The sequence below is a fragment of the Bombus huntii genome, unplaced genomic scaffold (assembly GCF_024542735.1).
Source record: "Bombus huntii isolate Logan2020A unplaced genomic scaffold, iyBomHunt1.1 ctg00000052.1, whole genome shotgun sequence".
In the NCBI taxonomy this organism is placed as follows: Eukaryota; Metazoa; Arthropoda; class Insecta; order Hymenoptera; family Apidae; genus Bombus; species Bombus huntii.
The window spans coordinates 1517839-1641673 of NW_026099316.1; the positions used below are offsets into that span (position 1 = coordinate 1517839).

Consider the following 123835-nt stretch of genomic DNA (forward strand, 5'->3'; position numbering starts at 1 on the left):
GGAAAGGCCACACCAGCAAAAACTGTTTTAAAAATAACAAAAGAAGCAACAGTAGAGACAACCAGGAACCTAGAAACCAAAATCGGGATCACAGCGGAATTGGTCTATTAGGAAGTACCTCAGCGATACAAACGGCAAACCCTGATGTTTGGATAATCGACTCAGGAGCTACGGATCACATGACAGGACGACGGGAATGGTTCAGCGTTTTCGAAGAATTCGATAACACGGTGAAGATAGAGATCGGCGATGGTACGTTCATGGATGCGTGCGGCAAAGGAAAAATCAGAGTAGAGACTTTTGTGGACGGCAAATGGGTAATATGTACAATGAACGATGTTCTAAACGTACCAGGTATGAAAAGAAATCTGTTTTCGATTAGATCTGTCGCAAGAAGGGGCATAGATTTTTGTATTTCAAAGGAAGGGACCATTTGCATATTTTTACAAAATCAGAAAATAATAGCAAGAGGTTCTGTTATCGGAAATTTGTATAAAGTAGATATGCGAGTTATCATACCGTCAGTTTGTAATTTTAGCAATAGAGCGGAGTCAAACGCGGACACATTGCAGTTATGGCACGAACGGCTATGTCATCAGAACATCAGACATGTTAAAGAATTCTTAAAGAATTCAAATATGAAAGTTGTAGAGGATAATAACTTTTTCTGTGAAGGTTGCGCGTACGGGAAACAGCATAGATCGAGTTTTCACGAGAAAATCAAGCGGGCGACTAAACCTCGCGAAATTATTTATACGGATGTATGTGGACCTATGGAAGTCGAGTCATTAGGCAAGAAACTGTATTTTCTGACATTTAAAGACGATTTTTCAAAATTCACAAAGATTTACTTCTTCCGACGTAAGTCAGAAGTAACTGAAAAACTAAAAACCTTTTGCCTAGAAGTTGAAAATCAATTTAAGGATAAAATTAAAGAAATTCATAGTGATGGAGGGAAAGAATTCCAAAATAAAGAAGTCAAGGAATTTCTAAGAAGTCAGGGAATTAGGCACACGATTAACGTCCCATACACGCCTGAACAGAATGGTGTCGCAGAAAGGGAAAATAGAACAATAGTAGAGGCAGGTCGGTCGATGCTATATTCGAAACCAAATCTACCGCTGTTCTTATGGACCGAAGCCATGAACACAGCAGTACATGTCATAAATAAGACGGGGCCGACAAGACAAGATAAGAAAACACCATATGAACTGTGGTACGGGAAACCGCCGAATTTAGAAAAGTTTAGGGTTTTCGGTACTGAGTGCTTTGCTCACATACCTGCGGAGAAAGGGACAAAACGTGACAAAAAGGCTAACAAGGGATATTTGGTAGGCTATTTAGATGACGGACGAGGGTATCGAGTGTACGTGCCAACAGTAAAAAATGTAATATTAAGCCGTGACGTAATATTTAAGCCTGAACTAGAAAATGCGAAATTCGTAAAATTAAGTTTACCGAAAATTGTCGAGCGCGAAGATGTGAGTGCGCAGAGCGATAGAGCATGTACGTATGAAAGTGCAGAGAGTGAACATGAAAAACAACCTCATGGAACTAGCGACAATGTGAGACAATTGAGAGATAGAGATAAGATCAAACGAACCGATTTTTATGGTAACCCAGTAACGTACGTAGCGGAAAAATTACCGGTGGATTTTAACGAAGCGATGAGATCCGAAAAGAAAGAGTTATGGGAAACAGCTATGAATGATGAAATGAAATCGCACCATGAAAATAAGACGTGGATACTTGTAGAAAAACCTAAAGATCAGAAGGTACTTAGCAATAGGTGGGTTTTAACGATAAAGCTAAATCCGGACAACTCGGAACGATACAAAGCGCGACTTGTAATAAAAGGGTGTTCACAGAAAGAAGGCATAGATTATAAGGAAACATATAGTCCCGTTGCTCGGTTTGACACAATTAGATTAATGCTTAGTATTGCAGCCAAAAATAATTTACACCTCGGACAGTTCGACATTAAAACCGCATTCTTATATGGAAGTCTGGAAGAAGATATTCATATGAAACAACCTAAAGGTTATGATGATGGTACAAATCGGGTTTGTAAATTGCTAAAAAGCCTATATGGCTTAAAGCAGTCTCCAAGATGTTGGACGGAACGTTTCACAAAATTTATCTCGAACTTAAAATTTTATCAGAGTAACGCAGATCCTTGTTTTTATATTTATACAGAAGACGACAAATTAATGTCGATGACCATATACGTAGACGATGGAGTGGTAGCAGCTTCAGACGAATCTTTAATTGATAAATTCTTCGATGATTTAAATAAAGAATTCAAAATTACGAGTTCGAAAGAAGTAAAGAGTTTTCTTGGACTTGAAATTAATAGATTAGAAGATGGTTCAATATTCATTCATCAGAGTAGGTATATCGAAAACATATTGCAAAAATTTAATATGAATGAGGCAAACAGTGTTTCTACACCTATCGAGACTAATTGGAACGAAAGTAACATAGGCGATAATGATTGTAACGCACCATACAGAGAAGCCGTAGGGAACTTAATGTTTTTACAAACCGTAAGTAGGCCAGATATTAGTTTTGCAATAAATATAGCGGCGAGACACTTAGAGAATCCAAACCAGTATCAATGGAAATTAGTCAAACGAATTTTGCGCTACATAAAAGGGACCGCAGACATGGGACTCTTATATACAAAAGCAGGCAGTCTCGAAACCTTTAGCGACGCTGACTATGCAGGCGACAAAGAAACAAGAAAGTCGACATCAGGCGTTGTATGTAAGTATGCGAATGCGGCCATCACATGGCAATGTAAGCGACAACAATGTATAGCTCTATCTACGACCGAAGCTGAATATGTCAGTGCAGCCTCAGGAGCGAAAGAAATTATGTGGTTAAAGAAAATATTTCTTGAATGTAAATTAGAGATCCTTAAGTGTATGCTATGTGTAGACAATACCAGTGCCGTGAAATTAATTAAGAATCCAGAATTCCATCAAAGAAGTAAGCATATTGACGTAAGATATCATTTCTTGCGAGATTTATACAATAGAGGCGAAATTGATATAACGTATGTAACAAGCGAAGAGCAATTGGCAGATATATGTACAAAGGCGTTGCCAAAACCGAGATTTGAATATTTAAGGAAAAAGTTAGGTTTCAAAAGTAAAAAAGATATTAATAGGTAATTGCTTGTAAACATGTAGAGTTTTTAGGGAGGGTGTCGAAGTGATTATTACTTCTCAAAAAAAAAGAGGAAAAACTCTACATGATCTGTTTAGTCTTCTAGTTTTTTTTTGTGTAATAAATTAATTTGTATGGAAAAGAGAAAGGCGGCTGGCAAATGTACTTGAGAAGGCATTGACAAATTAATTTTCAGATATTTACGACAAGAGTTAGAAAATATTAAGAGATAATTTGTAAATTTGAGATAATTGTTTGTAGGGATGTAGAGTTTTAGGGAGGGTGTTGAAGTGGTTACCACTTCTAAGAAAACTCTACATCTGGTCTTTTTTAGTTTTCTCAAGCACTGAAGCCATCGACAGCGCGTAGACAAAAGACTGCGACGAAGTCAGGCCATAATCAGTAGACAGGCGACGTTGGCTTCGGGGTTTTTAAGTTATTAGGTAACACAGCTAGCGTGCGGATCTGGACCAGCTCAAATTGTATTTTTACTTATTACACTTCTATTTAAATATATTTTCTACCTTACAATTTATCCACGTGTTTTCTCTGTTTACACACCGAATAACCTCAACATTTCAGTACTAGCATCGCCTGTAGGTGATCGTCTTCTCTTTTTAACAATTTACAGCTACTGAGAAATAATCTCTATGTAATTACTGATTTTTACTATACCATATCTTGTATTTATGATAATTAAACGTACTATGCGTTTATTATAATTTATGAAAAGTAGTTCTTACCTTAATTTATCTGTGCCTCTGAGCACAAAAGCATGGATTTTACGTTTAAGCGGCTCACAAACAGAATTCAAAGATCATCTAATAAAATTAGAAAATACAACTTTCTACTTAATCAAATTCTAACACGAAGGGAAATATTTGAATCTTAGTATATCATGTAAGATTGATACTTATTGCATTTATTTAAATTTATTTAATTAATAACATTCTATAGTTGTCTTAAATTAATATAAGTGCAAAGTTAAAAACATTCAATGCTTATTGGTAAATTGAACTTTATATTTCAGTGGAATAACTTTTCTCCCCCTATTAAAATTATTAATTATTAGTATTTTTTATGAGCATAGCTAACATAAACTGTTTGCAGAAATAAAAAATAAGAAGCGATTCAAGTAATTTGTTAAAAGAGTGTCTGTCGTTAAAACTATCAAACGAAGCAACAAAAGTAAAGAGAAAGGACTTAGAACTGGATGCTATTGCTTAACCTTGCTGCGATCTTCAGGTTTTTGTCCTTACTCCTTTTTTTTTTCAACTTTACTGACTTTAACTTGCTTTGAAAGTATCTAACAACATTGTTACGCATATGCTTGTTTGCGTTCTCTTAGCATTATACCTTTGACAAAAGACTATCGAAATATTTACATATAAAGTCTTTGGTTCTTTTTTATCCAGTAATGTTAAGACACAAGTTAACGATGGAAATCAATCATAGAAGGGAAATATTTCGAAACCTTGACTGACAGCAAAGTCGAATAGAAAGATAAATAAATATAAAATTACGCTATGACAGCTTTGTTCTTGTTCGAAATTATAATAATTAGGCAATAAGGTTTCTGAAACATGCTGGGCATATCGGCAGTGGATGCTTATGGTCTACATTCCAAAATTTAGGGACGCGTTGATACAAAATTATATTACACGATGTATACACTAGATGTTACATATGTAAATAAAAGAGAAAATAACAGTTGGAAAAAGTTTGTTTGCAAACGACACTATCGTCATATATGTACAATTTGTTCTAAATAAATAACTTTAATAGAATGTACCGGATATTTGGACTAACAGACGCCAACGATACAATTACGATTATTCTGTATTTTCGACTTCTTTTTCGCGTAGAATCACCCCCTTCCGCTTGTACCACCAAGTTACCAACCACCCTGTATATACTGTACAAAAGATGTACAGCGTGGAGGATGCCATAATGTGGTAGTAACAATCTTTCGTGGGTGAAAAGATTTCAAAGATTTTAAGGTCGTCTGCATTTTTGCTAATTATTTGCCCTACTTTTTTTTATGTCTAATATATCAGAGCGTGTTGGGACGATTTCAACGACACCTAATACAAGGTAGTTCGAGGGTAAATAAAAATGTAGGCAACAAATTTTACGTCGTAATAAGTGTCCGAAGTAGAAGAAATAGGTTTCTGTTTATATCGATGGAACGTTGGAATCGGCAGGTCGCCGAAGTCCGTATATTTTTATCACCTTGGGTTACTTGTAGCGCGTGTTGGCAAGAGACATAGTAAAAACTGTAAATAACGATCGACATTGCTAAAACATTTTACTATGAAAGTGGAATTTTCATTTACTGAGCAAGTATGTAGATATGCTGCATGTGTATGAAAAGACTCAGCAGAATCTAGTAACGTCACAAGCACTGTATGCTGAACCCTATCCAGATTGCGCCCACCCTTCATGCTGTATGTGTCATATGTAAAAAATTAAGAAACACTGAATGCTTAAATACACGAAATCCTAGACGTCATTTAGAAAATTAGGACAAAAATGAGAAAGAAAATTATTTTGTAAAGTGTACATTGTAATGCGTACGAATGATAAGTTTTCCTCCATTTGATCTTATTTAAATTTTAATAATCATTCTTCTCTTCCGCCAAAATGATCATGTTCCAAGTTGTTTGAAATACTGAAAATGTCACATTAAAATAATCGACTAATTATTTAGATAACAGGTGCAATTTGTGATACTTTGAATGCTGGTACGTAACTTTTTTGGAATATGTTAAAAAGAATCTTTTCTTTCTACATGCAATATAATATACATTTCTGCAATTATAGAATCTAAAAGCAGCTGCGACTTCTCGCGATTTGCTTAGTTTTATAGACCGAAAGTCATAAAGACGCTCGCTTTGAAACCTGACGCTTTTTCTCATTAAAATTATGTAATGACCCAGTTATTGACCTTTATGTCCCAATTCATGCAAAATACATCGTGTCATAAGTAGATCCTATTTTTGAGAAACAATTTTGTTTCGACCAGGTATCAGCTTTCCGTTTTTAGATTACTATATTATTATCCTTGCACTATTATCCTAACGTTTAAAATGAAACGTAAACCACGATAAATTTCTTTTACGTCAATACTGTTTCGCCGGGAGGAACAAAAATTGTGAGAATTTTCGTAGGTCGTTTTATGACACGCACGTTCAAAGACAAGATGTTAACTTTCAAGCCACGATCTTGCCATTCAGAATGATTTCTTTCAACAATCGAATAGTTATCTGCAATATCATTTTGAGATATTCAAAGTTAGTTAGAATTTCTTTTCGTTTATAGAATCGCGATATTTATGAGTATGCTATAAAACCGATGCTACACAAACTTCATTTTTAATATAGAATAAAATGACACCGAAAAGAACGATTATTTTATTTCCATTAAAAGCGGACAATGCTTTAAAAAAGCGATATTGGACGCTCTTTTTCCACATATCGGGTTTCCCCATTACATTATAATGTTACAGCAATGAAAGTAATTACGTACGGTTACTCTAATTAATATTCCGTCACGCCTTAAAACAGAATAACTTTTTTAAAATTACGGTAACGACATAGTTTCACTGTCGATATAACTATTATGTACTTGAACTGGGGTGATCGCTCAAGTAACTGGCGTTTCCCCGAGCTGTCTCCACCCATTCTCGTCTGGTTAGTTTGTGTTCTAGCCCGTTACGTCCTTCCCTTTCATCGGCCAAAAAAAGAACTACTACTACTACTACTACTACTACTACTACAAATACTAAAAGCGAGCATAGTGACAAAGTAGTAACAAGTATGACTTCCCATGCCCTGGATGATCCAGAGGATGAGGAGTCATTGATAGTTGTCCTCTTCTATGGCAGTTTGCCGGGTCTCTTCGGCTCATAGCCTCTTCTTCCTTCGGGCGCAATGCCCGCTGAAACTTACATCTAAGCTCGAGACTTTCTAAATAGCAAACCAAAAAATAAAGTACAAAGGTGAAATAAAAAGATAAATCGCGGAAGCTGATCCAAGTACTCATGGATGAACAACGATCATATAGCGATCGCTGTCTGTTCGCACGTGCATGCTCGAGCAATATTAACGTTCGTTTCGAAAACCACTCGCGATCACGATCGCGAAATTCGAAAAAATCGACGGGCAAAGGCAGAGACGATGACATGTTTCATTCGCGCTAGTTTTACCGACGATTATTCGAACGAAATTCTCTGAAATAGATTGGTCACCCGAAAACGCGTCTACCCGACCACAGGTCCACCTCCACTGATTAAACTTGAAAATCCTGATCTGAGAAGATGATTAGTTTGTGTAATTTTTATTTAACGGACTAACGCTCTTTCATTTTGTATTTTACTACTTCGATTCTGATTAACTCTACTTTATTAATTTAATAGTAACTAAGTAACACTGCTGTATTAATTTAATAAACCAGAACGAAATTTTAATATTGCAAAGAAGGTAGCGAAAAAGACTGAGACTCGATCAAATGGAATAACTGACTCTAAATATATTACTAAGAAAGAAATAATCTCAGATAATCTCTTTATCAAAGCACATAATCGAAAATGCAGAAGCAGTGTTCAAAATTATTGCTTTGATTAACTGATATTTTAAATTCTAGGAGAAGTGAAATAAACGAACGCGACTTATTCCCTTAACCTACGATTTATGTTTGAGAATGCCCGTAATATTTACGTTTGGTCCGATCATCGTACTACGGGCTATGCCCGTAATATTTACGTTTGGTTCGATCATCGTACTACGGGCTATGCCCGTAGTTGTAGGTTAAGGGGTTAATATTGTCACGATTAATTCATTGCTAAAGATCAAGTATACTCGTGTAGATATTTGCCATTTGCAAATATTCATACGGAATATTAACATGCATATTTATAAATAACGCGAATATATTCTCAAGTGTATATGTTTAACTTAATTATTAAAAAACTAATTATTATCATCGCGCTGTGCAAGAAGACCTATCCTAAACTAATAAATTTGAAAAAAAGAGCGTTACTACTCACGGGTATAAAAGATACCCGCGTTCACTATGCTCGCAAAGAATTCTACGTAATACAACCAGTCACCCGTGCCGATTCGGGTCTTTTATCCTACGGCATAATTGAGTGACCAGAAGAACAGAAATGCATGCGACTCACCGTTCGAAGCAGACAAACAGAGAACGTTACCGTGGATGCTGTGCTATCCCAGCGAATTTCATCCGGGAGACTAACATCAGACAGGAACCGTCGAAAGGCTAATAGTAGAAATGCAAACTGCGAAAAATCTGTTACGAAACAAAACAGGATGAGTGATCGCTGACTATTTGAAAAGTTGGAGATAATGAAAAATGAAGGTTTATTAACTTTAGTAACTTTAGCAATAATAAAGATTGAAATTCTAATAAAATTTGATAAGTATAAAAACTGAGACACTAATATGAATGTGTAAAATCTAAAATAATCTGTAGTATGTTAGTCATTTGTTTTATAATTCGGTATTAAGACTTTAACTCTTATTTTATTTTAACGAAAAAATAACCTCAGAAAATGCTATCCTCCTAAATTTTCAGTCAAATTTCTTCATTGATAGTGATCAAAGAAAAATATACAGAATAGACATAACTGAAAGTAAGTATGTAAAAATACTTACATACTTGGCTTTTGTGCCACTGTTAGAACACTCCTGAAGAAGATGACGAAGTTGAAGTAGTGATATGTCTATAACAAAACATAAGATATTAAAATCGGTAACACATAATAACAAACGTGAAACTTTAGCAACAATAAAGACTAAACTCTAATAAATATGTAAATTGGAACTCTAATATAAAAGTTTGAGAACAACATATTCAGTGATTTTTGATGCGTATCAGCCAGTTTTATTGTACTTTAATGTTAAGATTTTAAGACTTTATTTCAATTAAAGAGGGCATTTACAGTTTTCTAAATTATCAATCATTTTTATTGTATAATAAATTTATTGTATAAAGGAACAAACTGAAATACAATATGTAAAACTACTTACATTCTTGAGCTCCTGCAGAAGCTTTGTCCTCTTGAGAGATGCACTGACTCTAATACCGAAAAAGAATATTCAAAAGAATATGAAATAGGATCACATTACCGTGAGCGTTAAAATTATAATCGGCGAACAAGAACTCTAACGTCGCGTACAAAATTATGTGATAAAATTTTATTATTTTCGCGTGTGATTATTTAATTGGATTAAATTATTAGAGTAATAAAAGACCGACGCCGCCAATACGTTACAATATGTTGCAAACCTGACGCAACACGATCCATGTTATCGGTACGAAATAAGACGACTAAATGACTCCTTGTACGTCAGTTTCGCCGAGTAACTTACAAAGTGTGATGGAGGGGGAAAGAGGGGGGGGAGCATGAGCCGATGGCACAAGCAGCTTCGCAGTTAACGATCTAGACAAAGAAATGTATACATCAACAAAAACATTCCTATTCTACGAAGCACTTTCTTTCGAATTACGCAGCAGGAATCTTTCGAATTGCGCAGCACAATTCTTTCTCTACGTCGATATTTACAAATATCGTACAATAATTCGTAGCCCTACTGGCAACATCACAGACACATTTGTCTAACTTATTACTTTAGTTACCTTACTTTATAATCTTAATTTCGTTAAACAAAGCAAGATTGAAGCAACAGCATGAAGAAAGTGAAAAATTACTTAAAATTACTGTTTCGCAATGACCCAGTATGCAGATGAAGTCTTAAGCGCCTTTTGAGTGCGTATTCGCTTTTAATACTAATATAAAAATAATAAAAGAGAAACGATATTTATTTTTAAGTCCAAAATGTAGTAAGAGAATAATTTTTTCACGGTTGAAAGTTTGAAGTCCATTGATATTTTCTCTATATCATTTTTATTATCACGACGTAGTACCTGAAGTTTTGACCGATCTAATGATTTTTATTCTTAGAAATATCCTGAATGAACGGGGAATTAAGAAATGTGTAATGAAGGATATAAATAATGGAAATTAATTATGGTGGAGGAATCAACGAAGAAAAGTTATTTTGCTAATTATTATACGAATGAATATTCAAAATGTCGCTCAACGACTACTAAACTATTTAATTAACACTAACCTCACCACCCCTAGTCAAATGACTGGTTTAAATATCTAATTTAAAATTGTACATTTATCGTTTTATCTTTTGTTCATTTAGCTTTACGTGAATTTTTATATTCTCCGATTAATTGATTTCTCAACTTTTAAAACCAGTTATTTGACCGGGCCTGGTGAGATTAGTGTCAAAAGCCAGCCTGAAATTTTCTTTAATTTCTGATCTTCGGTTGATTTTCAGTATTTTGCCTTCACTTTTCACCAAAAATTAGATGTGACAAACGAAATGCAATGTAAGACCTGCTAACGTTTAGGTCATGTTGCTTCTAATTGCAACGGACTGTCGCAGCGTTAAATTCAAAGATGAATTACGATCCAGATGCAAGTATTTATCCAGATTTCTGTATCGAAGAAAGTAAGGATAACACAAATCAACCTTGTTGCGTTTCGTGTAAAAATTCTGATCATCCTGTTCATATCAAGATTACTCTCAACGCTTATTGTTAGTGCTAAAAAAGCGATGACAAAAGAGAATTTGGAATATTAACGAAGAGCGAAACAAATAAACAACAACAAGTAACAAGAAACAAGTAACTCAAAAATTACTTGCAGTAAAATTCCATCGAATAGTAAACTAGATAATTGTCCTAACCTCTGTATTCCCTTATTTCATCGCGATATATCTGATGGCTAAATATGAAAAGAGATTCCGCGAGTCGAAACGCGCCATAACTGACGCGACGATATTAGCGTATATAGCGATATTAGCGGTAGCGTTCGACTTTGCTGTCGTATTTCACCTTGTCATTATGAACAAACAGCACACTGAGGAACGTGTAATGAAAGATATTCACGCGTTGCGGGAAATGCATAAGCGATAATGAGCTTTGTAGAAATAATCAATTAATTAATATTCACTAAATACTAACACGCACGTGCACTTTCTGGGAACGCTTCACTATCCGCCGTAGATATTGCAGGTTCGGGCGGCCATGCGAGCAAGATTCGTTTCTTTAATTATAGCGGAGTTATTATAACACTCGCGATGACGTTATTTTGTGAAGCGGTAATACGCGTAATAAATTTACTATTAAGACGCGCACGTGTGTAGAACTGACACCATTTACGTGATGGGTAACGTTAGGACGCATGCGCTAGCGGGTCGCGACGAACATATGTGGTGGTTCGCCTCGTCGATGCGGCATCGTTTAAGAGTATGTACGGTCGGCTCGGTGTAAGTTCCTATTATGAAGGAATAAAGTCGGGTCGACATGATCTCCAGGGCTGAGCTGAAAGGGTTCATACAAGCCTTGGCGGGTGCAGCGCAGATGTTAAATGTTTCAGTCAAAAAATTTCAGTTGGATAAAGATAAGGATGAGGGGATTAGGGAGATAGGAAATTTGATTAAAGGCATCCTGTCTTCCTTGGAACAATGTGGAGAGCAGAAGGCTAGAAGGAGAAAGAGAAGAAGAGAGCCTATTGAGATAGAAAGAAGGGTAGAGAGGACAGAAAGAATGAAAGAAGCGATGATGACTAAAGGCGGATAGCCTAAAAGGAAAGTGGTATCGCCGGCTGAAACAATGAGAGTAGTGGAACTTAAGAGGCCCCGAAGAGGAGAGGCCACATACGCCGAGGCGTGTGGGAGGAAAATCAGGAAGGTAAGGAGTGAACAGGATTATAGTGAGGATTTTGAAGGTTGGATGAGGATAGAAAGAAGGAAAAGGGAGAGGAGGGCTCCCTTAGATCAAGCTATCCCTATGGTGCGTCCGGGTAACAACCGGCAGGTTGTTATCGAAGAGAGAGGCGTACCAAGGAATAGGAGATGGAAGGAAGCCATTCTAGATAAAGTTGAAGAAGGCTGTGAATGGCTTCAAGTTTATAGGAAAATAATGGCAGCTAGGAGCACCTTGGAAGGACCTATGGGGGTGCGTAAAACGAGAGCCGGCCATATATTCATTGAATTCGACAGGTCGGTGGCGGTGAACGAGGTGGCGGTCAAGTTAAGAGCCGCTCTGAGTGACAATACGGAGGTGGCTGCTCTCGCCAACAGAGCAACCTTACAGACCGGGAATATCGATCCCTTTACCAGCAAGGAGAAGGTCGACGCTTCCGATTACGCCATAGGAGCGGTACTTCAACAGCGCGTCAACGATACTTGGCAGCCCCTAGGTTTCATGACGAAATCGCTATCCCCCGCGCAACGAAAGTAGAACGCATACGATCGAGAATTACTCGCGATGTACACCGCGGTGAAACGATTCAGGCACGCTGTCGAAGGGAGAGATTTCGCGATTTATACTGATCACAAACCCCTACGCGTACGTATACGCGTATATAAACGTATACGCGTTTGATCAAAATCCCGACAAGTGTTCGCCGAGACAGTTTGGACACTTAGACTACGTAGGACAATTTACGACCGATATCCGACACATTAAAGGGGTAGACAATAACGTAGCCGATACTCTACCACGAATAGAAGCGATCGGGAAATCCGTCCATCATCAAACGTTAGCCGCAGCGCAAGAAGACGATACCGAGCTACGCGAAATCACTGAGTCCGGCTCTAGCGCGCTGCAATTGACAAAAATACGATTTCCCGATCAGGATGTCGGAATTTATTGCGATCTCACGAACGAAACCTCGCGACCGTACGTACCGGAACCGTTAAGTCGCGCCGTATTTCAGTCGTTACATAGACTTTCCCATCCGGGAATACGCGCTACGCAAAAATTGGTGACAACACGTTTCGTCTGGCCGTCCATTAATAAAGATTGTCGAACTTGGACGCGACAGTGTATACCATGTCAACGTTGCAAAGTCACCAGGCACGTATCATAGCATGTCGGAACGTTCAAAACGTTAGAAGGCCGGTTCCAACACATACACTAGACATTATCGTCATGCCATATTCACAAGGTTATCGATATTGTCCAAAGTGTATCGATCGTTTCTCGCGTTGGCCCGAAGCCACTCCCATCGTCGATATGGAAGCGCCAACCGTTGCTTCGGCTCTCCTTTCCACTTGGATAGCTCGGATGGTAGAGCGCCTACACAGACAATTGAAAGCGGCGATAAAGTGTCTCGACACGAGCAACTGGATCGACATTTTACCCATTATATTATTAAGCATTCGAACCGCGATAAAAGAGGACTTAAACACAACGGCAGCCGAAATGATTTACGGCACCGGCATACGATTGCCGGCGAAATTTTTCATAGCAACCGAGCAGCAGGCCAACTCGGAGTACGCGAACCGGCTTAAAGAAGGGATGGGGAAGGTCAGGCCGCATCCGGTCACGCATCATGGCGAAAAGAAAATTTTCGTTTTCTTAGAATTAGAAACCGTATGTTTTCTTATGTCATGACGCGATAGGGGGCCCTTTCCAGCCGCCGTATGACGGAACGTTTGAAGTCATAAAAAGAGGCGAAAAAATTACACCGCCGAAATTAATAATCGCGACGTAACGGTTTCCACAGACCGTCTAAAACCGGCGTTTGTAGTATAAGGAAAAATCGCCGTATCTCTTGACATACTAATTCCGGTAGATCAGGCGAACGCGAACGACGAAAACAGCGCAAGCAGCGATCGAATCGCGGAAGAAAACTCCAGGAATAGGTATGTTGCGCGGTCCGGACGTAGGGTCCGCTTTACCGATCAGTTCCCGGCAGGTTTCGGTTAGACGTCGTAAATTGTCGGATCGAGTGTATCGATAATTAAAAAAAAGAAGAAAATAACGATGACAAATAGAAACTCTGTAAATATTTCAAAAGTTTAACTTAATAAAAACGTTATCACTGGTAGGGGGTGATGTAGCGGCACATGAGTCAGAACACAATTTAAATGATGTTGTTGTTTTGCCTCGGAGTATCAAGACCGTTAGGTTCCAAGTAATGTAAGAACAAATAATATCCGGGCAAAACAATGTCGCCGCTTCGTGCAACCGTCAAACGTAGAAGAATTCGATTTTCCGGTTCTCTCCCGATCAGCATAAATAAACGGACGCAACCGAAAAGAATTTAATTATCTAGAGTTATCAACCAGTTATCTATCGAATATTTATTAGCGATCTTACTTTGCGACTTATACACTGTACGGGCGTCTTAGCGATTATGGTTTGCATACATATTTATTCAATTATTTTAAATATATTCGACAATTTCAACAACGAGCAATCTCGTCTAATACATTTCACGATCAAACATTGTCTACAAAAGTCATCTACAACAATATTTCTGAAGTGCGATCGACAATACACATAAAAGAAATGCCAAAAGCAAGAAGGAATCGTAGAGGTAGAGGCTATACCAGCAGGAAACGTGCAAAACGTTGACTAAACGTTTCCCGAAATTAGAAGAGAAGAAGAAAAAATTAGAAAAAATTAGGAATACCTTAAAATTAGGAAACCACAGAACAAACAGAAATTAGTTTTATCCATCGAACTCACCTATACCCGAACGCGATCTAGGGCTGCATTGCCAATAGTTTAGGAAAGCGATAATTATTCTCGTTTTATAAACTACATAGAGAGTTAAGACCAGAATTTTGATAATAAATATATAAGTAAATAAAATCGAATAAATTACCAGTTACGAGACATTGAAATTATTTATTTATTCCTAGAAAACTTTAATCCTTCCCGCGCAAGTACTCTCCTACCCACAGCAGCTAAGCTGAAACGTGGAGTTTATTTACCAGTCGTATTAATACAATAGTTAATGCTACTCCTACAGTCATATCAACGAATTAGAATATCAAGAATATGACAGTTTGAAAATTAAAAATAGCGTTGCACTTTAGAAAGGCGCGACAAGTTTTCAATCTATTCCATTCAGTCGTTAGCCTTGGTTCGAAAATAACGAACGAGAGTCGAACTAATTGAAATAGTTTAACGACTATTTCTTGTGGCAGCAACTACAGTTTTGATTCAAGCGTCAATTTGAGGAAGCTAGGGCCCGAAATCGAGAATAATAAGTAACGGTTACGAATACCGAAGATCAAAACCGGATCGTAACAGTAAATAATGATTAGGAAAGATAACGAATAAATGGAACTTGTTAATAATAATAATAATAACAAGAATAAGTTTCCTTAAATATCATAAAATGCATTTACCTTAAATTTCTGGCAACGAAAATTCTTGAATTTGATACAAAATGATAGCCAATAAAATGAATGAAACAAAAGCTTTGAAAAACAACTAATATTAACAGGAATGGGAATAAGGGAAGGATTGCATATACAAGGATGCGTAAGAGTGCACTTAGAAAAATCAAAATAATTGAAAATATAATTAGAACGCGGGAAGAAGATATCGCCCGAAAATTGTATATTATTTATGTAGTATCGGGAAGAAGGGCCCAAGAAACGTCGAGCTAACTACAGACAATGTCGCGAGAGCCGAGGCGCTGTCGGCTCCATCGATGCATTACCGGGTCCTTCAGGTAAATAGGTAAATAGTCGAAAGGACCTACGTGACCCTGGCTACGAGCGTCTGTAGAACACGTGTGCGGTGGGCCCAGCAATAGACAATAGAATGCGGCAACGGGCAGAGCGTTAGTCGAAAAGCAGCGTGCGAGTCGAAAAGCAGCGTGCGAGTCGAAAAGCAGCGTGCGAGTCGAAAAGCAGCGTGCGAGTCGAAAAGCAGAGGTTGCGAGTGGCGTTGCCGAGAGAGTGTGGATTGCGCTGTTTTCTGTGCGTTTGGCGTGAATAGTTCAGGTTGAACAACAATCGTCTTTTTCTGTCTGATTAACATCTCTATTGTCCACTCTTTGTAAACACATTATATCACGATATTACATTTATTTAGTAAAAATTTTATTTATTTCTATTACATATGTCTATGGAAGATTCAGAGGCCAATTAGCGTAAATCCTACTTTCTCTGAAAAGGACTTACGTAGCTCCAAAAATAATTTATTCTTAAAAATTTTAATTAATAAATCAATTAACTCGCTACTTTCATGCATATATAGTAGATTACGGTATTAACCACGAAATTACTAAGCACAATTATTCCGAGCATAAGCACAAACAATGAGAATCATTTCGAAGTCGTGACAAGTCTAAGCATTATCGTTTGTTATGTAAAAAATAATTGCACACTGCTTAACTGAATTAAGCAAAAAAAGATGAAAATACACGTATTTCCAGGAAATTGCCCTTTTTCTGCTAGTGAATTCCAATATTTATCTAATGAGCAAAATTTATTCGATTGCGATAATGGCGAACGAGACGAAAATTTAAAAAAGAAAACTGTCACAAGAAAACTCTGCTGGATGATTTTCCACTTTATAAGATTAACGGTTCATCGATCAATGTTTTCCAAAACTCATTGTACAGGAGTACTTTTATGTTTTTTCTTTGTTATAATCATTTTTAAACTTCATGATTCATGGCATACTTAAACTTTGGAGTTGAAAGCTATATTTTACAAAAGGATTAAATAGAGAATTACTTCCTTTACAGATTTACAAAAAATTTTGTACGATGATCCGGACTATGCCAATATTTCCGTTTGGCACTGTATTAACATAAGCGAACAGCCTAACTTCCAGTCGGCTTGACAAAAATCGAACGACTAGCGCAAACAACTAGCGATCGCTTATTTTTCATAGCTCGGAATATAGTTATGGACATTAAGACGAAATTGTTACCGGAGAAAATACAAAAGTTATGTAGTTCAATACGACAAGATTTCTACAGGTTTTCTACATGTTATGTATATAGAAACGAAAAATGTAATAAAAATGAAAAGCCACCTAAAATAAGAAGGTTAAATATATTTGTGTTCACTTACCTTTATATGAAGAATAGTTTCCTGTCCGGTTACTGCATTACCCTATCTATTATTGAACAAATTTTTAGGTTACAATTATTTACACAAAGCTACTACGCGTGCGAATGTCTTTTTATTTTATAAACCTTTATGTATAAAAACTCTATCCACGTTAAATCAATCTCTTTTTATAGAAACTTAATATAGAAAGTTAATTTTCTAGATAGAAAAATTAAAACTTTCGGTAAATTCATGTACAACGCGCACTCTACTGCGTACCGGATACGAATGACGAGTGAACGTTATCGAATTCTACGGCGACCGCTTAGATAGTGACGAGGACGGATTAATATTGCTCAGTAATTGGTTAAGCTTTGAGCCTATGGGCGATATCTGTACGCGATTACTGCGCAAGGACCATTTCATGACATGCTCCACCTCTCCCCCTCCTTCGCCCGCCGCTCACTCAGCCCCACAAGAAGTAAAAATAGGCCACCGATCTGTCCTGTTTTGCGACCAAATTTTCAGGACGGAAAAAGAAAGAAAAGACAATATCGTGTAAAAGTACGGTTTTTAAACGGCTTAAATTAAATTACAAACTGTAATGTTAAAAATGTAAACCCAACACAAAATATGGTATGGCTACGTCGTACCGTCGCGTAACGGCACTTTTACCAGAACCACTTTCAAACAGTTCTGCCCGAGCAGCCGAGCTAAACGGGCGTGTGCAACAGTGCTCCGGAGAAAGTGCGGCAAGTGGGGAAGAGAAAACTACGAACGGCTACGCCTATAGCCAAACGGCGGAAACCCGTGTCCTATATCAAGAAGCCTTAAAATAGCAGCCTGGAACTCTAACGGCCTACAACAAAGGGCCCTAGAAACTAAAACATTCCTGTCCAGCAGTAACACCGATATACTACTCGTCTCAGAAACACACCTCACAATAAAAAGCTACATAAAAATACCGCACTACACCATATACGACACCAAGCATCCCTCAGGGAAAGTACACGGAGGGACGGCAGTAGTAATAAAAAACGACATTAAACATCACCTACACAGCAAGGTCAGTAAGGAACATATACAAGCAACCACCGTTACCGTACAGACTAACAGCAACCAACTGCAGTTGTCAGCAGTATACGTACCGCCGCGACACAAAATCATAACGCAAATGTGGGAAGACTACTTCCGACACTTAGGTGACAAGTATATTGCAGCGGGAGACTATAACTCAAAGCACACGCTATGGGGATCAAGAATCACCACACCTCGAGGCAGAACCCTGGAAAAATACATCAGAAATAATAACCTCAATATATTATCCACAGGAAGACCGACATACTGGCCGACAGACCTGAGCAAAATACCTGACCTGCTAGACTTTGCAGTTACAAAGGGACTAAACGCAAATAAACTAAGCATAGCATCCAGCCTCGAGCTTAGCTCCGAACATACGCCCATAATAATTTCATACAGAAACAAACCAATACTTTACAGCAGCACAGAGAAGCTATGCAATAAAACCACCAAATGGCAAATATTCAAAGAAATAATAGAGAGCAAAATCAGCTGCAACATCCCACTGAAAACACCTGAACACATCGATCAAGCAGTAACAACACTCACAGAAACTATCCAAGAAGCAGCAAGGGCAACCACTATACCTGAAACAACCAACAGACAAACAAAAACAGTTCCACTAGACATCCTCGAAAAAATTAGAGAAAAAAGAAAAGCGAAAGCAAAATGGCAAAAACACAGAACAAAAGAAAACAAAAAACACCTAAACAAACTCACAAAATAAATAAAGAACAAAATAAAAGAGCACAACAACAACGAGTTCACAAAGTTCATCGAGTCACTATCTGCTCACGAAAACAACAATTACTCCCTATGGAAAGTCACCAAAAAATAAAGAAGACAACAAAAATGGTACCAACAATCAGAAGAGCAGACAACACATGGGCAAGAAGCAACGAAGAGCAAGCTGAAGAATTTTCCAACCACCTAGGCAACACATTCACCCCACACAACATCAACAATAGCAACCACAATAATCATACGGACGCGGATGCGCTAACTACTAGTACACCAACTGACAATCACCATACCCAAAGCAACAGCACAAGAAATCAGAAACATAATCGAGAAAACAAAAAACAATAAAGCACCAGGAATCGACCTAATTAACGGCAAAATCTTGAAAAACCTTCCGCCAAAAGCGATAAGACAAACCACAATAATAGTAAACGCAATACTAAGAATACAATACTTTCCAAAAGCTTGGAAACTGGCAAAAATCATAATGATACCCAAACCAGGCAAGGACCCACACGAAACCATGTCCTACAGACCAATCTCACTACTTCCGGTGTTCTCTAAGATAGTAGAGAAAATAATCTACGACCGGATAAAACCAATAATAGAGAAGAACCATCTAATACCGGATCACCAATTCGGATTCAGAAACAAACACTCCATAATAAAACAAACGCAAAGACTCGTCAATGAAATCCTACAGGCGCTGGAAACAAAACAATACTGCACGGCACTCTTTATGGACATCGAAAAAGCATTCGATAAAATAAACCACACTAGCCTACTACAATCAATCAGGAAACAGTTCTCGGGGCAGATATATCAACTAATCAAATCATACCTAAGCAGCAGAAGCTTCATAGTAAAAATCAAAAAGACACACTCGGAAGCTAAAGAAATCAAGGCAGGAGTTCCGCAAGGAAGCGTCCTAGGACCAATTTTATATACATTATACACGGCCAACATACCAACAACTAACAATAGCAAAATACTGACATTCGCGGATGACACAGCTGTACTAGTCAGGCACACTAACCCTGCAACAGCAGTTACATTACTACAAGAACACATCACAAAAATAGAAAAGTGGCTTCAAGCGAAACAAATCAAAGCAAACCCCGATAAATGCAAACATATTACATTCACACTGCGAAAACAGAAACCACCAAACATTGAACTAAACGGCACACACAGAATACAAACAAGGCAAGTCAAATACCTAGGACTCCACTTACATACACGACTCACATGGAAACAGCATATTACAGCAACAATAGACAAAATACAGATGGCAAGGAGACAAATGTACTGGCTAACAAGTCGAAAATCCAAACTAAGCATAGAAAACAAACTAAAAATATATAAAATGGTCATAAAACCAATCTGGACGTACGGAATAACACTATGGGGAACAGCAGCAATGAGCCATATAATCAAAATAGAGGCATCGCAATCTAAAATACTCAGAACAATAGTAAACGCGCCATGGTACGTTAGAAACGAGGACATTCGGAAAGACCTGGGAATATCAACGGTCAAGGAGGAGATCAACAAAAGTGCAAGAAGGTACGGAGAAAGAATAGCAACGCACCTAAACCGGCTGGCAGCGGAAACGGTCGACACATCAAGCATAAAAAGAAGATTAAAAAGGAAACACCCAACCGATCTCGCAGAGGACATAACCCAACAAACACGATGGTAGTACCCCGCTGGGGGTAGCCACCCACATGTTATATTAGTATACAGCTACAACATTTTACCAAATGTCCTACTGGACAAATTGTAAAATCCAAATAAATAAATAAAAAAGAAACTTCCAAATAGAAATTCGTTGTTTATTGTGAATACACATATGTAATTTATATTTTTCTTAGGCAATAAACATTATATATATGTAAATTCTATAGAATTTAGAATATCAACCGACGGTTTGACTTTCACTGTGTTTACTGGGAGTCGGTCGAACGATATGAATAGAGGAGGACGGGGACTTGGGATAGAAAATAAAACAGGACTTGGAGAAGCGAAGATTGAACAAAGAAAAAAGCAAGTTAAGAGCCAGAAGGAGAAAGAGAAGACTTAGACAATCGATTGTTGAGTTTTCACAAATCGATCGCCTGATTTCCGAAAATATTACAACATTCCATATATATGTCGGAGATGAAAGAACACCGGAGCCTTTGGAATTTTGGATAATCCCGCAACATTGTAACCTAGAGTCTACTATAGCTGTAATTGAACAATTGTAGTTATTCAATCCGATTGTAATTGTTCGAGAGTTGTGATAATGAGCTTGGGCTCGAGGCGACAGTCAGTCGCCGAACGTAGCCGCGGTCACGGGATGAACGCTTTGTCTAACAAAGGCATGGAATAATTCTGTAGCTCTCCTTAAAAAGGAAATAGTTGTAACACTCGTCAGTAAACATTCCAACGGTCTCTGTCCCGTAGCTCGCCACACGCAGACCCTATTCTTCGAGTAAGATGATTGCCAGATGTCGATGCGTCTCCGCAGTACATGTTCAGCTAGCTCGAGGGCCCGTTATAAATCTTAAGATTTAATCAACTAAAGTCCTTCAAACAGGCAAACAGTCTTTGTCCCAACTACGGGAAAATAGGGGAGACCTATTTTTCAACGAGCGGCGTCTCCCACTAGCAACTTTCCCTCGAGGATGGCTAACATATTTTTCTAACCACCGATATGGAGATTGACCAATTAGCAGCAACGCCAATTTCCCTTACTTTCTGAACGAAGGCTTTTCTCGACGAATCCGATGATCTCGTGTCCTTAGACACACCCCATTATAGTTTTCCTCTGTGGCATCATCGGGACGGGAAGGTCATTCCCGTTCGCGATCTCATCGATGAAAAAGAGTAACCCCTTACGACCGGTGAATATTACGCGTCCGACATAGATTTTGTGAGTACGTTCATCTATCATCCCGTCGACCGCGGATTCGTTATTGAACCTAGGATGATTGTCATTAGTTTCTCGAGTATCTAATTACCACGGTTACTTGTCCGGTTCTATGATAATTGTATTTGCACTAGCCAATGTCTTCTCTATTGCATAATGACGACGTGTAATCCAAACGAAGATTCGTTTCACGCCCCTAACCCTAATTGTAATGTAAACCCGACATATATATATGTCGGAGATGAAACGAAAACCAGAGCCTTCCCTTTGCAATTTTGGGAAAATCTTCTAATGCTTTAGCCTAGATTTTATCATAGCTGTAATTAAGCAATTGTTGTCATTTGTAATTGTTCGATATTTGTGATAGCGAAAGTGGGTTCGAGGTAACAACTGGTCGCCGAACGTAGCCACGGTCACGGGATAAACGTTTTGCCTGACGAAGGTGTGGATCGGTTGTATTGTTCTCCCTAGAAATCACATAGAATTGTACTTTAAAGATGTCGATATAATGGGACACACGTATTAGGAATCAATCTCCAAACAGAAACTGCCTAGTAACGGCGTTTGGATCTTTCTCGATGTTTCGAAAGAGTATACAACAAACTTTTGACAGAAATTGCCTAGCAACAACGATTGGAACCTTCTCGATGTCTCCAGCGAGCATATAACAAACAAATGCATTCGTATAGCGAAAAAGATTTTCATCAGATATACATTCGTGTGATCGCCTTGGAAAGTGATACATCGAGCAATTTACCGAGTGTCTCAGCAATCGTATTTTTGTGTTTAAAAATTATTCTACGCATAGAAAAGAGTTGTCCCGTTGACCGTGGATTCGTTTGAACCCAGGAACATTGTTAATAGTGTTAATTAAATTCATTATTCGTAAAACCTATAAATTGTTAATCTCAATATTCGTTAAATTTATTATTAGTAAAACATATTATTCGTTACTCTTATTATTCGTTAAACTTATTATTCTTTAATCTAATCGTTAGTTAAACTTATCGTTTGTTAATCTTATCATTCATTAAACTCAATATTCATAATATTTTGTAAAATCTTGTATATTCGCGTAAATATAATCTCTGTTGTGTAAAACGATGACCAATTCAATCGAAGAATCGTTGTTACGCCGGGCGACTCTCTGCCTGGCCCAGGTCACACACCGCGGGTCAGACGGACACCAGATGTCCGCTCTACCGTACGGCGTACCCTCAATAGCCTTAAGCACCCGTCATACACTCGAGTCACTTGCCTGCTAAGGTCCTTCGGACCCAACAAATGTCTTTTCTAAATCAGTTTCCAAAGACTATTGTTTACTACGGCTTGACACGGGAAAGTTAGCTTTTCTCACGTACGATGCTTCCTACCAGCAACTTTCTATCGAGGGCGGTTAAGGCCCTTCCTAGTCCTCCAACCTTCGTTTGTCCAATCCGAGGCAATGTATACTGGCCTCACCTCCTGACCTAAAATGTCATGAACAAATCCGATGATCCCGTGCGCTAGACACACCCATCACTAGCTTTCCTCCGACACAGCATCGTCACTCAACTTCGCTTCTTCTACATCGTTGGAAAAGTCAACTACTAAGTAGTAACGCTAATGCCTATCGGGGCAGTCTAAGCATAACACGAGAGTCGGTCTCGGTATTGTCGAGCATACATTTCCTCTGCTAAATATCTTATAGTGCTACGTCCACTAATACATTAAATCCAATTATAAGAGCCCTGCTCTAACGTACATATCTATCTTATCTTCGTGCGATAAGTGATTATCTCTCTATCTATGCTCATCAGTGTAATCTAAGTGTTGGAAATATATAATTAATTATTCTGTGAATCATAGTGTTATACAAACTCAATCACCCCTATTATCTCAACGGAAATCAGGGGATCGATCAAGTCGTGGTGTCGATTGTTATAATCGTAACGGGAATTTACGACTCCCGTTGACGTCTCTCCTAGCGACTACGTCTCCCCGCGATTGGTCGAACAAACAATCGTTACGCTCCTTAAATTCTAATTTTAACCCGATTAAATTTCGGGTTTACATTAGAATTACAGTTAGGAGCGTGACACGAATCTTCATTTGGATTACACATTGTCGTTATGCAATAGAGAAGACATTGACTGGTGCAAATGTGATTACCATAGAACCGGACATGTAACCGTGGTAATTAGATACTCGAGAGACTAATGACAATGATCCTAGGTTCAATAACGAATCCGCGGACAACGGGACGGTAGTCGTACGCACTCGCAAAAATCTAAGTCGGATTCTGCGTTAATATTCGCTGACCGTAAGGAGTTAATCCTTTTTGTCGATGAGACCGCAAGAGAGAATGACTTCCCGTCCCGGTGATACCCCATAGGAAAACTAAGACGGGGTGTGTCTAAGGACACGAGATCATCGGATTCGTCGGGGACATCCTACGTTCGGAATGTAAGAGAAATTGACATTGCTGCTAATTGGCCAATCTCCATATCGGTAGTTAGAAAAGGATGCTAGCTGCCCTTGAGGGAGGGTTGCTAGTGGGAGACGTCGTTCGTGGAAAAATAGGTCTCTCCTGTCTTCCCGTAACTGGGACAAAGACTGTGTATCTGTTGAAGAATTTTAGGTAACTAGATATTAGTGTTTATGACGGTCCTCGGGCTAGCCGATCACGTACTGTGGAGACGCGTCGACATCTGGTAAACATCCTGCCCGGAGAATAGGATCTGCGTGTGGCAAGCTACGGGACAGAAACCGTTGGAATGTTTACTGCCAAGTGCCGCTACGAATCTTTCTTTTAAGGAGAGCTATAGGATTACTCAATGCCTTTGTTAAATGGAGAGTTCGTCCCGTTGACCGCGGCCACGTTCGCCGACTAATTGTCGAATTGAGCCCAAGCTCATTGTCACAAGACTTAAACAAATACAATTGGTTAGAATGACGGCAAATCGTTTAGTTACAACTGTAGATTTTAATTACAATGTTTCTATGGATTTTCCCGAGGTTTCAGAGGGAAGGCACCGGTGTCATCTTATCTCCGACAAGTATAATTTTATAACGTATTACGTTAGATAGAATAACGTAATAACGTATTACGTTATATAGTATAACGTTATAACGATTTACATTATATAGAGTAACGTTATAACGCATGACGTTCAGCAGAATAACGTTACGACGTATTACGATATATAGAATAACGTAATAACGTATTACGTTATATGGTATAACGTTATAACGTATTACGTTATATGGTATAACGTTATACCGTATTACGTTATATACTGTAACGTTATAACGTATGACGTTACATAGAATAACGTTATAACGTATTACGTTACATGGTATAACGTTATAACGTATTACGTTATATAGTAAAACGTTATACCGTATTACGTTATATAGTGTAACGTTATAACGGATGACGCTACATAGAATAACGTTCTAACGTTTTACATTGTATAGTATAACGTTATAACGTATTACGTAATATACTATAACGTTATATGCTTTAACTTTATGACGTATTACGTTTTATAGTATAAAGTTATAACGTATTACGTTATATAGTAAAACTTTATAACGTATTACGTTTTATAGTATAAAGTTATAACGTATTACGTTATATGGTATAACGTTATACCGTATTACGTTATATAGTGTAACGTTATAACGGATGACGTTACATAGAATAACGTTATAAGGTATTACGTTACATGGTATAACGTTATAACGTATTACGTTATATAGTATAACGTTATAACGTATTACGTTATATGGTATAACGTTATACCGTATTACGTTATATAGTGTAACGTTATAACGGATGACGTTACATAGAATAACGTTATAACGTATTACGTTATATGGTATAACGTTATAACGTATTGCGTTTTATAGTATAACGTTATAACATATTACGTTATATGGTATAACGTTATACCGTATTACGTTATATAGTGTAACGTTATAACGGATGACGTTACATAGAATAACGTTCTAACGTTTTACATTGTATAGTATAACGTTATAACGTATTACGTAATATACTATAACGTTATATGCTTTAACTTTATGACGTATTACGTTTTATAGTATAAAGTTATAACGTATTACGTTATATAGTAAAACTTTATAACGTATTACGTTTTATAGTATAAAGTTATAACGTATTACGTTATATGATATAACGTTATAACGTATTACATTTTATAGAATAACGTTACAACGTATTACGTTAGGTAGTATAACATTATAACGTATTACGTTATGTAGTATAACGTTATATAGTATAACTTAATAACGTATTACATTATATAGTGTAACGTTATAACGTATGGCGTTACATAGTATAACGTTATAACGTATTACGTTATATAGTATAACGTAATAAAGTATTACGTTATATAGTATAACGTTATAACATATTACGTTATATAGTATAACGTCATAACGTATTACGTTAGGTAGTATAACGTTATATTGTATATCGTAATAACGTATTACATTATATAGTGTAACGTTATAACGTATGGCGTTACATAGAATAACGTTATAACGTATTACGTTATATAGCATAACGTTATACCGTATTACGTTATATAGTATAACGTTATAATGTACTACTTTATATAGCATAGTTTTATAACGTATGACGTTACATAGAACAGCGTTATAACGTATTACGTAATATAGTATAACGTTATAACGTATTACGTTATATAGTATAACGTTATAACGTATTACGTTAGGTAGTATATCGTTATAACGTATGACGTTTCATAGAATAACGTTATAACGTATTACATTATATGGCATAACGATATAACGTATTACGTTATATAATATAACTTTATATGGTATAACGTTATAACATATTACGTTTTATAGTGTAAAGTTATAACGTATTACGTTATATAATATAACGTATTAGCGTATTACATTATATAGCGTGACGTTATAACGTATGACGTTACATAGAACAACGTTATAACGAATGACATTACACAGAATAACGTTATAAACTATTACGTTATATGGTATAACGTTATAACGTATTACGTTTCATAGTGTAAAGGTATAACGTATTACATTATATAGTATAACGTTATATGGTATAACGTTATAACATATTACGTTTTATAGTGTAAAGTTGTAACGTATTACGTTATATAGCATAACGTTATACCGTATTACGTTATATAGTGTAACGTTATAATGTACTACTTTATATAGCATAGTTTTATAACGTATGACGTTACATAGAACAGCGTTATAACGTATTACGTAATATAATATAACGTTATAACGTATTACGTTATATAGTATAACGTTATAACGTATTACGTTAGGTAATATATCGTTATAACGTATGACGTTTCATAGAATAACGTTATAACGTATTACATTATATGGCATAACGATATAACGTATTACGTTATATAATATAACTTTATATGGTATAACGTTATAACATATTACGTTTTATAGTGTAAAGTTATAACGCATTACGTTATATAGTTTAACGTTATATCGTATTACGTTATATGGTATAACGTTATAACGTATTACGTTATATAGTTTAACGTTATATGGTATAACGTTATAACGTATTACGTTTTACAGTGTAAAGGTATAACGTATTACGTTATATAATATAACGTTATAACGTATTACGTTATATAGTGTAACGTTATAACGTATTACTTTATATAGAATAACGTTATACCGTATTATATTATATAGTCTAATGTTATAACGTATGACGTTCCACAGAAAAACGGTATGACGTATTACGACATATGGTTTAACGTTATGAAGTATTACGACTTAGAGAATAACGTTCTAACGTATTACGTTATATAGTATAACGTTATACCGTATTACATTATATAGTGTAACGTTAGAACGTATGACGTTCCACAGAATAACGTTTTAACGTATTACGATATATGGTATAACGTTATAACGTATTGCATCTCAAAGAATAACGTTATAACGTATTACATTGTATGGTATAACGTTATAACGTATTACGTTATATGGTATAATGTTCTAACGTATTACATTGTATAGTATAACGTTATAACGTATTACATTAGATAGAATAACGTTATAACGTATGACATTAGATAGTATAACGTTATAACGAATTACGTTAGGTAGTGTAGCATTATAACGTATTACGTTATATAGTATAACGTTATAACGTATTACGTTATATAGTATAAAGTCATTACGTATTAGGTTATATAGTATATCGTAATAACGTATTACATTATATAGTGTAACGTTATAACTTATAACGTTACATAGATAACGTATTACGTTATATAGTATAACGTACTAGCGTATTACATTATATAGCGTGATGTTATAACCTATGACGTTACATAGAATAACGCTATAACGTACTACGTTATATGGCATAACGTTATAACGTATTACGTTATATAGTATAACGTTATATGGTATAACGTTATAACATATTACGTTTTATAGTGTAAAGTTATAACCCATTACGTTATATACTATAACGTTATAACGTATAACGTTATATGGTATAACGTTATAACGTATTGCGTTATATAGTATAATTTTATAACATATTACGTTGTATAGAATAACGTTATAAGATTTTACGTTATATGGTATAACGTTATAACGTATTACGTTACATGCCATAACGTTATAACGTATTGCATTTTACAGAATAACGTTATAACGTATTACATTATATGGTATAACGTTATAACGTATTTCGTTATATGGTATAACGTTATAACGTTATAACATATTACGTTAGGTAGTATAACATTATGACGTATTACGTTATATAGTATAACGTTATAACGAGTTACGATATATAGTGTAACTTCATAACGTATGACGTTATACAGTATAACGTTATATCGTATCACGTTATATAGTGTAACGTTATAACGTATGACGTTACATAGAATAACGTTATAACGTATGACGTTACACAGAATAACGTTATAAAGTATTACGTTATATGGTATAACGTTATAACGTATTACGTTTTAAAGTTTAAAGGTATAACGTATTACATTATATAGTATAACGTTATATGGAATAACGTTATAACATATTACGTTTTATAGTGTAAAGTTGTAACGTATTACGTTATACAGTATAACGTTATACCGTACTACGTTATATAGCATAACGTTATAATGTATTACTTTATATAGTATAACTTTATAACTTATGACGTTACTTAGAATAACGTTATAACGTATTACGTCATATGGTATAACGTTATAACGTATTGTATTTTATAGAATAACGTTATAACGTATTACATTATATGGTATAACGTTATAACGTATTACATTATATGGTATAACGTTATAACTTATTTCGTTATATGGTATAACGTTATAACGTTATAACATATTACGTTAGGTAGTATAACATTATGACGTATTACGTTATATAGTATAACGTTATAACGAGTTACGATATATAGTGTAACTTTATAACGTATGACGTTATACAGTATAACGTTATATCGTATCACGTTATATAGTGTAACGTTATAACGTATGACGTTACATAGAATAACGTTATAACGTATGACGTTACACAGAATAACGTTATAAAGTATTACGTTATATGGTATAACGTTATAACGTATTACGTTTTAAAGTTTAAAGGTATAACGTATTACATTATATAGTATAACGTTATATGGAATAACGTTATAACATATTACGTTTTATAGTGTAAAGTTGTAACGTATTACGTTATACAGTATAACGTTATACCGTACTACGTTATATAGCATAACGTTATAATGTATTACTTTATATAGTATAACTTTATAACTTATGACGTTACTTAGAATAACGTTATAACGTATTACGTCATATGGTATAACGTTATAACGTATTGTATTTTATAGAATAACGTTATAACGTATTACATTATATGGTATAACGTTATAACGTATTACGTTATATAGTATAACGTTATGACGTATTAATTTATATGGTATAACGTTGTAACGTATTGCGTTATATGGTATAACGTTGTAACGTATTACGTCTTATAGAATAACGTTATAACGGTTTAACGTTATATAGTATAACGTTATACCGTATTACATTATATAGTGTAACGTTATATCGTATGACGTTCCACAGAATAACGTTATGACGTATTACGACATATGGTATAACTTTATAACTCATTACGTCTAAGAGAATAACGTTCTAACTTATTACGTTATATGGTATAACGTTCTACCGGATTACATTATATAGTGTAACGTTATAACGTATGACGTTCCACAGAATAACGTTATAACGTATTACGATATATGGTATAACGTTATAACGTATTACGTTATATAGTATAACGTGATAACGTATTCCGTTATATAGTATAACGTTATAACGTGTTACGTTAGGTAGTATAACGTTATAACGTATTACGGTATATAGAATAACGTAATGACGTATTACGTTATATAGTATAACGTTATAACGTATTCCGTTATATAGTATAACGTTATAACGAATTACGTTAGGTAGTGTAGCATTATAACGTATTACGTTATATAGTATAACTTTATAACGTATGACGTTTTATAGTATAAAGTTATAACGTATTACGTTATATAGTATAACGTAATAACGTATTACGTTATATAGCATAACTTTATGACGTATTACGTTAGATAGAATAACGTAATAACGTATTATGTTTTATGGTATGACGTTATAACGTATTACGTTATATGGTATAACGTTATAACGTATTACGTTTTATAGAATAACGTTATAACGTATTACGTTGGGTAGTTTGGACGAAAAACTTACATCCGGCGGAAGCGGTGCCGCACCGGAAACGATCTCTCTCACGCTGCTGAAATCGTAATTTGGCACCATTGGATGCTTCGCAAGACCAACTAAAACTGGAGGGACCAATGGTATATGCGTAATTCTGTATTTTTCTACGGAACTGAGTAACGTTTCTAACTCGAAATTTCCCATTATGTACACAGCTGCACCGCAACTTATTGCCGTATTCATCATTCCGAACGCATAACCGTGAAATAATGGCAAGAAAACTAGTATTCGGTCTCCACGTCGAATATCCATTGATCCTGGGGCACTTCGATTATGAACAAAATGCAATTGAATCGAATATTTATAATTTCAACTAGAATGATAAGAGTTAAGATGCACAACAATAGAGAAAATATTATATAGTTGACTTGAATAAGGAATGGTTTGTTAATCATATAAAACGAATAATATATATTTAAATTTGGCATAAATAAAAAATAAATTTCGAAATATATGTGTGGTCTGAGATCAACCGGATACATTGTGTATATTAATTTAATATATTTACCTTAGAGTTTGGATGAAAAGTAACAAATTTCGATGAGACAACATTACTCTAAGACTATTGAGGGAGGATATGCAGACATCTGGGTGCCATCCTATCCGTGGTGTGTGGCCTGGTCTCTGATGTGAATTGACGTTACACTCCCGAGGGAGCAGGAGGGTGGGGAGTGGAGAGTGGTAGAGGCGAGGAAGAAGAGACGGAAGAACAAAAATCAGAGGAAGACAGCCGTCGCCGTTGGAGGAGAGACAGCGAGGAAAGGGGCGAACGTGGCACCGCCGACGAGGATACGCCAGCAGCAATCCCAGCCCAGGACGACAGGCGCGGCGAAAGCGAGCGCCGCCGCAACAAGCAGAGGACCGTCGCAGGCACCCAAGGCGGTCACGCTCCCTCGCGCACCGCGAACATCCGCGGTGACTCTGACGCTGAACGAGGGAGCATGGATGTCGTACGCCGACGTCCTCGAGGCAGCCGGAGGTCCCGCTCTCGGAGCTCGGCGTGGAGCAGGTGGGGATGAAGAAGGCGATGACGGGCGCCATCATCATCAGATTCCCTGGAGACAGGAACAGGGAAAAGGCGACGCTGCTGGCGACGCTGCTGGCGACGCGTCTGGCCGAGGCGCTAGACGCAACTGCGGTGAGAGTCGCCACGCCTACCTGGATGGCAGAGCTTCGAGATACCGGGATAGACATCTCGGTCAAGAAGGAGGAGCTGCGGAAAGCACTGGCCTCGGCGGCAGGATGCGGCTGCGCGGAGGTTCAGGTCGGCGAGAACGGCGGCAGAGGTGGCCTAGGGTCTGCCTGGATCAAGTGCCCGGTGGCAGGAGCCCGGAAAGTATCCCAGGCAGGGAAAATAGCCCTGGGCTGGTCAACCGCGAGGATTCGAGCCATCCCGAAGCGGCCCCTGCAGTGCTTCAGGTGCTGGAGGTGGGGCACGTACGCGCAACATGCGTGTCCAGCAAGGATCGAGGGCACCTGTGTTACAGGTGCGGCGGAAGCGGACACCGCGCCAGAGGCTGTCCCGCCTCTGCTCCCAAGTGCTCCCTGTGCGAGTCGCTCGGGACGCCCGCCAATCACAGGATGGGCGGTGCGGAATGTCCCCCCCCCCCCCCCCCCCGAAAGTCAAGAGGAGGAGATCAATCCGCGAGCCAGCAGCTGCGGAAAGGACACCAGGGAGAACCGCCAAAGCAGCAGCGGCAGATGGTCGGGAGGAGGCCATAGAGGTGACCGAGTAGTTCAAGCGCCTCCTCCAATGCAATCTCTGTAGGTCGAGAAGGGCGCAAGATCTGCTCTTCCAGACCATACGGGAGTGGAGTAATGGTGGTAGCGGTATACGACTCCCCCAACATCGACCTGGCTGCGTACAGGGACTTCCTGGAACGGGTCGGCGAGTGCGTCGGGAGATGCCTCCCCCGCAAGGTACTCGTCCTCTGGGACTTCAATGCCCACTCGATGCAATGGGGAAATCCCAGGACCAACTCTCGGGGACGGACGCTTACCGATTGGGCAGCGGGTCTCGGGCTCCTGCTGGCAAACAGGGGCTCGGCGAGCACCTGCGTGGCGTGGAGAGGATTGTATTCGCCGTAGAGTTTATACTAGCGGGTAAGAATTGTTATTGAGTATTACTGGATGTGATGTAGCACTCGCATTGCGCGACAACGTGAGATACAAGAAATACGCGATTTTCTTTAATATCGAGACGCGCACGTGGATAGATTTGACGCCATTATTGTAATGGTAGTGGCAGGACGTACGCGTGGTGCCGAACGATGCGCAGGCGAGGTGGTTTGTCGCGTCGATGTGTGGCGTCGCCACCTTACGGGCAGCACACTAGGGTATGTACGGCCGGCTCGACTTAAGTTCCTATTACGAAGAAATAAAGTCGGGTCGACCAGAGTTCTAGTTATATATCGTTTATTTTATTTATTTTATTTATTTCGCCACTCGAGTCAAACTTCCTTGGTGAATAAATAAGAATAAATAAGTATGACGGGTGCTGCGTACGTGGAGGCTTTATTTGAGTTACGCGGCGTCGTGTGGGTTGGGGAATGCAGGTATATGCGTTTCTTATTTATATTATTTATTTACTTTACTCGTTTATTTATTTATTTATTTATTTAACTATTGGTTGATTATTTATGTATTATTTGTTTTGATATTATTTATTTATTTACTTATTTATTATTAATATTTATTATTAGTTATGTTGGTTTATTTATTATTTAGTTATTTAGTTATTATTCATTTATTTATTTATTTAGTTAGCTGGTTGTTTATTTATTTATTACTATATTATCTATTTATACATGCGGTGATCTGCGTATGTATCATCAGGCCTCTTATTGAAGCGCAGGCGTTAGCTTGATATATTTAGTTTATTTTAGCGTTATATAAATTTAGCTTGATAGATTTAGTTTATTGTAGCTGTGTAGAAATTTCTAAGATAATATTTAATTATGAGGATATAACTATGTTTTGCTCTTAGATACTTATTTATTTATTTATTCGTTATATATTTTTTATTTCTATTATACTGGCTTTTTGTTGACGACTTGGCGAGTTCTTTCGGTTATGATTGGATACATTCGAACGGTTTTGGCTAGGAGGTGGAACCCCAGGCACCCCCTTGTACAGTAACAGCGACTGGCGCAAAGGCGAATAGCAAGAGGTTGGCGGTTAGTATTGAAAACCCAAGGATAGTGTCGGACATCAGAATAAGTGACAACGTCACCATATCGGTTGCACCGAAGACTAGGGGAGACGAGGAAGGTGATCCCTTTAAGCCTAGTAGGAAAATTCAGAGGAGTCCCACGATTGGTGGTAGGCCCGATATTGAAGTAGCAGAAGAATCGGTGGTGTACCGAAACTGGATTGAAATTAGCTCAAGACAAGACGGAGGTGATTCTACTTACCGGAAATCGTATCACAAGGTCAAGGACGTCAATATGGGCAAGTACCTGTTGATGACTAAATAGAAGGTTAGGTATCTTGGGGTGCAATAGGACAATAATAGAAAATTCTCATTACATCTAGGAAAGGTGTGTGTCATGGTTGATACCCTAATAGGAGCGATTAGGATGTCGTGTAAAATTAAGGTAAAAATAAGGAACTTGTTAATTTCCGAAAAGGAGATTGTTCTTTTTATTTTTTACTCAATTTATACAATTTTTTCGGTTCGCGATGATACACTTTCGATACTTGGATTAGTTAAGAATTTTTTTATTAGACTGACTGAATGATTTTGAAGGGAGCATTTATATTCTTCCAATCGTTGGAGTGGGAGAAGGTTTTGTTTATACTTAGTGTAAAATTCGGAGAACGGCTGAAGTGATCGAATGCCACTCAGGCGGCTGAGAACGGGTGCTGACCGGACGGTCACACGCGATAAAGCGTTCGGAATTTCGGTTTGTTATATACAGTTGCTCGAATTTCGTCTGTGACATTCCCCCCTTCTTAGATTGAACTTGATCCCTCAAGTTTTCTTCAGAAGACTTTTGTGGAATCGGACTTGACGTGGCTTGAAAATTACAGCTGATTCCTCCTCTTCATCTGAGTGGTATGTGTTGGTTGGAATATAGATGTTGGGTGTTGAGCCCAGGGTGAGTGGTACTGGTGGGGCTGTCGCATTGTGGCTGTTGATTACAGTTTCATTTCGGCAGCAAAATAAATTGATACATTATTTGTTCGGTATACATTTCCTGATGCATTTGAATACCCCTATTTTGTTTAATCCATATATACCTAGTATGCCTAATGCTATGTACCCTAATATCTGGAGCGTGGTTAGTCCCCAATACTGTATATTTTTAATTCTGTGTTCGAAATTAAGAGTTTCTATCTCGTCGCCTATTTTATCGATCGTTGTTTTATAGCCTTGTAAATTATCTATTATTTTCGGTGCTCGCTGGAGTTTATCTAATAGATGAGTGAAACTATCGTTTGTTTTGAGCGCTAGGGTTTTTGTTTTGATTTCGTATATGACTTCGTTTTTTGTTTCGCCTATACGCATGTGTTCGTCTTTGTACAATAAATCGCAAGAAGTGTTAGCTCTTATGATGGAAGGCTTGTCAAGTTTTTGTAAGGTATGTTTCGTTTGGCAAATTGTGTCTATTTCTATCGGATTTGCTGGTATCGCAATGTAACAGTTGCTAGTTTTGAGCGGTATAAAGCTAATGTCTTCAATCTTAAGTACAGTTATTTGACAATGTTCAATGTGTGGTTTGAAATTTATTATTTCGCTGCGACAATCGGTTCTTGAATTTCTGTCATGGATTGGTAGTGTTTGTTTGCATATAGTGGTTCCGGCTCGATTCTTACAAAGTTTGTTGAAATACTCGATATCAGCGTTTATAAATGAAAGACCTGAAGTTAAATACATCTGATGTTCGACTACTGGAGCCAAAAATACTCCATTTCTTTTACTCGGCATAGGATATACTTGTAATATGTTCCATTCTGTGTTAGAGACTAAAGGTACTATGATTTTGAAAAATATTTTGTCATCTATTGTGAAGATTTTAAGATCACCGATGTCGAGTATGAATTGAAAATGTTCGGTTTTGGCAGAAATCGCGGTGTTGTACATCTGGCTACCTATTGCCTTGGCGTAATTTTCTATGAATTCATTGGGGTCAAGTATTTGTGGACTAATTATTCCTTGTTTGCCTAATATCATGACGTTAACTATTTCATCTAATTGGAAGTGTAAAGTTTGCATCGCGGTGCCGACTTTCATGATTATCTTAAGCATAGATCTATCGATATTTGCCTGCTGTTGTAATTTTAATATATCACTATATGATCTCTCTAAGTGGTTTAGGTTTTCTGAGTTTACAATTTTTCTAATAAGTGCTGTTTAATTAGCTATTATGGTCTTGATTTTATTATTATCATCGAATAGTTCGTCCATATTTTTGTTTATGAGCGTAAGATCATCATCGTCGAGAGTCCCGAACAGACTTTTCGATACGGAACCTATGATGTTAAGCAGACCTCGTGTGCTCCGGGTATGTGTTAACGCTTTCAAGTGTTTTGCGAGTTGTTTTAGGTTATTGATGCGATTTTGTAATCCGCCTAACTCTTCGACGTATTGTTTGCTGATTGCACGTGAGTCTATTGTTAATTTATATGATTCTATTGCGCTTATCTGTTCGTATATGTCGCTAGTGTCTAATCCTACTATTACATTGGCAGTGTCGCTGTATAAATATCCTTTTCCTATGTTTTCTACGAATACAGAGTTTCCTTCTAATGGTGTAATATTTATTTGCGCGGATACTATTCCGGCAAAGAGGAGCGTCGACCTGGAAAGTAAGGTTTTAAACGATTACCGTGTATCTTTTTGTCTTGAATCAGATAGTATGGAGTACATACCTTATCAATCGTGTACGGTCCTAACCATTCCACATCAAGTTTATGCCTTTTATGATCGTTATGTATTAAAACGGAGTCTCCTTCTTTGAAAACTGATTGAGGTTTTATAATTTTACGTTTTTGATCGCGCTGATATCGCTGTTTACTTTTGATCAATGTTTCGCGAGCGTGTCGGAGTCTAGAGTCCCATTCCTTTTTGCGGAACGTGACTTCGTCTGCGTATGTGCGTTGGGGATTCTTGGATATTGTGGAGGGAAGATTGGCTTGGTGTCCGAATGTGAGTTCGAATGGCGTGTAACCAGTAGAGTCGTGTATCATTGTGTTATATGCAAGGCATACAAAGTTAAGTTGATCGTCCCATTCTTCATCCGAATTTCGCTGCATCGATTTTAACATGTCTGTTATTACTGCGTGTGTCCGTTCTAACGATCCGTTATTTTGTGGGTGGAAGGATGTCGTTTTGATATGTTTGATTTTGAACGCGTCTTCGTACTGTTGCATTAAACTAGATATAAAATTCTGTCCGCGGTCAGTTAATATCTTTTTTGGAGCGGAAAAGATGTAAATGTAATGATTCAAGAGTGCGTTCCAAATTGTTTCCGTTTGCTGAGTTTTTAGTGGTACGAGTATTAAGTATTTTGTCAATTCGTCATGTATGGATAGAATGTACTGATTGCCTTTTTTCGTCTTTTTCAGTGGGCCTAATAAGTCCATAGCAATTTTATCGTTTGGTTCGAGGGGTGTGTCGGTGATACAAGGTTCTTCGCGCGGTCTGATACGTGTAGTGTTAGATGTTTGGCAGGTGTCGCATGATTCTATATGTTATTGTATGCGTTTCATCAAATCTGGTACTCTGTGCCGTTCACGAATGCGGTCGTATGTCTTTTGTATATCGGGGTGTCCTACTAAATCGTGATTTTCTTTCAATAATTCGTCTATTTCTTCGTCGCTATATGTTTGAATTGGTTCCCATGCAAAATTTAATTCTTTTACAGTGTCGTTCAGGAATAATAAAATTTGTTTGATCGCGTTCTTTTCGGTCTCTGTGAAACTGTCGTCGCCTATACCTATCTTTTCGTTTATATGAATAATTTCGTTTAATTTAGTTAACCATTCGATTCTGTCGTAATTTCCTAGCTCTGTTTTGGATAATTGATAGAAAGATTTACGGTTCGGAGTCATTTTGAGAATTTTGGGTAACGCGTCGGTAGATTTTTCCCAATCGTGATATTTTTTATCGAGTTCTATGTTCAAATTTTCGAGTCGTCTGGTCAGAACATGTATTCTAGATAGTGCGTCGGCTGCAGTATTATCTTTTCCTTTCGTGTATTCTATGTCGTATTCGTATTCTTCTAGTTTTAGTCGCCATCTCGTCAAGCGTGATGAGGGGTCTTTGCAATTCTGTAACCATTTTAGTGCTTGGTGATCGGTTCGGATGAGGAATTTCTGTCCTAACAGATATTGTCGGAGGCGTTTCACGGCCCATACTATTACTAAAAGTTCTTTTTCTGTAGTGGAATAATTTCGTTCCGGTGGGTTTAGAGTTCGCGAGATATAACAACATGTATGTCCGTCCTGTGATAAGATTGCACCTATACCTTCGTTACTGGCGTCAGTCGTTAATGTGAATGGTTTCGCAAAGTCTGGGAATTTTAGTACGGGTGATGAACAGAGTTTGTCTTTTAATGTCTGGAATGCTTCCTGGGTTTTATCTGTCCAATGAAATGATGTCTCCTTTCTTGTAAGTTCGGTCAATGGTTTCGCGATCTTAGAAAAGTTTCTTATGAACTTACGGTAATAACCTGCTAGTCCTAAGAACGATTTGATGTCTGTGGGATTACGTGGCTGTTTGAAATTGCTAACGGCTTCTAATTTTTTGGGATTTGGCTTTACACCTTCGGCGGTTACTATATGTCCAAGATATTCTAATTCTGGTTTGAGAAATTCGCATTTGTCCGGCTGTATTTTGAGTCCGAGTTCGCGTAGGCGTTGCAATACTATCGCGAGGTTGCTATTGTGCTCTTCAATCGACTGTCCGAATATTATAATGTCGTTTAAATATACGAAGCAATGTTTATTTATGAGTCCTCTTAGCGCGGTATCCATCATGCGTTGAAATGTTGCAGGTGTATTCTTTAAACCGAATGGCATCCTATTGTAATGATAGTGTCCTTGTGGTGTGGAGAATGCTGCGTACTTTTTAGAGTCTATGTCCATTGGGATTTGGTGGAATCCGGAGGATAAATCGAGGGCTGAGAAGAATTTTGCGTTGCCTAGTTGGGATAGTATGTCGTCTATGTCAGGTAATGGATATGCGTCCTGGTCAGTTAGTTCGTTTATTTTTCTGAAGTCTATTGCAATTCGCCATTTCTGTTTCCCTGAGGCGTATGCCTTTTTTGGTACTACCCAGACTAGTAAATTGTAAGGAGAATCAGATGGTTCTATAATGTTCTTTTGTAGCATTTCGTCCATTTGTCGTTTGATTTCTTCTTTATGGCATTCAGGCGGTCGGTAAGATTTTGTGTTAATGATTTTATTTTCTTTTAACGTTATTGTGTGTTTAGCAAGGTTAGTGCATGGTAATAAGTCGGTCTCTAGATTGAATACGTCGAGGTAGAACAGCAATATCTTTTCGATTGGTTCACGGAGGGTTTTCTCTATATGCGAAAGTCTAACTATATCTTTAAACGTGGAGACTTGATCGTACGTATTTGAATTTTCGATAAAATTAGTCATTTTGGCTGGGCACTCACCACAATTGATAAAGCATATCGTTGTCGGTTTTCCTTCCAGGTAGACTGTTTTTGACACTGCTTGTTTTGGAGGTACGTCGTTTTCCTGTTGCAATAATGATTCGAGAGTTCAAATTTGAATTTAGATAGGGCTGGCAAACCGAATATGCCGTCTTCTATAATTGGAAAGTTGTCTTCTACCACAAAAAATTCTAGAGTTTTGCCAAATAGTTTTATCAAAGCGTGTTCGTTGGTTTCAAATTTAGAGTGTCCCATCGAGAATTTCCGTTCTTTTGTTATTCTTGGTCGTAATACGCATCTTCGCTTGAGTATATTAATTCCTGCTCCGCTGTCAATGAGGAATTTATGTCGCTGTCCGTCGGATCGTAAAAGTACTGTGGGTAGTCTTCCCGTTGTGGCGTTAATTCGTAGGTCTGGTCTGTTGGTTTCTCTATTTCTTCCTTGTGTGTCTCGAGATTGTGGACTGCTGGTGGTCTCGGAAATTGGCTGGGTGTTCGAAAATTTTTACATTGACTGGAGACATGTCCGATCTGGTTGCATTTGAAGCATTTTAATTGTGTCCTTTGGGCAAGTGGTATTTGTTCGGTTTGTCGGAAGCTTCTTGGCATTGGATTGGGTGTTGGAGTTGGTTTTTTAGTGATCGGATTAGGATTATTGGTTGTTAGTCGTTGCTGCTCAGGGAGTCGTAATCGTTCTATTGGTTTTGGTCGTCGATTTCGATCTTCCCCGAAGAATCGCTCGATGTCGGTGGCTTTCTTTTCGGCTTCAAGGATATTGTATGGTGGATTGGCGAGTAGTAATTGTCCTATTTCGCCTTTCAGGCCTCGGATAAAATCGATCACGGAGTCTTTTAAAATCCTGTCGTTCATAGCTCGTCTAGTAATTTCGTCACGGTATTCGTTCGTTATACTGTATTGTAACTTATTGAGTGCTCTGCGGAACCTGATGATATAACTTTGCACACTTTCGTCGTGACGCTGTCTCGTTTCGCGTAGCTGGTCTTGATGTTCTCTAACAGAGTCTTGGGTGGCTACGTTTCGTCTTAGGGCATCGTACAGGTGTCCGTATTCGTATATCGGTATATTGCAGATGGCCATTGCGGCTTTACCCGCGATTTTCCCGATTTTGATCGTTTTTAATAATAGCGTGGGTTCGCTACACATGGCTCGTAATTCGCGTACTTCGCGTATGAATTCTTCGACTCCGATATTGTCTTCACCGTTTAATTGCGGAATACATACTATCGCGTCTTTGGTCCGTAAGCTCGGAGAGGCGAATTGCGGTGGACGGTCTTCGTAAGAGGGATGGTTGCCTTCTTCTGTTCGAATTGGAACGCATGGTGGGGAAGTTCTATCTCTCGCGGCAACAGATTCGTCCATAGTAATAAGGGAGCCTAGTTCTGTAGTAGCGTCGCGTCCTATTTTTATTTTAGAGATATTTTTGCCTAATAGTTCTATTTCCGCTGCACGCTTCTTATTTTCACTGTCGGCCGTCCGTTGTGTCTCTTCTACACGTTGCGCAAGAATTTCAATTTGTTTTTGTATCACGTCGAGTATGGCACGAATCGAATTGTCCGTACCTCCGTTTGTAGAAACGGTTTCAATAGTTTCGACTTTGTCTTTTCGTGATGTGGGCATGATTCTAATTGAGCTTATTGAGTCTGAACTACTGTTGCTATTTGGACTCGAAGCGCTTGAGAAACTGGGTTTTCTCACACGGTATCGTGAAAATGAATCCAGATTTTCAGCTTACCGTAGTAGCTATGACCGTTGAGGAGTCTCAGGGATGTTTCCTCTCTGGTTGGTTCTAGATTCCGAATCTTATTCGTAGGGTTGCTCTGCGCTGACCGTAGTCCTCTCGTCTAGTTTCATCGTAGTGGAACGTTGAAAGTTGCTGCAGGCCTTCGTAGTAGCAAAGATTCGCACTGGGTCCGTTGATCCTTCGATCTTCAATGATGCGCGTACGCCGAAATCGTAATTTCGTTTGCACTGAAGTGAATAGATCCTGGCACGGATCGCCAAAAATGTCGTGTAAAATTAAGGTAAAAATAAGGAACTTGTTAATTTCCGAAAAGGAGATTAAGTTCTTTTTATTTTTTACTCAATTTATACAATTTTTTCGGTTCGCGATGATACACTTTCGATACTTGGATTAGTTAAGAATTTTTTTATTAGACTGACTGAATGATTTTGAAGGGAGCATTTATATTCTTCCAATCGTTGGAGTGGGAGAAGGTTTTGTTTATACTTAGTGTAAAATTCGGAGAACGGCTGAAGTGATCGAATGCCACTCAGGCGGCTGAGAACGGGTGCTGACCGGACGGTCACACGCGATAAAGCGTTCGGAATTTCGGTTTGTTATATACAGTTGCTCGAATTTCGTCTGTGACAAGGACATCGTTGCCGAACGTCAATGGGCCCACCGACTCAGTTAGGAAACTATTACGGAGTGCGGGAGTCGGTGGTGCTTTATGCCACACCGATATGTGTCAAAGCCCTAGCAATACGGAAAAACAATAACATTCCGAAGATGTCGATAGTGATCGAATAAAAGATGAAGGGAAGAGTAGCTCTATTGCAGAGAAGATAATTGGACCAGAAAGCTGATTGACGACGCCTGCATTTTTAATAGAGAACGATTAGGAAAGAGACACACCCAAGATGCTGGGATTGTGATGTCGAAGGTGAAGATGCAGAGCATGCGTTGTTCAATTGCCCCAGATGGGACAATGGAAGTACATTGTTGGATAATTACGTAGGCGAAATACTGGCAACCAATAACGTAATCGACGTGGTCGTCAATAGCGAGGAGAACTGGGCTAGATTCCAAGGGCTTTGCCGAAAGAAAATGATAGCTCAATCAGATAGACAAGATAAGGAGAGGAACATGGAGAGAAGAAGGAGAGGATTAACTAGAAGAAGATCATAATAAGATGAGAGGTACACTCAGTAAGAAGACCAACCCTGAAGTAATGCCGAGAGGTGGTTCCAGGGTTGGTTCTTGTACCGACAGAGGAGAGAGACAGAGGAGGGGTTTTTTGGTGGGTAGAGGTGCTATCATCTTGCCAAGTCCCGCATAATCCAGGCGCGCGCTAACGTACCTAGTTATGCGTAACTGCATTCTCCTCTCCTCTCAAAACAAAAAAATGTGCAAAATAGGAAGGAGTATGGATATGAATTTTTAAATTACCATCTGTCAATAAATATCCACAATTAGTAAATTTAGGTTTAAGATTATATTATATTTGGGTTAATATATAAATGCGAATGATCTTTTACTATGAAATGCATAAAATAAAAGTAGATATCAATTGGTGCCACCAGATGACTTGTTATTTTGCGTGTTAAGTAAATATACCACAAAATTTCAGTTGATATAATAACCGTCACTTGTTGATAAAATATCGTTGATGTTTGGATAAGGTATGTATTTCTGTTTGTTTTAAAATAAAAACAACAGGTTGTAATAGACGTACGATTATAAATTGTAACGTATCGCTATTAAAAATCATTTTTGTTCTTCTGAAAGATTAGGGAAGAATACTATTCTGTGTTTGTATTCAAGTAATGACAACGAGAGAGTGAGTGAAGCGTAAAGCATTAGAAAGCGTAGGCGAGAATTTATCTTCAGGTAACATTAGTGATGTATGCCTGAAAAAGGCAAACGCGTGTAGAATCTGTGGTTTCAGTTTAATGTTTATACCGATGCAGTTATCTCTTCCTGGCAGACGAATAGTGTTTTTCTAACGCCATATTACGTTTCACCTTCTCTGAGTAGAAATTCGTGATACTCGCAAGTTTAATATTTCAAGTCCTGGCATAATCATTCATTGATTCGGTGTAATTAATACTTGGTTAGGTACATGTCGAAATTTGTTTGATTCATTAAGAATTAAAGTAGCGAAAAAATGATTTTGACGGGAACTGTGTTCTTCTATACGAAAAAATGTCAATAAAGAGATATTTTAGTTTCCACTGAAATGAACAAATTATTGAAGGTTTTGAGGATTTCGAATTTTGCAGGAAAACAAGTAGTGCGCAGTTTTTCATGACAAGCGATTTACTCAGTAATTGGAAATAACCAATAGCATTTTTTGTTTAAAAAGAATGGAATTGAAACTAATCAATTATATTATCAAATATATTAGGTGCTATTTTAGTACACAGTACTGACTTAGAAGTTGTTGCTAGAAATGCGAAAAAAGGTTTACATTTCATGACATCGACATTGGAAAAGGTGGAAAATGTCTCAATTCGACATGTATATTTATCTTTTTGTTATGTTTACCGATTTTTCGGAAACGGCTTGATCAATCGGAATGACACTTTTTGCTCCTTGTAAGACATAATTTTCCGTTGGTTCAGATATAAAATATTTTTCCATTTCTTTTTTGTAAACTATTTTTTTTTTTTTTACAAAAATCCAATTTTTATGTATACAAATTCATCAGTTATTCTGGATTGGATCGAGCTATCGAGATGAAACCTTTTGCATCTTTTAAGAGTAGTCCATTGACTGGACCCATTTGCAAAATGTCTCCATTTTGTTCATTAAGTATTATTATTGCAAAGAATTCGTTATTTATCAATTTCATTTACGTCTACTCAGTGATTGTTCTGCAATTGTTGGACTGATAACGAGATGATTCTAAAACAACAGCCTGGGCAAGTAGTTTGAAATCGTGTTTTTCAATTTAGGCTTCAATTCGTGTTTCCATTGCAGGAAACAATGGTTGGTTGTTATTGTTGCTGTCGTATAAACGAAATTTCTTGACATAGCTGCGTACATCGTAGTTTGTCCCTGATATTTCGGAGATGTACAGCTAGAATAAAATTCTTTTACTTGTTTATATTAATTTCTACTGTCCATAAATAGCCATACATTATGTCCAATATTTGTTGTAGATGGCTTTTGGATTTTAAAGCTTTATTGTCTCTCGCGCATATTAGTAGGTCATCTGCGAATGTTATTGCTTCATTATTTTTATCGCTATTTGCGCTACAATTTACATCGCGATAAATTAAATAAAATAGGGGAGTTCACGGCTTCTTGTTATGGGTGGTCTTTGATTTTAGATACTTTGTTTAAACTGTTCTGCCTGTTACGTAAAATTGTTTGTTACGTAACATGTTCTAAATTATGGCTATTATTTGGTGTAAACTATCTAAGTACTATCCATAGCGCTGCTTGACTTCCGTAAATGGACGAGAACGAGTGTTATTTATATTTCTATATGTCGGAGATGAAAGGACACCGGAACCTTCCCTTTGGAACTTTGGGAAAATCCCTTAACACTGTAACCTAGATTCTACCATAGCCGTAATTAAGCAATTATCGTCATTCAATCCGATTGTATTTGCTCGAGATATGTGACAATGAGCTTCGGCTCGAGGCGACAATCAGTCGCCGAACGTAGCCGCGGTCAAGGAATCAACGTTTTGTCTAACAAAGGTATGGAGTAATAGTGTAGCTCTCGTCAAAAAGTGTTGAAGTGGTCATTACTTCTAAGAAAACTCTACATCTGGTCTTTTTAGTTTTCTCAAGTACTGAAACCATCGAGAGCGTATAGACAAAAGACAGCGACGAAGGCAGACCTTAAACAGTAGACAGGCGACGTTGGCTTCGGGGTTTTCAGTTATAGGGTAACACTGCTAGCGTGCGGATTTGGACCAGTTCAAATTGTATTCTTACTTATAATTACACTTCTGTATGAAAATATATTATCTACCTTACAATTTATCCACGACTTTCTCTGTTTATACATCAAATAACCTCAACAAAAAAAAAAAAATAGTTGTAGTGGCACTCGACAGTAAACATTCCAACAGTTGCTGTTCGTGGATCACGACATGCAGACCCTCTTCATCTCCACAGTACATGTTCAGCTAGCCTGAGGACCCGTTATAAATCTCAAGATTTAGTTAACTAAGGTCCTTCAAACAGACAAACAGTCTTTGTCCCAACTACGAAAAGATAGGGGAAATCTATGTTTCTCACGAACGACGTTTCCTGCTAGCAACTTTCTCTCAACGTCACTTTCCCTCACTTTCCGGACGAAGGCATCTCTCCGCGAATCCGATGATCTCATGTTCTGCGACACACCCCATCATAGATTTCCTCTGCAGCATCATCACGACGGAAAGTTATTCTCTCGTGAGGTCACATCAGCGAGTTACATAGCGTCTTTACGCTCGGTGAATATTCTACTTTTTAACAAATAGTTAGTTTAGTAATACTTGTACCGTAGACAAGCAAGTTGAGTAGAACTTGGACTTTGAAAAAAAAGGGCATTTTGTTATCCCGCTGACCGCGGATTCGTTATTGAACCTAGGATCATTGTCATTGGCTTCTCGAGTATCTAATTACCACGGTTACTTGTCAAATGCTGTAATAATCCTATTTGCAGTAGTAAATATTGCATAACAAAAATGTCTAATCCAAATGAAGATTCGTTTCACGCCCCTAACCCTAGTCATAATGTGAACCCGACATATATATAACATTTATTGCCCGAGAAAATACATATTACACGTATATATTCTTAATAAAGAAAGAATTTCAGTTGGAATGTGGTTTTGGCAAAAGTACCGTTACGCGACGGTATGACGTAGCCATACAATATTTTGTGTCGGATTTACATTTTTAACATTTCAGTTAATGATTGAATTTAAGTCGCTACAAAAGTGGTACTTTTCTACAATATTGTTTTTCCTTTCTTCAGGAGAAGAATGCGAGAACGAGTGTACTCAATGTGGTATGAGCGTTTGCTGAAGTAACTAGTTTTGTTATTCGATATTACTGTACAAAAAATATCTAAAACCTATAAATGGTATATAATGGTTAAATATGTATTGAGTATGATCTCAGACACTTACATTTGAACCAATTTGGCTTTTCTGTTTAAATCAAATCGGGCAACCGTACATCAGGATCAGCTTTATTAGAAGTTTGCAGCAGAATATTTTTACTTTATTATTTAGTTGTTTGCAGTAGATTCGTGTGTTTGTTCGATTTGAAATCCGAATGTATATCTAAATAGCAAACGACTTTTTTGTGAGGAATGGATATGTTGCTATTGTATCGTAGATATCGTGTAGGCGGAATTGCTTTTTGCATCTGATATTTTGGAAATGTACGGCCCGAATAGAATTGTTTTGAATTCGCTTATATTAATTTGTGATTTCCAAATTATTTTTATTACGTGGTGTGGAAGCTCTCTTTTTCGAGCTTAAGGAAAGAAATTCAGCCAGAATGTGTTGAATGCCCTCTCTAAATCTATGAACACCGCTTCGACGCAATCACTCTCGTCTCTTGCCCAAGAGATATATGATGAATTTTGTAATTGCATGTATCGTTGAATGTTTAAATTTGAAGCCAAATTGGGTGCCCGGAATTAGGTTATTTTCAATGTATATAGTGTTATTTATCATAGATTCGGATACTTTATAAATGTTGAGTAAGAGTCTAATTCATCGGTATAGCTGACAGAATCACTGTTGCTTTTCCTTCTTTTTTTAATGCTACTGCCTTTCTTGTTTTCCAGAATGGAGAAATAATTGGCATTTAGGCAATTGTTAAATATTATGCTGCAGGAGTAGATGTGTGAAAGGTGCGTAAATATAGTTAGGTAGGTTCTTTTAAATCAATGTTACCAAATTCGATAATTTTTTTTATTGTTCATTTTTGAAGGTTAGATCTAACTTATTTTAATTTGTGGAAATGTCAGATAGAATTAAATCTGGATTGTCAATGTTACGACCGTTCGCGGAGAGACGCGGTCGCGAGGAAAACGCGTCAGCGAGAGGCGTAAATTCTCGCTACGATTCGGTGAATCGACGCCGCGAAGTAGTCGTTCCCCTGTTTCGGTTAGGATAACAGAGGTGGTTGAATGAATATGACACAGTAGTAAGTTATATTTCACCGTTTATTCCACAACTTATAACGAGGATAGTTACGCTGATGCGTATGTACGAGATGAGTGACTGATCTACGGGTGTGTATACCGGGTGGAAGGATGTTGACCGTTCGAAGGATGTAAAATCAGTACTCTTGGTAGACGATGCTGTCTCGGAGGAAAGCTAAGGATCGGGTGTGTCTAGCGCACGGGACCATCGGATTTGTTCGTGACGATTTGTGTTAGGAGAGTGAGGGAATAGGCTTCGTTTTTAATTGGTTAGACGCAGGGTCTTAACCGCCCTCGAGAGAAAGTGGTTAGTGGGAGGAAAGTTGCAGCGTACGTGACAAATACTACCTTTCCCTTTTTCGCCGTGGTAGACAATAGTCTCTAGAAATTCCTCCGAACCAGATGTTTGTTTCGTTTGAAGGACCTTTTCTAGGAAATCTGTGAAATTTATGGAAGGTCCTTGAAACTATGGAGGATACGCTGCGAGTATCCGAAGACATCTGGTTGCCATATTGCCTTCGGTGTGTGGCCTCGGCTAGGTAGAGTGTTACGCGACGTAACAGTCAACTTAGTTATGCTGATATATTCTTATGTGGCTATTTTGTGTGTGGACTGTTTCAATGCGTGCTCTTAGTATAGACGATTAATTTATGACTTCCCAAATTAGCCTTTTTAGGCCCTTTATTTGGAGATACTCAAGGTTTCGTCTATGTAACGCGGAGCGTGCCCATGCGGCCCAGCAGTCACGTACCCCCAAGTAGACTCTGACCGTTTTTCCCATTCGGTATATGCTGAATGTTTCAGTTGGAATTCAGTCGTCTTTGCCAATATCCTAAGCTTTCTCCTTATACTTTATAACCATCCAGACAATAAATGTTATTTCTCTATGTTAGTATGTTTAGTATCTCATGGTTATCGATAATGATTATATTATTGTCTTCGTCGAATTGTGTGACGGTACATGTCGGCTTTCATGAATTCCTATTTGTATCCGTTCTGGTTGTGTCAGAGTATATCACTTATGTTGTGGTTTTTTGGGCGGAAGACGCAGTTAATCGATGGTGAAAGTTCTTTGGGTTTTTATTTGGATATGTTTTCCATTCTACATTTCCAGTAGTTTCTTATGAAGTTGTGGAAAGCTTTTCTAATTTCGTATTCACTCTCTTTGTTCCTCTTTTATTCTGCTCTTCTTTTTCTTCTCCAGCAACGCTAGTAATTTTTCACCGTTGCGTTTGATCTTTTATTTTAATGTACTAATTCTTTGTAGGATGATTGGTTCCCCGTGTTACTATCCTTTTTCTTGCTTTTATCTTTTGTGCTTTAGATGATTTCTATAGACATGATTTCTATAGGTAATCCGGGTACGGAATTCGATCTTTTCATGTTTTCGCTTGATTTCAATAGTACTTTTATGCACTGTACTAGTTCCACTTCGTTTAATTCTTCTGTTATCCGTTTATTCATTGGTGTTAATTCTATGCGAAAAAACATTTGCGTAATAAAAACTAGGACTTTGTTTGAATATAACAGAATTCTTTTGTCAAAATCCAGGAAAAGATACTTACTTTTGCTACGTTTATGACTCCTTTCATATACTTGCACGGTGTGGTATTTTTCGAAGCAATTGCGTGTATGCAGGGCCGGTTTAACCAAACGAGTGGCATAATAGTACATCGATTCTCTTCTTCTACCTTTGATTTTCCGATTACAACATACCACACGATCTTTACTTCCTTCTGTGTCATCTCGCCGAATGACATGTAAAAGGCCGTTTAGTCTTTCTGCTGTTCCAGAAGTTGATGAAGTATTCTTGAGGTCGGCGTCACGAAAATGCCCAATTAATTGACCCATCAAGCGACGTACGAATTGCAAATGCGTTATTTTGTTTTTATTCTTTTTCTTCTGGTTTGCGTTATATAATAAGTAAGAATTTATTGTTGATATTTCCAATCCGCAAAAAAGTAATTTTCGCCACCATTTTTGGGACTTTCGTATAAAACGGTATGTAGCTGTTTACTGGTCTGCTTTACACCGCCCATATATTCGTGGCGGGACTCGACGACGGAACTGTTTTCGATGGCTTCGCGATACAAAGCGCCATATCATAAAAGTGTAAGGCCGACATGCTTCCTACATCCTTCCGTCGAATATTTGGAAGAAGACATACGTGGCAACGGTCGCGAACGCGTAACGAACGCGTGCGTAGTGCGGATATCGAGGGGCAAGAAAAGAAATAGTCGTTCGTATTCGAGTTCCTTTCCCGACGTTCCGCGCAGCGAAATTGAAAGGGACGTTCTGAAAAAAGCAGAGTAAACTGGAGTAGCTTTGACCTGTATACCAGGTTCAAAAGGTAATTTAAACGTTTCGGTATAGTTACATGTTTAATTAAGGAACGGTTAACCGGAAAATCTTTGTAATTGAAAAGCATTGAATTCCGAGTAAAGTTGGCGAGCAGATTTCAGCTCGTTGATGGGTCTTAAACGAGGTCGAAAATTCCACTAACGGCTATCTTGGAACACTCGATGAAAAGGATCCGTGGAGTAATGATTTTCCACAAACTTTATTCGGCGTGTCCCTCGTACACGATGACGTAAAGCGACCAACCATAGTGATCAACTCAAATACGGCGGAAGAAGAGAAAGAAAAAGAAAAGTATCGTGAAGAAAAGGTAATACCATCGTAACCGTCGTAAATCGTTGGCAGTTGTCGCGTGTCGATGGTACGTTGATCGGGTCGGTTGTACGCGAAAGCTCTTTATCGACGAACTCGATAAAACTTTCACATCCGGCGATCGCTAAGCAATTTAAGTTTAGCGGAAAATCCATTTCTCTGGCGAAGAAAAGAGTGCGAGCTAGCGGCGCGTGGATAATATTAACTCATTTATATCCCGGGATTTAATAACCTGGCGACGTTGGGCCGGAGTACAGAGGCTCTCAATTACAGTCGGAACAGCGTCGTTAATACAAAAGGAGGCTCTTACGGTCGATAGATGGCGGCCCTTATCGTTGGCTCTCTGCCACCAGCAGGTTTCAGCGACGCTGCCTCGACATATCGATACAATCCCCCATTGGGTGAAACGACAGCGGGCTGGCTGCTGGTTTTTCGCTACGGTCGGACCCGCGCTCCCTGTCGCGAAATGCTTTTGCGTCACGATGGTTTCGCGTCGGTTGTTTGCGCGCCGTTTCGTTACATTCCTATGACTATAACGCTTGGTTACGAGTCGAAAATCGTTTCGTTTCCCGCTGATCTTTGCACGAGTACGAATTTTTCTATTTTTCGACAGTGGATTTTTTTTACAAGTTTCTATACGCGAACATTCGTTGATTTATGCAACGTCGTATACGTATTGTCGTTGCTTGCACGCTGGTTTGCTGAACAGCGCGACGTTTTTTCCATCGCGGGAATCGCACAGACGCGTAAAGCGAAGGCCACCTTGGTATTAGGTATTCTCTTTGAGAAACGTGCAAGCAGAATAGAAGAAAAACGGCACGAGACGCGTTGCAAGGCGCGCGTTGATATAGTTGTACGTATAGCCAGAAGCGGAAGGAGTTTTCGCGGAGACTCGAGTTTCCAAGACTGACCGTGGCACTCGCCGCGTCTATTTCGCAGGATCGTTTTATTTTAGAAAAACCGGTCTCGCCGTTCTCTCCAGTCGGCGCCCGTAACTTTTCGTAAACTATGTTGCCAAATTGCTGGCGAAGAGATGGAAACACGGGCGGCTGGATAGCGCGGTCCACGGGTAAATTTTGTAAGAAATAAATTTATTAACAGGAGTCGGCCAGATTTCTTCCGCGCACCGATTCTGCGTCGCCAGTGCGAATTTCCGCGAAATTTTTCACGCGTGTGTATAAAAGGACGACACAGGATGAAACCGGGCCGCGTATTTCGCGTAACGTTATTTGCTCGCCGTAGGGTACTTGCAAACAAACGCGTATTTGCCCGTCCATTACATTCGTTTGGCAACAACGTTGCCGTTGCCGTTCTTTCCACCCCCCCCCCCCCCCATCATCAGCGCATGGTTTTTCACGTGTTTATCACTGGCGATCTACGTTCCGCGTTGATTAATTTTTCAGCAGAAATTCAGCGACCGTTCCGAGGCAGGCCGCTCGAATATTCGCTGGTTTAGCTCGGGCGAACGCCGAAGATTCGTTTCTGCCGAGCTGCAACGGCAAACAGGTCGTTAAGCCTTTAAGTTCAGGCCTTGAGTGTACAGAGCAAACTCACGGCTGTTCGCTCGCCGCGCGTTCCAATGGCAACGACGATCGGCAACGCAGCGATTAGGCATCGCGACAACGCGCGCCGAAACTTGGATCGGCCAGACCAACCACTGCGAAAGAAATTCTCTTTCCGTAGGATTCTCGAGAGGGGTCGGATTTCGATCGCAATCGCTATCCCAAATTGCGCGTCACTGGTTTACAAACGGTTCGAACGTAACAGCAGCTAGCTGTAAAATCGACGACTTGAAATCCGCTGGGGCGTCGAGGGGCATGCCTCGACGTCCCCAAAGGCTAATTAGTTTATTTTCGCACGACGGTGGGGCGATGCCCCGGTTAGCGAAACTCCCTTTCCGAATCGTTGATCAGTGTACGTAATATTATACGACGGGTTATTTACCGAGGTTACGACGCTCGCTCGATCGCAGTAGCTTCGGCGCACGCGAGCATCGCGACGCTCGGGGCTCGGGGCTCGTGGCTCGCGTGCCGCTCAAATTAATCAACAGTCAACCTTTTGATCTTTCTTCTCGCGTCCCGATGCATTCGCCGATATTAAAATCGGAAAATTTCCATTTCCATCCGCTTTCCGCGGCTCCACCAACTTTATTAATGTCTCGTGTTACAAACCGTTCGTCCGATTTGCTCTACCATCGAATCCCTCTTTCATCTATCTCTTCGAATTCGACGCTGAATTTGTATTTTCATGCGGATTACGCGGTCCAGGGAATTTTGGTCGTTCCGGTTTTTACTTATTAATTGGAATTTAGGAATGTTACGACGCCTAAAGCATCTGCTCGCCAGCCCGCGCGACCGGACAACAACCGACCTGCGTAACGGCACTTCGACCCTCAATAAACCTAAGGACCCACCATAACTTTCATTTCCCTGCATTGTTTCGCCATATGTCTTCAATCCGATTGTCTTGAAGAATTGCAAGCCAAAATATGCTCGAAACACAGTCGGTTTTAGAGGTGTCCTTGGGTTTATTAGTCGCCTTTAAAACACGGAGAAAGCGGGTATGCACCCATTAGGAAAACCCGAATAGTCCTGTAATAAAACAGGCTAGGTTTTCTCATACACACAGTCATTTACGCACCACGATGGTAGAAGACTCCCTACTCATCCCTTCGAGCAGTAGTGCAGCATGACCAATCGACACCGCGGTTCGTTACCCTCACTTTTCCTAACGAAAGTGGGACCAACGAATCCGCGTTCTTTATGCACAGGGGCACACCCACACCGAACTTTCTTCCGTATTAAACAAAAGAGCGACAAACGGTCTACCAGCTAACGCCTAACGCGACAGTCTCCCAACTAACGCCTAACGCGACGGTCTCCCAACTAACGCCTAACGCGACGGTCTACCAACTAACGCCTAACGCGGCAGTCTGCACATAGCGCGAGAGTCGCATTCTTCACGCAAATCTTTTGTAACTAAGTGCTTGGAAATATATACTTTATAATACTGTGAATCCCAGTGTTATACCAACTCAATCACCCCTCATTATCTCAAAGGAAATCAGGGGATCGATCAATTCGTGGTGTCGATTGTTATAATCGTAACGGGGATTTACGACCCCCGTTGACGACTCTCCTCGCGAGTACGTCTCCCCGCGATTGGTCGAATTTACATGGTCCTTCGAGCCGGATCTCGTGCCACCAAAAAGTGCACTGACCAGTGACTATACAGTGTCGCGTGAGATCCAAGTTCCAACCACTTAGTCAACTGAGCAAGGGAACCGCCATCGGAGAGAAGCACCTCCGTCGCGCAGCATCTACACGAGCCCACGCCGCATCGTAACGATTAGCAACAGAATCCCAGATCAACGTCCATTTGATCAAGGTAAGGGCGTTCATTATCAAAATCAAACATGGCCCAAGCTGAATCCATCAGCACGTTACGGCGGAGACGAGGCGTCCTAGCCCGTCGACTTGCAACCATAAGGCGCGAACTCGATGAGTACGAAGCGTCTGGGAAGGCAAACAGAATCTTCCTAGCATCTTGCCGCAGCTCGTTCGATGAGCTTTGGAGGAGGATACTCGAGGTTCAAGAAGAGTTAGGTGTGGTAGATGAGGGGGAAGATGCGCGGGTAGATTCGTTATCGCAAGAGCATCGGGAGCTTGACATGCGGTTCCGAGAGCTCTTTGAGCAAATATCAGCAACAACCCCGTCGACTACAACAAGAGGTGAGACGTGCCGGAAACCAGAGCCGACCACCGTTCCAGAGGTCCGCGTGCCCCAATTCGACGGTGCCCTCGAGAATTGGACCTATTTCTACGACACGTTCACATCCATAGTGGACCTTAACGAAGGTTTGACGAATGTCCAAAAGTTCCAGCATCTACGCTCATCTATAACTGGACGGGCCGCACAGAGTATCCAGTCATTAGAACTCACAGAGGCCAACTATTCCATCGCGCTTGATACACTGAAGGACAAGTTCAATTGCCCCCTCCAAATCTGCATGCGCCATTGGAATCTGATGCGTAATTATCCGGAAATCAAAAGGGAAACTCCAGAGGCCCTAGAGGATTTGTTGGAAACCATCAGCGTAAATCTAAAGGCGCTCGAACATCTAAAGGAGCCCGTCACTTCAAACATAGCGATGATCGAATTGATCGCGTCGAAGTTGCCCGCGTCCAGCCTGCGTAAATGGCAACGCACACTGCCCCGCCAAAAGGTGCCATCCTATCAGCATCTGATAGACTTTCTCAAAACACGGGCGAACGGGACTCAATTCCTCTCTAAAGAGAAGGAATCAAAAGGGTCAACACACAAACACCGCAGTCAGCGAACAACCATACCGCATGGGCGAACCCTTGCTACAACCAGCAGAACGGTGGTGTGTCCGACCTGCAACGGACATCACGAGATCAGACACTGCAAAATATTCAAGGCCAAATCAGCGACCAAACGTTTTCAAATCGTGAAGAAGGCATCGTTGTGCATAAATTGCCTAGGCACAGGACATTCGCCGACACAGTGTACATCGGGTTCGTGTCGTATCTGCGGTCACCGACACCATACGTATCTACACCGCGAAAAAACCCAGGTAGATTCATGGTCGTCGAGCGGTCGATCTTCGAGCGGTCGATCGTCGAGCGGTCGATCGTCGAGCGGTCGGTCGGCAAGCGGTTGGTCGCCGAGCAGTCGGTCGTCGGACAGTCGCGCATCGAGCGGTCGGTCGTCGGGCAGTCGCGCACCGAGCGGTCGATCGTCGGGCAGTCGTTCATCACACAAGCGAGCCTCCACCGAACAATCCCCATCGGGATCATCGAAGTCGCGGTCGTCCCACAAATCGAGGCGAACATCCGATACTTCACGGAAGCATACATCTTCGGTTCCAAGAGGTACGAAAGAGCATTCCTCGTACGAGTCACGCTCAGCCCGGATCCGGAACACCACCCCAACCTCTTCATCCAAGTCCCAACCGGGGCAAAACTGACTGTCCGAGACTACGACAGCAAGGGGGATCGGACTAACAAACACATCTCCCCACACCCCTCTGCATCATGATCTGTTGGCCACAGCACAGATCAAGGTTTTGAACAAACAGGCACAACCAATCCGAGCCCGAGCCTTACTCGACACTGGGTCGAGCATGAACTTCATGACCGACAGGCTCGCGAACTCCCTCGGTATAAGGCAAAGGAGATGTGCGATCCAGATCGGAGCCCTCGACAATTTGAGCACCACGGCAAAACGTTACACCACGGCCACCATCACGTCGACGGACGGCGAGTACAAGAAGACATTGAGATTTCTTGTTATCCCGGCCATATCGATCCTCGTACCAAGCGAGCCCATCGATCCCTCGAGTCTGGGATTACCCAGAAATATTCATCTAGCCGATCCACAATTCCATTGCCCAGCCCCGATCGATGTTTTACTTAGTACCGGATCAACATTCGCGTCGCTGTGCATCGGGCAGGTCAATCTGGCACAACCAGGCGAACCTGAACTACGTCTACAAAAAACACGCTTCGGCTGGGTAATCGGGGGGAGTCCCACGTCCCAAACCGCGATAAATACGTTCCACGCAACCACAACGGCTCTGCAAGAGGACCTCGCACGGTTTTGGGAGATCGACGAGGGACAGGCCACTACTCATCTTTCGGAATCGGAACGACTATGTGAAGAACATTTCCGAAACCATGTCCGACGAACCAAGGAAGGCAGATACATCGTTGCATTACCGTTCAACGAAAAGCTTTCCTCACTAGGGTCATCGAAGGCCACTGCAATGAGCAGGCTCGCCTCTCTTCATCGCCGATTCCAACGCGACAAACAATATGAAACCGCGTATAGTGCTGTGATTCAAGAATATTTAGACTTGGGTCACATGACAAAGATCAACACGGATCACGCCACCGACCACGGATATTATTTACCACATCACGGCGTGACCAAGGAATCGAGCGACACCACCAAGCTACGGGTTGTGTTCGACGGCTCAGCTTCAAGTACCACGGGAGTGTCTCTAAACGACGCCCTTCATACGGGTCCGAAATTACAAGAAGACCTGAGGAACATCCTATTGAGATTCCGGTCATTTCAATATGTCCTTACCGGCGACATCGAGAAGATGTACCGCCAATTCCTCCTACGTCCAGAAGATCGTCCCCACCAAAAGATTCTGTGGCGTGCCGACAACGGAGAGATCGAAACTTACCGACTCAACACCGTAACGTTCGGTCTATCCGCAGCCCCGTATCTGGCCATCCGATGTCTCAAACAGTTGGCAGAGGACGAGGGACCTCGATTTCCGAGAGCAGCGCAGATCCTACGGCGAGACTTCTATGTCGACGATGCGTTGACCGGAGCCGATACGAAGGACGAAGCCCTATCAATCAGGAATGATCTCACGAGATTACTTAAGCTAGCCGGTCTAAATATCCGCAAATGGGCCTCAAACGATCGGGATCTGCTGAGAGGGCTACCTGAGGAAGACACCAAGCAGAAATTACATCTCGGTGAGTCATCCACGTTAAAAACACTCGGCGTCTTTTGGGATTCAGCCGACGATACCATACTATATTCGGTCAAGACGAACAGTGACACTTCCCGAATCACAAAGCGATCAATCAGCTCAGTCATCGCACAAATATATGATCCACTAGGATTGCTCGCGCCGGTAATCGTTCGAGCAAAAATGATTTTGCAACAAGTCTGGACATTGAAGGTAGATTGGGACGAATCCCTTCCGTCAGACGTACACACAGCATGGATCAAATACCACACCCAATTGCCGTTGTTAAATGCGGTAAGGTTCCCTCGGAAGACCATCCTAGAATCCGCAACGAAAATTGAGCTCCACGGATTCTGTGACGCTAGCGAAAGGGCATATGGGGCGTGCGTCTACGTGCGGACGACTGACCGAAAGAACAATATTTGGACTCGACTCCTCACGGCGCGGTCGAAGGTAGCGCCGCTCAAATCGCTCTCCATACCACGTCTCGAATTAAGTGGGGCACTTATTTTGACGTCCTTGATTTCGTCAATACAACAGGCCCTGACGACCAAGATATCGCGGATAGTCTACTGGACTGACTCCACCATCGTACTCCATTGGATCAGGTCTTCGCCGCACACCTTGAAAACATTTGTGGCGAATCGAGTCGCTGAGATACAGACCAAGACCAATATCTCCGACTGGCGTCATGTGCCTACCGACGATAATCCAGCGGATCTCATCTCCCGAGGCCATACGCCCAAGGAATTCCTATGTCCGTCCATTTGGAAAAACGGGCCAAGGTGGCTCCTGCAAAGCGAAAGCTATTGGCCGGTTTGGAGCCCGATACCGGTAGTCGACCTCCCGGAGCAAAAGAAGACGATCTGTCTGAGGACGAGTGTTAACGACAACACTCTCCTCCATCGCTACTCGTCTTGGCCAAGACTAATAAGAATCGTCGCCCGGTGTCTTCGATGGAGACATAAGCAACACCGAACTGCCCATCTCACCACAGACGAACTGACCGCAGCGCACAACAGGCTAATAAAAATCTTACAATCCCAGCATTTCGCGCCTGAAATTCGGATCCTCCAAAAAAATCGAAGCGAGGACGTTGGAGGGAAACTACAGCCATTAAACCCCTTCCTCGACGAAGATGGGCTACTCCGGGTAGGAGGGCGACTAACCAACTCCGCCATACCCTTCAGCCAAAAACACCCGATCATCCTACCGAAATCCCCGGTGACAGAGCTAATTATAGAACAAGAGCACCGGAACAATCATCACACAGGGACCCAAGCTACCCTATACGCGATGAGACTGCGCTATTGACCGATCGACGGCCGTAGCCAGGTATGGCGCACTCTCAGAAGGTGCGTCCGCTGCTGCAGAGCCAACCCTCCACCAGTGGAATACTTGATGGGTGATTTGCCAGAGGCGCGTATTACCGAATCGCGGCCGTTCAGGAACGTCGGAATCGACTACTGCGGCCCATTCTACATCAAGGAGAGGAGGGACCGCAACCGACGTAAAATCAAGACGTACGCCGCCATATTCGTTTGTCTGGCGACAAAGGCGGTCCACATAGAGTTAGTCAGCGACCTAACCACCGACGCCTTCTTGGCCGCGCTACGCCGTTTCATCTCGCGGCGAGGATACTGCGCAACGATCCTCACCGACAACGGCACCAATTTCGTCGGGGCTAATCGGGAGCTGCAAGAACTCCGGACCCTATTGCAGTCCGACGACCACCAGGATAGGGTACAGAATTTTCTCGCCGACCGACAAATACAATGGCGTTTTAATCCTCCGAACTCACCACATTTTGGCGGCTTATAGGAAGCCGCAGTTAAATCGTTCAAACGCCATCTCATCCGCGTGGTCGGCACGGAGCTCCTGACCTTTGAACACCTCAACACCCTTGTGATCGAAATTGAGGCCATTCTCAATTCACGCCCACTGACTCCCATCTCATCCGATCCGAAAGATCCCCCTGTCCTCACTCCCGGTCATTTTCTAATCGGTGATACCCTAACCAGTTTACGGGAGCGTGATTTCAGGACAGTTCCATCAGGACGGCTATCCAGTTGGCAGCGCATTCACCAGATTAAGCAGCACTTCTGGAGCCGATGGTATCGAGAATACCTAAACGAGTTAACCCGCCGCAGCAAATGGGACAAGGGCAAACACAACATTCATGAAGGCACCGTAGTAATCCTCAGGGAGGACAACGTGCCCTCTATGCAGTGGCCTTTGGGCCGCGTAATCAAGGTCCATCCAGGAGCCGACGGAATCATCCGGACCGCTACCGTGCAGACGGCAACAAGCATCCTGGACCGCGGCGTCAAAAGACTGGTCCCCTTACCCATCCACCCAGATCCAGACGAGGCCGAACGCCCACACGGAGCGAAGGAGGTCACCAACGACACACCAGACTCCACAGCCAGAATTTGATCGGTGCCCTCTCAACGGGGGGAGGATGTTACGACGCCTAAAGCATCTGCTCGCCAGCCCGCGCGACCGGACAACAACCGACCTGCGTAACGGCACTTCGACCCTCAATAAACCTAAGGACCCACCATAACTTTCACTTCCCTGCATTGTTTCGCCATATGTCTTCAATCCGATTGTCTTGAAGAATTGCAAGCCAAAATATGCTCGAAACACAGTCGGTTTTAGAGGTGTCCTTGGGTTTATTAGTCGCCTTTAAAACACGGAGAAAGCGGGTATGCACCCATTAGGAAAACCCGAATAGCCCTGTAATAAAACAGGCTAGGTTTTCTCATACACACAGTCATTTACGCACCACGATGGTAGAAGACTCCCTACTCATCCCTTCGAGCAGTAGTGCAGCATGACCAATCGACACCGCGGTTCGTTACCCTCACTTTTCCTAACGAAAGTGGGACCAACGAATCCGCGTTCTTTAGGCACAGGGGCACACCCACACCGAACTTTCTTCCGTATTAAACAAAAGAGCGAAAAAAGGTCTACCAGCTAACGCCTAACGCGACAGTATCCCAACTAACGCCTAACGCGACGGTCTCCCAACTAACGCCTAACGCGACGGTCTACCAACTAACGCCTAACGCGGCAGTCTGCACATAGCGCGAGAGTCGCATTCTTCACGCAAATCTTTTGTAACTAAGTGCTTGGAAATATATACTTTATAATACTGTGAATCCCAGTGTTATACCAACTCAATCACCCCTCATTATCTCAAAGGAAATCAGGGGATCGATCAATTCGTGGTGTCGATTGTTATAATCGTAACGGGGATTTACGACCCCCGTTGACGACTCTCCTCGCGAGTACGTCTCCCCGCGATTGGTCGAATTTACAAGGAATTTCAAAGTTATCGTAGACATCTAGAGACGGGTTGTTCGGAGGTCTCAAAGTTTCCAAAGAGAACGAAATTCGGCCAATCTAACTGCTCGGGTTACGTCGTTTGAATTAAAAAAAAAATCTGCACGTTCGATTTCCAGATAAATAAAATTTTTTGAATGCGATTCGCAGCGCGAAATTCGAGCAGCGGCTATTCGATACGACAATTGCACGATATAGAAGGGGTTTCTATCGCGCGCAATGCTTGCGTAGAATCTCGACGATAGGTACGCGGTATTTGTCGACTAACTATAAATATCGAACAGTTCGACTGGCTGCGCGAAGTAGCGAGTTTCCACGCGCGAGCAATAACGTTTACAATATATTTCACGTAACGGCAAATAGCGCTAATTGTACGCCAGCGTTTTGCCACAGCGATCGTGCGATAGTCAGTGGTACGCACGGCTCGTTCGTATTCACATTCGTGAAACTTAAATTCGGATCGCGCGAATGGCGAATCGAAACAGATTGAATGCCAGATTTCGGGGGGGAAAACGATCGATCGGAGGGTATTCTGACTAATTCTCGGACTAATTCTCCGACTGATTCTCGAACGATGCCGCTCGAACGTGGACGAACCGCGTTAATGGACGATCTAATTTGCAGTTATCTGTTAATCGGTTTAAAACGCTCTATATTTAACCGGGCATTCCATTATACTTGGCTGTTTCATTCGCTAATTTATCATTTCATCTCGGCTCAGCCGGCTCATCGTCGTTCCATCAGTCGCGTCGATCGAGCGAGCGGAATTTAAATTACCCGTATAATCCTCGAGCGGTATCGCGGCTCGTTAAAATTACACCGACAGATTTATTTGCCGCGCGTTTGGCGGATGGCATGCCGATCGACCCAGCGCGCTCGCATAATTCCAAATTCGAACATCTTGTCGCGTTTTCCACGTTACGTTGAGTCGTCGAGTACGTTACGTCGTGAAATTTGAAATGCGTGGAACGCGCGTATCGCGCGTCCACGTAAGATTTGTGTTTGCCAATCGTAGCCGAACTCGACAGCAAACGCGGCGCTTCGGCGAGAGAAGAAGGGAAAAGAGGATAAAAGGAGAAGAGCGGAAAGAAGAAAATGAAAAAGAAGGGGAGCAAAACGGTGGACGGTTGGGAAATAACAGGCGGCAGAAGCGTGGTCGGCGTCGATCGTCGAGGGTAAAGCGCGAACGGGCTGTCATATTCGCAACAAAGGGCGAAAGTCAAAGTGGATCTCGGTGCGGGGCGGCGCAGCTAAGCGTTCGGGTCTGAAAGCACGTTCCAGCCTTTTGATCGCCAGGCTATTTTCTTCCGTGCGGCCTCTTTCATCGTTCCACGCTACGGATTTTCAGCTGAATTTACGCCTGACATCAGCGGTTTCCTCGTTGGTTACTAGTTGGAGTCGCCTGATAGACGAGTAGGTGCGAGGGAGCGACCGGCAATTAACTTAGCAGTCGATTCTAGCCAGTTTCGAAGTTTCGTAACCCGGCACGTTGGATCCGGTCAATCTGTTAGATCCGTGGCAGCCGAGCCGTGGGGCAGACAGGAACGAAAGGCACGTCGACGGGGCTCTCCAGTAATTTCACCGATACGTTCGACCGTCGCGCGATTAAAATCCTCTCGGAGCCCGCCATACAGTTTCTGCTAGTGGCACGAGTGGCCAACTTTACGAGGGGATAACGCTACGTGATACGAAATCGCACGGCCGAAGCTTGCCGTATCCATTCCTTTTCTATTCCGCCCGTTCTGCCTTCTGCTCCCGATCTCCCGCTAATTCGCCTTGTTTCATCGGCCGTCTCCAGCGTGGATCGAGGGACATCGGTCCTTAAACTTTTCCCCACGCTGGACAAGGTTTTCTCCTTGATAAGTACCGATTCGTTTCTACTTCGTTCCGATGTTAGCGAAACGGCTCGTTCGTTCCAATAGCAATATTATTGAGCAGTAAAATTCTTCTGCGTGTAAAAGCGGATAAAACAATTTCCCCTAGTATTTGTTTGCAACTAACAGTTTTTAGCATTTCGTTAATAAATATTTCTTGGCAACAGCATCGTATGAAATATATTAGGTTGTCCGAAAAATGTCTTTTTTCGCAAACGTCGTTTTTACAATAAAGCACCTCCGTACAAACGTGAAACCAAGTCTGTGAAATGTCTCGGTGTTTATCTCAATAGAACAAAATGGATCGTACGTAATGCGACAAAACGATATAAAGCAAATAACATTGTGCGTCTATTATTTCCTCATAAACAGAAAGAAACTTTTCGGATATCAATCAAACAACTCGTATAGCGTATCTCTTTGAAGAAAACTTGCAAAGGATCGGTTTAACGTCTTAGGTACGATTGAATTTTGTGCGGGGACGTTCCTTCGTAGGGCAGGGTTTGACGCGAACTACGCGTAAACGATACTGCACCGCAATATGTGGCGGATAATGCTGTTCTCTACGCAAGCACATTGGATAATTAAATGTTAATTTTTCTTAAAGGTACGATACATATACGTGAACTTTAATAATTTACTTTAATTATTAATAATACAATTGAGTGTGATATATTTTAAAGCAGGGCAAAGCACATACACCCACGTCACAATTTTCACATTCAAGCGAGCTAGTGCTTTTCAAATTGTTTTTCGTTTTCTATTTTCTAGCGACATTTTTAGGTTAAAAATTGTAAAATATTGTAAGGATGCGGATCGGAATATTAAAAAGAGCATCTAATAATGATATATTTATTTTAACGGAAAGCAATAATTGATATCTGACACTTGTGTATCAAAAATAGACTATATATTTTGCCTGTATGTATTGATAACACTGTTATAAAATATTGCGAGGACAAGAAAAGCGTGAAAAAAGACAAACGAAAACGTGCGTTTAGCTTAAACGGTGACCGAGTACCTCTCCAAGGTCGGTGCTGCTGATATTTAAAGGGGTCCTCTCTAAGGTCGGTGCAGCTGATATATAAAGGGGGTTCTCTCCAAGGTCGGTGCTGCTGATATTTAAAGGGGTCCTCTCTAAGGTCGGTGCAGCTGATATATAAAGGGGGTCCTCTGCAAGGTCGGTGCTGCTGGTATATAAAGGGGGGTCCGATTCCCGGCGGAGCCAGCACCATCCGACATAGACACGTAAACTAGGCAGATCAGTATAGTCGAACATTAACATTCGAAATTTTTTCCAAATCTAGTATACCATGGAGATTTTACAAAAGACAAACGATCGGTTCCGAGAAGGAGTTCCCGTCCGGGTGGTTCGAGTCGAGTCACTTACCACCATGTGGGTTCGTTTGGCTGGATGGCCGAAGATAACCCAAACACTCAATTTGAAGATGATGGAACATCCCGTGGAGTACTTGCCGAAGGCGAAAAGTTTAAGAACAGGCATGCTAGTCGCCGTGCTAGTAGATTTTAAGGAATCTAGCGCTTGGGAAAGAGCCATCCTTTTACAAAGGACCATGACTGGCTACATCGTCTTTCTAATCGATTGGGGGTTAGAGAGCGAGCAATGTCTCGATTCAATACGGCTGCTGCCCCGTAATTTGGCAAAAATGGCACCGTGGGCTAGAAAAATCGTTCTGCCAGGTGTACGAGAACAACCGATCCAAGGGAAGAGACATCGAGTGGCCCAATTCACCATGTTGAGACGGACAGGGAGCCTAGTCAACATCGATCCTTCTCCAGGAGAAGCAATAACTGCAAGGTTGCTGCTGGACCGAGAGCCGGGAGAATCCGCAAGAGATATGGCAGCATACTGGCTGGAGTTGGGATACCTCGATCCCGAATAATCGCTACTATTGCCAGACACTTTTTTTCTAAGTATAATAATTCTTGTATGTATGGTTTTGTATGTATGGTTGTATGTACAGTTTTATGTGGATATTTGTATTTTTTTTATATATATTACTACTGAATTGTATATTCTTAGTCAAGTTTGGTTTTGTATGTCTGGTTTTGTATGTATGGTTTCGTATGTATGATTGTATGTACAGTTTTATGTGGATATTTGTATTTTTCTATATATATTAGTACTGAATTGTATATTCTTAGTCAAGACTGTAGGTGAATAAAAACTAATGAAAGCATAAAAACTTGTTAACTCTCTCTTATCCTTCCTCCTCATTCACACAAGTCCTACAATACTAAATTTAATGTTCAGCTGTACGAATTGCAAGGTACATAATAAAAAAAATAGAATAAAAAGTAAAATAAAATAAAAAAAGGAATAAAAGAAATAAAATAAAATAAAATAAAAAAAAGTTAAATTTAAGATATCTTTTAAACTAATCATTTTGCAAATCAAGTACTTGTATACTCCTCTGTAGAGAATCAAAAACTACGGACCGGATCGTCCATCCAGAAAACGAGAAACCCGAGGAAAAGGAATTGCCCGTGTTGGTGTTAGGTCGCGTCCTCGTCGCTTCGCTTATCGTTGGACACACGCTGATCGAACAACGACGCCTTTTCACGGATCCCTCGTGTTTTTCCTCCCTTTTGGTTTCGTGACCCACGGAGAAAGACGCCGAGCAACGCGAATCTCGACGCGTGGCATAACGTTGTTTCGTCGGCCCGGCCTTTGACGCTGGTCGCGGAAGCGAATCGATACCTCGTCGATCGACGCGTGGTGGCGATACGCGTTGCTCTCGTCCCCCTGAGACGCGCAATTAAGAACGACGATCGAAGAACGACGGAGTATCGACGGACGAGGGGGCGGATGAATTCGTTGGATATCGTGGAGCCGGCGATTATCGCTGCCCGATTAATAACTGCGACCCTCTTCTCCGGATTTCGTAGGTTACGACGTTTAGTCGCGATATTAACGTACCTCCAAAGATTACAGGCGTAAGCCTGCTTCGATCGCTTTATCGCGAATCTTCTTACGATCTCCATCGACCGCACCCCTGCGATATTTAATCGCACGGGGGACGAGGATCGTACGAGTGCTCCTCTTTCCCTTACTTCATGACCGATCTCCCTTGAGCGATACTCGACGTCGTTGGAGTCAAGTACCTTCGGCTTTGTATCAAAGTCGGCCTTCGCGTCGGTCCGTGTCGCGGCATTTTCCATTCTGAAGGGATTCTTCGTTTCACATCGTCACGTCCTACGAAGCGTTATATGGTCGTAAGAACGACGAAACCAAGATCCAACCTTTTTATACTTATTCGTATCTAGATCTCGAGTCGGTTATTAATCGTCCGGCGGCACACAGCGCTGTTATCTCCGAATCGAGAGAGCAACGTCGAAAGAAACGGCGCAGCCGGCCGTTCTCACTTTACTCGCTCGCTCCAAGAATCCCGTGGCTCTCTTTTTCGTCCGCGGTCACCCTTTGTCCGTGAATTGGCATTAAGCCGCACCCCGATCTGTGCGCAGATCGTTTTCCACTGCCAACACTGTAAAGGGCAATTGTACGTCGAGTCGTACGCGGAAGCCTTTATCCCGCGGGTTACATTATCGCAGCCCGTGGTTTCCGTATACTCGCCCTATAGCGAGCCGCGTTAATTCCAATTTATTCGCCCTTTCGAAACGTTGCTCGAAACTTGATCCGTCTTACGTTCGCCAGTCCGTATCCTCGATACGAGAGATCGATCGACGTATTCCACGTATTCGTCTCTTTTAAGCCGCCAAAGTAGCCCCGCCAAAGTAGCGCCAAAGCCCCGATCCCTTATCATTTAATGTATATCCTATGTTTTATCGTTCTTGCATTGTTTTGTTCCTCGACGTTGCACTAATCGGAGCAGGTGCAAAGTGTTGGACAATCGATTCGAGACAATGGGATCTCGAGCGACAGGCGTCGTAAACCCAAGGACAACCATGCCCGGACAGTGTTACGGTTACGAGCGCGAAGTCTTTTAATCGTCTTTCGCTCGTAATATGGGATCGTACGCGCGTATTACGCCGATCCCGACACCGATCTCGATCGATCGCGAGATCGCCAAATTAACGCTTAAAGCGACCTTCCAATCGCTACGTTCGGATCGCGTCGTCGGCGCAGATACCGCAGTCGAGGTTGACTCCTCCTCCTTCGCTCGGCTCGTCGTTTCTTGCTGGATCGCGAGAGAAAAGGGCTGATATCCTCTGAAACGCGCGACGCGGCATCGAGTTGGACCTCGTCGCGTTCTACGTATATCGACGATCCGTCAGAGAAGAACATCGGGAATCCTCGATCGCACTCTCTCGAGCCGTCAAGCCACTCACACCCGCTTTTCGCTCGACGCGCTACCCAGAGAAAAAAACGAAAATAGAGGTAACCGATCGAGCGCGTTTGCGCTTACGCCAACGAGGAGAACGAACGAATAAATTAACGTTTCGAAGACAACTGGACGAAGACAATGGAACGAAGAGAGTCATCGGGATGTTTGAAACGCTGCGAGGATCTCTGAACTATTTCGCTTCTAACGAGTGAAAGGAAAGGAGAAGAAGCTTGCGCGCTAACTAGACGAGAGAAACAATTGGAACTTTCACGCTAAATAGGAAACGATTTTGCCTAGAATCGCAAACGAACATCGTTTCGATCCTTTAACGGGGGTTGTATCGATCGCGCGACCTGACACCTGCGATTTCAATGGCGAGAAACGAGAAGAGTTGGCGCAACTGCTCCACGAAATTTTCATAATTCTCGTTTCCAGCGTCTAGATACGCGCGACGGTGCACAACGAAGCGTGCAGGAAGAGAGCCGACAGACGGAATCGCGCCCCCCTTCCGTTTCGAAATACAGCGGGGGCGGTAGAAACGTAACAGCGAGGCAGAAACTGTCGACGAACTCGCGAAAGATCGCATCTGAGTTTTTCGACGAGCGACGCCTCTCTCTCTCTCTTTCTTTCTCTTCGCTTGGATTTTACGATGCGCCCGCGCCCGCTTCTCTCTGTCTATCGAGAGAAGCGAGGGCAGAGAGACCGCGCTAAGTCACCTGTAATTTCCGGCCGAGAAGTAGCGGGTGGCGCCGTCCATCTTCCGCGAACGGCTTCTTAAGTCTTCTTGACCGTGGCGAGACTTTTCGGACCGCTGGTTGCTTATTTACGATGACTATCGAACTCGTTAACGCTCCGAGCACACCGTACACGCCACTCGAATTCCAAATGGCCGCTCTCCGCGGAGCAAGTTAAGCTTCATCGAGCCCGATTGAACTTTGTAGTCGCTCGTGCTCGTCTTTCGTAGCCTGTCTCTCGCATTGGGTAAATACCGCCCTTGCGATCTCTTTCCTTCTCCCGTGTACGCGGCTACGCGATAAATTTGATATTTCGTAGTAGAGCAGCGCCGATCGCGAACAGTAGCGAAGCTTTATCGCTTGCGAATGAACATCGTCTAATATTTCGGCGTAATACGGTGGCAAGATTTTTCGGCTTATGCGTTCGTAGTGGCGCTAATATTCGACGGAAGAAGGAGATGAGACGGATCTAGCACTTGCCAGCTTATTCGACCAATTCGAATCGTATCCGACAAAGGAGATGACCATCGCAATCGACTCCCCGAAAGATACGCAGATGGGAGAAGGCCGAACCCAGTTCTTTACGTTCTTTCGTCTTTAAACGAAAGTTGTCTGAAAGTGATTAGGTTTCTCGTCGTTTAAAGATTCGAGACCCCTCGCTAGAAAAACGAATTGAACGCGAATGACACCGTTCGAAAGATTCGTCTTTACGAGGCAAGAAACGCCTGGCGTCGGTTTACAAAGATATCGAACTGGGTCAATTATCGTCGGTGTGTCCAGAGGAGCGAAGGTATTTACCGGGCGAGCTGGGTCGATCGCTCGGTTCAATAAAATTGTCGTCAAGGGAGAGATAGCAAGGTGTAGGCGAGTCGGTGACGTGGCACATAGCCAGTCGGTGTGTTACTACGAAATTACGAAGCAATTTCGCAGGAAATATATTGGGAAATGATTTCGACGCCGACATCGAAAGTATCTATTACACGACTAACGTTACCGTTACACGAGACCAAGCTTGTACGGATTATAACGAAGAGGTTGATGTCGCGTTGAGCCTGTATCGTCGGACACCTGCCACGAGCAGATTGACGTAAGCAGGCCAACGTCGATTATAGGAGATTTTATTATCGGCGGTCACACAGATTTTCCTACGAATCGTCGGTCTCGTATTTGCGATTTCGTAGGTATCCTGCCGAGGAGGACAGCCAATTTAAGGACAAGCATATTGGCTTCGAATCGAGGCGAGAATTCGTTCGGCCCGAATTTGCTTCGAATTTGCTTCGAATTTGCTTCGAATTCGCTTCGACGATGATTTTCAGTCAAATTATTCGTGTCGTTCGTATTCGAGTTCCTTTCCCGACGTTCCGCGCAGCGAAATTGAAAGGGACGATCTGAAAAAAGCAGAGTAAACTGGAGTAGCTTTGACCTGTATACCAGGTCCAAAAAGTAATTTAAACGTTTCGGTATAGTTACATGTTTAATTAAGGAACGGTTAACCGGAAAATCTTTGTAATTGAAAAGCATTGAATTCCGAGTAAAGTTGGCGAGCAGATTTCAGCTCGTTGATGGGTCTTAAACGAGGTCGAAAATTCCACTAACGGCTATCTTGGAACACTCGATGAAAAGGATCCGTGGAGTAATGATTTTCCACAAACTTTATTCGGCGTGTCCCTCGTACACGATGACGTAAAGCGACCAACCATAGTGATCAACTCAAATACGGCGGAAGAAGAGAAAGAAAAAGAAAAGTATCGTGAAGAAAAGGTAATACCATCGTAACCGTCGTAAATCGTTGGCAGTTGTCGCGTGTCGATGGTACGTTGATCGGGTCGGTTGTACGCGAAAGCTCTTTATCGACGAACTCGATAAAACTTTCACATCCGGCGATCGCTAAGCAATTTAAGTTTAGCGGAAAATCCATTTCTCTGGCGAAGAAAAGAGTGCGAGCTAGCGGCGCGTGGATAATATTAACTAATTTATATCCCGGGATTTAATAACCTGGCGACGTTGGGCCGGAGTACAGAGGCTCTCAATTACAGTCGGAACAGCGTCGTTAATACAAAAGGAGGCTCTTACGGTCGATAGATGGCGGCCCTTATCGTTGGCTCTCTGCCACCAGCAGGTTTCAGCGACGCTGCCTCGACATATCGATACAACACCCCCATTGGGTGAAACGACAGCGGGCTGGCTGCTGGTTTTTCGCTACGGTCGGACCCGCGCTCCCTGTCGCGAAATGCTTTTGCGTCACGATGGTTTCGCGTCGGTTGTTTGCGCGCCGTTTCGTTACATTCCTATGACTATAATGCTTGGTTACGAGTCGAAAATCGTTTCGTTTCCCGCTGATCTTTGCACGAGTACGAATTTTTCTATTTTTCGACAGTGGATTTTTTTTACAAGTTTCTATACGCGAACATTCGTTGATTTATGCAACGTCGTATACGTATTGTCGTTGCTTGCACGCTGGTTTGCTGAACAGCGTGACGTTTTTTCCATCGCTGGAATCGCACAGACGCGTAAAGCGAAGGCCACCTTGGTATTAGGTATTCTCTTTGAGAAACGTGCAAGCAGAATAGGAGAAAAACGGCACGAGACGCGTTGCAAGGCGCGCGTTGATATACTTGTACGTATAGCCAGAAGCGGAAGGAGTTTTCGCGGAGACTCGAGTTTCCAAGACTGACCGTGGCACTCGCCGCGTCTATTTCGCAGGATCGTTTTATTTTAGAAAAACCGGTCTCGCCGTTCTCTCCAGTCGGCGCCCGTAACTTTTCGTAAACTATGTTGCCAAATTGCTGGCGAAGAGATGGAAACACGGGCGGCTGGATAGCGCGGTCCACGGGTAAATTTTGTAAGAAATAAATTTATTAACAGGAGTCGGCCAGATTTCTTCCGCGCACCGATTCTGCGTCGCCAGTGCGAATTTCCGCGAAATTTTTCACGCGTGTGTATAAAAGGACGACACAGGATGAAACCGGGCCGCGTATTTCGCGTAACGTTATTTGCTCGCCGTAGGGTACTTGCAAACAAACGCGTATTTGCCCGTCCATTACATTCGTTTGGCAACAACGTTGCCGTTGCCGTTCTTTCCACCCCCCCCCCCCCCCCCATCATCAGCGCATGGTTTTTCACGTGTTTATCACTGGCGATCTACGTTCCGCGTTGATTAATTTTTCAGCAGAAATTCAGCGACCGTTCCGAGGCAGGCCGCTCGAATATTCGCTGGTTTAGCTCGGGCGAACGCCGAAGATTCGTTTCTGCCGAGCTGCAACGGCAAACAGGTCGTTAAGCCTTTAAGTTCAGGCCTTGAGTGTACAGAGCAAACTCACGGCTGTTCGCTCGCCGCGCGTTCCAATGGCAACGACGATCGGCAACGCAGCGATTAGGCATCGCGACAACGCGCGCCGAAACTTGGATCGGCCAGACCAACCACTGCGAAAGAAATTCTCTTTCCGTAGGATTCTCGAGAGGGGTCGGATTTCGATCGCAATCGCTATCCCAAATTGCGCGTCACTGGTTTACAAACGGTTCGAACGTAACAGCAGCTAGCTGTAAAATCGACGACTTGAAATCCGCTGGGGCGTCGAGGGGCATGCCTCGACGTCCCCAAAGGCTAATTAGTTTATTTTCGCACGACGGTGGGGCGATGCCCCGGTTAGCGAAACTCCCTTTCCGAATCGTTGATCAGTGTACGTAATATTATACGACGGGTTATTTACCGAGGTTACGACGCTCGCTCGATCGCAGTAGCTTCGGCGCACGCGAGCATCGCGACGCTCGGGGCTCGGGGCTCGTGGCTCGCGTGCCGCTCAAATTAATCAACAGTCAACCTTTTGATCTTTCTTCTCGCGTCCCGATGCATTCGCCGATATTAAAATCGGAAAATTTCCATTTCCATCCGCTTTCCGCGGCTCCACCAACTTTATTAATGTCTCGTGTTACAAACCGTTCGTCCGATTTGCTCTACCATCGAATCCCTCTTTCATCTATCTCTTCGAATTCGACGCTGAATTTGTATTTTCATGCGGATTACGCGGTCCAGGGAATTTTGGTCGTTCCGGTTTTTACTTATTAATTGGATTTAGGAATGTTACGACGCCTAAAGCATCTGCTCGCCAGCCCGCGCGACCGGACAACAACCGACCTGCGTAACGGCACTTCGACCCTCAATAAACCTAAGGACCCACCATAACTTTCATTTCCCTGCATTGTTTCGCCATATGTCTTCAATCCGATTGTCTTGAAGAATTGCAAGCCAAAATATGCTCGAAACACAGTCGGTTTTAGAGGTGTCCTTGGGTTCATTAGTCGCCTTTAAAACACGGAGAAAGCGGGTATGCACCCATTAGGAAAACCCGAATAGCCCTGTAATAAAACAGGCTAGGTTTTCTCATACACACAGTCATTTACGCACCACGATGGTAGAAGACTCCCTACTCATCCCTTCGAGCAGTAGTGCAGCATGACCAATCGACACCGCGGTTCGTTACCCTCACTTTTCCTAACGAAAGTGGGACCAACGAATCCGCGTTCTTTATGCACAGGGGCACACCCACACCGAACTTTCTTCCGTATTAAACAAAAGAGCGACAAACGGTCTACCAGCTAACGCCTAACGCGACAGTCTCCCAACTAACGCCTAACGCGACGGTCTCCCAACTAACGCCTAACGCGACGGTCTACCAACTAACGCCTAACGCGGCAGTCTGCACATAGCGCGAGAGTCGCATTCTTCACGCAAATCTTTTGTAACTAAGTGCTTGGAAATATATACTTTATAATACTGTGAATCCCAGTGTTATACCAACTCAATCACCCCTCATTATCTCAAAGGAAATCAGGGGGTCGATCAATTCGTGGTGTCGATTGTTATAATCGTAACGGGGATTTACGACCCCCGTTGACGACTCTCCTCGCGAGTACGTCTCCCCGCGATTGGTCGAATTTACATGGTCCTTCGAGCCGGATCTCGTGCCACCAAAAAGTGCACTGACCAGTGACTATACAGTGTCGCGTGAGATCCAAGTTCCAACCACTTAGTCAACTGAGCAAGGGAACCGCCATCGGAGAGAAGCACCTCCGTCGCGCAGCATCTACACGAGCCCACGCCGCATCGTAACGATTAGCAACAGAATCCCAGATCAACGTCCATTTGATCAAGGTAAGGGCGTTCATTATCAAAATCAAACATGGCCCAAGCTGAATCAATCAGCACGTTACGGCGGAGACGAGGCGTCCTAGCCCGTCGACTTGCAACCATAAGGCGCGAACTCGATGAGTACGAAGCGTCTGGGAAGGCAAACAGAATCTTCCTAGCATCTTGCCGCAGCTCGTTCGATGAGCTTTGGAGGAGGATACTCGAGGTTCAAGAAGAGTTAGGTGTGGTAGATGAGGGGGAAGATGCGCGGGTAGATTCGTTATCGCAAGAGCATCGGGAGCTTGACATGCGGTTCCGAGAGCTCTTTGAGCAAATATCAGCAACAACCCCGTCGACTACAACAAGAGGTGAGACGTGCCGGAAACCAGAGCCGACCACCGTTCCAGAGGTCCGCGTGCCCCAATTCGACGGTGCCCTCGAGAATTGGACCTATTTCTACGACACGTTCACATCCATAGTGGACCTTAACGAAGGTTTGACGAATGTCCAAAAGTTCCAGCATCTACGCTCATCTATAACTGGACGGGCCGCACAGAGTATCCAGTCATTAGAACTCACAGAGGCCAACTATTCCATCGCGCTTGATACACTGAAGGACAAGTTCAATTGCCCCCTCCAAATCTGCATGCGCCATTGGAATCTGATGCGTAATTATCCGGAAATCAAAAGGGAAACTCCAGAGGCCCTAGAGGATTTGTTGGAAACCATCAGCGTAAATCTAAAGGCGCTCGAACATCTAAAGGAGCCCGTCACTTCAAACATAGCGATGATCGAATTGATCGCGTCGAAGTTGCCCGCGTCCAGCCTGCGTAAATGGCAACGCACACTGCCCCGCCAAAAGGTGCCATCCTATCAGCATCTGATAGACTTTCTCAAAACACGGGCGAACGGGACTCAATTCCTCTCTAAAGAGAAGGAATCAAAAGGGTCAACACACAAACACCGCAGTCAGCGAACAACCATACCGCATGGGCGAACCCTTGCTACAACCAGCAGAACGGTGGTGTGTCCGACCTGCAACGGACATCACGAGATCAGACACTGCAAAATATTCAAGGCCAAATCAGCGACCAAACGTTTTCAAATCGTGAAGAAGGCATCGTTGTGCATAAATTGCCTAGGCACAGGACATTCGCCGACACAGTGTACATCGGGTTCGTGTCGTATCTGCGGTCACCGACACCATACGTATCTACACCGCGAAAAAACCCAGGTAGATTCATGGTCGTCGAGCGGTCGATCTTCGAGCGGTCGATCGTCGAGCGGTCGATCGTCGAGCGGTCGGTCGGCAAGCGGTTGGTCGCCGAGCAGTCGGTCGTCGGACAGTCGCGCATCGAGCGGTCGGTCGTCGGGCAGTCGCGCACCGAGCGGTCGATCGTCGGGCAGTCGTTCATCACACAAGCGAGCCTCCACCGAACAATCCCCATCGGGATCATCGAAGTCGCGGTCGTCCCACAAATCGAGGCGAACATCCGATACTTCACGGAAGCATACATCTTCGGTTCCAAGAGGTACGAAAGAGCATTCCTCGTACGAGTCACGCTCAGCCCGGATCCGGAACACCACCCCAACCTCTTCATCCAAGTCCCAACCGGGGCAAAACTGACTGTCCGAGACTACGACAGCAAGGGGGATCGGACTAACAAACACATCTCCCCACACCCCTCTGCATCATGATCTGTTGGCCACAGCACAGATCAAGGTTTTGAACAAACAGGCACAACCAATCCGAGCCCGAGCCTTACTCGACACTGGGTCGAGCATGAACTTCATGACCGACAGGCTCGCGAACTCCCTCGGTATAAGGCAAAGGAGATGTGCGATCCAGATCGGAGCCCTCGACAATTTGAGCACCACGGCAAAACGTTACACCACGGCCACCATCACGTCGACGGACGGCGAGTACAAGAAGACATTGAGATTTCTTGTTATCCCGGCCATATCGATCCTCGTACCAAGCGAGCCCATCGATCCCTCGAGTCTGGGATTACCCAGAAATATTCATCTAGCCGATCCACAATTCCATTGCCCAGCCCCGATCGATGTTTTACTTAGTACCGGATCAACATTCGCGTCGCTGTGCATCGGGCAGGTCAATCTGGCACAACCAGGCGAACCTGAACTACGTCTACAAAAAACACGCTTCGGCTGGGTAATCGGGGGGAGTCCCACGTCCCAAACCGCGATAAATACGTTCCACGCAACCACAACGGCTCTGCAAGAGGACCTCGCACGGTTTTGGGAGATCGACGAGGGACAGGCCACTACTCATCTTTCGGAATCGGAACGACTATGTGAAGAACATTTCCGAAACCATGTCCGACGAACCAAGGAAGGCAGATACATCGTTGCATTACCGTTCAACGAAAAGCTTTCCTCACTAGGGTCATCGAAGGCCACTGCAATGAGCAGGCTCGCCTCTCTTCATCGCCGATTCCAACGCGACAAACAATATGAAACCGCGTATAGTGCTGTGATTCAAGAATATTTAGACTTGGGTCACATGACAAAGATCAACACGGATCACGCCACCGACCACGGATATTATTTACCACATCACGGCGTGACCAAGGAATCGAGCGACACCACCAAGCTACGGGTTGTGTTCGACGGCTCAGCTTCAAGTACCACGGGAGTGTCTCTAAACGACGCCCTTCATACGGGTCCGAAATTACAAGAAGACCTGAGGAACATCCTATTGAGATTCCGGTCATTTCAATATGTCCTTACCGGCGACATCGAGAAGATGTACCGCCAATTCCTCCTACGTCCAGAAGATCGTCCCCACCAAAAGATTCTGTGGCGTGCCGACAACGGAGAGATCGAAACTTACCGACTCAACACCGTAACGTTCGGTCTATCCGCAGCCCCGTATCTGGCCATCCGATGTCTCAAACAGTTGGCAGAGGACGAGGGACCTCGATTTCCGAGAGCAGCGCAGATCCTACGGCGAGACTTCTATGTCGACGATGCGTTGACCGGAGCCGATACGAAGGACGAAGCCCTATCAATCAGGAATGATCTCACGAGATTACTTAAGCTAGCCGGTCTAAATATCCGCAAATGGGCCTCAAACGATCGGGATCTGCTGAGAGGGCTACCTGAGGAAGACACCAAGCAGAAATTACATCTCGGTGAGTCATCCACGTTAAAAACACTCGGCGTCTTTTGGGATTCAGCCGACGATACCATACTATATTCGGTCAAGACGAACAGTGACACTTCCCGAATCACAAAGCGATCAATCAGCTCAGTCATCGCACAAATATATGATCCACTAGGATTGCTCGCGCCGGTAATCGTTCGAGCAAAAATGATTTTGCAACAAGTCTGGACATTGAAGGTAGATTGGGACGAATCCCTTCCGTCAGACGTACACACAGCATGGATCAAATACCACACCCAATTGCCGTTGTTAAATGCGGTAAGGTTCCCTCGGAAGACCATCCTAGAATCCGCAACGAAAATTGAGCTCCACGGATTCTGTGACGCTAGCGAAAGGGCATATGGGGCGTGCGTCTACGTGCGGACGACTGACCGAAAGAACAATATTTGGACTCGACTCCTCACGGCGCGGTCGAAGGTAGCGCCGCTCAAATCGCTCTCCATACCACGTCTCGAATTAAGTGGGGCACTTATTTTGACGTCCTTGATTTCGTCAATACAACAGGCCCTGACGACCAAGATATCGCGGATAGTCTACTGGACTGACTCCACCATCGTACTCCATTGGATCAGGTCTTCGCCGCACACCTTGAAAACATTTGTGGCGAATCGAGTCGCTGAGATACAGACCAAGACCAATATCTCCGACTGGCGTCATGTGCCTACCGACGATAATCCAGCGGATCTCATCTCCCGAGGCCATACGCCCAAGGAATTCCTATGTCCGTCCATTTGGAAAAACGGGCCAAGGTGGCTCCTGCAAAGCGAAAGCTATTGGCCGGTTTGGAGCCCGATACCGGTAGTCGACCTCCCGGAGCAAAAGAAGACGATCTGTCTGAGGACGAGTGTTAACGACAACACTCTCCTCCATCGCTACTCGTCTTGGCCAAGACTAATAAGAATCGTCGCCCGGTGTCTTCGATGGAGACATAAGCAACACCGAACTGCCCATCTCACCACAGACGAACTGACCGCAGCGCACAACAGGCTAATAAAAATCTTACAATCCCAGCATTTCGCGCCTGAAATTCGGATCCTCCAAAAAAATCGAAGCGAGGACGTTGGAGGGAAACTACAGCCATTAAACCCCTTCCTCGACGAAGATGGGCTACTCCGGGTAGGAGGGCGACTAACCAACTCCGCCATACCCTTCAGCCAAAAACACCCGATCATCCTACCGAAATCCCCGGTGACAGAGCTAATTATAGAACAAGAGCACCGGAACAATCATCACACAGGGACCCAAGCTACCCTATACGCGATGAGACTGCGCTCTTGACCGATCGACGGCCGTAGCCAGGTATGGCGCACTCTCAGAAGGTGCGTCCGCTGCTGCAGAGCCAACCCTCCACCAGTGGAATACTTGATGGGTGATTTGCCAGAGGCGCGTATTACCGAATCGCGGCCGTTCAGGAACGTCGGAATCGACTACTGCGGCCCATTCTACATCAAGGAGAGGAGGGACCGCAACCGACGTAAAATCAAGACGTACGCCGCCATATTCGTTTGTCTGGCGACAAAGGCGGTCCACATAGAGTTAGTCAGCGACCTAACCACCGACGCCTTCTTGGCCGCGCTACGCCGTTTCATCTCGCGGCGAGGATACTGCGCAACGATCCTCACCGACAACGGCACCAATTTCGTCGGGGCTAATCGGGAGCTGCAAGAACTCCGGACCCTATTGCAGTCCGACGACCACCAGGATAGGGTACAGAATTTTCTCGCCGACCGACAAATACAATGGCGTTTTAATCCTCCGAACTCACCACATTTTGGCGGCTTATGGGAAGCCGCAGTTAAATCGTTCAAACGCCATCTCATCCGCGTGGTCGGCACGGAGCTCCTGACCTTTGAACACCTCAACACCCTTGTGATCGAAATTGAGGCCATTCTCAATTCACGCCCACTGACTCCCACCTCATCCGATCCGAAAGATCCCCCTGTCCTCACTCCCGGTCATTTTCTAATCGGTGATACCCTAACCAGTTTACGGGAGCGTGATTTCAGGACAGTTCCATCAGGACGGCTATCCAGTTGGCAGCGCATTCACCAGATTAAGCAGCACTTCTGGAGCCGATGGTATCGAGAATACCTAAACGAGTTAACCCGCCGCAGCAAATGGGACAAGGGCAAACACAACATTCATGAAGGCACCGTAGTAATCCTCAGGGAGGACAACGTGCCCTCTATGCAGTGGCCTTTGGGCCGCGTAATCAAGGTCCATCCAGGAGCCGACGGAATCATCCGGACCGCTACCGTGCAGACGGCAACAAGCATCCTGGACCGCGGCGTCAAAAGACTGGTCCCCTTACCCATCCACCCAGATCCAGACGAGGCCGAACGCCCACACGGAGCGAAGGAGGTCACCAACGACACACCAGACTCCACAGCCAGAATTTGATCGGTGCCCTCTCAACGGGGGGAGGATGTTACGACGCCTAAAACATCTGCTCGCCAGCCCGCGCGACCGGACAACAACCGACCTGCGTAACGGCACTTCGACCCTCAATAAACCTAAGGACCCACCATAACTTTCATTTCCCTGCATTGTTTCGCCATATGTCTTCAATCCGATTGTCTTGAAGAATTGCAAGCCAAAATATGCTCGAAACACAGTCGGTTTTAGAGGTGTCCTTGGGTTTATTAGTCGCCTTTAAAACGCGGAGAAAGCGGGTATGCACCCATTAGGAAAACCCGAATAGCCCTGTAATAAAACAGGCTAGGTTTTCTCATACACACAGTCATTTACGCACCACGATGGTAGAAGACTCCCTACTCATCCCTTCGAGCAGTAGTGCAGCATGACCAATCGACACCGCGGTTCGTTACCCTCACTTTTCCTAACGAAAGTGGGACCAACGAATCCGCGTTCTTTATGCACAGGGGCACACCCACACCGAACTTTCTTCCGTATTAAACAAAAGAGCGACAAACGGTCTACCAGCTAACGCCTAACGCGACAGTCTCCCAACTAACGCCTAACGCGACGGTCTCCCAACTAACGCCTAACGCGACGGTCTACCAACTAACGCCTAACGCGGCAGTCTGCACATAGCGCGAGAGTCGCATTCTTCACGCAAATCTTTTGTAACTAAGTGCTTGGAAATATATACTTTATAATACTGTGAATCCCAGTGTTATACCAACTCAATCACCCCTCATTTTCTCAAAGGAAATCAGGGGATCGATCAATTCGTGGTGTCGATTGTTATAATCGTAACGGGGATTTACGACCCCCGTTGACGACTCTCCTCGCGAGTACGTCTCCCCGCGATTGGTCGAATTTACAAGGAATTTCAAAGTTATCGTAGACATCTAGAGACGGGTTGTTCGGAGGTCTCAAAGTTTCCAAAGAGAACGAAATTCGGCCAATCTAACTGCTCGGGTTACGTCGTTTGAATTAAAAAAAAAAATCTGCACGTTCGATTTCCAGATAAATAAAATTTTTTGAATGCGATTCGCAGCGCGAAATTCGAGCAGCGGCTATTCGATACGACAATTGCACGATATAGAAGGGGTTTCTATCGCGCGCAATGCTTGCGTAGAATCTCGACGATAGGTACGCGGTATTTGTCGACTAACTATAAATATCGAACAGTTCGACTGGCTGCGCGAAGTAGCGAGTTTCCACGCGCGAGCAATAACGTTTACAATATATTTCACGTAACGGCAAATAGCGCTAATTGTACGCCAGCGTTTTGCCACAGCGATCGTGCGATAGTCAGTGGTACGCACGGCTCGTTCGTATTCACAATCGTGAAACTTAAATTCGGATCGCGCGAATGGCGAATCGAAACAGATTGAATGCCAGATTTCGGGGGGGAAAACGATCGATCGGAGGGTATTCTGACTAATTCTCGGACTAATTCTCCGACTGATTCTCGAACGATGCCGCTCGAACGTGGACGAACCGCGTTAATGGACGATCTAATTTGCAGTTATCTGTTAATCGGTTTAAAACGCTCTATATTTAACCGGGCATTCCATTATACTTGGCTGTTTCATTCGCTAATTTATCATTTCATCTCGGCTCAGCCGGCTCATCGTCGTTCCATCAGTCGCGTCGATCGAGCGAGCGGAATTTAAATTACCCGTATAATCCTCGAGCGGTATCGCGGCTCGTTAAAATTACACCGACAGATTTATTTGCCGCGCGTTTGGCGGATGGCATGCCGATCGACCCAGCGCGCTCGCATAATTCCAAATTCGAACATCTTGTCGCGTTTTCCACGTTACGTTGAGTCGTCGAGTACGTTACGTCGTGAAATTTGAAATGCGTGGAACGCGCGTATCGCGCGTCCACGTAAGATTTGTGTTTGCCAATCGTAGCCGAACTCGACAGCAAACGCGGCGCTTCGGCGAGAGAAGAAGGGAAAAGAGGATAAAAGGAGAAGAGCGGAAAGAAGAAAATGAAAAAGAAGGGGAGCAAAACGGTGGACGGTTGGGAAATAACAGGCGGCAGAAGCGTGGTCGGCGTCGATCGTCGAGGGTAAAGCGCGAACGGGCTGTCATATTCGCAACAAAGGGCGAAAGTCAAAGTGGATCTCGGTGCGGGGCGGCGCAGCTAAGCGTTCGGGTCTGAAAGCACGTTCCAGCCTTTTGATCGCCAGGCTATTTTCTTCCGTGCGGCCTCTTTCATCGTTCCACGCTACGGATTTTCAGCTGAATTTACGCCTGACATCAGCGGTTTCCTCGTTGGTTACTAGTTGGAGTCGCCTGATAGACGAGTAGGTGCGAGGGAGCGACCGGCAATTAACTTAGCAGTCGATTCTAGCCAGTTTCGAAGTTTCGTAACCCGGCACGTTGGATCCGGTCAATCTGTTAGATCCGTGGCAGCCGAGCCGTGGGGCAGACAGGAACGAAAGGCACGTCGACGGGGCTCTCCAGTAATTTCACCGATACGTTCGACCGTCGCGCGATTAAAATCCTCTCGGAGCCCGCCATACAGTTTCTGCTAGTGGCACGAGTGGCCAACTTTACGAGGGGATAACGCTACGTGATACGAAATCGCACGGCCGAAGCTTGCCGTATCCATTCCTTTTCTATTCCGCCCGTTCTGCCTTCTGCTCCCGATCTCCCGCTAATTCGCCTTGTTTCATCGGCCGTCTCCAGCGTGGATCGAGGGACATCGGTCCTTAAACTTTTCCCCACGCTGGACAAGGTTTTCTCCTTGATAAGTACCGATTCGTTTCTACTTCGTTCCGATGTTAGCGAAACGGCTCGTTCGTTCCAATAGCAATATTATTGAGCAGTAAAATTCTTCTGCGTGTAAAAGCGGATAAAACAATTTCCCCTAGTATTTGTTTGCAAATAACAGTTTTTAGCATTTCGTTAATAAATATTTCTTGGCAACAGCATCGTATGAAATATATTAGGTTGTCCGAAAAATGTCTTTTTTCGCAAACGTCGTTTTTACAATAAAGCACCTCCGTACAAACGTGAAACCAAGTCTGTGAAATGTCTCGGTGTTTATCTCAATAGAACAAAATGGATCGTACGTAATGCGACAAAACGATATAAAGCAAATAACATTGTGCGTCTATTATTTCCTCATAAACAGAAAGAAACTTTTCGGATATCAATCAAACAACTCGTATAGCGTATCTCTTTGAAGAAAACTTGCAAAGGATCGGTTTAACGTCTTAGGTACGATTGAATTTTGTGCGGGGACGTTCCTTCGTAGGGCAGGGTTTGACGCGAACTACGCGTAAACGATACTGCACCGCAATATGTGGCGGATAATGCTGTTCTCTACGCAAGCACATTGGATAATTAAATGTTAATTTTTCTTAAAGGTACGATACATATACGTGAACTTTAATAATTTACTTTAATTATTAATAATACAATTGAGTGTGATATATTTTAAAGCAGGGCAAAGCACATACACCCACGTCACAATTTTCACATTCAAGCGAGCTAGTGCTTTTCAAATTGTTTTTCGTTTTCTATTTTCTAGCGACATTTTTAGGTTAAAAATTGTAAAATATTGTAAGGATGCGGATCGGAATATTAAAAAGAGCATCTAATAATGATATATTTATTTTAACGGAAAGCAATAATTGATATCTGACACTTGTGTATCAAAAATAGACTATATATTTTGCCTGTATGTATTGATAACACTGTTATAAAATATTGCGAGGACAAGAAAAGCGTGAAAAAAGACAAACGAAAACGTGCGTTTAGCTTAAACGGTGACCGAGTACCTCTCCAAGGTCGGTGCTGCTGATATTTAAAGGGGTCCTCTCTAAGGTCGGTGCAGCTGATATATAAAGGGGGTTCTCTCCAAGGTCGGTGCTGCTGATATTTAAAGGGGTCCTCTCTAAGGTCGGTGCAGCTGATATATAAAGGGGGTCCTCTCCAAGGTCGGTGCTGCTGGTATATAAAGGGGGGTCCGATTCCCGGCGGAGCCAGCACCATCCGACATAGACACGTAAACTAGGCAGATCAGTATAGTCGAACATTAACATTCGAAATTTTTTCCAAATCTAGTATACCATGGAGATTTTACAAAAGACAAACGATCGGTTCCGAGAAGGAGTTCCCGTCCGGGTGGTTCGAGTCGAGTCACTTACCACCATGTGGGTTCGTTTGGCTGGATGGCCGAAGATAACCCAAACACTCAATTTGAAGATGATGGAACATCCCGTGGAGTACTTGCCGAAGGCGAAAAGTTTAAGAACAGGCATGCTAGTCGCCGTGCTAGTAGATTTTAAGGAATCTAGCGCTTGGGAAAGAGCCATCCTTTTACAAAGGACCATGACTGGCTACATCGTCTTTCTAATCGATTGGGGGTTAGAGAGCGAGCAATGTCTCGATTCAATACGGCTGCTGCCCCGTAATTTGGCAAAAATGGCACCGTGGGCTAGAAAAATCGTTCTGCCAGGTGTACGAGAACAACCGATCCAAGGGAAGAGACATCGAGTGGCCCAATTCACCATGTTGAGACGGACAGGGAGCCTAGTCAACATCGATCCTTCTCCAGGAGAAGCAATAACTGCAAGGTTGCTGCTGGACCGAGAGCCGGGAGAATCCGCAAGAGATATGGCAGCATACTGGCTGGAGTTGGGATACCTCGATCCCGAATAATCGCTACTATTGCCAGACACTTTTTTTCTAAGTATAATAATTCTTGTATGTATGGTTTTGTATGTATGGTTGTATGTACAGTTTTATGTGGATATTTGTATTTTTTTTTATATATATTACTACTGAATTGTATATTCTTAGTCAAGTTTGGTTTTGTATGTCTGGTTTTGTATGTATGGTTTCGTATGTATGATTGTATGTACAGTTTTATGTGGATATTTGTATTTTTCTATATATATTAGTACTGAATTGTATATTCTTAGTCAAGACTGTAGGTGAATAAAAACTAATGAAAGCATAAAAACTTGTTAACTCTCTCTTATCCTTCCTCCTCATTCACACAAGTCCTACAATACTAAATTTAATGTTCAGCTGTACGAATTGCAAGGTACATAATAAAAAAAATAGAATAAAAAGTAAAATAAAATAAAAAAAGGAATAAAAGAAATAAAATAAAATAAAATAAAAAAAAGTTAAATTTAAGATATCTTTTAAACTAATCATTTTGCAAATCAAGTACTTGTATACTCCTCTGTAGAGAATCAAAAACTACGGACCGGATCGTCCATCCAGAAAACGAGAAACCCGAGGAAAAGGAATTGCCCGTGTTGGTGTTAGGTCGCGTCCTCGTCGCTTCGCTTATCGTTGGACACACGCTGATCGAACAACGACGCCTTTTCACGGATCCCTCGTGTTTTTCCTCCCTTTTGGTTTCGTGACCCACGGAGAAAGACGCCGAGCAACGCGAATCTCGACGCGTGGCATAACGTTGTTTCGTCGGCCCGGCCTTTGACGCTGGTCGCGGAAGCGAATCGATACCTCGTCGATCGACGCGTGGTGGCGATACGCGTTGCTCTCGTCCCCCTGAGACGCGCAATTAAGAACGACGATCGAAGAACGACGGAGTATCGACGGACGAGGGGGCGGATGAATTCGTTGGATATCGTGGAGCCGGCGATTATCGCTGCCCGATTAATAACTGCGACCCTCTTCTCCGGATTTCGTAGGTTACGACGTTTAGTCGCGATATTAACGTACCTCCAAAGATTACAGGCGTAAGCCTGCTTCGATCGCTTTATCGCGAATCTTCTTACGATCTCCATCGACCGCACCCCTGCGATATTTAATCGCACGGGGGACGAGGATCGTACGAGTGCTCCTCTTTCCCTTACTTCATGACCGATCTCCCTTGAGCGATACTCGACGTCGTTGGAGTCAAGTACCTTCGGCTTTGTATCAAAGTCGGCCTTCGCGTCGGTCCGTGTCGCGGCATTTTCCATTCTGAAGGGATTCTTCGTTTCACATCGTCACGTCCTACGAAGCGTTATATGGTCGTAAGAACGACGAAACCAAGATCCAACCTTTTTATACTTATTCGTATCTAGATCTCGAGTCGGTTATTAATCGTCCGGCGGCACACAGCGCTGTTATCTCCGAATCGAGAGAGCAACGTCGAAAGAAACGGCGCAGCCGGCCGTTCTCACTTTACTCGCTCGCTCCAAGAATCCCGTGGCTCTCTTTTTCGTCCGCGGTCACCCTTTGTCCGTGAATTGGCATTAAGCCGCACCCCGATCTGTGCGCAGATCGTTTTCCACTGCGAACACTGTAAAGGGCAATTGTACGTCGAGTCGTACGCGGAAGCCTTTATCCCGCGGGTTACATTATCGCAGCCCGTGGTTTCCGTATACTCGCCCTATAGCGAGCCGCGTTAATTCCAATTTATTCGCCCTTTCGAAACGTTGCTCGAAACTTGATCCGTCTTACGTTCGCCAGTCCGTATCCTCGATACGAGAGATCGATCGACGTATTCCACGTATTCGTCTCTTTTAAGCCGCCAAAGTAGCCCCGCCAAAGTAGCGCCAAAGCCCCGATCCCTTATCATTTAATGTATATCCTATGTTTTATCGTTCTTGCATTGTTTTGTTCCTCGACGTTGCACTAATCGGAGCAGGTGCAAAGTGTTGGATAATCGATTCGAGACAATGGGATCTCGAGCGACAGGCGTCGTAAACCCAAGGACAACCATGCCCGGACAGTGTTACGGTTACGAGCGCGAAGTCTTTTAATCGTCTTTCGCTCGTAATATGGGATCGTACGCGCGTATTACGCCGATCCCGACACCGATCTCGATCGATCGCGAGATCGCCAAATTAACGCTTAAAGCGACCTTCCAATCGCTACGTTCGGATCGCGTCGTCGGCGCAGATACCGCAGTCGAGGTTGACTCCTCCTCCTTCGCTCGGCTCGTCGTTTCTTGCTGGATCGCGAGAGAAAAGGGCTGATATCCTCTGAAACGCGCGACGCGAAATCGAGTTGGACCTCGTCGCGTTCTACGTATATCGACGATCCGTCAGAGAAGAACATCGGGAATCCTCGATCGCACTCTCTCGAGCCGTCAAGCCACTCACACCCGCTTTTCGCTCGACGCGCTACCCAGAGAAAAAAACGAAAATAGAGGTAACCGATCGAGCGCGTTTGCGCTTACGCCAACGAGGAGAACGAACGAATAAATTAACGTTTCGAAGACAACTGGACGAAGACAATGGAACGAAGAGAGTCATCGGGATGTTTGAAACGCTGCGAGGATCTCTGAACTATTTCGCTTCTAACGAGTGAAAGGAAAGGAGAAGAAGCTTGCGCGCTAACTAGACGAGAGAAACAATTGGAACTTTCACGCTAAATAGGAAACGATTTTGCCTAGAATCGCAAACGAACATCGTTTCGATCCTTTAACGGGGGTTGTATCGATCGCGCGACCTGACACCTGCGATTTCAATGGCGAGAAACGAGAAGAGTTGGCGCAACTGCTCCACGAAATTTTCATAATTCTCGTTTCCAGCGTCTAGATACGCGCGACGGTGCACAACGAAGCGTGCAGGAAGAGAGCCGACAGACGGAATCGCGCCCCCCTTCCGTTTCGAAATACAGCGGGGGCGGTAGAAACGTAACAGCGAGGCAGAAACTGTCGACGAACTCGCGAAAGATCGCATCTGAGTTTTTCGACGAGCGACGCCTCTCTCTCTCTCTTTCTTTCTCTTCGCTTGTATTTTACGATGCGCCCGCGCCCGCTTCTCTCTGTCTATCGAGAGAAGCGAGGGCAGAGAGACCGCGCTAAGTCACCTGTAATTTCCGGCCGAGAAGTAGCGGGTGGCGCCGTCCATCTTCCGCGAACGGCTTCTTAAGTCTTCTTGACCGTGGCGAGACTTTTCGGACCGCTGGTTGCTTATTTACGATGACTATCGAACTCGTTAACGCTCCGAGCACACCGTACACGCCACTCGAATTCCAAATGGCCGCTCTCCGCGGAGCAAGTTAAGCTTCATCGAGCCCGATTGAACTTTGTAGTCGCTCGTGCTCGTCTTTCGTAGCCTGTCTCTCGCATTGGGTAAATACCGCCCTTGCGATCTCTTTCCTTCTCCCGTGTACGCGGCTACGCGATAAATTTGATATTTCGTAGTAGAGCAGCGCCGATCGCGAACAGTAGCGAAGCTTTATCGCTTGCGAATGAACATCGTCTAATATTTCGGCGTAATACGGTGGCAAGATTTTTCGGCTTATGCGTTCGTAGTGGCGCTAATATTCGACGGAAGAAGGAGATGAGACGGATCTAGCACTTGCCAGCTTATTCGACCAATTCGAATCGTATCCGACAAAGGAGATGACCATCGCAATCGACTCCCCGAAAGATACGCAGATGGGAGAAGGCCGAACCCAGTTCTTTACGTTCTTTCGTCTTTAAACGAAAGTTGTCTGAAAGTGATTAGGTTTCTCGTCGTTTAAAGATTCGAGACCCCTCGCTAGAAAAACGAATTGAACGCGAATGACACCGTTCGAAAGATTCGTCTTTACGAGGCAAGAAACGCCTGGCGTCGGTTTACAAAGATATCGAACTGGGTCAATTATCGTCGGTGTGTCCAGAGGAGCGAAGGTATTTACCGGGCGAGCTGGGTCGATCGCTCGGTTCAATAAAATTGTCGTCAAGGGAGAGATAGCAAGGTGTAGGCGAGTCGGTGACGTGGCACATAGCCAGTCGGTGTGTTACTACGAAATTACGAAGCAATTTCGCAGGAAATATATTGGGAAATGATTTCGACGCCGACATCGAAAGTATCTATTACACGACTAACGTTACCGTTACACGAGACCAAGCTTGTACGGATTATAACGAAGAGGTTGATGTCGCGTTGAGCCTGTATCGTCGGACACCTGCCACGAGCAGATTGACGTAAGCAGGCCAACGTCGATTATAGGAGATTTTATTACCGGCGGTCACACAGATTTTCCTACGAATCGTCGGTCTCGTATTTGCAATTTCGTAGGTATCCTGCCGAGGAGGACAGCCAATTTAAGGACAAGCATATTGGCTTCGAATCGAGGCGAGAATTCGTTCGGCCCGAATTTGCTTCGAATTTGCTTCGAATTTGCTTCGAATTCGCTTCGACGATGATTTTCTATCAAATTATTCGTGTCGTTCGTATTCGAGTTCCTATCCCGACGTTCCGCGCAGCGAAATTGAAAGGGACGTTCTGAAAAAAGCAGAGTAAACTGGAGTAGCTTTGACCTGTATACCAGGTTCAAAAGGTAATTTAAACGTTTCGGTATAGTTACATGTTTAATTAAGGAACGGTTAACCGGAAAATCTTTGTAATTGAAAAGCATTGAATTCCGAGTAAAGTTGGCGAGCAGATTTCAGCTCGTTGAAGGGTCTTAAACGAGGTCGAAAATTCCACTAACGGCTATCTTGGAACACTCGATGAAAAGGATCCGTGGAGTAATGATTTTCCACAAACTTTATTCGGCGTGTCCCTCGTACACGATGACGTAAAGCGACCAACCATAGTGATCAACTCAAATACGGCGGAAGAAGAGAAAGAAAAAGAAAAGTATCGTGAAGAAAAGGTAATACCATCGTAACCGTCGTAAATCGTTGGCAGTTGTCGCGTGTCGATGGTACGTTGATCGGGTCGGTTGTACGCGAAAGCTCTTTATCGACGAACTCGATAAAACTTTCACATCCGGCGATCGCTAAGCAATTTAAGTTTAGCGGAAAATCCATTTCTCTGGCGAAGAAAAGAGTGCGAGCTTGCGGCGCGTGGATAATATTAACTAATTTATATCCCGGGATTTAATAACCTGGCGACGTTGGGCCGGAGTACAGAGGCTCTCAATTACAGTCGGAACAGCGTCGTTAATACAAAAGGAGGCTCTTACGGTCGATAGATGGCGGCCCTTATCGTTGGCTCTCTGCCACCAGCAGGTTTCAGCGACGCTGCCTCGACATATCGATACAATCCCCCATTGGGTGAAACGACAGCGGGCTGGCTGCTGGTTTTTCGCTACGGCCGGACCCGCGCTCCCTGTCGCGAAATGCTTTTGCGTCACGATGGTTTCGCGTCAGTTGTTTGCGCGCCGCTTCGTTACATTCCTATGACTATAACGCTTGGTTACGAGTCGAAAATCGTTTCGTTTCCCGCTGATCTTTGCACGAGTACGAATTTTTCTATTTTTCGACAGTGGATTTTTTTTACAAGTTTCTATACGCGAACATTCGTTGATTTATGCAACGTCGTATACGTATTGTCGTTGCTTGCACGCTGGTTTGCTGAACAGCGCGACGTTTTTTCCATCGCGGGAATCGCACAGACGCGTAAAGCGAACGCCACCTTGGTATTAGGTATTCTCTTTGAGAAACGTGCAAGCAGAATAGGAGAAAAACGGCACGAGACGCGTTGCAAGGCGCGCGTTGATATACTTGTACGTATAGCCAGAAGCGGAAGAAGTTTTCGCGGAGACTCGAGTTTCCAAGACTGACCGTGGCACTCGTCGCGTCTATTTCGCAGGATCGTTTTATTTTGGAAAAACCGGTCTCGCCGTTCTCTCCAGTCGGCGCCCGTAACTTTTCGCAAACTCTGTTGCCAAATTCCTGGCGAAGAGATGGAAACACGGGCGGCTGGATAGCGCGGTCCACGGGTAAATTTTGTAAGAAAGAAATTTGTTAACAGGAGTCGGCCAGATTTCTTCCGCGCACCGATTCTGCGTCGCCAGTGCGAATTTCCGCGAAATTTTTCACGCGTGTGTATAAAAGGACGACACAGGATGAAACCGGGCCGCGTATTTCGCGTAACGTTATTTGCTCGCCGTAGGGTACTTGCAAACAAACGCGTATTTGCCCGTTCATTACATTCGTTTGGCAACAACGTTGCCGTTGCCGTTCTTCCCCCCTCCCCCCCCCCCCCCCCCATCATCAGCGCATGGTTTTTCACGTGTTTATCACTGGCGATCTACGTTCCGCGTTGATTAATTTTTCAGCAGAAATTCAGCGACCGTTCCGAGGCAGGCCGCTCGAATATTCGCTGGTTTAGCTCGGGCGAACGCCGAAGATTCGTTTCTGCCGAGCTGCAACGGCAAACAGGTCCTTAAGCCTTTAAGTTCAGGCCTCGAGTGTACAGAACAAACTCACGGCTGTTCGCTCGCCGCGCGTTCCAATGGCAACGACGATCGGCAACGCAGCGATTAGGCATCGCGACAACGCGCGCCGAAACTTGGATCGGCCAGACCAACCACTGCGAAAGAAATTCTCTTTCCGTAGGATTCTCGAGAGGGGTCGGATTTCGATCGCAATCGCTATCCCAAATTGCGCGTCACTGGTTTACAAACGGTTCGAACGTAACAGCAGCTAGCTGTAAAATCGACGACTTGAAATCCGCTGGGGCGTCGAGGGGCATGCCTCGACGTCCCCAAAGGCTAATTAGTTTATTTTCGCACGACGGTGGGGCGATGCCCCGGTTAGCGAAACTCCCTTTCCGAATCGTTGATCAGTGTACGTAATATTATACGACGGGTTATTTACCGAGGTTACGACGCTCGCTCGATCGCAGTAGCTTCGGCGCACGCGAGTGTCACGTAATTTTTGGGTTGGTCGGTGAAAATAAAATATAGTTGAGTCGTAACACAACTATTTACTTGGTTTTAATCAACCTTTATTATGAATTCAGCAATCACAATGTAACACGCACTGAATTAACATAAATCACAATTCACTCCAACCACGTTATGTAAGACTTAGTTACAACAATACATTAACTACGCGACTTATAAGAGTAGAGACCGACATAGATATGTTGACTATTCTAAGGATACAGAATAAGTGCAGTTTTACTGACGATACTGTGTCTGAGGAAAGCTAGGGGTGGGTGTGTCTAAGGACACGGGACTATCGGATTTGTTGATGACAATTTTGGTTAAGGAAGTGAGGGCAGTAGACACCATCTCCGATTGGATAATAGGACGGTTGGTGGACCAGGAAGGGTTTTAGCCGCCCTCGCGAGAAAGTTGCCAACGGAACATACCAGATGTGGAGGAAACCAACTTTCTAAGCTAACACGTGGTAGACAATAAACGTAAAGGGAAATTTAAGACAGGAAATAATCGCTTGGTCCGAAGGACCTTAACTATAAAAATGCCAAGGACCCCTGGTGGGCACTTAAGACTATTGAGGGTGCGCGCCAAGGATATGCAGACATCTGGGTGCCATCCTGTCCGTGGTGTGTGGCCTGGTCTCTGATATGAATTGACGTTACACGAGCATCGCGACGCTCGGGGCTCGGGGCTCGTGGCTCGCGTGCCGCTCAAATTAATCAACAGTCAACCTTTTGATCTTTCTTCTCGCGTCCCGATGCATTCGCCGATATTAAAATCGGAAAATTTCCATTTCCATCCGCTTTCCGCGGCTCCACCAACTTTATTAATGTCTCGTGTTACAAACCGTTCGTCCGATTTGCTCTACCATCGAATCCCTCTTTCATCTATCTCTTCGAATTCGACGCTGAATTTGTATTTTCATGCGGATTACGCGGTCCAGGGAATTTTGGTCGTTCCGGTTTTTACTTATTAATTGGAATTTAGGAATTTCAAAGTTATCGTAGACATCTAGAGACGGGTTGTTCGGAGGTCTCAAAGTTTCCAAAGAGAACGAAATTCGGCCAATCTAACTGCTCGGGTTAGGTCGTTTGAATTAAAAAAAAAATCTGCACGTTCGATTTCCAGAAAAATAAAATTTTTTGAATGCGATTCGCAGCGCGAAATTCGAGCAGCGGCTATTCGATACGACAATTGCACGATATAGAAGGGGTTTCTATCGCGCGCAATGCTTGCGTAGAATCTCGACGATAGGTACGCGGTATTTGTCGACTAACTATAAATATCGAACAGTTCGACTGGCTGCGCGAAGTAGCGAGTTTCCACGCGCGAGCAATAACGTTTACAATATATTTCACGTAACGGCAAATAGCGCTAATTGTACGCCAGCGTTTTGCCACAGCGATCGTGCGATAGTCAGTGGTACGTACGGCTCGTTCGTATTTACATTCGTGAAACTTAAATTCGGATCGCGCGAATGGCGAATCGAAACAGATTGAATGCGAGATTTCGGGGGGAAAAACGATCGATCGGAGGGTATTCTGACTAATTCTCGGACTAATTCTCCGACTAATTCTCGAACGATGCCGCTCGAACGTGGACGAACCGCGTTAATGGACGATCTAATTTGCAGTTATCTGTTAATCGGTTTAAAACGCTCTATATTTAACCGGGCATTCCATTATACTTGGCTGTTTCATTCGCTAATTTATCATTTCATCTCGGCTCAGCCGGCTCATCGTCGTTCCATCAGTCGCGTCGATCGAGCGAGCGGAATTTAAATTACCCGTATAATCCTCGAGCGGTATCGCGGCTCGTTAAAATTACACCGACAGATTTATTTGCCGCGCGTTTGGCGGATGGCATGCCGATCGACCCAGCGCGCTCGCATAATTCCAAATTCGAACATCTTGTCGCGTTTTCCACGTTACGTTGAGTCGTCGAGTACGTTACGTCGTGAAATTTGAAATGCGTGGAACGCGCGTATCGCGCGTCCACGTAAGATTTGTGTTTGCCAATCGTAGCCGAACTCGACAGCAAACGCGGCGCTTCGGCGAGAGAAGAAGGGAAAAGAGGATAAAAGGAGAAGAGCGGAAAGAAGAAAATGAAAAAGAAGGGGAGCAAAACGGTGGACGGTTGGGAAATAACAGGCGGCAGAAGCGTGGTCGGCGTCGATCGTCGAGGGTAAAGCGCGAACGGGCTGTCATATTCGCAACAAAGGGCGAAAGTCAAAGTGGATCTCGGTGCGGGGCGGCGCAGCTAAGCGTTCGGGTCTGAAAGCACGTTCCAGCCTTTTGATCGCCAGGCTATTTTCTTCCGTGCGGCCTCTTTCATCGTTCCACGCTACGGATTTTCAGCTGAATTTACGCCTGACATCAGCGGTTTACTCGTTGGTTACTAGTTGGAGTCGCCTGATAGACGAGTAGGTGCGAGGGAGCGACCGGCAATTAACTTAGCAGTCGATTCTAGCCAGTTTCGAAGTTTCGTAACCCGGCACGTTGGATCCGGTCAATCTGTTAGATCCGTGGCAGCCGAGCCGTGGGGCAGACAGGAACGAAAGGCACGTCGACGGGGCTCTCCAGTAATTTCACCGATACGTTCGACCGTCGCGCGATTAAAATCCTCTCGGAGCCCGCCATACAGTTTCTGCTAGTGGCACGAGTGGCCAACTTTACGAGGGGATAACGCTACGTGATACGAAATCGCACGGCCGAAGCTTGCCGTATCCATTCCTTTTCTATTCCGCCCGTTCTGCCTTCTGCTCCCGATCTCCCGCTAATTCGCCTTGTTTCATCGGCCGTCTCCAGCGTGGATCGAGGGACATCGGTCCTTAAACTTTTCCCCACGCTGGACAAGGTTTTCTCCTTGATAAGTACCGATTCGTTTCTACTTCGTTCCGATGTTAGCGAAACGGCTCGTTCGTTCCAATAGCAATATTATTGAGCAGTAAAATTCTTCTGCGTGTAAAAGCGGATAAAACAATTTCCCCTAGTATTTGTTTGCAAATAACAGTTTTTAGCATTTCGTTAATAAATATTTCTTGGCAACAGCATCGTATGAAATATATTAGGTTGTCCGAAAAATGTCTTTTTTCGCAAACGTCGTTTTTACAATAAAGCACCTCTGTACAAACGTGAAACCAAGTCTGTGAAATGTCTCGGTGTTTATCTCAATAGAACAAAATGGATCGTACGTAATGCGACAAAACGATATAAAGCAAATAACATTGTGCGTCTATTATTTCCTCATAAACAGAAAGAAACTTTTCGGATATCAATCAAACAACTCGTATAGCGTATCTCTTTGAAGAAAACTTGCAAAGGATCGGTTTAACGTCTTAGGTACGATTGAATTTTGTGCGGGGACGTTCCTTCGTAGGGCAGGGTTTGACGCGAACTACGCGTAAACGATACTGCACCGCAATATGTGGCGGATAATGCTGTTCTCTACGCAAGCACATTGGATAATTAAATGTTAATTTTTCTTAAAGGTACGATACATATACGTGAACTTTAATAATTTACTTTAATTATTAATAATACAATTGAGTGTGATATATTTTAAAGCAGGGCAAAGCACATACACCCACGTCACAATTTTCACATTCAAGCGAGCTAGTGCTTTTCAAATTGTTTTTCGTTTTCTATTTTCTAGCGACATTTTTAGGTCAAAAATTGTAAAATATTGTAAGGATGCGGATCGGAATATTAAAAAGAGCATCTAATAATGATATATTTATTTTAACGGAAAGCAATAATTGATATCTGACACTTGTGTATCAAAAATAGACTATATATTTTGCCTGTATGTATTGATAACACTGTTATAAAATATTGCGAGGACAAGAAAAGCGTGAAAAAAGACAAACGAAAACGTGCGTTTAGCTTAAACGGTGACCGAGTACCTCTCCAAGGTCGGTGCTGCTGATATTTAAAGGGGTCCTCTCTAAGGTCGGTGCAGCTGATATATAAAGGGGGTTCTCTCCAAGGTCGGTGCTGCTGATATTTAAAGGGGTCCTCTCTAAGGTCGGTGCAGCTGATATATAAAGGGGGTCCTCTCCAAGGTCGGTGCTGCTGATATATAAAGGGGGGTCCGATTCCCGGCGGAGCCAGCACCATCCGACATAGACACGTAAACTAGGCAGATCAGTATAGTCGAACATTAACATTCGAAATTTTTTCCAAATCTAGTATACCATGGAGATTTTACAAAAGACAAACGATCGGTTCCGAGAAGGAGTTCCCGTCCGGGTGGTTCGAGTCGAGTCACTTACCACCATGTGGGTTCGTTTGGCTGGATGGCCGAAGATAACCCAAACACTCAATTTGAAGATGATGGAACATCCCGTGGAGTACTTGCCGAAGGCGAAAAGTTTAAGAACAGGCATGCTAGTCGCCGTGCTAGTAGATTTTAAGGAATCTAGCGCTTGGGAAAGAGCCATCCTTTTACAAAGGACCATGACTGGCTACATCGTCTTTCTAATCGATTGGGGGTTAGAGAGCGAGCAATGTCTCGATTCAATACGGCTGCTGCCCCGTAATTTGGCAAAAATGGCACCGTGGGCTAGAAAAATCGTTCTGCCAGGTGTACGAGAACAACCGATCCAAGGGAAGAGACATCGAGTGGCCCAATTCACCATGTTGAGACGGACAGGGAGCCTAGTCAACATCGATCCTTCTCCAGGAGAAGCAATAACTGCAAGGTTGCTGCTGGACCGAGAGCCGGGAGAATCCGCAAGAGATATGGCAGCATACTGGCTGGAGTTGGGATACCTCGATCCCGAATAATCGCTACTATTGCCAGACACTTTTTTTCTAAGTATAATAATTCTTGTATGTATGGTTTTGTATGTATGGTTGTATGTACAGTTTTATGTGGATATTTGTATTTTTTTTTATATATATTACTACTGAATTGTATATTCTTAGTCAAGTTTGGTTTTGTATGTCTGGTTTTGTATGTATGGTTTCGTATGTATGATTGTATGTACAGTTTTATGTGGATATTTGTATTTTTCTATATATATTAGTACTGAATTGTATATTCTTAGTCAAGACTGTAGGTGAATAAAAACTAATGAAAGCATAAAAACTTGTTAACTCTCTCTTATCCTTCCTCCTCATTCACACAAGTCCTACAATACTAAATTTAATGTTCAGCTGTACGAATTGCAAGGTACATAATAAAAAAAATAGAATAAAAAGTAAAATAAAATAAAAAAAGGAATAAAAGAAATAAAATAAAATAAAATAAAAAAAAGTTAAATTTAAGATATCTTTTAAACTAATCATTTTGCAAATCAAGTACTTGTATACTCCTCTGTAGAGAATCAAAAACTACGGACCGGATCGTCCATCCAGAAAACGAGAAACCCGAGGAAAAGGAATTGCCCGTGTTGGTGTTAGGTCGCGTCCTCGTCGCTTCGCTTATCGTTGGACACACGCTGATCGAACAACGACGCCTTTTCACGGATCCCTCGTGTTTTTCCTCCCTTTTGGTTTCGTGACCCACGGAGAAAGACGCCGAGCAACGCGAATCTCGACGCGTGGCATAACGTTGTTTCGTCGGCCCGGCCTTTGACGCTGGTCGCGGAAGCGAATCGATACCTCGTCGATCGACGCGTGGTGGCGATACGCGTTGCTCTCGTCCCCCTGAGACGCGCAATTAAGAACGACGATCGAAGAACGACGGAGTATCGACGGACGAGGGGGCGGATGAATTCGTTGGATATCGTGGAGCCGGCGATTATCGCTGCCCGATTAATAACTGCGACCCTCTTCTCCGGATTTCGTAGGTTACGACGTTTAGTCGCGATATTAACGTACCTCCAAAGATTACAGGCGTAAGCCTGCTTCGATCGCTTTATCGCGAATCTTCTTACGATCTCCATCGACCGCACCCCTGCGATATTTAATCGCACGGGGGACGAGGATCGTACGAGTGCTCCTCTTTCCCTTACTTCATGACCGATCTCCCTTGAGCGATACTCGACGTCGTTGGAGTCAAGTACCTTCGGCTTTGTATCAAAGTCGGCCTTCGCGTCGGTCCGTGTCGCGGCATTTTCCATTCTGAAGGGATTCTTCGTTTCACATCGTCACGTCCTACGAAGCGTTATATGGTCGTAAGAACGACGAAACCAAGATCCAACCTTTTTATACTTATTCGTATCTAGATCTCGAGTCGGTTATTAATCGTCCGGCGGCACACAGCGCTGTTATCTCCGAATCGAGAGAGCAACGTCGAAAGAAACGGCGCAGCCGGCCGTTCTCACTTTACTCGCTCGCTCCAAGAATCCCGTGGCTCTCTTTTTCGTCCGCGGTCACCCTTTGTCCGTGAATTGGCATTAAGCCGCACCCCGATCTGTGCGCAGATCGTTTTCCACTGCGAACACTGTAAAGGGCAATTGTACGTCGAGTCGTACGCGGAAGCCTTTATCCCGCGGGTTACATTATCGCAGCCCGTGGTTTCCGTATACTCGCCCTATAGCGAGCCGCGTTAATTCCAATTTATTCGCCCTTTCGAAACGTTGCTCGAAACTTGATCCGTCTTACGTTCGCCAGTCCGTATCCTCGATACGAGAGATCGATCGACGTATTCCACGTATTCGTCTCTTTTAAGCCGCCAAAGTAGCCCCGCCAAAGTAGCGCCAAAGCCCCGATCCCTTATCATTTAATGTATATCCTATGTTTCATCGTTCTTGCATTGTTTTGTTCCTCGACGTTGCACTAATCGGAGCAGGTGCAAAGTGTTGGATAATCGATTCGAGACAATGGGATCTCGAGCGACAGGCGTCGTAAACCCAAGGACAACCATGCCCGGACAGTGTTACGGTTACGAGCGCGAAGTCTTTTAATCGTCTTTCGCTCGTAATATGGGATCGTACGCGCGTATTACGCCGATCCCGACACCGATCTCGATCGATCGCGAGATCGCCAAATTAACGCTTAAAGCGACCTTCCAATGGCTACGTTCGGATCGCGTCGTCGGCGCAGATACCGCAGTCGAGGTTGACTCCTCCTCCTTCGCTCGGCTCGTCGTTTCTTGCTGGATCGCGAGAGAAAAGGGCTGATATCCTCTGAAACGCGCGACGCGAAATCGAGTTGGACCTCGTCGCGTTCTACGTATATCGACGATCCGTCAGAGAAGAACATCGGGAATCCTCGATCGCACTCTCTCGAGCCGTCAAGCCACTCACACCCGCTTTTCGCTCGACGCGCTACCCAGAGAAAAGAACGAAAATAGAGGTAACCGATCGAGCGCGTTTGCGCTTACGCCAACGAGGAGAACGAACGAATAAATTAACGTTTCGAAGACAACTGGACGAAGACAATGGAACGAAGAGAGTCATCGGGATGTTTGAAACTCTGCGAGGATCTCTGAACTATTTCGCTTCTAACGAGTGAAAGGAAAGGAGAAGAAGCTTGCGCGCTAACTAGACGAGAGAAACAATTGGAACTTTCACGCTAAATAGGAAACGATTTTGCCTAGAATCGCAAACGAACATCGTTTCGATCCTTTAACGGGGGTTGTATCGATCGCGCGACCTGACACCTGCGATTTCAATGGCGAGAAACGAGAAGAGTTGGCGCAACTGCTCCACGAAATTTTCATAATTCTCGTTTCCAGCGTCTAGATACGCGCGACGGTGCACAACGAAGCGTGCAGGAAGAGAGCCGACAGACGGAATCGCGCCCCCCTTCCGTTTCGAAATACAGCGGGGGCGGTAGAAACGTAACAGCGAGGCAGAAACTGTCGACGAACTCGCGAAAGATCGCATCGGATTTTTTCGACGAGCGACGCCTCTCTCTCTCTCTTTCTTTCTCTTCGCTTGGATTTTACGATGCGCCCGCGCCCGCTTCTCTCTGTCTGTCGAGAGAAGCGAGGGCAGAGAGACCGCGCTAAGTCACCTGTAATTTCCGGCCGAGAAGTAGCGGGTGGCGCCGTCCATCTTCCGCGAACGGCTTCTTAAGTCTTCTTGACCGTGGCGAGATTTTTCGGACCGCTGGTTGCTTATTTACGATGACGATCGAACTCGTTAACGCTCCGAGCACACCGTACACGCCACTCGAATTCCAAATGGCCGCTCTCCGCGGAGCAAGTTAAGCTTCATCGAGCCCGATTGAACTTTGTAGTCGCTCGTGCTCGTCTTTCGTAGCCTGTCTCTCGCATTGGGTAAATACCGCCCTTGCGATCTCTTTCCTTCTCCCGTGTACGCGGCTACGCGATAAATTTGATATTTCGTAGTAGAGCAGCGCCGATCGCGAACAGTAGCGAAGCTTTATCGCTTGCGAATGAACATCGTCGAATATTTCGGCGTAATACGGTGGCAAGATTTTTCGGCTTATGCGTTCGTAGCGGCGCTAATATTCGACGGAAGAAGGAGATGAGACGGATCTAGCACTTGCCAGCTTATTCGACCAATTCGAATCGTATCCGACAAAGGAGATGACCATCGCAATCGACTCCCCGAAAGATACGCAGATGGGAGAAGGCCGAACCCAGTTCTTTACGTTCTTTCGTCTTTAAACGAAAGTTGTCTGAAAGTGATTAGGTTTCTCGTCGTTTAAAGATTCGAGACCCCTCGCTAGAAAAACGAATTGAACGCGAATGACACCGTTCGAAAGATTCGTCTTTACGAGGCAAGAAACGCCTGGCGTCGGTTTACAAGGATATCGAACTGGGTCAATTATCGTCGGTGTGTCCAGAGGAGCGAAGGTATTTACCGGGCGAGCCGGGTCGATCGCTCGGTTCAATAAAATTGTCGTTAAGGGAGAGATAGCGAGGTGTAGGCGAGTCGGTGACGTGGCACATAGCCAGTCGGTGTGTTACTACGAAATTACGAAGCAATTTCGCAGGAAATATATTGGGAAATGATTTCGACGCCGACATCGAAAGTATCTATTACACGACTAACGTTTCCGTTACACGAGACCAAGCTTGTACGGATTATAACGAAGAGGTTGATGTCGCGTTGAGCCTGTATCGTCGGACACCTGCCACGAGCAGATTGACGTAAGCAGGCCAACGTCGATTATAGGAGATTTTATTACCGGCGGTCACACAGATTTTCCTACGAATCGTCGGTCTCGTATTTGCGATTTCGTAGGTATCCTGCCGAGGAGGACAGCCAATTTAAGGACAAGCATATTGGCTTCGAATCGAGGCGAGAATTCGTTCGGCCCGAATTTGCTTCGAATTTGCTTCGAATTTGCTTCGAATTCGCTTCGACGATGATTTTCTATCAAATTATTCGTGTCGTTCGTATTCGAGTTCCTATCCCGACGTTCCGCGCAGCGAAATTGAAAGGGACGTTCTGAAAAAAGCAGAGTAAACTGGAGTAGCTTTGACCTGTATACCAGGTTCAAAAGGTAATTTAAACGTTTCGGTATAGTTACATGTTTAATTAAGGAACGGTTAACCGGAAAATCTTTGTAATTGAAAAGCATTGAATTCCGAGTAAAGTTGGCGAGCAGATTTCAGCTCGTTGAAGGGTCTTAAACGCGGTCGAAAATTCCACTAACGGCTATCTTGGAACACTCGATGAAAAGGATCCGTGGAGTAATGATTTTCCACAAACTTTATTCGGCGTGTCCCTCGTACACGATGACGTAAAGCGACCAACCATAGTGATCAACTCAAATACGGCGGAAGAAGAGAAAGAAAAAGAAAAGTATCGTGAAGAAAAGGTAATACCATCGTAACCGTCGTAAATCGTTGGCAGTTGTCGCGTGTCGATGGTACGTTAATCGGGTCGGATGTACGCGAAAGCTCTTTATCGACGGACTCGATAAATCTTTCACATCCGGCGATCGCTAAGCAATTTAAGTTGAGCGGAAAATCCATTTCTCTGGCGAAGAAAAGAGTGCGAGCTAGCGGCGCGTGGATAATATTAACTAATTTATATCCCGGGATTTAATAACCTGGCGACGTTGGGCCGGAGTACAGAGGCTCTCAATTACAGTCGGAACAGCGTCGTTAATACAAAAGGAGGCTCTTACGGTCGATAGATGGCGGCCCTTATCGTTGGCTCTCTGCCACCAGCAGGTTTCAGCGACGCTGCCTCGACATATCGATACAACACCCCCATTGGGTGAAACGACAGCGGGCTGGCTGCTGTTTTTTCGCTACGTTCGGACCCGCGCTCCCTGTCGCGAAATGCTTTTACGTCACGATGGTTTCGCGTCGGTTGTTTGCGCGCCGTTTCGTTACATTCCTATGACTATAACGCTTGGTGACGAGTCGAAAATCGTTTCGTTTCCCGCTGATCTTTGCACGAGTACGAATTTTTCTATTTTTCGACAGTGGATTTTTTTTACAAGTTTCTATACGCGAACATTCGTTGATTTATGCATCGTCGTATACGTATTGTCGTTGCGTGGACGCTGGTTTGCTGAACAGCGCGACGTTTTTTCCATCGCGGGAATCGCACAGACGCGTAAAGCGAAGACCACCTTGGTATTAGGTATTCTCTTTGAGAAACGTGCAAGCAGAATAGGAGAAAAACGGCACGAGACGCGTTGCAAGGCGCGCGTTGATATACTTGTACGTATAGCCAGAAGCGGAAGAAGTTTTCGCGGAGACTCGAGTTTCCAAGACTGACCGTGGCACTCGTCGCGTCTATTTCGCAGGATCGTTTTATTTTAGAAAAACCGGTCTCGCCGTTCTCTCCAGTCGGCGCCCGTAACTTTTCGCAAACTCTGTTGCCAAATTCCTGGCGAGGAGATGGAAACACGGGAGGCTGGATAGCGCGAACCACGGGGAAAATTTTGTAAGAAAGAAATTTATTAACAGGAGTCGGCCAGATTTCTTCCGCGCACCGATTCTGCGTCGCCAGTGCGAATTTCCGCGAAATTTTTCACGCGTTTGTATAAAAGGAAGACACAGGATGAAACTGGGCCGCGTATTTCGCGTAACGTTATTTGCTCGCCGTAGGGTACTTGCAAACAAACGCGTATTTGCCCGTTCATTACATTCGTTTGGCAACAACGTTGCCGTTGCCGTTCTTCCCTCCCCCCCCCCCATCATCAGCGCATGGTTTTTCACGTGTTTATCACTGGCGATTTACGTTCCGCGTTGATTAATTTTTCAGCAGAAATTCAGCGACCGTTCCGAGGCAGGCCGCTCGAATATTCGCTGGTTTAGCTCTGGCGAACGCCGAAGATTCGTTTCTGCCGAGCTGCAACGGCAAACAGGTCCTTAAGCCTTTAAGTTCAGGCCTCGAGTGTACAGAGCAAACTCACGGCTGTTCGCTCGCCGCGCGTTCGAATGGCTACGACGATCGGCAACGCAGCGATTAGGCATCGCGACAACGCGCGCCGAAACTTGGATCGGCCAGACCAACCACTGCGAAAGAAATTCTCTTTCCGTAGGATTCTCGAGAGGGGTCGGATTTCGATCGCAATCGCTATCCCAAATTGCGCGTCACTGGTTTACAAACGGTTCGAACGTAACAGCAGCTAGCTGTAAAATCGACGACTTGAAATCCGCTGGGGCGTCGAGGGGCATGCCTCGACGTCCCCAAAGGCTAATTAGTTTATTTTCGCACGACGGTGGGGCGATGCCCCGGTTAGCGAATACTCCCTTTCCGAATCGTTGATCAGTGTACGTAATATTATACGACGGGTTATTTACCGAGGTTACGACGCTCGCTCGATCGCAGTAGCTTCGGCGCACGCGAGCATCGCGACGCTCGGGGCTCGGGGCTCGTGGCTCGCGTGCCGCTCAAATTAATCAACAGTCAACCTTTTGATCTTTCTTCTCGATGCATTCACCGATATTAAAATCGGAAAATTTCCATTTCCATCCGCTTTCCGCGGCTCCACCAACTTTATTAATGTCTCGTGTTACAAACCGTTCGTCCGATTTGCTCTACCATCGGTCGCGTCGATCGAGCGAGCGGAATTTAAATTACCCGTATAATCCTCGAGCGGTATCGCGGCTCGTTAAAATTACACCGACAGATTTATTTGCCGCGCGTTTGGCGGATGGCATGCCGATCGACCCAGCGCGCTCGCATAATTCCAAATTCGAACATCTTGTCGCGTTTTCCACGTTACGTTGAGTCGTCGAGTACGTTTCGTCGTGAAATTTGAAATGCGTGGAACGCGCGTATCGCGCGTCCACGTAAGATTTGTGTTTGCCAATCGTAGCCGAACTCGACAGCAAACGCGGCGCTTCGGCGAGAGAAGAAGGGAAAAGAGGATAAAAGGAGAAGCGCGGAAAGAAGAAAATGAAAAAGAATGGGAGCAAAACGGTGGACGGTTGGGAAATAACAGGCGGCAGAAGCGTGGTCGGCGTCGATCGTCGAGGGCAAAGCGCGAACGGGCTGTCATATTCGCAGCAAAGGGCGAAAGTCAGAGTGGATCTCGGTGCGGGGCGGCGCAGCTAAGCGTCCGGGTCTGAAAGCACGTTCCAGCCTTTTGATCGCCAGGCTATTTTCTTCCGTGCGGCCTCTTTCATCGTTCCACGTTACGGATTTTCAGCTGAATTTACGCCTGAAATCAGCGGTTTCCTCGTTGGTTACTAGTTGGAGTCGCCTGATAGACGAGTACGTGCGGGGGAGCGACCGGCAATTAACTTAGCCAGTTTCGAAGTTTCGTAACCCGGCACGTTGTATCCGGTAAATCTGTTAGATCCGTGGCAGCCGAGCCGTGGGGCAGACAGGACCGAAAGGCACGTCGACGGGGCTCTCCAGTAATTTCACCGATACGTTCGTCCGTCGCGCGATTAAAACCCTCTCGGAGCCCGCCATACAGTTTCTGCTAGTGGCACGAGTGGCCAACTTTACGAGGGGATAACGCTATGTGATACGAAACCGAAATCGCACGGCCGATGCTTGCCGTATCCATTCCTTTTCTATTCCGCCCGTTCTGCCTTCTTCTCCCGATCTCCCGCTAATTCGCCTTGTTTCTTCGGCCCTCTCCAGCGTGGATCGAGGGATATCGGTCCTTAATCTTTTCCCCACGCTGGACAATGTTTTCTCCTTGATAAGTACCGATTCGTTTCTACTTTGTTCCGATGTTAGTGAAACAGCTCGTTCGTTCCACGGAATACACCAAATCTACCTTTCGTTTCAGCCAGCGCAGTTCTGAAGCTGCAATTAACCGCGTCTACCTGTTTCTCCAGGATCGTCGTTCGAATCGAAACGTCGGACGGGTAAAAATTTCACGACGCGAGGCGCCTGTTCGACCGTGCATTCCGCGTAGAATCCGCCAATTTCCGACAAGTCGACCGATTAAAACGAATTCATCGGATTACTGAGTGCCACGTCTGTCTGCAAAGAGAATTAACTCGGACAAGATGGATCGTAATTCCGTGAAAGCGGCGCGTCCCTCGGAGACGAGGAAAACATGGCCACGCGTGTGTGTGGACCAGGACGAGAGGAGACGCAGCGGGGTTAGCTGAGTCGTAAAGCTGCGCGTATCCGGTCCCCAGTGCACACGAACGTCCTTCTAGCGTGTAGCTACATCGGATTACGAGTGGAGTTGCGATGCGTTCGGTGTCAGGATTTTTTGAAGTCTCGCCAACACACGGATTCGACCGACGGGGTTCTAATACAGCGCGCATATCGGCAGGTTTCACGGGTCGGCTGTCAAACCATAGCCCAGGGGTTTCCTTTATCCCGTTTCCTATTTCTCTCGGTGGTCACCGTTGTTACGTCTGTTGGGCCGACACGGCTGCAGTGCTTCGATTCTACGACGACCGTGTCGCGGTTCGTCGTCCTTTCTTCGCGGTTTCTGGTACTCTCCTACCTATACGGTCTGTTGGTTAACGACTCGATCCCCAAGGCTTTCCGTATCGTGTCTCTGTCGCTTCGAAGCAAATGGCAACGATACTTTAAGTAAGACGTTTCCGTCGCGGATCGCTCCAACTCGTGCACGATTTGTTTCGTGGCCATTTTTCGATAGGCCGACCACGTGTTTCGCACGATGGAATTACGAGGGACTATTTATCGTTTCTTCGATAGACCAACGAAAGCAGTAATTCTTCTTGCGCGACGCGCGATCCTTGGTTTCTCACAGTTCGGGCACGAGGTATTATCGTTTTCTAGTTTTCTAGTGGACGTCGATGCGTTCGAAACGCATCTGACTGGCGACACCGCGAGACACGTTGTAACCATGTTCGCTGAAAAGTTAACGTCGGTTCTGCAAGCGTGGTTTCCGTCGTTCGAAAGGAGTTAAAGCGGAGCAAAATCACGACCATTTAAAGAGACGTCAAGAGGATAACGTTTCAACAGCGAGTTCCACTTTCTACCGGAAACCGAAACCGAAACCGAAAGCGAAACTGAAACTGAACTTGCTTACCGATCCGGTGGCGAAAGCGTGTACGGGGAGGAACGGAACGTGACTCGATCGTTCGTTTCGAAACGTTTTTCCGAAATACAAAGTTGCAAAGAGAGGAGAGTTTGTATCTCTTATAATCTCTTCCTGTTGCTGTAATAATCCTGTTTGCTGGATTTATCGAACACGAGCCAGGCATTTTTAAAGCGATCCCGATCCCGTCGATAATTCGCACGCGATACAACCGCGACTAACGGATGTCTCTGCTGCCGCGTACCGTCTGCTTTTCAGTTTCGCCGTGCAAAGTGTCACCACGTTTCACCCGGAAACGAACGAACGCATCGTCGTCGGCTAATTTTCATTTCGTGCTCGTGATAATTAAGCCGTTGCGCGACGCTCCACCCTCGCGAGTCGACGATTTTCTAGGAGACCGCTCTGGTCCGTGGCAACCGAGCCGGGAAACGTCAACCAGCTGTAACTAGCGAGCATCGTTACAAGCAAATTAACCAGCCAGCTCTGCCCTGTTTTGTACCGTGTTTCCTCCTTTCTTCTCTTTTCCCTCCTTTCGTATGCTTCGCAAGCGTCACCCACGCAACGAGATTCGTCGCTTTCTTTCAAACGAGCGAATAAAAATAATATTTCTACGAAATATGGCTTTCGCGAATACGAAGGCTCCCACGAACCAGCGGTTCCAACGTCTTTCGGTTTTTTTCGTGATTTTCTTTTCCACGCAATTTTTCCTCGATCAGTTCGGTTTATATGTAGATGTAAACAAACTAGCAGCAGCCAGTTACTTTTAATACGAAAAAGTAAATTGAAAATGCAGATAAAAGCTCGCGGCGTTTGGAATCGTGCCCAGGTAATACCGGGTCTACGCGTTCAAGAACGTCAGCAACTTTCCGATACTCTTTCCGTTTCATTCTGAAAAGCATCGCGTTAATAGGTTCCGCGCCACGTAAGATCGAACTCGAAACATCGATGACGATACGAGTACATGTAAATTAAATCGAAACGTTTCCATTATGAAATTGCCGGGAATTTACTCAAAATCGCGCTTTTTCCACGTTTGTTTCACTTTCGAAGAATAGAAATTTCAAATCGCCGAACTTGTTGCGTTGTCAAGAGTCATCGGGTTGTACGCCGCGTGTAGAGAAATTTCTTTTTTTCCTGGCATTTTTTCATCGCGACAAACTTGCAACATTGCGTATCCGGTGAGCGATTACGGTTAAAAAAATTGACCCTACCAAAGGTTTTCTCGTATTTTTCGCCGGGAACAAATACGCGGTGTCGGGCGTTTCATAGGTCGGTGAAAATTCGCCCGTTTATTTCGATCGCAATGGGGGTTTCATCGACGCCAAGAGCAGCATCGACGAATACGAATACGCGTTTTTCTCCTTGTTTTTGCCCTGCCACGTTAATACTTGGACTGCATCGAAAGTTTATGAGAGCGTTAGAAAATAGCGAGCGGCGTGCATGTACGCCGTCGGCTTTCCCAAACTTTCCAAAGCGTACGAATTGCGAACAGTAGCTGGAAACCAGAGCTGTCCGTACGTATATTTTTGAAACAGCTTACTCGACTGCCTCGTTCGGTGTTTGTCGTGGAAATTTATCCTGATATTCCTCGCCAATCCCCCCGCCTCTCTCTCCTTTCCGCCTGTCCTCTTTCATCCTTCCTGTTTTCCTCCTATTTATAAAGCGTAAACACGCGATATGTACCTCTGTTTGCCGCGTTTTATAAATATTCTCGAGATTGGAGAAATTACTTTTCCGTTTCTCTGTTTGTTAACGTCGTGAGGAAAGTTTGCGTTGCGTCAGCTTCGCAGAATCGTTCGCTTCTTTTCCTCGCATTCCGGTTCGACGGAATCGCCACTCCCTTATCTACACGCGTTTCCTCCAAAACTGTTTCTCATCGCGAAGCCAAGTCTCGAACGAGCGTTCGTCGCATCGACAAAGTATCGCGACATCGTTGATTTTATCGTTAATAAGCTGGCGATACCGAGGCTGCGACGGCTTTATCCGTCTGTATTTATTCACCGTCTAACGTTGCATTATTCAGTGGAACGCTCCATTTTCGGTCATTGCTTTTCTTACTGCCGTTCCATTTACTCTGCGGATTTAAGAACAAGCGAGAAGCACTTGGATCTTTCCTTTCTGCCGGGATTATGCTTTTTCCTCTCCACTTTTACGTTGTATCCTTCGAGCTTGGATGCTCGATCATAGTTGCGCGAGGGAAACCTTTTTCTCCATAGACACGCACAAAACCTACGCTTTCAGGTTTACATCCCCCTGGAGCCCCGTAGTCCATATTTTTTGATAATTCCTACAATAATATTTTATAATTAGACCTACAATATATTTAAAAAAATAAAATCCCGATAAAAGACAAAAGGGTGGACAATTGCATTACCTATTAAGTATTATAGAAAAATATTAAAGGAAGCATATATATTTCGTCGTATTACGTGCAAATTTTCCACAAATGCGTAAAAAACCGCGGTCTATTTACATAATAAAATAAATAATTCTTATGTGTCATAAGTCAAATTTTCTTTACCATTCTCTCCAAAACTTCTTGTCCCCTCAGAATATTGCCTAACGTTGTGTCTAAAGATGTAATCGCATCTCAACAGAGATAAAAATTTGTCAAAAGAGGAAACTAATTATCCTGCTAATGATACGTCGAACGACGTCGTAGACCAAGAAAACGAGATCGATGCTGGAGGATTGGAATCCGGAAAGATGGAAGAAGAACGTTGGTAAAGAGCCATTTACTCGCAACGCCAACGCCCTGGCCGGGCTGAATGCACTCGTTCCCGTCAAATCACGAAAGTTAAGCAGCGCCGGGCACGGGTAGTACTCGGATGGGTGAACGCCTGGGACCTCCGTGTGGCGTTGGCGAAGCGTGCTGGCCCCCCCTCCGTGGGGTTCGGGCCTTGGGCGCTTGGCGGCTCAGCGCCTCGGGGCCGCCAAGCAGTCCGGTAGGGGAACCGGGCTGCCTGGCATGGCGACGAGGCGGTCTAACAATGGTCACACACCGCTCCATCAGCCGTGGTATTAAGATGTCGATGCGTCTCCGCAGTACATGTTCGGCTAGCCCGAGGGCCCGTTATAAATCTTAAGGTTTAGTTAACTAAAGTCCTTCAAACAGACAAACAGCCTTTGTCCCAACTACGGGAAGATAGGGGAGACGTATTTTTCAACGAGCGGCGTCTCCCACTAGCAACTTTCCCTCGAGGGCGGCTAGCATCCTTCTCTAACCACCGATATGGAGATTGACCAATTAGCAGCAACGTCAATTTCCCTTACTTTCTGAACGAAGGCTTTTCTCGACGAATCCGATGATCTCGTATCCTTAGACACACCCCGTTATAGTTTTCCTCTGTGGCATCATCGGGACGGGAAAGGCATTCTCGCTCGCGATCTCATCGATTAAGGAGTAACCCTTTACGGCCAGTGAATATTACGCATCCGACTTGGATTTTGTGAGTACGTTCATCTATCATCCCGTCGACCGCGGATTCGTTATTGAACCTAGGATCATTGTCATTAGTTTCTCGAGTACCTAACTACCACGGTTACTTGTCCGGTTCTATAATAATCGTATTTGCGCTAGTCAATGTCTTCTCTATTGCATAACGACAACGTGTAACCCAAACGAGGATTCGTTTCACGCCCCTAACCCTAATTCTAATGTAAACCCGACATATTTATTAGACAATTATTACAAGGATTATAAATGTGCGTTCTGGAATGTAGACAGTTGGCTAGTTATTCACAGACTGACTGGCTTAGTGACCCATGGCCCTTGAAAAGGTTTAGAGCCCCACTCTCTATGCAGTAATGATTGTGACCTGTGTGGGTGTCTGTGTGGCGTCACATGTGGCACAGAACCTTCTAGTAGCTTCTCGACGTGCCCATCTAGAATGTTCCATCCATATCCTGACGCTTCTTCCGGCGAATTTTCGAAAGAGCCTGCACGTGCTAGCCGCCGTGGTGCATCTCACGAACGCACGCTAGTGGGGATGGCGCTGGGCAGCGAAGGGAAGAATCCGTACGATCAATTACCTTATCTGCATGCGGTTGATATCGTCGTATTCCAACAGATATGTTAGGCAAAGGTACTGATACGTGGCGGTACGGCGTAGCCATGCTGTATTATGCGTCGGCGCTTTATATTTTTCGTGTATAATACAATTTTTGGGTTTAAGCCGCTGAGGAGCGGAGCTTTTTTATGAATTTTTTTTATTTTTTTCTGTCCTGAAAACTTTGTCGCAAAACAGGACGCTTCGGTAGCCTGCTTTTTGGGTGCTGTGTAACTTTGGGGAGAGGTGGGATGAGAGGGAGGGGGCGGGGTTGGGGTGGGATGAGAGGGGGTGGGGGAGGGAGAATAATGAATAATATATATCTAATAGTGCGAGATCAGAATGTTTAGCATCAAATAAGAATTATGGAACTATACTTTGTACAGGACGACGGTGGCTATGTGGTTACTGTAGCAGACTGCAAACACATAGGTTGGCGGTTCGAATCCATTCCCTCCTGGATTTTGATATAAGTGAGTTCAGGATCAGAAGTGAAATGTGATGTGTGTGAGAATCCGTACTTGGGCGACGCAGCTTCTACGTCTTAGGTGTCTCTCTACGAGAAATTACCTCCCGAGATGTGAAAAATAAAAATAAAATAAAAAATAAAATAAAAAAAGTAAAAAAAAGAATACCTATGAAAACAACATAGAAAAAACAAAAAAAAAAGAAAAGAGGAAAAAAAATTCTTCCTCCTGATATTCGTAATACTTGTAACACAGCAACATTGATACTAACCCCGAACAACGAAACGATCGTCACCTGTCATCAAAATGTGGTAGTGAAGAAGAGTAATTGTGTTGTGTATACAGAAGAACAGTTGTGTTGTGAATATCCGTACTGCCATTGCCTTAGTGTAGTAGTCCAGCTACAGATTCCAGGTTTACATCCACCTGGGGCCCCGTAGTCCATATTTTTTGATAATTCCTACAATTATTTTTTAATTAGGCCGTTAGGGGAATTGGGCTGCCTGGGTCGGTGGCTCCGGCGACGAGGCGGTGTGACAATGGTCACACACCGCTCCATCAGCCGTGGTATTAAGCGCGCGGGGGAGGCCCCGTTGCAACGCTCACATCGGTTCCCGGGCCTCTCTCGATCGCAGCCGGGACGGTTATCGTGGAGGTTTTAGTCGGTTGGAATCCGACACTACCACGCCGCTTTCCCCAGAAGCGGCCTGGCGTCCGTGCGGATTTCCTCCACGTAAAATATAAAAAAAAAATTTACTCGCAACTGCGACGAATCATTCACAAAGCTCGTAAGCGACTCAAAAGTTCCAGGATCTGGCTTTTTCCTCATCGCAAACGATTCGGCGATGAAAACAAAACACGAGTTACCTAAACACGACCTAAGGTCATTATGCCCGCGTTCCTTGTCGTTTGATCTTCCGCCTCTGATCTGCTTTCATCTGATGGATACTTTTCGTGGTCTCTGATCGCCCGCGGAGCAGTTAACAAAATTGCAATTGTTGATTGCACCAAGCGAAGGAGCCTCGAGCCCTCTCCGCGCTTCCGAGTCGGCCAAATCGATCAAATACCGCGACGAAAAATTTGCGAATAACCAACGCGGAGTGTCGAATGCGAAAACCACCGGGTCCGACTTAAGTACCAGGAATTCGACAAAGCGGTCTCGTCTCGCTCGTAATTTAGGGATTGTACGCGAAACGGCGGAGAATTAACTGGTTCGCTGGTGGCTGCGCGTCGAACGCAAAACGCGCTCAACAACCCTCGCTCGTGCTTTCTTGGCCCTCGTGTATATGTTCTTCGCGAACGAGCGTCATCCTCTCCGGGCGTAGACGCGTTTACGCGACTCCTTCCAGATGCTGGTTAACTCCGCGCACGGAAATAGACTCGCTCGCCCCCTGCCCCTCGAACTTTTCGAACGAGGCTGGTGCTGTCCGGCACGAGCGAATCACAGAAGGAAATCACGCTGACGATAGCACGTTGTAAGATTTTTCCTGGATAATTTGTTCTACGATAAGAAATAATCGATAATCGAGGGCAAGTTGCGAAGGAAAATACAGAATGACGTGAAATTTATCTAAAATTTTCTATCGCTCGTTTGATCGCCGTTTTCGACGACGAATGCGGAGAATACTAGAAGAAGCGCAACGATTCGAGAGTCGGTAAATATTCGAAAAAACGAGGCCACCTTCGATCTCGATGCTTTCGAAATACGTTGCGAAGCTCGACGTTTCGAACGGTTTTGTCCTACACGCACGGTCGGCGCTCGGCCTTCAATCACGAATTACACGGGAAAATATTACACGTAGCTCGGCCCGAGTTTCCAAGCTGGGTCGGGTTATAGTATTTAGCAATATTCACGGCTTACCCTTATCGGTGTAAACATAAAAAATGCCACGGCGGTGAACGGATTAATATTAGATACTGCTACCTACATCGAGCTTCGAAAACCAAGGCTTTCCCGCATAACCGCAACACTAAGACCAAACGCCGCATCGGTTGTACGTATGCGCAGGAAAAAGTTGTTTAAAACGTCTTTAGCGTTTAGCGATATATCGGAAAAGCGTGAAAATCCAAAGTGCCCTTTTCTCGATATTCGACCGATATACGCATATACGAAAATACGCATACGAAAAGTTTCGCATTGTTGCGATAATAGGATACGTTAATAGCCAATAGTCACGGTGCGTTTAAGCGGCTTTGTAAAACGTATTGCCGCGTTTTACCAACGTAAAAACCGTGGTGACCGTCTCGACGCTGTCTCTGCGAATAGAAGACTCGATCGGCGAATCAGCGCGTAAGGAACGAGGAAAAAGAGAATTAATGTTGCGGAAAGGTTCCGTCGTTAAACGGATGCACTCGAGTTTACCAGGAGAGGAGTGACGTCGGCGAGAGAGAGGAAAGGTTTCGGTGGCTGGATAACAGATAGGTATTTGCTTTGCACGACGTTCGGAGACGCGAGTTAGAATGGGCGGTGATTCTCGCGAGAGCGAGCTTCCAACGTATTAAAACGATCGCGCGACGCACAGAACGGCTTTCGAGAGATCGGTTTATAACGCACGGTCGTTGGCGCGTCGTTCGATCCGCGTGACGGGCGCCGTTCCAGCAATATCGAACCTTTTCGTCCATTCTCTCGCGTTGATTCCGCGGCTAAGGGTGAACGATCGTTCGGGCACGTTCCGCCGAACGTCGCGTCTTGTTTTCGGCGCTCTGCGTATCGACAGATTCGACAGGGCACGGTTACTCGCGTTCACGGGCAAACGCCAGAAAAAAGCGGCCGATCGACGACGACTCGATTGAAAGCTGTCTGCGCGATGGCTGAATATTTACAGGTGGTGTTTGATGCTTTGAAACGCGGCTCTCGCAGTTTTTAGAAGTTTTTCGTGTTGCTTCGATGAACTTGCCTGTTTATTCGTTTACACGTTCCGTTTACGTTTTCTCGTTTTTACAGCGGCGACGATCGTAAGACGTTGTCGAGGCAAAGAATCGAGATTTTCCAGCATCGTTGTCAGCAAACGTAGGCGGCGAAGCGTTTCTACCGAGCGAGATATTGCTGGCGAGAGAAAGTGTCAGCGGTATTTGTAACGCTCGTATCGCAACAGATGCACATATCCCGCGGCTGTTTGAAAATTATTCCGTTCAAGGACGGGACAATAACGCATAAACAGATTGCCTGCGAGACGTACGTCCCGCATGATGTTTGAATATGCTACCTGTGACATCCGTGTGATCTTCCGCCAGACTGATCCTTCTGTGCGAGACTTTGATACGTTTCCTAGTACGATGACGTGCGTGTAACCATCGAATCTCTGTCCGTTTCATACGTTGGTGCGCGAAAAGAGCGTGAAAACGGAACGAGAACGAGAACGAGAACGGAACGAACTGAAAATTCGTAACAATTTAGTTAGTAGCTGATCTATAGGACAATATCGAGGAAACGGTTACAGTTTGCGAATCGCTGAAATACGTTCGACGCGTCGTTGTTCTCAAACTTTGCAAAACACACGCGCGTTGATTTCGACGCGTCGGGCAAAAGAAAACAGACACCTACTTACCTTCGTATTGGTAATTCCAGCTCTCGTCGTCACACGTATTTAGTCCGTTGGACGTCGAAACGATCGTCATCGATCGAATACCGAGCTCCGAAAGGGAGGAGCTGCTCCCTCGTTCCTTTATCTTGCGTTTCAAGTAGATATCGGTATCGCGATACCGTCTCTTCGCTCGTTCGTTCCAGCCTGTATGTTATAACGCGCGTTCACGACTCTCCATATACATTTTCGGAATAAGATTACCTGCTCGCTCGTAGGAGGCGTAAGAAGAGGAGCGAAAAGTTGTGCTGGCGAACGCTCGATCGAGAACGCTCGATTTCGCTGGTCCGACAGGTCTAACTACGAACGATCAGGGGGACAAACGTTTCCGTTTGCGTCGTTGTACGTATAGACATTGACGCGATCGTGATTTGTTTGCCATTGTTCCTCCTGTCTAATAAGATCGATACGTAGCACCTGTCGCTGGCGGTCTATCGACGTGGCAAGATATACCAATCACGAGCACAAGGATACGATTAGGTTTGTAGCGAGTAGGTTGCCGTTTACTCGGACGGAATTGCGGCTATCGCCGATGGATTCTCATCGCCGTAGACGATCTCGTTAACAGCTTTTTATTTTACCTTTGGCCGCCGTATCCCATTGGAAACGACTAACAACGAACAACTGGAAGCCGCCACGTTTCGTCCGAGTTTAGCTACGATCGTTCGAGCACGACGTGACAAATTTCCAGCACTTTGCTCGAGCGCGTCACGACAGAACGCGTTACGACAGCGGCTCTGTTTATCGATAAACGACGGTGTTCGTTTTATCCGTCCAATGTTCCGCGTATCGTACCGTCTTCTGCCAGATCCAAGCGACGTTCCGGGTGTCGAGCTCGTAACCGTTTGCTAGTTCTTTTTATCGGCACGCCGCGCCGGACTCGCAGAAATAATACGGTTTCGTTAAGCCTTTGTCGTTCGACGCGATCAGCGAGCATCCGCAAGTTTAGCGAACGGATACATAAATTATCGTCCGGTTCAGCGACACCCCGTGTTCCACGGTTTCTTCCTTTTCTTTTTCATTCCCCCCCCCCCCCCCCCCCCCCTCGTGGAAACCGACATATTTTTGCGTCACTCGTTCGCGAATGCCTGCTGCCGAGTGGAATTTCTTTTTTCCTACGGTAATTCAGACTGTGCGAGGTTTCGTGCCGATGTTGTTGCGGTATATTTCGTAACGCTGTAAAACTGGTCCTCGAAATTTGTAACGTCCTGCGGGAGCCGTTGCGCAGATTTCTTTGTAACGGCTAACTTTAGAGTAAAATGTTTCAACGTCGCTTTTATATCCACTTTGTTGAGCATGTATTAAGCATAAAACGATATATTTAGCACCTCCGCGAGCGCTTTAAAAAGATTGGTTGAAAAACAAAAGGTATCTAAATAAATAAAAAAGAAATTAAAAAAAGAGAGAAAAAAGGAGAAAGGAAGGAGATGGAAGGGGACAAGAGAGTTAATAACTCAAACGCGTCGACAAGTGCGCGAGGTACCGTTAAAAAAAAAGGAATAGAAAGAAGCGACGCAAAAAAGAAACACGTAGCAGATTATACGACGTTAAATCACTCGGGGCGAAGCAATCTCTTCGAAATACGGCATTACCTCGGTTTTGCCACTCGGGCTACTCCCGCCCTTAATTGATATTCGAGCAGCGTCGATTAAAAGCTGCTTCGCGTAATTCACCGTTAATCCGTCTAGCAGCACGTTTGATCGTCGTTCTGGCGAACGGAACCTGCGACGCCTTGGCCGAAAATATCCTTGGATCGACGTTAAATTTTTGGATTTTTCGACGTTGATTAATTTATTGTTCGCTAGTCGATTAAGAAAATTAATTACTCTGCGCGATGGGCTTGCCTCGAAGAACTCGGAGCTATTCTTAGGCTTGCAACGATCTTCCGGGTAAATTGATCAGCGCCGTTAAATATATCTCGCTCTATTGCGCCGCAAAACGCTCAACTCGCAATTTCGATTTTTCTTTCAGCTGTTCCAGTTTCACTGCGTTCCGTATATCACAGCTATCGTACACGGTGCAGCGAATACGAAACGGAGAAGGTCGGAGCATGTACCCGTCTAGCCACCTTCGTTTCAATTCTTCGTTCGAGTTTTCTGTTTCGATCCTCCCGTATTAGGTGTAATCTTTCGAGAATATGCCCGTATCGTTGGACGTTCTGACAACCAACGACGAACGCGGCCGAGTTTGTAAATTTTGCGCGCCAAGTTTCGATAGGTCAGGAATAAAGTCCGACGTTTCGCTGGAAGTTTCCGCGATGAGGAGCGGATCGCCCTCACCTCGTCCAACTATCAAGCTCGTCCACCGTCCAACCTTCTCGCGCAATTTCCAATAACGTTCAGACTTGCAACTCCTTTATCGAGAGAAACTCGTCGAACGAGGTGTTTCATCGGTATTTCGCTTTAATTAACTTTTTAACTTTATCGATAAACGTTCGCGAAACATCAACGAACGCATACGTGTGAGAGCCCTTGACCAGAAAGTCGGGCAACTGACTCAAGATTAAACGGCGGCTTTAAACTACGTCGCGCAAGAGTCGGATCTTTTTGTCCGAAATAAAACCAGTTGCTTTCTAAATCGTTTAACGGATGGATTCCTTCCGCAACCGTGAATGTCAGCGTTCCGCCTCTAACGTAATATCAACGCGGAAACATCGCGGCGAACTCGTATTTTCTTTGCGTTTATAACCGCCTTTGTCTTTTTTCTCTCTTCTTGCCTCTTCTCCTTAAAAACATCCCTTCCAAGCGGCTTGCTGTCTCGCGGTAGTTACGTCGCGGCTCGGTCGGACGTCGTAACGTCCTAACGTCGTAACGTCGTACCGTCGTGACGTCGTGACGGGCGAATAAAACTGTCGCCGTCGCGTTCTCACCTTTTAGCCGCTCTTTTTGCACAAACGCTCCCTCGAGGTGGCGTTTTCGTCGCGAAACAACATGCTGGGATATGCGTTGAAAGCGAGCCGCTGATCGAGCTCGACGACCGAGCAAAAATTCCGATTGATTGCGCTGGCTGCTCGCCGATCAATGTCAAACGTCTCAATTCCTTGGACGTAACAGCGTTGAAGGCAAAGTGAACTTTATGGCGGGCCGTGACGATTCCGGTATAGGCGAACGTAGTCCGCTATAGGGACAATTTGCAGGATCGACGAACGATCGGTCATCGTTGCTTTCGTCCGGAGCCTGGCGATTAAGAAAGGGAAGAAGTTAATTTTGTTATTTACGTCGGGTGTCGTGGGGCGGCCTGTGACTCGGTACACCGGCCAGCTGTTAATCACGGTCTACGTAGAACCGTACTTTAATTACCGTAGTTAACGTCGTAATATCTTGGGAACTGCGGCTGAAACGCAGCAAAAGGAAGCAAGGGGGCTGTAAGCGCGCGTGTTCAACGGAAAGTTCGTAATAACGAAACACGGTGCGGGACTTTGATTCTTCGTTTGGTCGCTGAGCTTGGAAGGCGATCGCCGCGATGCGCGATACGTCCATGTCCATCGAACTTTATCGACAAGAAAGCCAAGTTTAACGGTAAAGTTTAATTTCGCGCAGCGCGTGTAAGAGCCGATTCGCCAAAGAAAATACAACTGTACGGCCTGAGAAGTGGTAATTAAAGTGGAAGAAGAAAACTTGGCCGAGATAATTGGATCGTCTACCATGGAATCGCAAATAACGTGCTAACGTTAGAAGCTTGTAAACGGTAGCGAAAATCAAGGTGGCGGCAACCGTTTCCTCCAAATTGGAAATTTCGCGTCGTATTTTCTACTCCGGCAAATTAGCGGCTATAAGTCATCGTCGGCAGCATCAATACGGTTACTCGATATCCCTGGCAAAGACTGACCGTCGCTCGATCTCGGTTCAGAAGCAATCCGCTGTTCTCGTATACTCGGTCTGCTGCGTTCTTGCCCCTGCACGCCCTGCTTGTCAGATCCAGCCTCGCATTAATCACTCGCTCCACTCGCTCAAACCAGAGAACCCTTCTATCTTAAATCCTCTGTGCGGCATTCACCGGTGGAATTCTTACACGAAAGGATGTCCGGAAGCAACGGGTTTGCAGCGGGTCGTGTATTTTCCAAGGGGTGGCGACAACCCGGTAACGAAAGGGCGTGCGACGGTAGGCCGTGATGAAGAACGCTGTCACCGGACGGCAATCGAAGACAAAAGGGGAACACGGTACGCGGTTCGTAGCGGCACGACATGGCGCGGTGTTGCGCGGCGTGGCGCAGCGGTGAAAAAGGGGGCCGTGAATCTCCGTCGCTTTCGGCTCTGCAATTATTTTTTACCGGCCTGGTATAAAGGGAGGTGGCGACCGAACGAGGAGAGGGGTGAATCGCTCGGGATGAAACAAAAGGGATCAGCGCGAGGTGCTCTTTATTTCCGGCGACGGGTTGGCGCGTTATTATCGGAATGGGGCGGCATCGAACGGAGACACGGATCGACTGGAGCTTGGAACGATGGGGCAGGAGGGTTTAACCGGCTGAGAAGGGAATTAGGGACAGCGACGAGGAGGGAGCGGGAGGCGGCAGACGGGAGGCGCGAGGCAGGCCTCGGTGAAAAACTAGAAAGAACGCGGCGAAGAAGAGAGGAGAGGCTGGATTAAATAAGAGAAAGCGTGACAAGCGAAGGAGAAAAAGGAAGCGGGCAGGAAACAGGGGAAGGCAGCCTGAGAAACAGGCTAGAGGTAGAGATACGACGGAACAATTGGAACGGCGAAGAATGGAGGAAAAGCGTGGAAAGTGGTAAGAGGGGGATGAAAGAGGAAACGTAGGAAAAGGGCGGATGATATAATATAATAAAATCGGAGTCAGGCCAGTCTCTACTGGATGGGGCAGCAGCGGATGAAATTATAGAAACGACGACAAATGAGGAAGAATTATCGTCGTATGGATGCACGCCCACTATCCGCGAAACTATCCGTCGCCTTTGTTCGGTTCGGTTGGCACGAAAGAAACGAAAACCGGAGAAACGGAGGATCGCCCCGGGGCAATCGGTACATCCAGGTATCCAACGCGTTATAATCGTTGTATCTATTCTATTATATTATACGTATTATTCTACTATACTATTCTATTATACGGATAGAAAACCGCGGTGGAGAACGCGGTGCGAGAAAATCGGCCGACGGAGACGCGAAACAGGCCAAGACGATAAGAGTCGGTGGAAGATTCCTCGAAATTATTCGATTCGGTCGATTGACGACGGCTAAGTTGATCGGCGATTAACGTTAAACACGCTCGCCGAACGGCAATTTTTTCCAAAGAAAGTGCCGGCGCTACGCGGCAGAAACGATACCTACAACTTTTCTCCTCTCTTTCCATGGTTCGCGTCTCCTCGAAGATGGAAATCTTATCTGAAATCGGAATAGGTCGAGGTTAGGTTGCGCTCGTAGAAATTCATATCTAAGAAACCGTGTTATACGCTCAGCTGATCAGATACTTTCTTCACGATCCTGGAAAATCGACTCGCGTCAACGATAAGATCCGAGCCCTTGCGAATCATTTCTCCCGGCACCGTGAAATTTCGCGGAAACGAAATTCGAGATACGTACGTACGTCTGTCGTGTTGCCCATAGAGCTAATAAAATACGACGAATCGTACGACGTTTCTACAAATTTCTCGACTTTTCCGCGAAAATTCGCTTGAAATTTTCCGAAAGGAGGACGTCGTCGCGCGGCTAAATTCATCTCAATATCCAGTACTCGTCCGCAGCTTCGCCGGGAAATCTCGCACCGTCGATTCCCTCCCGTTTTTAATCATCGGGCTCGGTGAAATCAGCCCGCTGCGATCGGGTTGCTTTCGTTGCGTATCGCGCGGCGAAGGACCGGCGCGTTTTCATCGCCGATACCGGATATCGATCTTGGTATTTTGGCGGAGAAACGGAGTCGAGAGAAGTACGTCGCCTCGTCCGGCTTCGTTAAAAGCTTCTCGCTAACAACCGCACCGGCGACAACTCGACGCGACCGGTGACATTGTTAATTATAAGTGCGCGCGCAGTGGCGACCAGCGAGAAACGAGCAGCGGAAGAAACTGCCGTGGTACGAGCTTTTTAAAAAGGCACGCTTCGACGCACGGCCACCGATAAAACAGCGATAAAACTAGGGTCGCGTAAATCGGCCGATGGAGAGAGGAACGGAAGCAGAGGGACGAGCTTTTCCGATTACCGACCGATAGAAAACGCTTCTAGGTGAACAGTGACTTAACGAACGAAACACCACGCCTTCTATACGACTCGGAAACTGCTGCTAATCGCTGCTAGTCACTCGTTAGAGTTTCAACTTTTTCAATCGCGTTAAAACGTTTGCTCGTGGCCCGAGCACGAGGCGGGAAACTTTTTTCCTCTCGAGCATCCGTTCCAGGAGAGAAAAAAGGAAGAAAGCCTCCGTGTTGACTCGTCCCGGTTGTTTTAACGACGTGGAATATCGCCGGCCGACGACGTCGTTACGAAGAACAACGACGAGCTTTCGAGGTTATCGAGAGAACCGAAAAACGAGGTACGCGCATTGAGCCGACTCATGCTTTGTTCCGGCCCCTCTCCGCCTTCATTCTTTCCTTTGTTCCCCGTTTTCGTCGTTTTCGTTCTTCTTGCGCGACATCCGCCGCGCAAACTGTCGGACAACCCGATATTATTTGCACAAGGAGCTAATTACGTTCGAGCTGTATCGCCCTAATAACGCGACGAATAACGACACTTAATAGCGATGCTTTTAATCACGAAGGAGTTACGGGGTTAAGCTGTTTGATAACGAGTGCTTTAACTGCCGCGTCTTCTTCGTTAACGGTTAGCTGAAGCAGGTAGAGGCTGAAACTAGCGTAAAACTGTTATTACCACTTATCACCCCGATAATTACTATCTGCACGGAGAAGCAGCTAATTTATCTGTGTACAGAATCTTTAATGTAATTAACTCGGTGCCCTGTACCGATACGTTTCCTCTGTCGTCCTTCCTTCCCTTTCCCTGTTCATCGGAATCTTCGACGCGAATAATTCGCGAAAGGCTGCTGCCAGACGAAATCGTAAACCGGTTACTCCTTCCCCGAAATTTATACAAACCGTCCGTTTGGATATCAGCACGTTCCCGGAAAACGGCGAGCTCGGTGCAAAATCGACCTTGCCTTTATTTCCTTGGTAAATGAATTGTAACGCACGTTCTGATTTTTCCCGAAGAAAGTTTCGTTCTAAACACCGATCGCGCACTTTGGTCGCACAACCGAGAGCAGAAAGATACACGAAACTCGTATAAAAGAGTGTTTGCACGATATACGGGGCACGTCTATCAAACACTTTCGAATCGAAGATTCTGCCGGGTTTCGAGAATCGCTAAACTCCGTGTTACCGAGGATCGAACGTTCCGAGAATGGAACGTATGAGAATCCACCATCTCCGGGCTCAAACATTTCTGAACCGATCGTCAGCGAATAAAACATTTCGGAATCGAACGTTACCCAAATCGAATGTTCCCGAGTCAACATTTCCAAATCGAACGTTGCCGGAAGCGACGGTGAATAGAACAATGGGTTGGTAAACATACTGAAAAACGAAGGAGGGGAAAAATGTCTATTTATTTTGCTCGACAAAAAGGTCCTCCTCCGGCAATTGTCGATTCCGACGGCGGAAAGCTCGCTGAAACGTGGATCGAACCGTGTCGATTTCCACGAGATGCGAATCCCTTTTCTATCTTCGTTCTTATCCCCTCTCCTTCTTTCTTTCTCCCTTTTTCCCAGCTAGCGATACATTAATCGCGTTTAAGGGAGAACCGGTGTTACGTCGCGTAACAGTCTACCTAGCCCAGGCCACACACCGCGGGCAATATGGCAACCAGATGTCTTCGGATACTCGCAGCGTAACCTCCATAGTTTCAAGTACCTTCCATAAATCTCATAGATTTCCTAGAAAAGGTCCTTCAAACCAAACAAACGTCTGTTTCCGAAGAATTTCCAAAGACTATTGTCTACCACGGCTTAACTAGGGAAAGTTAGTTTTTCTCACGTACGCTGCAACTTTCCTCCCACTAACCACTTTCTCTCGAGGGCGGTTAAGACCCTTCGTTTAACCAATTAACAACGAAGCCTATTTCCCTCACTCTCTTAACTAACATCGGCACCAACAAATCCGATGGTCCCGTGCGCTAGACACACCCATCCTTAGCTTTCCTCCGACACAGCATCGTCTCCCAAGACAGTACCGAGTTTACATCCTTCGAACGGTCAACATCCTTTAACCGGGTATACACACACGTAGATCAGTCACTCATTCATCTCGTACATACGCACCAGCGAAACTATCCTCGTTATAAGTTGTTGGAATAAACGGTGAAATATAACTTACTACTGTGTCATATTCATTCAACCACCTCTGTTATCCTAACCGAAACAGGGGAACGACTACTTCGCGGCGTCGATTCACCGAATCGTAGCGAGAATTTACGCCTCTCGCTGACGCGTTTTCCTCGCGACCGCGTCTCTCCGCGAACGGTCGTAACGACCGGCGTTTCGTCTGCGTGACCCCGGGGCTCCGGTTACTCGAAAGCAAGTAGGTTACACGGTTGCTTTCCACGGAAATGGTGTTTCGCGTTTGTCGCAGGCCGGCGTGGCGCGGTTTCGCTCTGGCCGTATAGAGCTATCGATTTGACTGCAGCCGGAGAAAAACGAACGAGGACCGGCCCCTGTCAGATATCCCCGGAGATTGATTCGAAATTGCGCGTTTCTGTCGTCCGCGCGGCCCGTTGTACAACCGATTAGTCCCATGGCTAATATGATGGATTCACGGCTGTATAGTTAGCCTTAACTACTTTTTACTTTTTCTGCCACCGAACCAACTCGTCCGCCTGGAAATTTCGATTCCACGCATTATCGATGACAACGTCGATAGGTATATTTTCAACGCGCGCTGTCACAGTCACGCGTTCGCTCCCTTCCCCCGTCGCCGGCGTCCTTTTCTTCCCTCTGATCCAACCGTTCCAAACGGAATATCGATTCTTCCGTTTTGAAAAAAACACGCACTGCTCTTCCTCTTTTCTCTTCTCTTCTCTTCTCTTCTCTTCTCTTCTCTTCTCTTCTCTTCTCTTCTCTTCTCTTCTCTGTCGTTTCATTTTCCACTAGTCAACGAATACGAGTAACCGTGTATCTCGAAGCGAAACTCGTCGAAACTATCGATCCCAGCCGAATCGTTCGATCCTTTGTCGCGAAACTCGCCGTTCTACCATTAAAAACCAGCCAATTTAATCGTATATCGTCGTTCGTTGATCACATTTGTTCGCGTTTATTTTTAGTCTTCGTCTTCTTATGTTTTCGAAACCAACCATCTACGACAGTCGGATGCGCATCGTTCGTTTAACCGATTGAATTTATTAACATTTACTCCCCACGATAGGATTATTTTACGGCTCAGCGTAATAACGCAATATTCAATGCGTAATATATGGCGATATTTAATAGGTCACCGTGATAATAATTCCTTGCTTCGATGATTATCATATTAATAAGTTTCATCGGCCAGCGAGTATATTCCGAATCGAGCGACACAGCTCGATATTATGTATATCCGAATTACTAACCAGAAAATCTGTCGTCCTGTAATCGACGAACAGCTGTTTGTCCATTCGTTCGGGCAGCAAGCGCGAAGCAAACGAAAACGGAGAAAGCGCATCGGTCGTCTCGCAAGATGATGGTTTTACTTTACCGATGGGTTGACGAAGCGCGTTCGAAGCAAGGGAAAGGCGGAGACTGGATCACGAAGAGGAGGAGAAGGAGGAGGAGGTGGAGAACGTAGGAGGGAAGGAAGGAAGGAAGGAAGGAAGGAAGAGTCGGGAGGAACGACGGTTCGCGTGGCCTCCTCCTTATTACCCTATCGGTTAATTCTCTTATCGAGCAACGGGCGGCTGCTTTCGCTCGCTTCGGCCGACATTAAACTAATCTAAAATGCAGAGAACAGTAAGGCGCGTCGGGGTAAGGTGTAGTAGAACGGGGGTGCGGCCGTTGATAGAGGTCAGCGCACCACACCACCACAGTAATTGCCCCTATAACGAACCTTTTCATCCGGATGAATGGACGCGTGTATATTGCAGTTCCCACGACCTTTTGCTCTCTTCCCATCGTGTTTTTTCATTCGCGTGCGCTGCAAACACGACGACGAACCTCGTGTATCTGGTCTCGCTGGCCTCCGCCTTCGGCCCCGCCATCGAGTTTCCAAAGCAGAGCACAGCGACTCGCCGTTTCTCGAGATCCTCCTCGATCCGACGTTTCTAGATCCGGATCGACCAACATCGGCAGTCGTTCCAGCGGATGGCGTTTCTTTCCGCCCGGAGAAATCTCTTTTCCTTCTCGACATCCAGGAGAGAAAAATTTCGAGATTAGTCCCGGGATAAGACGTTTAAGAATGTTTTTGATTATTACGGCCGCCTCCTTCTCTCTCTTTCTCCATTGCCGCCCGTGCAATCTTCGAAACCACTTTGAAGAAAGATACCCTCGTCGCGTTTGAACAAACGACTCCCATTTTTTCCCTTCTCTCTCTCGCGGAATAATAATTATTCCTCGTGGTCCGTCACCGGCCGAGCAGGCCGATTCCAGGATCGTTCGAAGAGTAAAAAAGCAAAGTAAGAGACGCCGTCGCTGCTCTTTACAACCCTCTCCTCCCCACCTCTCTCTACAGTCGACGTTTGTTCGAGGAGCGGGCTCTCGCGATCGATCGGTCCAACCGAGAAAATAACCGGCAAACTGCCTTCGACTCTGGCCTACCTTCCACCTTTCCGTTATCCCGCTATCTAGGAGCGATCGGCCCTCGACAAATTTGCGAGCCGTCGATCGCAAAACGAAGAATCTCCTTTCGTTACGCGTTAAACGTGTTTTCTTCCAACGATTTTGTTTCACCTGCCCAAAACGCGTATTCGAATCGTTCCACGCGAAGTCCAACTTCTCGGATGAAAGTAAACGGGACTTCTCGTCTTCCATCTCTGGTCAAATTCCGAGACGACCGTGTCTCCAAGCACGGTGTGGTCGACCGGAACTTTGTTCGATGAATTTTCTCCGGATCGACCGTTTCCTTTGCAGTTGGCAAACCAGTCCGCAAGACGTACGAGCTGCATATCGATGAGCTTAGTCGACTAACGATATCTTCGGTCAACCCATGCTATCCTTAAGACTCGAGACATTCTCTCGAGCATCTTTTCCGACCATCTTACATTACTATATCCTGTTCTTTGTCCTTTTGTACTTTCTTCTCTTGTCTCGTTACTCCATCTACATATGTATTTTCTTTTTCTCTTCTCTTACGTACGTGTAACCCAACCTAACCACAACTCGAACGTACTTATCGTCCTATTTTCTGTCTTCCAAGCTAATCTTTCTTTCGATCCAAGGATTTATCCCGTAAAAGTAAATAAATAAATAAATAAATATTTGTTGCCGGCGCTAATATCGCTATTGTATCCGTCGAATGGAAGATCCGTTTTCACTTGGAAAGTGGAGACGGTAGCGCGAAGAGTGCACGACAAAACACGGAATCTTTGACGAATTACGCATTCATGAAGGCCGCGCAAGTCGGCCACCTAGTTTGCAAGAATCTCGAATGATTCTAATGCATTTTCCTCTTCGGTATCTCGTCTTACTTCTTGCCCTCTTACTTCCAGCTCGCAACAACGATCTTTCGACTTTAATCTAGTCCGATTTACGCGTCCCTCGCGTTTCGCAACTTTCCCGACAATAACGCCCGTGGTATATTTATCTTGGCTTCGAGGACATTCAGCAGTGTCCCGAATGTTTCGACGATTTCTCGCGCGCGCAAGACCGGTGGCACGGCGAACACGGAGATATACCGCCCAACGAACTTTCAGCCTAGAAAGAACTCTTTTTCTTTTTTTTTTGTTTTTTCTTTTCGTTTGTTTGCCGCTTAATAAAATATACGGACGCACGGTGCACCGGTAAAAGGGGCAACGTACGAAGCCCGGCACACGATGATGCTTGAAAAAGCTGAATGCGAATTAAAGCTGTCGAGTTTCTCGGTGAACGCACACGATACCGATGGAGAGATTCGCTGGAGACTCGGGGTTAGGAGAATATATACCGGTTCTTCGCGATCATTTTTCTCACCGAGCGTCGCGTCTTCTAGTTTAGAAAACACTGCTGGTCTCTCGATACTCCGTTATAGCTTCCTGTAAACCGAAGCTAGGAAAAGTTGGAGCAGCGCTGTCCTCCCCGATAAGCTTTAAAGCCGAAATCCTTTGACGCGGCATAACGCGTCGTGTTGTCGCGTGTCGTCTCCGAGATTAAAGACACAGGCAAAGGCAGACGGCAAAAATTAAAGTACGTATCGCGCTAATAAAATTCCGGTGATAACTCGGTTCCGCTGCGAGATATAATTTATCGGTTTAGACGTACCGTTTACATAAAACAGACACCTTTCCCCCCAAGAGATAAATAATTAACAGTTTTACGCTTTCGAGAAACCGAGACTCGCCG

At 44.2% G+C, this 123835-nt stretch overlaps 6 protein-coding genes and 1 pseudogene across 6 annotated transcripts; 6 read left to right on the forward strand and 1 right to left on the reverse strand.

Moving 5' to 3' along the window:
• Positions 1 to 30602: 30602 nt before the first annotated feature.
• LOC126875706 (uncharacterized) lies at positions 30603 to 31252 on the reverse strand. Its single transcript, XM_050638596.1, has 2 exons — positions 31195 to 31252; positions 30603 to 30951 (listed from the first exon to the last, which is right to left on the reverse strand). The coding sequence occupies exons 1-2, from the start codon at positions 31236 to 31238 to the stop codon at positions 30603 to 30605; spliced, it is 393 nt and encodes a 130-aa protein (XP_050494553.1). The 5' UTR covers positions 31239 to 31252.
• A 1936-nt stretch (positions 31253 to 33188) lies between these two features.
• On the forward strand, positions 33189 to 34265 carry LOC126875715 (uncharacterized). Its single transcript, XM_050638605.1, has 2 exons — positions 33189 to 33241; positions 33791 to 34265. The coding sequence occupies exons 1-2, from the start codon at positions 33236 to 33238 to the stop codon at positions 34160 to 34162; spliced, it is 378 nt and encodes a 125-aa protein (XP_050494562.1). The 5' UTR covers positions 33189 to 33235; the 3' UTR covers positions 34163 to 34265.
• Positions 34266 to 53301: 19036 nt separating this feature from the next.
• Positions 53302 to 57714, forward strand: LOC126875694 (uncharacterized). Its single transcript, XM_050638584.1, has 2 exons — positions 53302 to 54424; positions 54962 to 57714. Exons 1-2 carry the CDS (start codon positions 53302 to 53304, stop codon positions 57712 to 57714), a joined length of 3876 nt encoding a protein of 1291 aa, XP_050494541.1.
• An 87-nt stretch (positions 57715 to 57801) lies between these two features.
• On the forward strand, positions 57802 to 58836 carry LOC126875695 (uncharacterized). Its single transcript, XM_050638585.1, has 2 exons — positions 57802 to 58143; positions 58222 to 58836. Exons 1-2 carry the CDS (start codon positions 57802 to 57804, stop codon positions 58834 to 58836), a joined length of 957 nt encoding a protein of 318 aa, XP_050494542.1.
• Positions 58837 to 71843: 13007 nt separating this feature from the next.
• Positions 71844 to 76256, forward strand: LOC126875696 (uncharacterized). Its single transcript, XM_050638586.1, has 2 exons — positions 71844 to 72966; positions 73504 to 76256. Exons 1-2 carry the CDS (start codon positions 71844 to 71846, stop codon positions 76254 to 76256), a joined length of 3876 nt encoding a protein of 1291 aa, XP_050494543.1.
• Positions 76257 to 76343: 87 nt separating this feature from the next.
• Positions 76344 to 77378, forward strand: LOC126875697 (uncharacterized). The gene has a single exon (XM_050638587.1). It carries the CDS (start codon positions 76344 to 76346, stop codon positions 77376 to 77378), a length of 1035 nt encoding a protein of 344 aa, XP_050494544.1.
• Positions 77379 to 106045: 28667 nt separating this feature from the next.
• Positions 106046 to 106164, forward strand: LOC126875720 (5S ribosomal RNA; annotated as a pseudogene).
• The last annotated feature ends 17671 nt before the right edge of the window (positions 106165 to 123835 follow it).

Coding starts and splice junctions, on each gene's coding strand:
- LOC126875706 (XM_050638596.1), bottom strand. CDS start 31,238: ATGTTGTCTCATCGAAATTTGTTACTTTTCATCCAAACTCTAAG. Junction 30,952..31,194: donor CTTTTCATCCAAACTCTAAG/GTAAATATATTA, acceptor TCATAATCGAAG/TGCCCCAGGATCAATGGATA.
- LOC126875694 (XM_050638584.1), top strand. CDS start 53,302: ATGGCCCAAGCTGAATCCATCAGCACGTTACGGCGGAGACGAGGCGTC. Junction 54,425..54,961: donor GCCGACACAGTGTACATCGG/GTTCGTGTCGTA, acceptor TGTTGGCCACAG/CACAGATCAAGGTTTTGAAC.
- LOC126875695 (XM_050638585.1), top strand. CDS start 57,802: ATGGGTGATTTGCCAGAGGCGCGTATTACCGAATCGCGGCCGTTCAGG. Junction 58,144..58,221: donor CCGACGACCACCAGGATAGG/GTACAGAATTTT, acceptor GGCGGCTTATAG/GAAGCCGCAGTTAAATCGTT.
- LOC126875696 (XM_050638586.1), top strand. CDS start 71,844: ATGGCCCAAGCTGAATCAATCAGCACGTTACGGCGGAGACGAGGCGTC. Junction 72,967..73,503: donor GCCGACACAGTGTACATCGG/GTTCGTGTCGTA, acceptor TGTTGGCCACAG/CACAGATCAAGGTTTTGAAC.
- LOC126875697 (XM_050638587.1), top strand. CDS start 76,344: ATGGGTGATTTGCCAGAGGCGCGTATTACCGAATCGCGGCCGTTCAGG.